At 38.9% G+C, this 144,179-nt stretch overlaps 6 protein-coding genes across 9 annotated transcripts; 5 read left to right on the forward strand and 1 right to left on the reverse strand.

Annotated features, from left to right (window-relative positions):
* The first annotated feature begins 2,498 nt into the window (after positions 1–2,498).
* On the forward strand, positions 2,499–8,026 carry LOC112050730 (transmembrane protein 147). The gene is made up of 5 exons (XM_052883479.1): positions 2,499–2,714; positions 2,921–3,062; positions 4,466–4,588; positions 5,904–6,109; positions 6,814–8,026. Exons 1-5 carry the CDS (start codon positions 2,638–2,640, stop codon positions 6,956–6,958), a joined length of 693 nt encoding a protein of 230 aa, XP_052739439.1. The 5' UTR covers positions 2,499–2,637; the 3' UTR covers positions 6,959–8,026.
* A 1,600-nt stretch (positions 8,027–9,626) lies between these two features.
* LOC112048832 (uncharacterized) lies at positions 9,627–21,653 on the forward strand. The gene is made up of 9 exons (XM_024086509.2): positions 9,627–10,130; positions 10,680–10,867; positions 11,401–11,485; positions 12,618–12,765; positions 12,986–13,184; positions 13,623–14,070; positions 15,239–15,412; positions 15,478–15,611; positions 15,677–21,653. Exons 1-9 carry the CDS (start codon positions 9,825–9,827, stop codon positions 15,912–15,914), a joined length of 1,920 nt encoding a protein of 639 aa, XP_023942277.2. The 5' UTR covers positions 9,627–9,824; the 3' UTR covers positions 15,915–21,653.
* Positions 21,654–22,196: 543 nt separating this feature from the next.
* On the forward strand, positions 22,197–38,267 carry LOC112048833 (uncharacterized). 3 transcript variants are annotated; one of them, XM_052883477.1, is made up of 9 exons: positions 22,199–22,717; positions 23,323–23,519; positions 25,663–25,735; positions 28,874–29,021; positions 29,440–29,623; positions 30,038–30,326; positions 31,041–31,214; positions 31,280–31,413; positions 31,479–38,267. In XM_052883477.1, the coding sequence occupies exons 2-9, from the start codon at positions 23,470–23,472 to the stop codon at positions 31,714–31,716; spliced, it is 1,290 nt and encodes a 429-aa protein (XP_052739437.1). In that variant the 5' UTR covers positions 22,199–22,717; positions 23,323–23,469; the 3' UTR covers positions 31,717–38,267. The 3 variants fall into 3 exon arrangements, with proteins under 3 accessions (XP_052739438.1, XP_052739437.1, XP_023942278.2); XM_024086510.2 differs by having other exon boundaries at positions 22,200–22,794; XM_052883478.1 differs by having other exon boundaries at positions 22,197–22,794; positions 23,323–23,488; positions 28,874–29,623.
* Positions 38,268–39,340: 1,073 nt separating this feature from the next.
* LOC112048834 (uncharacterized) lies at positions 39,341–96,598 on the forward strand. The gene is made up of 8 exons (XM_024086512.2): positions 39,341–39,998; positions 40,184–40,241; positions 57,096–57,146; positions 70,230–70,336; positions 83,861–84,040; positions 84,453–84,650; positions 90,943–91,081; positions 91,795–96,598. The coding sequence occupies exons 1-7, from the start codon at positions 39,930–39,932 to the stop codon at positions 91,021–91,023; spliced, it is 744 nt and encodes a 247-aa protein (XP_023942280.2). The 5' UTR covers positions 39,341–39,929; the 3' UTR covers positions 91,024–91,081; positions 91,795–96,598.
* Positions 96,599–97,338: 740 nt separating this feature from the next.
* LOC112057173 (protein lethal(2)denticleless) lies at positions 97,339–104,509 on the reverse strand. The gene is made up of 4 exons (XM_052883475.1): positions 104,348–104,509; positions 104,076–104,272; positions 101,785–101,896; positions 97,339–100,946 (listed from the first exon to the last, which is right to left on the reverse strand). Exons 1-4 carry the CDS (start codon positions 104,388–104,390, stop codon positions 99,256–99,258), a joined length of 2,043 nt encoding a protein of 680 aa, XP_052739435.1. The 5' UTR covers positions 104,391–104,509; the 3' UTR covers positions 97,339–99,255.
* Positions 104,510–104,786: 277 nt separating this feature from the next.
* On the forward strand, positions 104,787–111,139 carry LOC112048828 (uncharacterized). 2 transcript variants are annotated; one of them, XM_024086506.2, is made up of 3 exons: positions 104,787–105,139; positions 105,919–106,711; positions 107,147–111,139. In XM_024086506.2, exons 2-3 carry the CDS (start codon positions 105,923–105,925, stop codon positions 107,768–107,770), a joined length of 1,413 nt encoding a protein of 470 aa, XP_023942274.2. In that variant the 5' UTR covers positions 104,787–105,139; positions 105,919–105,922; the 3' UTR covers positions 107,771–111,139. The 2 variants fall into 2 exon arrangements, with proteins under 2 accessions (XP_023942274.2, XP_023942273.2); XM_024086505.2 differs by having other exon boundaries at positions 104,789–105,139; positions 105,919–111,139.
* The last annotated feature ends 33,040 nt before the right edge of the window (positions 111,140–144,179 follow it).

The raw sequence follows: 144,179 nt of genomic DNA on the forward strand, positions 1-144,179 counted from the left end.
ATAATATTCTTTAAGTCTGTGGCTAAATTTTCATGCTAGCTACATAATAATTAAAGTATAATAATATATTCTTATAGTCAAAAAGCACAAATTCTTACCACATACAGTATGAAATCCAAAAAATCACCACCACACTGAGAAAAATTTAATATTATGATTTTAAAAATTTATTTCTACTGCTCACAGTATCACTCAAATTATATTTAAGCTTACGTAAGTAACTGAGGATGGTATGCAAATATGTGAGACAGGTTCCTCTGACACCCGAAGGGAGACTGCCGTAGAACACACCGCTGTCCGAGCACTCACCGAGCCGGACCCACACAATTCCTCGGACGAATAAAATCTAAATTCCCAAAACCCTTCCCTGCTATTGGATAACAAAACCCCAACCCCGTTGCGCGTGTGCTAAAAAACATAAAGGGTTAAAAAGGTTACCCCTTTAAAAAGCACCCTCTATTTTTTATCTCTTTCTTCACATGATCACCCCTTAGTATTGAGAAATTGAATGACCAAGAGACCTTTTATGATCAATTGTAATGTAAATATAAACAAGACGGAAGTAATTGTAAAAAATATATAACTGAGCAATTGAAAATTAATTAAGTAGCAAAATGTATATTAAAAAAGTTTGTGTCAATTTAGCCAGTCTAATTTATGAATTACAATTTTATCAAGCTTATATAAAATAACAAGTACGTAAAATAAGCAATCAAAATAAAAGTAACTCATCCTAATTAATTCATCTAAAAAAAACATTACAAATTCAACTTTTTGAATAGCGCCGAAATGAAAATATTACTTACTTACTTAGTACTTCGCTCCGTTTGGCGTTAGTGGAGCAATAGCAAAGGGCAAACTGCTAATGACAAAAATTCAAAACAAAGTTTCAAATTAAATTACGTAATTAAATTAATTATAAATTATATTAATATTGATGATTTATTGAGTTTGTTTTTGTTTTGTGGTTTCACTATTTATATAGTCATTCCTCTTACGCAGTTGATTAAGTATGTATCCCTAATTGGAAGGAAGGCCAATTTTACTTTAAAGAGTTTGCTTTCACTAAAAATCATACAAGAAGATCCAAAAAAAAATTAAAAAATTTCTTTACAAAATTTTATTTAAAAAAAGAAGACGGCTTAAGATACGTCATCAATGTCATTGTCAATCCACTTACAACTGTCAATGTCTATTTTAGATATTGTGAATTGTCTGTGGTCAGTGCCAGTGGTGCCAGTGGTGGTGAAGGTGCAAAGATTATACTCCAAGGAAATAAAGTGAAGGCACATACACGAAAACATTGGACATGCAGCGTTACTATTTCCGCAAACGGAATATTTTAGAGCAAAAATACGGCAATTTTAAATGGAGATTTTGCTTTTTATTTTTTTTCATCGAGGTACACTTACTTATAAAATAGTTTAAGAAACCAGTTGAGAAAAACAAAAAAAAGATAAACAAAATTCTGATACCTGGGATCGAACTTATGATCAATTTAACTTACCTTGATTTGATTTACACTATAGTATGCGCATTATCATCTGAGTCGTCCGGTCATAAAAGTCAAAAAAGATAGGAATGTGCAGCGCGCCTACCTGCGCACCCTAATTATCGATAAACGGCTACCTGCGCACGTGCTAATGATGAGTCAATAATGATTTGGACGATTCTGATTGGTCGGTTTCTAATGTAATTGCATTGCGTATTTTTTTTGCTATAAATGTGTTTACTGCAATTAAATAAATACATTCATGTGTTACTCGTTGCGCACTATGGATACTAATATATAATAAATTTGGCAGAAGACGAAGATTCTGATGATGAAGACTCAGATGAAGATTAATTTTATTTAGTTAATAATTATATAATATGAAATATGTATTATATTAAATCAAATATTGTTAATTTTTTTAATTTTGTGAACAAGATACGATAATAAACTTTACTTATCGATAATATGTCTTTCATTGTTACACCCTTCACTAGACGGCTCCATAAGACCCATAAGTGCAAGCGAGATAGATATAGAGAAATGATTTATGGCCCTAAGACTCAGTTGTTAATGCTATTAGTATAGACCAAATGACTAATATAATCTCAGACCAATTATAGAATTAATTATTGTATAGGACCTGCCTCGCAAGACGTTACTTTTCTGTCAAAGTATATGATCAACGATCTAATACGATTATAAAAACTGTCTCTATAGAATCGATGTTAAATAGTTGTAATCGTGTTCATCGGTTAAAGAGCTCCGTAAAAATACCGTTTTGTGTAATTGGATTGTGTAAAAAACGTGCAAAAACTTCTAGTTTACTATAAGATATATACAAATTCTAAGCTCGTTTTCCTCAGAAATTGACAGACAATTTTGTTTGTGACTATGAATGCGATGCAGGTCCTTCTATAATTGGTCTGAGATGTATGTAATCTTCTTCTCCATAAACTAAAAATTATTTGCTTCAGCCCCTTGAGGGTGACATTGACACTGACAGTGACAGATGAATTGTGATCTTCATTTGACGTTTGTGGATGTGAATAATGGTGATTTTAAAGTGTTAATTAAGAAATTAAGATATTTTTCGTAAATAATTGTTGTTTTTTAAGTTATAAGTTCCGTTGCTATTATTAAAAATGACTCTTTACCACTTTGGCAATTGTCTAGCATTAGTTTATGCGCCTTATCATATGGCCTATAAGTTTTCTGGGATGTAAGTTTTTCTTTACCTAATTAGGTCAATTAATAAACTTAATTCTTATTTTGCTGGTGCCAAATTAATTATTTTAATAAGATAGGTTGTTTATGAAAAGCTGATGTGCTGTGTAGTGCTTCAGTCATTGAGTAAGCGTAAGCCTCACAGTATTGATCATTTGGAGGTTATAGTTTTTACTGTAATTGGTAAAACTTTAATTTCAGATCAGAGTATGCTACGTTCTCAAAATGTGTTTATGCCGGTGGGCTATATATTTTCACCCAGTTGTGTAAAATGCTGTTGCTGGCCACATTCTTTCCGGATTCAGATAACATTCAGAGTGGAGGAGAATATGATGTGTTTTTAGTAAGTATTAATTAAATATTACTGTATGATATATTAGTAGTTACTGTAGAGTTTGTGCTATTTTTCGTTTAGTCAATCTATTCTAGGAAATCCATTTGACTATTGTGACAAACTGACAGACTAAACATGTGGGTTTGTGCAAGTTGAACACATCCAGAGCCTGTGAATGTCCCTGAATAGATTGACTATATCAAAGAAAAGAAACCTGTGTTGAGGATAACATGTCTTATGTGTATTGCCACATAGATTATTCAGGTTTATGTGAAAACACACCTGAGGTACACTTGACTCCTCATTCTCTTATATTTTTTAGCCAGTGTTGAAGATGAATTGCTACTGGAGAGCTATTTGGCTCCATTAGATATTTAGTGGCCAATAGCAACATTTCAAATATCAGCCTTTCTTTTGTCCCAAAGTATAAATATATAAATTTTTGGTTTTATCTTGTCTTGAGATAATTAAATTGGTGTGTGCAACTTAGGCCAGCAATATTAGACTTAAAAGCCATAGAGCTTCCTTTAAAACCTTGAAACACTTCCTCAGTGATAGAATAGTTAAACTATAGAATAAATTTCCTGACAATGTGATAACTGGCAAGTCACCAAAAGTGTTCAAGAACCGTTTGGATATAAAGCTGCTTAGTCTATAATTCATCATCATCAACATCAACCCATATTCAGCTCACTGCTGAGCTCGAGTCTCCTTTCAGTATAAGAGGGGTTAGGCCAATAGTCCACCACACTGGCCCAATGCAGATTAACAGACTTCACACATGCAGAGAATTAAGAAAATCCTTTTGTATGCAGGTTTCCTCACAATGTTTTTCCTTCACCGTTTGAGACATGTGATATTTAATTTCCTAAAAATGCACACAACTGAAAAGTTGGAGGTGCATGCCCCAAACAGGATTTGAATCCATACCCTCCAGGACCAAAGGCAGAAGTCATATCTACTGGGCTATCACGGCTCTCTACTATAATTATAATAAAAATAATACTATAATTATAGACTAAAATATACTTGAATAAAAAAGTGTAATTAGAATATAGATAAAATATAATTTTAAAATTAAACTAAAATATAATTTTATTTTAGTCTATAATATAATAATACTAATAACAAGAGTTCATGCTTAAACCTCTATGCTGGGGGTAACCCCTAGGGGTTACCCCCAGCACTAGTGCTGCAAGCAGGATGTAACATATACTCAGAAGCACAATAATTATCCACCCACTTAATATACATATGTCATATTAAAGTGGGCGGATAAATTGGCCTCTTAGTATATTTAACAATGATAAGGTGATTTTATGTACTGAACAAATTATTTGAGTTTATTGTAAACAGGCAGACAGATATGGCAGCAGATTTTGTTGTAAACAGATTTTTTTCTTAATTTTCAGGAAATTCTGAAGGCAACAGTTGACTTGGCAGATCTCTTAGGAATTTATGTTGCACTTAATTCCATTCCTGGGAAAGGGCATGCTAAAATTCTCACTGCAGCCATAGGATGGGCCAGTGCTGAGGTAATTTTATGGGATACTCACTTTTTATAACACTAATATTATAAAGGCGAAAGTTTTTGTGTGTGTGTTTGTTTTTGTTCCTCCTTTGTGCTGTGGTTACTGTAGCAATTTGGCTGAAATTTGGAATGAAAATAGATTTTACATTGGATTAACACACAGGCTACTTTTTATCCCAGAAAAATCCAAGGTTCCCAAGTGATTTGTAAAAAACTGAATTTCCCGCGGACGAAGTAGCAGGCGTCCTCTAGCTATAAATAAATCTTACTCTATATTAATATTATAAAGAGAAGTCTCGTGTGTGCCTTTGTTGTGGTAATCTCCAGATCAACCAAACCGAAAATGGTTACTACAGATAGAAAACCATGTTATTTGTTAGTGTCTTATGCTATATTGTATCCCTGTATTCCCAAAACAATGGGGACTATGAACCGCTGGACTATTTGTTAGTCTAATATAATTATAGTAATACCGCTATTTTAAAAAGACAAATATGACAGATGAAAGATCATAAAAATAGACTGATCCTTATTCTTGATGTATGAATTCTAATCTGTCGTATTGGAGCCTTGTAACTTTAATATTGAGTGTTCAACTATAAGTGCCACCTTAAATTATGACACAACTTCATGTTTCAAAGGATTAATTTACAAAATTAATCCTAATTGAAATAAATGAATATTAAATTTTTTGAAGTTTTATAAATCATTTATATGTTTGAGAACTTATTGTTTATAAATGACTATGTACAGTTAAAGCCTCCTCTAAAGTCCATATTTGCACTTCACTAGCTGCTGTGAGAAAGCTTACAATATTTGCTGCCAAAATTCCTTATTTGCAAATCTAGATATATGTTTATTATCCCTTCACCATCTTTTAAGTACTGTTGAAAGGTAGGACACTGTTTTTAAAATAGTTTTTGTTCTTATTCATCATTCATCATTATTTGTAATTTATTTAAATTAGATTGAAATTACACTACATTGAAAAATAATTATCATTTTTTTTGAAACATAAAAAAAATGATGATTGATGATGATTACATAAAAATTTCAATTTTTGACAATATGAGGCAAAACGTTGTTGGCCACGATGGTCTAAACATTACAGTTTCATGACTGTAATATTTGTGTTGAAAAACTACATAAGATTGTGAAATACCTCAAATGTAAGCCGTGACATTCTTCTCTAAAGCATATTATAATAACATTGAAAAAGCAAAAGAAAATAACAGTGTGTGCTACGATCCCATAACAATTGGCACAAGTTTTGGCCGTGAGCCAACACAACACGAGTGAAGTGCTGGCTGCCGTCGCAGGTGCTGGTGAGCCGCAGCGTGCTGCTGTGGGTGGGCGCGCGCGGCTCGGAGTTCGACTGGCGCTACGTGCGCTCGTGCGCCGAGTCCAACGTGTCGCTGCTGCAGCACGCCGCCAGCGCCGCGCTGGTGTGGCTGTGCGCGCGCAGCGACCTGCCGCGCCGCCTGCTGCCGCCCGCCGCCGCGCTGCTGCTGCTGGTGCCCTACCGGTGAGTGACTGCGCTCCATCACCTGGTGGTGGTCGTCACAGTCGGCCCAGCTTCTAGTACCTTTTATCCTTTCGTGCTGACGCTGGTTGGTGGCGCATTTCGCGCTCACAGGACGCGATTGCCTCGGTCGGACGGTCTGAGCGTATTATTATTATATACATACTTTACTACGCACACCATAATAACAAAAACATTTTATGAAGAGATGATACACCAAACAAAAGATGGCCTTACCTTTCTAGGAAAGATGGCCTTACCTTGCTAAGACGCTATTTGTACCAGGCAACCTTTGGTTTAGGAAAACATAAGGACATCAGGAAGAGCTGTAAAACAAAAATTACTAACAAAAAAATAGTTTTAGTAATGCACATGCATACAAATAATTTACATCCCAATACATACATAATGTTCCATAACAAATACCTAAAATAATGAATATAATACATAGCAAAGTATACTAATAAATACATTGTGAAGTCATATTGACAGGAAATAATAGAGACAGATCTTTAACTCGTCTTTACTGCATCAGTTCCAAAAAAAAAATATTATGCGTTTTAAGCCCTACATCATATGTTCTTTTAAGATAAAAATAATTTGTTCTGCTTACTTGACACTCAGAATAAAGGCCCAGCCTCCATACAAAATTGTGACATGTCCTTAGATAATAATGACCAGTTGACAGAAGCAGTGTGTGTGCACAGGGCGCTGCTGGAGGAGGCGCTGGCGGGCGCGCTGGCGCTGAGCGCGTGGGGGCTGCTGGCGCTGCGCGCGGCGCACGCGCTGGGCGTGGCGCTGGCCGCGCTCGCCATGTACGCCACGCTCGTGCAGCACAGTGCCCTGTCATAGGCATTTCGGATTCGCCTAAAACAGAGTACTGTTTAGACATTAGGCTACCAGAAAAAAATACAAGTACAGATTAAATTAAAGGCACCTGTGTTACCAGTTGTACACTGGTAACACTACACAGGTGGTTCCCTAAGAAACCATTGAATTCTGTTAAGTCACATGCTGCAACCATTCCATAATTATTTCAATGACAATTATTGTGTATTGAGGGATGATGCAAGTTATTTAAATTGTATAAAAATCAAGAGTATGCTAACAAGTAAAACAATTTTGTAGAAGTAACAGGGTATCTGGATTATTTTGGATTTAAAGGGTGAATTTTACGGCGCTGCCATAAATCGTTAAAAAACGATTCATACAAATTGGCTGGAAAGAATGTCGTCGTCACTGAGAGATATAGTTAAATGTGTGTGTGTGTTTTAAAAAATATATCATGCTGTGTGGATCAGAATGTTGCGCGGTAAAAGAGACTGATAGAAAAATGTATGTGAAAGAACGTTTACGTTGAGATGAATGTGTGGTGTGACAAGAATGATAAAATAAACAATGAGTATGTAAGAGGAAGTCTAAAAGTGACAGAAATGTTGAAGAGTAAAAGTTAGCTTGGTATGGACAAGTATTGTGGAGGGATGAAGGTCATAATAACAGAATAATGTTGAAATTGCAAGTGGAAGGACACAAGAAGAGAGGTAAGTCAAAGAAGAGATTGTTGGAGTGGAAAGAAGACGTGTGTCTAAAGAGAGTGGATGATGAGTTAAGGAGTGGACGAATGGAGGAGATTGATTAATTTTACTTGTATGAAGATCCAGTCTTATTTTTTTAACATTAATTATTTACCCAAAATTTCATAAGAACCAATATACTTTAGTAAAACTTTGTCATCATCCCTATTGATGGAAAGGCTGTTGCTGTGCTGTGAATGTGTTGCAATGGGCTTGTTCAGATAGATGCTCTTTTAACTATTTTGTTTAATTAATGGTCATTGTGTAAGGAAAAAAGAATTAAAAAGAAAGTGAATGTTGTGCTAAGTGATTATTTATTACTTAATAAAATATATTTCTAATTTAATACTGGTTTTCATTTATATCATCTGTACACTTCTATTTAAATAAAAAATAAAAAAAATCCATCCCGAATCGATAAATAATTAGAAATGCGGGTTTGAGTAATTGAAAGGCATGAAAAACTATCAACAACTTGTATATCACTATATGGGAGCGCGCGTGTGGTATATGAATTAAACTACCATAAATAATATAAAAAGGTATATTTAATATTTGTACACGGAATAGAACTAAAAATAGAATGTACAAACTAAATAACAAAGATGAATCGAATGCGTATGTGACGCATTTATGACGTTGAAATGAGAGCCGCGATTTAGCCGTAAGCGTGGTAGCCGGTTAAGCCGTTTAACGTACTCTGGCCTAGTGGGGCCAAGATTAAGTATTTATAATACTTTACAAACAAAGGATTATTGTATCCCGAAATATAACGGCTGTCATTGGAGAATCGAACTGGCGCCTATGCGTCGAAACTCCTGTCGAATTGTTATTGGCTAAGTGTGAGCACTTAACAAGGGTTGACATTCCATCGGCGTTACGTAATTCTAACACAAAGGAATGTTGCGTGGTTTTTGTACAATGCAGCTTAAAGAGTTATAAATAACTTACAATTATTATATAACCTAAATATTAATGCATCGCCACAACTAAAAGATAAAGTAACGTTTCATTTGTAAGTACATATTTTTAACTTGATTAAATGAAATTTGTAATAAAACACAATATTTAAAAAAAAATCTTTTCTTCTAACCTTAGACCATTAATAACTTATTAATGGTCTAAGCTTCTAAATAACAGCAAAACATCAATCAAGTAATCGAATATTCTGTGCAACGAGTGTAAGCGATGTGATTATTGTTTGTCGGTGCAAAAATTACATGTGTAAATGAAAGGCCTTATAGGACTTGTATCCAGGGCCGTAAAATAAGTATAAAAATGTGTTTATCGCGAATGAGTAGTAGTGTGTAGGAACTAGGGCACAATAAAATTGGTGCTAAATATTTTCGATATGTGAGTTTACCTCGCCCCCACTCAATAAACGGCCGACCTTTGAATCTATGTATCTAAGCGACCGACCTGCAGAATTTGGGTGCGATGCATATCCAAATCTAATTTCTCTATGATTTTTACGGTCTGAGTCTTTTTTTTTATTATTATTTACAAGTTAGCCCTTGACTACAATCTCACCTGATGGTAAGTGATGATATAGTCTAATATGGAAGCGGGCTAACTTGTTAGGAGGAGGATGAAAATCGTTCCGGTACGAAGTCGTTGAGAAGCCGAAAAGCGGTGTGTATTTTCATACCCTTCGTAACAAGTTAGCCCGCTTCCTTCTTAGACTGCATCATCACTTACCATCAGGTGAGACTGTAGTCAAGGGCTAACTTGTAAAGAATAAAAAAAATGAAAAAAAAAACAACAATGAAACATCGATTCTATAGCAATAGTTTTTATAAACGCGTTATATCATTGATTCTTGATCTTTGACAGAGGGGTAACGGTTTACGGGGCAGGTCCTTTCTTTTTAATGGTCTAATGTCTGAGTCAACTGCCAGGCAGACTCAAAATGTAAGAACGTAGAACTAGGGTAACAAAACAACAAAAACATCAGCTGTCAGAACTGACACTTGACAGATCCAATGAACGGGGTTAATTATTTTTATTTTGCATTTGCATTTTTTGTTGTACATATTGAATTAAAATAATTTATTTTAAACATTAATATTTATGTGGTTCTAGTGTTCACAAACGGCAGGACCAGAATGCCCTGATTATAGTTAGTCATTAAGTGTAACTCAACTATGCTAACAGAGTTACTGTTATGGTTTTTGTGTTTAGTGACGGAAGGTGCGAATTATAGCATTTACGACTTGATTTGCACCGATATTACCGAAAGTGCGTTAACTTTGAAGCCCGTACCTGATATTGACGGGAGATTCGTCCTAACATGGTGTACAGAGGAGAATAGAGATGTCAACAAATGGAGGCTACAAATGTATTACAAGTCGGTGAAACCCGAACAGTGCCATGCAGGATACGACGGAGCGACGGCTTTCTTGCATTCTTCCTTTGAACAAAACGTCAAGGTTGACTTAAATTGCACAAATGTATGTATATTCCTGTTTCGATAAGACTCATTAGTTCAAAGTTGGGTTACTGATAATGAAGCCAATGGTCTGTCTGCCCTATCTATTAAAAATCATAGCTCAGGTAGGCCTTGGTCCATTGTAAAAAAAATATTGGGTTAGTTTTTGAAGATATAAGAGGTTAAAAGCTCTGTGGTTCTGATTGAAATGGTGGTTTGTTCCCCACCTGTGACCTGTTGGACTAACATTGTACTTACCCCTCTCAGTAGAGAGGGGGAAATTATAGTAGACCATTTTTAAATTTAACCCACCATCATTGACAGCGATATGCATTTAATGCTCAATACTTCAACTATGACAATTATTTTACTAATGTAAACAGTGAGCTCAGACTTGGTAGGAGGACCTACCACACAACACACAAGCAAGTAAATGAAGTTGTTTGTTTATTGACAAAAAAGTTTTATTAATCTGCTCAATGAAACTCTGGGAGAAAAGATTTGTGATTTTATTACAGAATACTAAAATAATATCTTTTGTACATTATCAACTTTTAATGTTCTTCTGTAGATTTGTCTTACCGCTACCCTGGATGCAATATTTGGTCCAGAATGTTACTACATAGATACACAGCAAATCAGCAATGACATTGGAACTCTTCTGAAATCTCGGCAATATCAATATGTTGAAGAAAACCCTAATTTTACAAAGAATCATGTAAATGAAAGTAGGGCTTCGGTCATTTATCAACCTGATGGGTGAGTTACACATTTTTAATCAAACCTTATTGACCAAGTGAAGGTATTAATGTCATTAAAAAAGATAGTCCACCTGATTATAAGAGTAAAATGAACACCCATAAACAGAGCTGCACTTCGCAACGCAAGAGACAAATTCTTCAAAGCAAATTTAAAAATTATTTAGTGATGTGCATTGCAAGTATTACCATAAAACTAGGTCAGGTGTTTAATATTTGTGTTATCATGAGTGAATATTCCTTATATTTAAACACTTATGTGTTTGTTAAAATTCATCATTCAAGTTTTAAAATTTATCAAGTTAATAAGTGTAGCCAATGGATATAATGGATAATTGTTAGATTTTGTGTTAGAAAAAAATAGGTGGCAATTACCAGCATAATATGTTATGATGATCATCACCACCCTTTTTTTCCTAATCAAAATAGTCAGGGTTATAGTAGGGGTAGGGAAGGTGTAAATGCACAGCAAAGCTTGACCGGGTCCGCTAGGATATTATATGACTTAAGGTGAATTTTCTTCAATTATTTCAGTGACACCGTAGTATTGGATTGGATACTGGCTATTCCTGCATCTCTATATCACGTGTACATGGTTAACAACACTGATGACAATGAGGTAAGCGTAGCAGTAGCAGGTTATTTGTTATGGGTTATGGGTACTAAGATACCTGATGATTATTATATATATTGTATATGACAGATATTTATTGTAGAGGAACTACTGATAGGAATGTCTAAAACTTTACTGAGGTTTCTATGGCTCGCATATTGCAAATGTACATGTACAATTAAACTAATTTATTACAAATTATCAAGAGTCACAATTACAACTCAGTTTATATATTATATAAAAATTAATCTATATATTGGTCACCCCATCACGAGTGAACGGCTGGAGAAGGTTCTTATGACAGAATAAAAAAATAAAAAATTAAGGGATAGGGTAGGGTAGGGGTAGTTGAAAGTTTACATCGAGGTTCACGCAGATAAAGTCGTGGATGTCCCCGTTAGTTATTTCATAAAAAGAGAAAAGAGTTGAAAAAGTTTTTAGTTATAAAGAAAAACACTTACCATACAAAATGCATAGAACCATTTAGAACAAGAAAATGTAATGGTAACAGAAAAACAATTTTACAGAAAAAAAAATTTGAGAAATTTTAAATCAAGAATAATTTGTACTCACAAGAGCTCTGCGTTGGAAGAGTATTTGCTTCATTATAAATCTACTACCTACACAAGCTATAAAGAAAGTTCCTTAATACATCAGAATTGTGGCTACATTGACAGTTTGTGGTTTGCCAACTGTTAAAATGAAGGATTCATACACGATAATATCCTATAAGTCTTTAGTCATTGGTTATGTGGGCCAAAAACTAAAGACGATTACTAAACTAAACAAGACTACCTAACTTATTTCCTTTCCAGAATGAACTCTTTTCAAAACATCGTATTCCTGATTAGAATAATTAACTTCGTAAATATTCGTCTCTCTGCAATCGACGATGTTCTGTGGTTCTCTGTTGACACTTTTCGACTGGACTTGAGTGGTATCAGCGCCGTGTGCCGACATATATAAGCTAGCGGACGCCCGCAACTTCGTATGCATAAATTTGTTTCTCACAAATCTAGCGGAAATCGTATATTTATTCGATTAAAAAGTAGCCCATGAATCAGAATGAGATCGTTCAGTCTAGCGCGGAACGTACGCGTTGTCGTGCAGCACTTGTCAGCTCCGTGTGTGTGTGCAGCCGCTGGACATGGAGTGCCGCTCGCTGTCGGCGCAGCGGGTGCGGTGCCGCGCGCGCGCGTGGCCGGGCCGCTACCACGCCGTGTTCACCCACGACGCGCCCTGGAACTCGCTCGATTTCGTCACCTACAAATTCCATTATGACTTCAGTGAGTCGCTTTGACTACCATAATAACTTCCTTATCCCATCACCACCTATATTGTCATCAAAATATATAAAATAATAACTGTACTTTAGACCACACAGCTGAAGCAAAACTTCTTTTGCTCAATTAGAGCCTCCTCCCTTCTTCTTCTTCTCTCTCTTCTAGAGGGAGGCGGTGAGCCATTTAAATAGGGTGTTATCGTTGATGTACGATGCTTTATCAGCTCACAAAGGTATAGCGAGCGGGCTGCCGGTGCAACCGCAGCAGTCGTCGTCGCAGTGGTGGTGGGCAGCGGGTGCAGCGCTGGCGCTGGCGCTGCTGCTGGCGCTGCTGGTGCTGCTGGCTCTGCTGGCGCTGCGAGCGGCGCGTGCCGGCACCATGCGGGAGAACATCTTGAGGATGTGGATAGATGATATTGCCAAGTGAGTCGCAAAGGATATAGAGTATCTATATAATATAATCACAATTTTGCATCAAACAGAACGTTATACATGCCAGGGATGCAGTACACATGTTGTTTTTGTCATGAGCTACTGTAAAACCTCAGGCTTTATCTATTAAAGCCTCTGTTAATGCCTCCATGATGAGTATGCGAATGGTAGATGCAAATAAGTCCAAATTACTTTGATTTATGTGTACGCTGGTAGTGATAACTGCGGTAAAACAAACACATAAATAAAATCGTCTCGTGTGACTTGCAGACGCTGGCAGCGAGCGGGCAACGCGCGCGCGGCCGAGCGGCTCGTGCTGCTGTACGCGCGCGACTGTGCGCACGCCACGCGCGCCGCGCGCACGCTGGCGCAGCTGCTGCAGCGAGTCACCGACTGCGACGTACGTACCCTGACGCCTCATATCTGCAGGCGCTGGCAGCGAGCGGGCAACGCGCGCGCGGCCGAGCGGCTCGTGCTGCTGTACGCGCGCGACTGTGCGCACGCCACGCGCGCCGCGCGCACGCTGGCGCAGCTGCTGCAGCGAGTCACCGACTGCGACGTACGTACCCTGACGCCTCATATCTGCAGGCGCTGGCAGCGAGCGGGCAACGCGCGCGCGGCCGAGCGGCTCGTGCTGCTGTACGCGCGCGACTGTGCGCACGCCACGCGCGCCGCGCGCACGCTGGCGCAGCTGCTGCAGCGAGTCACCGACTGCGACGTACGTACCCTGACGCCTCATATCTGCAGGCGCTGGCAGCGAGCGGGCAACGCGCGCGCGGCCGAGCGGCTTGTGCTGCTGTACGCGCGCGACCGTGCGCACGCCACGCGCGCCGCGCGCACGCTGGCGCAGCTGCTGCAGCGAGTCACCGACTGCGACGTACGTACCCTGACGACTGACGCCTCATACTATACGTATAAAAGAGGGAGGAGGTTTATTAATTGATTTGTCAACATTGAGGAATACCAAAGAATCCCGACGTGAACCAAAACTAGCATGGGGTGGGGCGCCATGCGCTACCACTGGTACTTTGTCGTCTGCTTATCAAAGTAGACTAAGAGAGCGTCAGGCGCCAACGGCGACGGTAAAGGTGGAAGCTATTGAGCCGCGAAGAAGAAAATCTCGTAAAAATTATCAATGTGGGTGATAATGCCCTGTGAGCGTTGACCACCGTTGGGCAACCCTTAATCTGCACTGAGCAGAACCGGGGGCCTCGCGCTTGGACCGTGAGGTCGTTCGCCAATCTTAAGATTCCTCGCCCGCCGATGCGATGAGTGCTTAAGGACTTCAGTCGTTTATAATTTTTCGGACCAAGGGAAGACAGTCCATAAATAAGACCGCAGCCCAAATCCAGAAGCAAGTTTTGGAGAATGTGGCATTGGTTAATAGAATCGTCGCGTCGTTAAAAACGTCATCCCACCTAAAGGGAGCATTTGTGCGCGATCTTAGGGAACTGCTGCTGCCTCCCCTGCCCCCTGAATATACAAGGCATCAGTGACGAATCTGTGAGGGATATCGCTCCCGCAAGGTGGTCGGTAGGTAGGGTAGGTAGGTTCCCTTTTGAATTCTCTGTTGACTTCTCTCATCCTTCGCTCATCAACCATGGTTGATGAGCGAAGGATGGAGCAAAGAACTTAATTTATAGTGATGGTCCTTACTCGCCACTGTTCAGCGAGTTTGACACCATTTATTGGAGTATGCTCCACACGCTTCCCAGCGACCCTCTGATGAATCGCTCCTTGTCCGTGAATGCTTATTCAGCATTCGCAGCTAACCACCATATCTGAGAGTCATTTCGCTATCCGAAACCAGCGACGCGTTTGGTGACATAGAGATCTGGGAATTATCACCCAGAACCAACAACGCATGTAAATTATATGTTTTTTCTGTCATTATCTCCCGACTGAAAATTTACTAGATTATAGTTAACCCCATGTGTTGTAGACCAAAACTGTCGGCTGATTTCAAAGCGACCAACTGACGTAACGTTGCACCACTCGGCAGTCAGCTGAGTTTGTGCTGCGTCAACCAACAGTGTCGCCCGCAGGTGGTGGACCTGTACGCGCCGGAGACGCTGGCGGGCGCGGCGCCGGCGGGCGGCGCGTGGCTGCGCGCGCTGCTGGCGCGGGCCGGCACGCGCGTGCTGCTGCTGCAGAGCCCCGCGCTGGCGCTGTACTGCGCGCGCCTGCTGCCCGCCGCCGACGGCTCGCCCACGCTCGAGGTAGTGCACCCCCACAGCGTCCCCCGCGTCTGCCGCTCCGCCCTCACGTTCCGCCCCTGTCGCAGGCGCCGCTGCTGGGCGGCCGCATGGCGTGGCGCGCGCCGCACGCCGCCGACTCGCTGCTGCTGCTGGCGCTGCGGCTGCTGGCCGACAGCGCGCACGGCGAGCCGCTGCCCTACAAGAAGTACTACGTCGCCATGTGAGTGCCGTGTGTGCGAAGCGGTCGGTGCTGTCTCGTGTTGCTCACGTGTGCGCTGTCGGCAGGACGGCGGGCTTGCAGCACGACGACGCGGTGCCCGCGCTGACCCCTCAGCGCCGCTACCGGCTGCCGCACGCCGCCGCCACGCTGCTGCGGGACCTCTCGCCGGACCCCGCGCTCGACCCCCTGCGCGACCCCGCGGCGCGGCATCTGCTGGAGCAGTACAAAGAGGCGATGGAAGACTACAGACAGTACGCTCTCGACCACCCCAACCACCTGTTCGAGGATCTAGTAGTCGAGTAGACTCCATTTTTTTTTTGGACTTTTTAAAAACCCAATTAACTATAAAATTGGAGAGATACTGTAGTAGTTTGGGAAACCTCAATTTTTATCAAAGTAAAGGCAAAATTTACTTGAGGTTTAAGTCTAATGCGACTCCTTAAGCTTTGAGGCTCTAAAATGAAAAAAAATACATAACCAAACAAACTTATGTATATAATATTAGTACGTCGGATCGTTAAAAATTATAGTATAGGTGGACAGATCCGTATACGGATATTTGGTGTCAAGAACTTGAACTTCGACAAAAGTGAAAAATACAACTCAAAACGAACTGCGCCACAAACTTACAAACATTATTGGCGCAAAAAGATTTAGACTACGACCGACCGAGACGCTGCAAGCGCACACTTTACTGACGTCATCAAAATGTTGCTTGTGCAGTTGGGCCGCTCCATTCATTTTCATTTTAATCGAAGTGGTTGGCGACATGTTTCAACTATAAATTTACATTGCGCGAGACTTTATTTGTTTGTTTAAAGTTAGTGTGACCCTAGCGAGCATCGCTCCGCCAAAAAATAACGGATACGGATACAGGTCTTCCTTCTTGGAGGGAGGATCGGACTACGGAGTCCGCGGATATCTGGCACGTCGCTAGTACATAGTATAATAAACATTTACTGTTAATCATAATTTACTTTAATAAATGTGTGACACATTTTTATTCTATAACCCAAAATGTCGGCTGATTGCGCATTTGACCATGGTCTTAGTGATAATTTATAAATAAAAATAAGAAAAAAGTTAAAATTGTCATAGAGGACACCTGTTATGCAAACAAACACATTTATACAAAGTGTAGATATTTATACATGTCATAGTTATTAGTGTACATAATATACATTTATATGTAGTAAATTAAGTATACTCTTAGTTTAGAACTTTAAGAAATATGGCGAGCTTCCGAACATTTTTTTGTTGACAAATGACTATTCATGTTAATGGATAAAAATATGTTAAGGTATAGAAAATTTATCTTTTATCTAAATATATAAAAGCAAAAGGCACCGCCTTCAAACTGATCACAAGGTAGCACATAGGTAAGATGTTATTTTTTGCTTTTTAGTTTAGGTTAGTTTTTGAGTTGGAAGTCGGTTGAATTTTTTTTATTAAAATTTTAATTAAAATGTTTCGTATTATAGGAAGTCAAGAAATAAATAATTTTCTGTTTAAAGTTTGCCATTTGCTGTATAATTACTAGTACTGCCGTCAGTCGAGCTACGGCGTAATGTACGAAGTGCAATTTTTACTACTCTCGTAATATTGGTTCTATTTTAAATAAACAAGTAATAAGATCTAATTATTATTGACGACGATGATGATTTAGACGATATTAGGATTATTTAGTTTCGTCCAACGTTTAACTAACGCTTTCAACATAATTGAACAAAACTTTGTGTGTTTGAATTTAGGTCATGTACGTGCTGCCTAGAAATATATACATATTATTTCAATGCCTTCGTGCCTAGAAACTGGACTATATGTTATTATATTTAGTCCAGCACGGTCTTATTAGGTTTTATAATTATATTTTTAGTGTTTTATGTATCTATAATATAGATAAGTATAAATAATAATTATACAAATTGCTTAAGGTTTTTGAGAGATTTTGATGTCATAATAAGTTTTTACGTAACAAGTTAAGCCAAAGTTAATATCACAATACTCGTAAAATATATGTTTTATCTGCGAGACATGTTTACGACAGATCTTTACTGACTAAATATATTTTTATACGTAATTTACACATTTTTGTACATTATAAATATATATTCATGTAAACAAGTTGTACCTGTTGTAGCCCATCTATTCAGGGAAGACAGTTTGTTTATGAACGTAGTGGTAGGCGGCAGACAGCGCGTTTGTGTGTATAAACTGAAGACTCGTTTCGATAGAGATTGCCGATGAGGTCGGCAATATGCGCTGATTTAAACCAATAACTGGGACCCACCCTGCTACTCAAAACGAACGCCGAGACGTCTTTCGCGCTATAAATTAATTTGGGAACTGGCATAAATGTATGAACGTCTTTTTATAGTGTTTTAGCATATACTAGCGGACGCCCGCGACTTCGCCTGCGTGAAACCCTACTACTACGCCTACCCCTAACATATCCCTACCCTACCCCTACCTTACCCCTACCTTACCCCTACCTTACCCCTATCCTACTACCCCTATGGTAGGGACCATGCGACAGCGACGGAAGCTTAAAAAATGGAGTAACTTCTCCCGTTTTCTCAACATTTCTCTTCATTGCGCTGCTCCTATCGACGGTAGCGTAATGAAAAGTATATTTTAACCTGCCCAGGAGTATGAAGAATAATTGTACCAAGTTTTTTTAAAATCCGTCGAGTAGTTTTTGTTTCTATAACGAACATACCACGCGACAGAATCTTAAAAAATTGAGTAACTTCTCCCGTTTTCTTAACATTTCCCTTCACTGCTCTGTTCCTATTGATCGTAGCGTGATGAAAAGTACACTATAACCTGCCCAGGAGTATGAAGAATAATTGTACCAAGTTTCGGTAAAATCCGTCGAGTACTTTTTGTTTCTATAAAGAACATACAGACAGACAGACAAAAATTTTACTGATTGCATTTTTGGCATCAGTATCGAACACTAATCACCCCCTGATAGTAATTTTGGAAATATATTTCATGTACAGAATTGACCTCTCTACAGATTTATTATAAGTATAGATGAGGACTTGACTTGTAATATGATATTGTGTGGAGAGTGAAGTCATAGTCCTGTTTATGCTATATTTCTATTGCGTGCCACTGCCAAGGATTTGTAAAGACTTGAGGTTATAACACTATTTAATGAATACACAAAATACAATACAAATACAAATGAGAAATAATGTTAAAGTTACTAAACGAGATAGCGGACTTTGAACCGAACCGTTGCGTTACGAAATCAACGAATGACTAACTTGAAATGCATTGGCCAACACGCGTTGAAAATACCGCTTAGTTGGCATGCCGATTAGGGCTGCTACAGTGTTAAGTTTTGACGCGGACGCGTGGCACATCGTACAATGCTTTATTGAACCGCTAGTGGATTAACGACATGACCTTACGCGTATCGCCTGTTCGGAGCGCACCAATCACAATAATAGTCGGAGGACTCGCGTCGAGGCTGGAATTTTAGAATTTTGCAACAATATTTAATGTAGACTGTTTCACCCTACTTTGGTAGGTATATGAATTTTTATAATTTTAATAACTAACTAAAATTAATTTACTGCTGCGTGAACATTATTATTCTAAGATGTAAGCTATCGTGTACAGAACGTTTGCTCAGTGTTGCACACCCCACGCTCGTCTACTGTCAAGTGTCAAACGTTGCACCCTACACACCACATACTACATCGCCAAACTGGGGTGCGATTCCGCTATTTTACACTCGTCGACGAATTTTCCGCCAATAACACTTTTCGAACGTCTTTTTCGAATTTGAACTTTATTTTTATAGAGTGTTAAAATTAAAATCTTAATAACAACGAAGTCGCGCACAACGTGAGAATGTATCTAATAGAGGTATTCAATGCAAGGCTAGTTGACACTTTTGAATGGTCTTTAGTTATCGTTCTACTAGATTGAAAAAAAAACATATTTTTTCGAAACGTGATTGACGTGACAATACTAGCCAACACGCTGTCGGCCACGATGGTCTACATTTCAACTGTTTCATGACGTCACGTTAACAAATCTTTTACCAAACGGAGCGTTTGACAAAAATATAACTTAATAATTAGTTTGACGTTGTTTGGCTAAAGAAACTTTTAATACGTTATATTTATATTATATATTATATCAATAACGAGGTATATTTATACCTCGTTATTGATATAAGTTGGAAGGAGGGTAGCGTAACAAAAGTTGTTACTAACCAGATGTTTTATTTTACTGTTAATTAATTAATAGTTATACTATTTAACAGCCACAATGTCGCACAAATTGCGTGGTACATTATCTCGTTCAGACGCTCTGCAATTTTCATTTCCTGGTATCTCAGTTAGCTACAAGGATCAAGAATTTTCGTAAATAAAAAAGTTGATCGTCTCATCGAGATGAAGCTATTCACGAAAAATTAGCTTGGTAGTAATCAGATGTACGAAATGTTTTAGGGATCCCTGACTAATAACGGTGATGAGAAAAATTCTCATTACACCGCACTGAAGTTACTTTCTTCTATTTACTCAAGCACTTTTTAACTATAGACAGGCCATATTTTTGAACACCACTTCTTTCAATGTCTATGTGTTAGCTACTCGTATTAACGCCTAGGGATTTTTGTTATCGATAATTCGGACATTGTTGTGCTTGTTTTAGACTTATTGAGCCGCATTATCTGTTTTTATAGATTTGTTTTTTGTGCTGTAGTTATTTAAGTAAATTCTCTAATTTATTTATTAGTTTTTTTATTTTTTATTTTTAACAATGTTAATATAAATATAAAATACACTATTAAAAATTTATAAATCCCTCGGCGGGTCATTTGAGTGTGCAAGCAACCGGTGGTCAGGGCTCCAGAGTGAGGAACCTCCTCGCAATACGCGCCGTCTCAAGTATCACTGCCTTTTGTATCCGACTCTTGATCCATCAGTTAAGTGAAAGCTTCTTAAGGTGTTGGTCGAAGCTTTTCGCTTTAAGACCATTGACTGAAACAACTATCGGAACAATAATAGTGGACTCAACATTCCACATGGCGGTAATCTCGTGAGCGAGGTCCAAGTGTTTTGATACTTTTTCCATTTCGGCTTTAACCAGATTATCGTTATGTGGAACAGTAATATCAACAACTGCTGACGCCGCGCGGTTTCACTCCCGTGGTTCCCGTTCCTGTAGGAATACGAGGATAATATAGCCTATAGCCTTCCTCGATAAATGGGCTATCTAACACTGAAAGAATTATTGAAATCGGACCAGTAGTTCCTGAGATTAGCGCGTTCAATCAAACAAACAAACAAACTCTTCAGCTTTATAATAAACTCTTCAGCTTCAGCTTCAGCGTGTGTGTATGCCGCAGGGAAAGTGTTAAGTAGTATATATTATTGCACGCCGCACTGACCGATCGACTAGCTAAGGTCTATTGGCTACAGTAGCTGTCAGTGATTAGTTCGTTCGTATAATCGTTCGGTCCCAGTAGAGCAATGCACTGCTATTTTCAAGATCTGACGCTGGCCTATAGTAAGGCATCTTGAAGAAAATCGATAAGGCCCTATTGAAGAGCAAACTGTTGGTGGATTATCTTGGCTACTTGATTATGTCTATGCCAGTATTCGCCGTTAGCAAGGTGAGAACACCCGGACACAATATGCCTGAGGGACTCCCCAGGACGATGACACGCTCGACATATGTCTAGAGTGCCATCTTTCATAATGTGTTTACAGTAGTTTCTCGTCTTTATAACTTCGTCCATAATTGCACAGACAAAACCCTCGGTTTCGCCAAAGAGGTCACCGAATTGCAACCAAGTTTATGTTTGTTGTTAAGTAAGAATACGACGTGTTTTGACATAGTGTTCAGAACCGGCAGGACGTTTTTTAACAAGTGTTTTTAAGACAGGACGTTATTAATTAGGTATTATGTTAAGTTGTAATGAATTGTTTTTATCTCTTACTGTTTTGTATATAAAATATCATTTAATAATTATCGAAAGTGCGCTAAGTTAACAAAAATATAAAATAGTACCTACCTACTTGTTTTATTTGTTTTTTTTAATTTTCATAAAGTAATTATATTTTATAAATTCATAATTACAGGATTTCTCTCGAGTCACTGTTAATACACGTTAAAGACATTTTGGACTAAAAAATCCGTAATAATCCCACTTCAAGTTAATAATTCGGAGTTTGAATATTCCCGCTCATAAACGTCAATTTCATTGTACTCTATGGTCGCTGTGCGCATTTTACCCCTAAAGTACAATGAATACATTGACCCAACTACTCTATGCATTGACCAATATAAATAGTCAAAGATTGAGTATATAATGACTAGCTGACGCCGCGCGGTTTCACCCGCGTGGTTCCCGTTCCCGTAGGAATATGGGGATAATATATAGCCTATAGCCTTCCTCGATAAATGGGTTATCAGATATTTTCAACGGCGAATACAGAAAGCTAAAATTTAATTAAAAATAGTTAACATTATTCATTGTAATCATGACAACACTACTTTTATTAGGCTAGTCAAGAGCTGGTCACATTATTTTTAAGGACATCTTAATCTGTGCCTGTCAGTGTCAAGTTTAGTACCCTATATTCAATGTACTCTATGTTTAGTTCACAAACGGCCTATTAGATAGTATAGTATAATAGTTTTGGTTTAGTTATGGTTTAGTTTAACTCTTCTCAACAAAGAGTACATATATTAATTTCTCAAATTTTAATCGTCGAGTAATGATTGGGGCTCTACGCTCTACTCATTAATTTACTCCTTGGCTCTCTAAAGATTATAGCACTTCGTAGGCTATAGTATAGTTAAGTTAAGATACGCCTCAAATATGTTAACAGTGTTACTGTTATTGTTTTTGTGTTTAGTGACGGCAAGTGCAAGTGATAGCATTTACAGCGTGGTTTGCACCGATACTATCCCAATTAACTATAGCAATCGAGCAATTTTGGAGCCCGTACTTGGTGTCGGAGGCAGGTTCCGCTTAAAATGGTGTACGGAGGTGCGTAAAGATATCAACAAATGGAAGCTAGACTTGTCATATACGTCAGTGAAACCTGAAGACTGCAACGCAGAGTACTTCGGTGAGAGAGCTTCCCTTCCCTTACATTCTTCCTTCAAACAAAACATCACAATGGACATTGAAAATTGTACAATATATGTAAGTATGTATATATTTTCATACTAAGTAGAAATAATACTTATTAATTTATTATAATTATTAGTTGAATAGTACACTTGCTGGGTTAGTACTTACTTTTGATAAAGACAGAGTCCATGGTACAAGTCTGTCTGTCCTGTCAGGCTATCATAAATATCTATTGGGTAGGTTGTTAAGATTTTAAGGTTTATAGCTGAATAGCTCTATGGTTAAGGGATTGGAATCAAATCTTAGAGGTCCACGGTCCACAAGTACCCTCTCCTGACTTCTTTAAGTAGGGAGGGGAAAATTAACCATTAGTGTGAATAATCAATGTGTTGCCTACTTTGTAGCCTACTTTGTTTGTAACAAGTAGGTCTGACTTTCTTAATCTAAAAGTAAAATTCATTGCAGTACCAAACATGATGTAATTTTTTGATAGTTGTACCTCTTAAAATAAACTTTTGCTTATAACCTTTCTAAAGAAGTGACAGAAAGAATGTATAAATAATATTTTTAATATTATAAACTTTTGATGTTCTTTTGTAGGTTTGCCTTACTGCTATCCTGGATGCAATATTTGGCCCAAAATGTTACTACATAGACACACAGCAATACATTGATAGTAAGCAATACATTATCAACATTTGGACATCTCGGCAATATCAATATGTTGAAGAAAACCGTGATTTTACAATGAAACAAGTAAACAAAAGTAAGCCTTTGGTCACCTATCAACCTGATGGGTGAGTTACACATTTTTTTAGTAGAGTACAAATATATTTAGTAGAGTCAAAATAAGTGTTATAAATAAAGAATGACTTAGTTTATTTATTCATTAGTTTAGCCATAATTATGCTCATATATGATGTATTTTTATTAAGTAAATTATTAAGATGCTTTAGTGAAAATAATGTTTGATTAAGCATCATCATCATCAGCCATTTAATTAAAATGTTGCAGAAACACAGTTTCACCTGTGTAGTTCCCATTCCTGTGAAAGTATGGGGAGAACATATTGCCCATGGACCCAGCACTCTCACTCTCTCACAGTGATCCATGGAATGCTAAGTTATCGTGCAGAGGCATGCACAATGTTTTAAACTAGGCTAGGCTTTTAGGAACAAATTGTACAAAATAAAAAATTGCTTCTTCAATACAATATGTTTGTAATGAGTCCTCAGGGTAGGCAGGGCACTTTTGTATTTATGAAGTGCACGCCTCTGTCTGTTACTCCCTGATAATTTAGTTTTCTATTGGTAAAAAGAATTTCAAATCAATCTAGTAGTTTTGAACTTATTTATTACATACAAAATACAAATCTTCCCTCTTGATAATGTTAGTATAGAACTTGGAAACTTCTTGGAACGCGCAAACTTTGGAACAACATGATTACTTCGGCACTGCACTATAAACCTCAGTCCACACTCCAATTTTACACGTTTAGATCTAAGACGCGCGAACTGTTTCACTTTATTTTGCCATACCACGCCGTATCGGTTGGCTATTTTAGGATTTAAACTATCGTGAGTGTTATTCATATTAATTGATTATGAAACACGGCTAAAACTCACGTGATATTAGGTCGGAGTATGCCCGACTAGTTTCGAACCCATACGGGGCCCTTAGTCATGATTCTTGCATCGCGGCACGATCCAAACTGCGAAGCGGCTCCGCGACGCGCTGCTGCACGCATTGCGCGCGCGGAGAGGGCTTGAGTGGTGGGGAGTGAAGGTTCCGTTACCCTCTTCGACGGTTCATTAATGTCATCTTCATTAGAGTCATCTTCTTGTAAGCAAACCGAACTATTGTGACAATGAAAGAAACAGCGGTTTCCACGCTGTGGGCAGCAACCATCCATGATCCCGATTAAAATTCGAGTGACGACTAATTTCTATCGCTTCACGTATCTTACGAGGTACTAGAAACTTTTCCCTTGACAATACAGAAGCCTTATCAAAACGAATATAATGAGTCGTACCCGAAGCTAGAACATGCTCGGCTATTGCTGAACCGTCCGTGTCCACATTCTTCATGCTACGTATGTGTTCTCTTACTCTTGTGGTAATGTTACGGCGAGTCTCACCGATGTGCCACACGATCTACCACAGTCACACGGAATCTTGTACACCCCGGGCACGTTCAGCGGATCCCTATCCTTAGGCGATCGCAGTATACTCTTCACCAGTGCAGGTGGACGAAACCGCGTCACTATGTCAAATCTCCGTTGGAGATAGTGGCTGATTTTGTCCGTCACGCCCTTCACATATGTTAAGTACACTGGTGACCGGTTCACACAGGACGGTTTCCGCCTAGTTGTTGTTTGTGCCCATCTGGAACTCTGACGACAACTATAGCCATTGTTCTCCAGCTCCTGTCTCACCACTCTTAGTTCGCACTCAATATAGGGTGGGTCACAAAGACTTAGGGCTCGATTTATGAGGCTTCTTGGTACCGACGATATCTGCGACGGATGGTGGTGCGAACTCGCATGGAGATATCTGTTGGTGTGAGTCGGTTTTCGGTACACCGTTGTGTGTAATTCACCACCAGACCCCCGGATCACCATCACATCTAAAAATGGCAGAACGCCCTCTTTTTCTTCCTCTTTCGTAAAATGAACCTTCTCATGTAGACTGTTGAGACACTGGAATATTCCGGTCAAATCATCCCTATTTACAATGACAAATACATCATCCACATAACGCAGCCAAAAACGCGGTCCATACGTCATTTTATCGACCAACTCGCGTTCCACCCACTCCATAAATATATTGGCCACTACAGGTGCAATCGGCGACCCCATGGCAACACCGTCTATTTTAGAACCTATTTTAAAACTTAAGCTAACTTATATAACTTGAGCTTTATTTTCTTCCATCATTTCAGTGAAGATGCAGTATTAGTGTGGCAATTGAGTATTCCTGCTTCTACATACAGTGTCAAGCTCACTTGTGGCGAGGTAAGCATGGCCGCAACTAGCAGCTAGCGGAGCTATTTCTGAGGGAGTTCGTCCAGTAAAGGATCTGAACTTACATATCTCTGCTGTCAAGTGGCATTGCATGTTTTAGTCTATTGTTTTTTTTAAAATCATAGTATGCCTACTATATTAGAACAATACACACAATCTAGCCGCTAACTAAGCTTGTGTTAACGGAACTAAGATAACGTAATATATGCATACTACCTACTGAAAAAAAGATATGTATAATTCTACTTTTAAAATATTTTTTTAATATTGGATCAGTAGATCTGAAGATTACCCTTTACAAATCCATTTATTATTATTATTATTATTATAGCTTTATTTCCACTTAACAGTTTTACAATACATAATATGTTAATAATAAATTTTAAAGTATTTATGTTATTTTGTTATGTGGCCCCCTATGGGTAAAAGCCTCCTCCATTTTTTTCCAATTTTCCCAATCTTTGGCCATATGCATCCAGTTATTTCCTGCTGTTTTTATTATGTCATCGACCCATCTCTTTTTCTGTCTTCCTACATTTATTTTGCCAATTAAGCCCTGCCATTTAGTTGTTTAGTTAGTCCATCTCTTATCTTTATATCTTGACAAGTGTCCTGCCCAGTTACATTTTTGTTTTAAACTGAAATGAGGAGCATCTTTTAGTTTAGTTTTCATTCAGATGTCTACGTTTCTTGTTTTTGTATCTTCCTCAATTTCAGTACGCTGCGTTCCATAGCATGTTGACATGATGAAATTTTGTTTTTTACTGTGTAGATCTATGTCTGACTAGCTCGAAGTTAGGCTCGGGAGAATGCAAGAATCCATTATAATCTTTTTTATAGTAAGGCTATAGTTCCCTTTTAAAAAAATTCTTTTAGGGCCCAGTATTTCTTCCAAGCTGTACTTATTCGTCTGTCTATTTCGTTTTCATTACTGTTTGCTTCGAAGGACACAGATTTACCTAGGTAAACATATTTATCCACATTCCACATAATCTATTGGTCTTTCCTCTAAATTGGTTTCTTTTGGCTGTTTGTCACTATACTACTATCGTTAACAACTGAGTCTTAGGGCCATAAATCATTTCTCTATATCTATCTCGCTTGCACTTATGGGTCTTATGGAGCCGTCTAGTGAAGGGTGTAACAATGAAAGACATATTATCGATAAGTAAAGTTTATTATCGTATCTTGTTCACAAAATTAAAAAAATTAACAATATTTGATTTAATATAATACATATTTCATATTATATAATTATTAACTAAATAAACTTTTCAATTCATTGAGAAACAGGAATACGTTGTGAATCAGTGTTCGAGCTTGAGGGCTAATATCGCCATGTAATTTCTTCAGATCAACGTTAGAAAATAAAGTATCCATAGTGCGCAACGAGTAACACATGAATGTATTTATTTAATTGCAGTAAACACATTTATAGCAAAAAAAATACGCAATGCAATTACATTAGAAACCGACCAATCAGAATCGTCCAAATCATTATTGACTCATCATTAGCACGTGCGCAGGTAGCCGTTTATCGATAATTAGGGTGCGCAGGTAGGCGCGCTGCACATTCCTATCTTTTTTGACTTTTATGACCGGACGACTCAGATGATAACGCGCATACTATAATAGCATTAACAACTGAGTCTTAGGGCCATAAATCATTTCTCTATATCTATCTCGCTTGCACTTATGGGTCTTATGGAGCCGTCTAGTGAAGGGTGTAACAATGAAAGACATATTATCGATAAGTAAAGTTTATTATCGTATCTTGTTCACAAAATTAAAAAAATTAACAATATTTGATTTAATATAATACATATTTCATATTATATAATTATTAACTAAATAAAATTAATCTTCATCTGAGTCTTCATCATCAGAATCTTCGTCTTCTGCCAAATTTATTATATATTAGTATCCATAGTGCGCAACGAGTAACACATGAATGTATTTATTTAATTGCAGTAAACACATTTATAGCAAAAAAAATACGCAATGCAATTACATTAGAAACCGACCAATCAGAATCGTCCAAATCATTATTGACTCATCATTAGCACGTGCGCAGGTAGCCGTTTATCGATAATTAGGGTGCGCAGGTAGGCGCGCTGCACATTCCTATCTTTTTTGACTTTTATGACCGGACGACTCAGATGATAATGCGCATACTATAACTTAGTTGTGGATGTTTTGTTTTGGAGTTTAATCCTTGGAGCAATGCTTCTAGACTTTTCGCGGATTCGCTAAAAAGAATAATGTCATCTGCAAACCTTAGGCGTATTAAGTTTCTATTTGGTAGCCATATGCCATTATTTTCCCATAATATTTTTGAAAATGTCTTGAAGTACAGCTATGAATAGCTTTGGGGTCAACGGGTCTTCCTGCCGTACGCCTCTTTCAATTACGAACCACTAGTTTTTTCAGTTTTACTCTGCTTACACTTTTAGAATAGTTGTTTTAATGACATTTATATATGTTTCATTTAGTTACCTACAAGGTAACACCAACCTCCCACTCCCAATTTCGTTCTGCTAAAGTGTTTTTCAGATAGTATGGGTACAGTGACAGTTCGTTTCACCCTTGAAAGTTTGCCGCGATTCACGATAATAGTAAGTATTATGAACGTCATAAGACATCTGTCACCGTACCCATGCTATGTGAAAAACACTATTGAGAATTATGTACCTGTAAATAAACCCAGAATTTGATCAATGTGAAATCAGAAATTTTGATAGTATGAGAACGTGCCTGTTTATAGTAGGTAATTAAATTGTGTTTTTGTAATTTTTATTTTTCCTGTTTATGTGATGTTTTCTTGTAAGTGGGAATATGGGATGCCCCATGAGGCCCAGGTTTTACCCGCCTCGGTATATAGATTAACTTTATTTTTATGGATACTATTAAATTACATCTTGGAAGCAAGTAATTTACTCTTTATTCTTGTATTTTAATGTTGATATTCATTTAAAATATTTCAAAATTCATTTACTTCAAGTAGATCTTATAAGGGTTCCGTTTTTTCCTTATGAGGTGTGGAAATATAATTAGTAGTCCGTGTCAGTACCCAGTAGTAACAAGGACTACTATCAGTTAATATTAGCAGTATTTGGGATGTGTGTGCAGCCGGTGGACGTGGCCTGCAGCTCGCCGTCGGAGACGCAGGTGCGCTGCCGCGCGCGCGCGCCGCCCGGCGACTGCTGCGCCGAGTTCACGCACGACGCGCCCTGGAAATCGCTCTCTTTCGTTCCCCACACGTTCAGTTATAACTTCAGTGAGCCGCTTTGACTACCACTTTGCTTCCATAACACATAACCACCGATACCGTACATCATAATCGGTATCATCATGTACCTAATTTACCGATTTTTAAGAGACTGTCTCGATGATTCAACGCTGAGGCCATCTGGCTTTGATTTACGATATCCCGGGCTCGAGACCTGAGTCAGGATGTGAAATTAAAATTTTATGTTTTTTACTTTTTTTTACCAAGGATTCTTAGTAAATTTCAATCACGCATGTAAAACGTTGTAGTGTAGAAACACTATCACCGTACGCCGACCCGCGTCGGCTCATTTGCAGCGTGCAGGATCTGATCTCTGAATCTTCCCTCTCTTACAAGGGAGGCCTGGTTCAGCCTGCAGTGGGCTATTCGAATAGGCTGTTATCGATGATGTACGGTGCTTTATCAGCCCACAAAGGCATGGCAAAAGAGTTGCCGGTGCCACCGCAGCAGGCGTCGCAGTGGTGGTGGGCGGCGGGCGCGCTGGCGCTGGCGCTGCTGCTGGCGCTGCTGGTGCTGCTGCTGCTGCGGGCGGCGCGCGCCGGCACCGAGCGAGAGAACACCCTGAGGATGTGGATCGATGACATATCCAAGTGAGTCGTCAAGGATGTACGTGTGTTTATATACAACAGTGCATCGGACAGTGCATACGCATCAATGTTTTTTGCTGAGGGATTTCCCTTAAAGTAAACATAAATGAAAAGGGCTGTCAACTTAGTGTAAATCGGTAGAAAAATCGGAAGAATTTCCATGTTTTCTCAAAAATCGTGGAAAAATCGTTGCATTTCGGTATATCGCGGCACATTTGTAGCGTGCAGGATCTGATATCTAAATCTTATTATTATATATTATTTACTCCAAAAATATTCCTTTTAGAACACCTTGTTGAACTAACAAATTCCTTTTAGAAAACCTTGTTGAATATTTTAAATTAATTTTCGATAAAGAGTTATGGGAAATACTCCTCAGGACCCTGTATATTTAAAATCGTCACGTGTGAATTACAGGCGCTGGCAGCGAGCGGGCAACGCGCGCGCGGCCGAGCGGCTCGTGCTGCTGTACGCGCGCGACTGTGCGCACGCCACGCGCGCCGCGCGCACGCTGGCGCAGCTGCTGCAGCGAGTCACCGACTGCGACGTACGTACCCTGACGCCTCATATCTGCAGGCGCTGGCAGCGAGCGGGCAACGCGCGCGCGGCCGAGCGGCTCGTGCTGCTGTACGCGCGCGACTGTGCGCACGCCACGCGCGCCGCGCGCACGCTGGCGCAGCTGCTGCAGCGAGTCACCGACTGCGACGTACGTACCCTGACGACTGACGCCTTCTACTGATACCTCATACCCGCACGCCACGCGCGCCGCGTACAATAAAAAGTTTCAAAATGGCGGCCTTCTTTTTAAATTTTGATTTCAGAATCTGTTTTCGCCATTCATGTAATGCCTTGATATCGATTTTGAAAGAAATCGGTGCAGGAATAAGAAATTACAAAATGGCGGCCTTTTTTTTAAATTTTGAGGTCAGAATCTGTTTTCGTCATTCATGCAATGCCTAGATATCGATTTTGAAAGAAATCGGTGCAGGAATAAGAAATTACAAAATGGCGGTCTTTTTTTTAAATTTTGAGTTCAGAATCTGTTTTCGCCATTCATGCAATGCCTTGATATCGATTTTGAAAGAAATCGGTGCAGGAATAAGAAATATCAAAATGGCGGCCTTTTTTAAATTTTGAGTTCAGAATCTGTTTTAGCCATTCATGCAATGCTAGATATCCGAAACAGATTCGATATAGGAGAATATCTCGCCTTAAGATACAATTTTAATAAAGCAGTCATATAACAAGGCGGACATACTATGTCTCGGTCTCCCTTATTCTTACTAACTCGCACCCAACCCAGCTCTATTTGCCTGTGCACTTGTCACAAATTCTTGGGACTTTGCCAGGACTTGTGTTCTGGTTGCACCACTCGGCAGTCAGCTGAGTTTGTGCTGCGTCAACCAACTGTCGCCCGCAGGTGGTGGACCTGTACGCGCCGGAGACGCTGGCGGGCGCGGCGCCGGCGGGCGGCGCGTGGCTGCGCGCGCTGCTGGCGCGGGCCGGCACGCGCGTGCTGCTGCTGCAGAGCCCCGCGCTGGCGCTGTACTGCGCGCGCCTGCTGCCCGCCGCCGACGGCTCGCCCACGCTCGAGGTAGTGCACCCCCACAGCGTCCCCCGCGTCTGCCGCTCCGCCCTCACGTTCCGCCCCTGTCGCAGGCGCCGCTGCTGGGCGGCCGCATGGCGTGGCGCGCGCCGCACGCCGCCGACTCGCTGCTGCTGCTGGCGCTGCGGCTGCTGGCCGACAGCGCGCACGGCGAGCCGCTGCCCTACAAGAAGTACTACGTCGCCATGTGAGTGCCGTGTGTGCGAAGCGGTCGGTGCTGTCTCGTGTTGCTCACGTGTGCGCTGTCGGCAGGACGGCGGGCTTGCAGCACGACGACGCGGTGCCCGCGCTGACCCCTCAGCGCCGCTACCGGCTGCCGCACGCCGCCGCCACGCTGCTGCGGGACCTCTCGCCGGACCCCGCGCTCGACCCCCTGCGCGACCCCGCGGCGCGGCATCTGCTGGAGCAGTACAAAGAGGCGATGGAAGACTTCAGACAGTACACTGTCGACCACCCCAACTACCTGTTCGAGGATCTAGTAGTCGAGTAGGCTTTGCATGTTCGCAATACTACATTTACAATCCGCAATGAGAACGGGGCGCTAACTGTTGTAACTGTCGCGCGCTCCGACGGACACACAATGATTCCAGGATTTCTGCTCGGCTTTTATTTTAAATGCAAATGCTATATACGTTCTTCTGTGATTATTTTAGTGATTAATTAATAATGAGTTAAAGGGGAAATACTTTGAGTTCTTGATTAAAATAGTATGGCTTCTACGCATTGTAAATGACGAGACAGTGAACTGGTACCGACTTCAAAGTGATCAGAAGATTACACATACGATGTTATTTTTCGCTTTTTAGTTTATTTTTGTGTTTTTTGAAGTCTGTTGATTTTTTTTGTTAAAAAGATTTTATTTATATTTAATGTTCAGCATTGTTAGCTAGGTGAGAACTGTCGGTTTCAATGAACTTTACAAAGCTCCAGCGCGCAGCGGAGCACTCGTACACAGTGTGTACTCTAGGCCTTCAAGCTCACAATAAATTGAGGCTACATTTGAACGGTGTTCAATAGCCAGTTGTCATTTGTTCAAAACAATACACTAGTAAAATTAATGACAACAAGAACTTACCTTATTTTCGGTGTTCTTCAGGCTGGCACCTGGATGAGTAAGTTTTGAGGACACACGGGGCCCTTGCCCCCCATTCTCAGGGGGCCCCGAAGGACTGACAATATCGATATCCTTCAAAATATTTACTTAGTAGTAGTAAGATATACCTAATAGAAGATAGAAGATTTTACTCAACAGAAACAATAATCGTAACCAAAAAGCCAACAGCATTCTAAGACCATTATATCATACTGTATTTGATTACCTATAATAAATGGTCAGACTTAGTAAAAAGAATTAGTGTAATTCGCTTTTGTACTTACCAAAAGGGCCCTAAATCCCGCGAATGTCCGTACGCGACCGTCTTCAATCTACGCGTCGCTTCGGTCGCACCGCGAATCTATTTTGTGTCCTTTTTTGTTTTTTTTAATTCCATTCCCCTCCAACTAGTCGGGAAAGACTGTATTAGAAGAGGGTACGATAATAGACCAACGGAGCGGGGATCGAACCACCATCGACGATGAGTCCGGCCGCTCTTACCCTTGAGCTATTGAGGCTTTGAGGCCCTATACGGTCATATCAGAGCACTCTTGCATGTAATTGCAAGAGCACGAAAAAATGCACCTTACGTGATAAGTCACAGATGCCAATCAATTCAACAGCGTGTTTCAAAAATTGCTACATATATGCATATATTAGTGAGATGCCGGGTCGATAAAAATTTAAATCTAAGCATACAATAGTTTGGTGTCAAAATCTGCGGATATACAGGGTTACAGGTTAAGTCGACCTAGATCCTTTAGGGGGTTATAGCTTCCATCATTTCTAACTAATTTTTGTATGGAAGACCCTACCCCAAAGTTAAGAATTTTTAAGTTATGGCACATTTAAGATTTTTAGAAAAAAATCCGACTTTTTGTCCATTATCCACGTTTTTCGCGATTTTTTTTGTTTTATTTTTTTTTGCGATTTTTGAGTTCTGGATGAGTTGTTTCACATATATGCATTATAATCACTAAAATAGTAGCTATATGAATCAACTTGGTTGTAGTAGACGATTGAAAATAAGATACGGATTTTAACTTTCTTTCTCAAAGTTGACGACAGGCCATTTTTCAACTTGTATTGCGCGTGTCGGAAAAATGGCTTGACATTCAGAAGCGGATTCAACAGAACACAATTAGTATTAAGAAGGTGATGTACCTAAAAAATAAACATTTTCTTATAGGAAATTTTAGTAAACCTGCTTAGAATGAATAAAATAAATAATTTGCCATATATTTTAAATGTGACCAATATTCCAAATTCCTTCCTACTAGTCGGCAAAGACTGTATTAGGAGTGGGTACGACAATATCATATATTTTTTAAACAATTATTTAATAAGTAATACATAATTTTAAAGTCAACGTTATTAATTATTGTTATAGAGCACACCTGTTATACAAACTGTAGATATGCATGTAACAGTTGTTAGTGTACATAATATACTATGTAGTAAGTTAACGAATGTTAAGTTTAAGCGTTATTCGCATTAGAAAACTTAAAGTTTTAAAAAGTTTTTAAAAAAAGAGGTTTTAGTACCTGTAAAGGTGCCTATAGTTCACGTTTTGGCTTCACTCCGAATATTTTATTAAAGACAACATAAAAATGTATAATAATGCAATAGAGTAGAACTCCACTTAATTTCGTGTAGTACATGGAATAAGGGTCCGAAATATATCGATATCAATTAATAAATGTTAACGATTTCCCAAGAAACTACATTTAAAAATCATATATTTTTTTAAATTGTCCAAACGTGAAAACGTCCATTTCGGGACGCCACGATATTACTTGACGTACTGAACATCAAACTAATTGTTAACTAATATTCTTGTCAAACGTTCCATTTGTATGGGATTTATTATAGTGACGTCATGAGACAGTTGAAATATAGACCGTCATGGCCGACAGGCGTTTTGCGTAGTATTGTCAAAAAAATTAATAGAAACCGACTTGTCCAGTTTCTATCAAAAATAAAATTTTAGGTACAGTTTCGGAGAAAAAGGGCATGGTCAATTGTCGTCTATTTGTTGAAATAACTTTAAAGGTAATTTATTTTTAATTCCAAAAATAAAATTTAAAATCTTCTTATCAAGACCTTTAATTTGATGTATCACACGATGAACTATGAAAAAGTTTTTTTTTCAACTTTCCATCTTAACTCCCATAAGTGCCCCCCATGTTCAAAGTTTACCTTTTCGCGATACATCCCTGTATTTGGGTCACACCAATAGATATGTGTACTAAATTTCAACTGGATTGGTTTGGTACATTCGGAGAAAACAGACATTAAAATGTGCGCCAGTGATATTAAAAGGGTATCCACCGTTTTTGTACTACGCTCGGAACCATAATTATGATAATTTTTTTCAATCTAGTGGAACGATAATAAACAATTTGAGAGCATTTAAAGTGTCAAGTAGCATACTGTCTTACACGGCCTTTGTCCCCATGTTTTATTAAACCTAAGGCTACCTCTTGTATTCTATTCGCTTGGTATATTTCTTCTTTATAAGTAACGAATGGTAATAAATAAGATCTAATTATTATTATTAACAACGACGATGAATTATACGATATTAAGGTTATTTAGTTTCGTCCAACGTTTAACTAACGCTTCCGACTTGAACAGAACATTGTGTTGTGCACATCGGAATTTAGGTCAGTAGGTACGTGTGTTGCGTAAAAATATAAGTATATTAAAATAATAAAACCGAAAACAATATCTAAGTACATATTATGTTGCTGCCGCGAACTGTTTTATCTCGGGGGGACTGATAGCGCGCGGGTCGCCTCACGCCTCACAGCTGTTTACAGTGGACTTATCGAAGATTGCGGAGAGCTAATGACATTGGATTGTAGACCTTATGTGCATTATTATAAGTTTGCGTATATAATTGAACAGAGTGACCTAATCCAAAGTTTTATACAAAAAGACGATCTATATAGAATCTATACATAAATTTGCTTTAATGTAAATATTGTGAATATGTTGCTCTAAAAGTTACTGTTTTATCCCTCAAGATCTTACTGTAAAGATGCAAAACTTTAGTAGTGCAAAAGTTAGGTGACAATTCTTGATAGACAGAGATATCATCGCGTGTGAGCACATCAAGAAATACGGAATAACGTGGACCTTCTTACGTGCTTATCTCCGTAGAGGCACTCTAATACCAACATCACAATATGAAGCAGGAAATGTAGCCGCACCCCACGCTATAGCTTGGCAAGTGCGTTCGTAACACTGCCGATGTTCCGCGCGGGCCGGGGGATGAATAAAAAAACCCACGACTGAAGCACGTATTTCCCCGCACGCACGATTTCAGTCTTGCCCCCCTGTCGCCCGCATATCATGGGAGTGTCAACTTACTTGCCAGACTATAGAGCCAAGTGTCTGCCGGAGGGCTAGTATCTCCATGGCTCGGAGTGCGACACGCCATTTCTATGGCCTTGTTATGAACATTTTTGTGGTAGGAGCCACCCGCACGCGCTCCTTATCACGCCTTATCGGTCACGGCGAAAACAATCGGTCAAGTAAACAACTTTGTATAGGAATACCGTTTTCCGTAAACTGGGACCTAGCGAGCTTTAGACACTGATTTTTAACATGAATTAGCTTTTTGTAAGAATCAAACCACTTAGCTTTTCTTTGTAATAGTTTTGTATTACAAAGAAAAACTAAGCCCGTGACTTCTAAAACAAAACATGAACGATTTACATTAAAAATAACTTCAACACCTTTTAACCCTTCAAGGCCAATTTAGGGATACTCGCAGAATTTTGAAAAATAATGATTTACATTTATTTTTAGTATTTTATGGTAGTACACATACCAATTTTCACCCTCTTCTGATTTTATTTTCGCGACCAAAAGTGTCAAATCGCGCCAAATTTTATTTGATTTAATTCAGTAGTTTCAGTCCGTCTTTTTGATGTGTCCATCAAAAAGACGGACAGACAGACAGACAAAAATAAAAAATATATATTTTTATGTCACATTCCAACAAAAAATTTCATAATTTTCAAAATATATTGTACAAAATTGGGGACCTGTTACAATTTTATTATAAGTAAGTACTTATAGATCTCAACACTTAAAAAAGGGTGGTTCGATTGTTTGTATGCGATCGTAGCTGTAAAATGAATAGGGTATTTTTTAATAGAAAACTATTTTTCAAGGAATATTTTATAGTACTTAGTATAACAATATCCCATCTTATTTACATTCTCTAATAACAAATCTCCAATGTATGTAGGTTCCTCACTCTGGAGCCCTGACCACCGGTTGCGCGGGAGGGTTTATTTATTTATAAATTTTTAATAGCGTTTTGTATTATACTTTTATATTAACATTGTTAAAAATTTAAAAAAAAAAGGTTATTAAATAAATGAGAGAATAGAAAAAATCTCCTATGTTATCTTAGGTGTGTAGGAACTGTATTATATGTATATGATGCTTTTAAAGTAGGTATATTTTTTACACGAAATTTACAATATACAATAGCATAAGGCTTTTAAGAGTTTTGACGATAAGTGTTGTATGTTTAAGTTTTAACGCTAAGCTAAAATACACGTTAAGCCTTAGACCATTAATTATTAATGGTCTAAGCGTTAAGCTTAAGTTTTCACAATACTCGTGCAATGCATTTTATCTGCGAGACAAGTTAAAGTTTTCAGATCTTTATTGAATAAATATATTTTTATACGTAATTTACATATTTTTATAGATTATATAGATTTATATAAATAACTTTTACCTGTTATACTCATTATATTCCAGGAAGACCGTTTGCCGATCGTAAAACTAATATAAATCCGGCTTAAAGGAGCGTAAAGGAAAGACACGATTTTATTTTTGGCCGTAGTGTAAATGTAAATAACTAATAATAATAAATAGCATTTTCATTTTTTCATTGCAAAATGTTCATGTTGTGACATTTTTTGTATTTGACATTTGTACTAGGTACTATGAGTATCTATGTATTGTGCCATAGTATTGTAATAATTTAGTCATTTGTTGTTTGTATAAAACATAACTCGAATTTATGATCTTAAACTAAATGAAATTTTTAATATTAAATATTCATACAATACGTTAAGTATGTATAGCATAGTCTGACCACAAAAATAAAAAATCTGGATTGATGGCCACAGGTAGGTACTGCACCTACTTGTTAGTTATCTGTGCTTATGTGATCATGGGAGAAATTAGATTGTTAATTTTTTTCGCAACATAGCATATTTTTTTTTCTGATCAGGCTGTACATTACCTGTTACTTATTTTTATTGATAGTGTATATTTCTAAATAGTTGTAGCTTTTTTCTTTTGATTTATGTTGGTTACGAGTTGTTGCTTAAGAAAAGCGCCTTTTATTCACATTTTCCAATAGTTTTTAAAACTTCAACAATTTTTTCGCAACAACACCACTGAGGTATCGTGTTTTAGCAGATTTCCAAAAAGGAGGAAGGTGTTGTATGTATATTTTTTGTAGTCATGTTCTGTCACAAAGATCTCTACCATTGTAGTAGATTTCCAGAAGTTTTAAAACAAATGTCTGCCCAGTTTATGTAGAGATTACATCAGTCTTTTGTTTTAGTTATTATTTCGGTATATTTTGTAATAAACAATCAAAGTTTTGCTGTTTTTTTTATTTGACTTCGTGTGGCAATACCAAACGGATTTGTGATAAACACTGTTAAAGTGTGTATATTTAACTGGAATATTCGCGTAGAATAGATATCGTTCAATACAGGCGAGCTGGAGCTTCTATCATTAATGAACGTATAACTGTACCTACAGATTTAATTAAATTTTACTATAATGTTGCAGACTCTGGTAATGTACTCGTGTACGTATGGACTGAAGTGCTGGCTTGTCTTGATTGTGTTATTAATACTTATGATGATAATTGTTTTGTTATTAAATTTACAATAGATTCATAAGTTGTCTCATTTTAAGAGCAATCCCTTTTCTCTTACTGATGTATTGTCTTATTACCAATTCGAAATTATTAAGCAAATTTTTATGCAACAGAAATATATTTTTGTTTGTGGCCATATTGTAGCAAAAATAAGAGAGCTCAGGATTTTTTAAAAATTAAAACTACTTACTAATTTAATTAAGAATACGCCTGTTTGTTCTCTAAAGAAGAAAGTAAACCCCGGCCGAGAAGCTGAATCAAAATGACATTTGTCTGTGCATATACCTACATTAACAAGAATGTTAGATGAGTATTCCGGCGTTTACATTATAGATGTCAAATAATTGAAAATGTCGTACACGATTGTAATGGCGTCAACGTGTTTTGGTTCCTCGTGGCACCTCGTACTGTACGTCGCTAACACCCGAAACGTGTTACTGCGCCTAGTTCAACTTACAAGCCGCTTACTATACGACATTAGAACAATGGGTAGGCTAGCCACCAGATAGTACAACCAATGTATCGAGTGAGCTATTGGCTCGATGTACCACTAGAAGCGTTTGAATCCGCCGCGCGAGGCGAGCGCGCATGCTCGGTTGGACTCGGCCGACTCGGCCGCCGTCGGGCCACGGGAGCTGACATGGCCGCCTTCATTGTGCCGACTGTACATGTATCATGTAATATTATGTATGGCCGATAGCTGCTACGGATACGTACTCGTAGATGTGACTCTCTGATTGTTACTTATTGCCATTGTAAGTATGTCTCAGCTATGTAATTGAGACGGGTTTATCTACAGATTTAACAATAGGCTCAAAACTGAAGCTCTTTGTTGATTGATACCTAATGAATTTGTTAAATAAAATAATTGGTATATTATAATAACTTCATCTGCTCTACGCTAGGCTTTTAATGATCAAACAGCAGGCTAGTCGAAAAGATGAAGGATGTTGAAGTGGGTGCACACTGCACGTAGACGAAAGTGTAAACAACTAAACACGGCAGGCGTGTCCACGTTATTCTTGCACACGCAAGTTTTTATCAGCGCCGTATTATCAAGCCGGTGTTACATAACTCGGCGTGTCGCCGTCCCCGTCGCGCGCCCGAGCGCCGCAGACGAGCACGAGCCTCCGCCGGGCGCGCGAGCGAGACGCGAGACGGCGCATTCGATCCTTCTGTTAATGTTTGGTCCAATCGCGTCCGATCTGTGCGTGTTCCGGTTCTTTGTCATCAATGGGTTGCCGGGCGAGACCGTTTCGAGTGCCACTTGAAAACTATTTACGCTAAATTTGAGCTGTTTTTTAGCATACGAGATGTATTAAAAGGTTCTCCGAGCCGATTCCCAAAGGTCCAGTGCGAAATTTAGTTCCGAGCCGTGGTATTTAGCGCGATCGACGTTAGGCCCTTTCGGTATTAATGAGGCGTACCCACTTCAGCTGACTGCGTCGTACGCAAGGCTACTCTAACTAAACTAGTAGTAGTCCGGCGTTCGAGGGAGGCGGTCGGGTGCTCGCGCGCGGGGAAGTGCGGATATGTTATTGAGATCTAAAATGTGTTTGGAACGTTCGCCGTAGGCGTGTCGGCGTGCGAACTGCGAGTGCGAGAGCGTGCAGGTCGTGCCGGAGTGCGCGCGACGCGACGCGGGCGCGAGTGTTAGTGCAGGACTCGGACGAGCCGGGGCTCAATGATGCTCAAGTTCCTGACGCATAAGCTCCGAACGCATTCGCTGAATGAGGAGAACGTTTCCGAGAAGGTGGGTGTCGGCCGGCTCCGCGCCGCGAAGGTCACACCGCCACCAGAAAATGGCCGCCCGCTCGCGAGAACAAAGGAGCGGAACGATCGCCGGCTTCCATCGCGCGATCGCTCTCGCTGGCTCGCCGCGGCGCGCCGCAGGGCCTCGGTGGAATGACGCCAGTCTGAGGAACGTTTCTGTTGCAGGTGGAGGAGCGGGACTCCGGCACCGAGTCGGACGACGAGGCCGAGCGCGCCGACACCGGTGAGTCCGCCGGGCCCGCCCGCACCGAGCCGGCCGGTTTTGTTCTATCGCCGTAGCCGTATCCTACCTACACAGTACACACTCGTAAAAACATTAAACAACCTTTTTATCACAATCGAGTGTGACCCGCGCGACCCGTCCGACTCGTTCGGCGGCTTGGTAAATAAATAGAATTATGCTAAAAGGAAACAACAAAAAAAAGGTTGAATCGTTTCCAATTGTTGCTGGCATTATTATTTGATTCCTATTAGCATACCGGTTTATTGAGCGAGCTAAATTGACGGGCGTTATTCGATTGTACTGTAGGTAATTGAAATGTGCCTATCCGCTGACTGCACGCCTTCCACTCCTCGCGAGTGCTCGTCGGAGCACGGGGGCATCATCGCAGTGTATCTGAGTGGATTGGCGGCGGTTTCTGAATCCATTTCTTTGTTAGTGTGGGGTGACCTTGGCACGCGACCTTGAACTTTGTATAGGTGGCTTTACATTAATGCGAAATGATTATAAAATAGACATCTCACAACCACGGTGGCACACAACAGGCAATTCCGAAAACTATAATAGATATTATGTTGTTGTGAAAGAATATTGGTAACGAAAATGAAAACGAATGAGCATTTAAATACACTTTAAGTAACGTAGAGGTGCTATCAGTGAGATTAATAGACACCTCGGTACCTTCAAATTACAACTTGCGATGCTACAACCATACTTACTTCTCCGGACATTAATTTCCTTTGATTTTCTTCTTGTCTCTCCCTTTCTCTCACACTCTTTACCTTCATGTTGTAGCTGTTAAATTTTCTCTTCGTAATTAGTTCATCTAATTTATTTAATTCTTCTACATAGATTTCCATCCTACGCTTCTTTGGTCTGCTTTTTAGTATTTACTCCTGTATCGTCTATTTTGTAGTTTTAAAACTCTATCAGGTTCAATCTTATTTGAATAAACTTCATTCTTTTGATTGCTAAGTACCTACCTAGGTAGGTAGGTATCGTACTAAGATAATCATAGTATTAGTAATCTTTGTCCACAAACGATAGATTAGATATCACTCATCATTAGAAGTAAAAGTGTGATACCATAGAATCGTACGATACAACTTCAAATCAACGATACTTTATCGAGGTTCTTGTATTGCAGGATAGGTTAGGTCAGTATTACATTCTTACTAGATAAACATTTGTTCGACACATCCAAACGAAAGAACCCAATTAGATCACTGTCCCGAATGTGGTAGCTACACGGGACTTGTGCTCGAGCTATCACAGAGATCAAGAAGATCTAGTAGAAGAGGAGTACTAACATGAAAGACAAATAAGCTTCCAAAAATACACTTGAAATTTTCATGACGCTTAACTAAGATAAAAACTTTTAGAGAGATTTGTTGATGATACCCTGAATCCCAACGCCAATTGTACACAAATTACCTTACCCTAAAAAGGACTTTTACGATCCTGGCGACGACAATGACAGAGAGCAGAGGCTACAGTATTTGAAAAGCAACAAGGCATCTTCATCCGTGAAGACGAGGTCCTCAATATCTTACGTCCCAAATGGTCCTCGGTCCGCTTATCACTTCTTCTGCCTTTTCATTATTAGCACAGAACACAAAGCACTTAAGTACTGTTACTGTATAGACACGAGAATGTATTGCTAGTCACAGAAGCTATTTTGATTCGAACATACTAAGAGCACTTTTAACATCTAGCTTCGTGGTCTCATGCTTAGTGGATTTAATGTGCAGTGCAGTAGATACAGGACATAACTGAGTTTGAGAAATGGAATTAGTAGAATAGAATTTGACTATATTTCTACAAGGGACGCCTGACGAGCCAGTCGGGTGATCAGTCCTAACTAACGGCCCAATTGCCGTTGTATAGAACAAGGGATAAGAACTTGATTTAGTTTTCCTTTCTGATCCGCAAGTCTATGTTATTACTGACAAAAATTAGATGCTGTAATGGTTTTAAAAGACTGATCAAACAAAACAGCAAACTGATTAAAATTTTAAAAACTAGTATTTCGGTTTCTAATCCCTCGCTATTTCGTCTAAATTCTAAAACTATGTACACAGAATGTTGTTACCGGATGTTGTTTAGTAATTCTTTTGCTAGCTTTCAGTGTTTAAGTTAATCAATACCAGTTGTTTTAACGCTTTACAGAGCTATAAAGCCAAAACAATAATGTCGATATACGTATAGTTACACGTACAACCGGTCTGTCGTAATCACAGTGCACGTATTTTATCACCAAAGTCAAAGTAATGTCAAGGTCTGGGACTAATCATGCGGAGCCGCCGTAGCATGTACCTATGTCGCGCATTGTGTGCTAAATGTAACTCCTTTCGTTAACAAAACATTCTCTCCATACGGTTTTTTAACAGGTCATCGATCATTATTATAAATTTCTCTAGACCCCAACTCGTATTTTTTTATGCATAACTTTTAAAATGACTTGTTTTGTGAGTTTCGAGTAGCTGGTCGCTAATTCTTTTGTTCTACTTCTCTCTTTTATATTCCGTTAATTCTTCAGGGACCTGAATTTTAGCCATGTTAGTCGATCTAAATGTCATGATATAAATCATATTGCGAAGTACTTGTATCTACTGACAAGTAAACTTCGTACGAACTACCTACTAGCCAGTATATTTAATAAGCCGTTTCTATACGCAGGCATCTTGAGTTATTCATTTGTCGATAGCTACCTGAAATGTCATGTAAATACCTACTCATTTATCACGGAGCCGCGCCGTCTGTGTGCGCAGGCGCAGCTACTCGTGATAGTGAAATAAAGCTGATTGGATATTTTTATACGATGAGTAGCTACTTATTATTCTTTATGGTTTGATAAACTTTGAATCGAGCTACCACTATTTGAATGCGATTGCAGGGGATGCAAGACCAGCGTTGGCTTTGATAAAGAAAGATGTAGAGGCAATTCCAATAATAACAGTTGAAAAGCTATGGACAACCTTCTCTATTTTCCAACAACAAATAGATGTTTGTTTAAATTAGTCACTGCTGTATTTTATGCTGATTTTTTATTTGTAGTCACTATAAACTTGAATTTCTGAAACACGATTTGAAATTGCTTAAAAGGAAAATAAGGCCATTTGAATGAATTAAGTAAAATCGTTTTAATTTAACTGGACTGGCTCAGACATTGGAGATATGTACACATATCTATGTATATATTTAGAAGGGACCTAAGCAGTCAGATCCTCTCTTCAGTCCTTGGACGAGGATTATAACCATTTTACCCAGTTCTCGTGATATGAGATGCAGGTTCATCAAAGTCTTTTATATAGCTTTTGTGAACCTAACAATTATTTTATACGATAAAAATCATCAGATCTTATCACTCGCGCTATTATCATTACTAGCGTTGTTTTCTTTACGTCCTTCAACTCCTAGTCCTAAAAAACAATTTTTTAAATTGATTTATCTCGGACTGCAGACCGGCAGCCTTTTTGTCCGCGATAATAGACAACTTTTATATGGCCTTTGGATCTTCTACCTTACCAGAGCATAACTGTAACACTCAACTATACCTACCAGCAATGCTGTCTTGTTAAGCTCGTATAGGTAAGCGATATTAATAAAGCAATCTGTGCAGATCGCCATTATCATCAGCAAATCATCACTATTAATTCCCGCGCTGCGTTCAGTTTTTTCGCGGATTACGACAAAATAATTATATGTATTACCTACTTATTGCATCGTTGCATGTCACTGTGTACCGACGGGTAATTTTATTCTTATCAGGAGTTTCCGATTCCTAGTGGCCCATTAGCGTACGCGGATATAAAATTTTCCACTGAGTAGTACCTACCTACAATTATCTACATATCTACAGATAAATAAATGGTAATAGCTATCGCAGATCGTGATGTTGTTCGGATTAACTAATTGATCATTATTATTAATACATCTCTGTGTTGCATTACAATTTCTTTGCGACATTTAACTATCACGTCATTTAAGCTGATAGACCATTAAGTAGAATAGGTAGAAGGAAATTTTTTCAAAAATCTATGTTCATGGCACTGTAATTGTACATTTTAAAATAATATTTATAAAAATATTCTTTTCATAACAACTCATATTCGGCTCACTGTTAAGCATGAGTCTCAGAATGAGACGGGTTAGGCTAATAGTCCACCACGCTGGCCCAATGCGGATTGGCAGACTTCAGACACGTATTGAGAATTGATAAAATTCTCAGGTATTCAGGTTTCTTCACGATGTATTTAATTTCTTAATAACTGAAAAGTTGGGAGGAAAGTAGTCTGAGACCGATATGACGTCGCTCGATCTCGTGTTGGCTCGTGCCGATGCTAGGTGGCGTAACTTGTTTCTGTAAAGATTAGGTAGTTAGACAGGGGTAGCGATCGGACGGGAACGACTGGCGATATAAGACGCTCGTCGTACGGTCGGCTTTAGTGGTCTCGTGGCGTTCGACCTGTCGACAACTTTTGTTGTGTAATCCCTTATGGGTTATTTGGGATAGGCGGGGAGAATGGCTTGAGCAGTGAGTGGTGAGTGATGGCATGTCGGAAGGGATCCCTTAAACCTGCATCCGGAGTCACATGCCTCTGGGACTGCTCAAGATACTCTCTTCCATTCTAGGGTTTGTTTTGGTTTAGGGTGATTTGTTTTTTAAGTTTTCCTGACAAATATTGTGAATCATAACCCTTGTTCAACATTGATTTTCTTATTTCTTAAATCCACTTTTTTTTTTAAGCTTCTGCTAAAATTACCAATACCAATATTAGAATGTGAAAACTAATTTCATACAACAGTACCTTCTTGACAAAGCTTCGCGCAGAGATAGTTGACATTGTATCTTGAAGTCTGATAGTTTATCCTTGAAACCTAAGAATTTCTGTGGATTAAAAAAACCCAAATCAAGTATTCCACTAGTAATAGCATAAAGCTTTGTATTATACCGAAATCGACGTAAAGCCACGAACAAGTAGGCTCATGATAGTTCAGGCCCGGCACGTCAGAGATGTCAGCTGCGGTAACGCGAACCGAATGACCGCTTTTCGGAATTAGTTATTATACAAAAAAAAATTGTCGCACCTTATCTTTTATCTATTAAGGCAACCTACCTACCTACATAGTTTGTGTCACATAAAATGTGTATTAATAAAAATTTACGTTTGTTCTTGCAATTCTTAACTTATCTAAATGTTACGATGAAGTTTTGGACCAAAATATATTTTACAGACATTTCAAGGGATAGGTACAGCTTTTAGCAGTAGATATTAATTATTATCGATTGAAACTATAACGAAGAAACACTTGGAAGTTTTAATATATTCATTAGTTTAGAAAATATAAAGATGACCTTCCTTCTGTAGGCTACCATACGATATACAACTGTCAAGTGTAGTACTCTGCCACCTGAACAAATACAGATAATATGATAGGAAGATAATTTCACGCCGGCTATGTACTCATAGAGTCAACATATTGTAACAGCTGTTGAACGAATAAATCGGAAAAGGGGATAACTAATGCCATCTATAGCAACCTACAGCTACCAAGAAGAAGGAGGAAGGGATAAAGGAGAAATTACTCATAGACTTCAATAGTGTTGATAAAGTTTTACACTGTAAGACGAATTCTTCGACTGCGACAGAAAGAAGTTATTATTAATTACTGCTAAAGGTGTAAATAAATACGACCCGGCCAAAGATTCGATGGACAGAACAGACAAGAGTAGGTACCTCCTCACATGTCCCCGTGGACCTGCCTACCAAAATCAGTCAACGGTTGAGAGCGTCAGTCAACCTGCCGTGCGTGCTCATGCAACGTGCATCGTGCATCATGTTAACGTCATCAGTTCCATTCATTACCTCCTGAGTCTTGAGCTTGTTCGCGAGACAGTCGGCTGACAGCGGGCACATGAATTAAACATCGCTCCTAAAGTGGACAAAGTAATTAGAGCCGCTTCTGCAAAGCAGTTCTCGTCAAGGGTTGTCCATTGAGCACTTACAAGACCAGCAATATAATGGGTTGATTACTGATTATGTGATTTACGACAGCTACGAATACGCTGGTTAATTAATAAAAATATTTGACTGTTAATGAGCCTATGTAGGAAAATTTGACAGATACTATTCCTTCTAGTCTCGGAGAGTCACGAAATTCGTTAATTAAACTCTCTGCTCTATATCTCATTTATTAAGTAGTCAATATATTATATGAGATAGCTTGCAACTAATAATAATTTGACGACCTCGCTTATTTCTAAAAAGAAAGAAGATCAGCACACTTTTTTAACTTTTATGTAGCGACTTGGGTGGCGTAGATTTAGTAATAGGACATATTATACTAGCAGCCGCATTACACGCCTCGGAGGAAGTTCTCTTATAGAACTCTGAGCAGAACTGCCCGTGCTCGTCTGTACAGTCGTTGATACTGAACCCATTTTCCTTTAGAAGTAGGTAGGCACTTAGCCATAATAAAAAACCAATGGTCTGGTATTAGACTCAACCTAGGAGCATACCTTTTACAGATGTCCGAGCGACTCGGCTGTAGACCTGACATCGTTGAAAGTTGGCCTGTCTGTAGATGGCGAAAGAAAGTTAACTTACCCGACAGCCCTGCGCGATTGTGAATCGTTTGATACCATCAATTGGCAATTGCACAGTGAATGAGCCCCCTGCTCACGCGTCCCAACATGGCGCGACGAGCGACGTCCGCAAAAACCACTGGCCTCTCCCCCTCGCACCTCCACCAGCTGCCATAGGAGGGAGCGAGATGCAGTTCACGGCTATCGGGCAAAAACAATCGCACAGCTATTCTGTAGTAACAGCGACGTTAATGTGTTTCTGAAGAATCAAGAACTGCTTTTTTCGTTCCACTACTCTTCGTTTAGGATTCCGTGTACGAGTATCGGCCGTATCACATTAAGTTCTCGTTTAACGTTGCGACGGGTTCTGTAAACCGGTAACTGAGAGATTAACAGATAGCCTTTTATTTTTAAGAAAATAGCTTAATTTTGTTTTTTTAGATTTAAGTATTATGACCATCAATCACCTCCCATTGTTCTAAAGTCTAAACAAATTATTTGTATGAAGATATCAAAGCTAAATATGAAATACTTTGAGTATGGAGAGGTCCAGGGGAATCCGTGATGCTAAATGTACACACATGCTACGCGCGTGTTAGTCAAGCCAACCCTCCCCTATACTCATCCGCCGCGCTCGAGTAAATCCAAAAATCCTACAGTAGTTTGTTAGAAGTATGAGCTGACAAACTTTCAGCTTTTATAAAACCACGAAGGTCTGGCTATGACAGGCTCATAAACCAGAAGGAAAGGCACCAAGTAGTTGCAAGTAGAGAGTCGACAAACGCAAAGTGACGGCGCGTGTTTAGTTAGCATTGGCCACGCATTCCGCTCGGCTGCTACATCGGACGTATTTAGTCTTACTTCTAGACAACCTTTTGGCGCAGTTGATTTCAACTGTGAGGTTCGAATCTGGATATTATTTACTAGGAGGATTTTGCTTTCGTTTAGGTATAATTTTTGCTCCACTGGGAACTCTTCAGATTACAATGCGATGAGACGAAAGAGGTAGCGATATTTTCGTTGCGATGAGACGAAAGAGGTAGCGATATTTTCGTTGCGATGAAACGAAAGAGAGCGATATTTTCGTTGCGATGAGACGAAAGAGAGATAGATATTTTCGTTGCGATGAGACGAAATAGGGAGCGATATTTTCATTGCAATACCGCCGCTATTTTATTTGACAACGTCTTTCTTTCATCACCAGATAATATTTCGCTGACGCATCCTATTTATACAGGAAACCTTTCGGCAAAACTACAAACTTTTTCCTCCTCCTCCCCACCATACTTATTGAAAATGACCATATGAGTATGCGCATAAATGATGAGAATCATCGCTCAACATTGGTGCTTATTTATGGCAACCTGGTTTGATGCTCGACATACCCGTTCCGGAACATATTTTAATTTCTCGTCGCCAATCGGTCTTTTTGCGAGTGATTGGAGGGGAGAGAAAGAAAGAAGTGGGTACGACAGTAGTCCAGCGACTGAGATCGAACCCTCGACCTCTCGGTGTTGTGCCCGGCCTCTTTACCGTGGAATAGTTGAGGTTTGTATTGATATGAATGCTTGAACCGTCGTCAAAAGTCAAAACTCAAACGCCGCCGGTTCAGTGATCACAAACATTTCGCCGTCTGTTGTTTGTTTCTGTTTCAACCAATCAATAATAACATAACTACTGTCACTAGCTATTTGTTTCGTCGTTCGGCATATTTTTAGGGCCCAGCCTATGCGGTTTCGGACGCGCGGTCTTGGGTTCGAGTCGAGTATTAACATCTTGTGAATTTGTGATCATTACAAAATCAAACATTATTAACTTAAGCACCACCAACTCTCATTGTTAGCCTGGTGGGTAATGGTGCTCTGTCGCTGTTGTCTCTAATCTGATGACTAGTCAACATCTCCTTTGCCTTATCCCGCTTAAGTGGTCGGCAACATATGTCAATCTCTTTAGCTCGCTTCTATTAAATATTCGTCAACTCATCATTTACTCCTTTTACACACTAATCATCTCTTCTTTGGCCTTCCTCTGTCCTTTTGTCCTTCCATTTACAATTTCATCATTCTTCTGGTAATATGTCATTCATCCCTCCGCATCACATGCTCGTACCAAGCCACAGAAAACATATGACCAAGCTAACACTTTGCTCCACAATTTCGTCAATGGCTTTCAGACTTTCTCGTAAATATTAATTCCTTATTTTATTCATCCTCGATAAATCCAAAACGTGGCTAAAACTACAAACAGTGAAACCAAGCAAGTCGCCGGTGCACTCTTGTGCGTTCGCACAAGATTACGTCTCCCGCCCTCCTACGCACCGCGCCCGCCACGCCGCACTCAGCTGGCGTGCGGGGCGTGTTATCAGTGCCAACTCAATCCATATTCGGCTCACTGCTGAGCATGAGTCTCCTCTCAGAGAGGGGTTAGGCCCAGCAGTCTATCACGCTGGTCCAATGCGGATTGGCAGATTTCACATACGTAGAGTAATAATGTCTAATTAAGGTTCCATGCTACTTCCTTTTTGAAACTCTGTATAAAAATAACAGCACGCACTACCACATACACACGTCCCTGTATACGGCAGTACATCTTCCCGGAGCGCTCCATTCACAGCGCGTCGTGAACTGGTCGCGGTGGCTTCTTGTGGCCGCTCTGTGTCCATACTTGTACTTACGTATGAGACACCAAATACTTTTTTTTTATAATAAAAGCAATACTCGTCTATTTAAAGCATGATTAATATTCCATTTATCTTCAGTGTAAGATAGTTTCTGCTAGAACTATTCAATACAATGTGTTTAATGGGGGTCTTAAAACTGGAGTGTCTACCTACAGTCCATGCAATCGGAAATTTTGACAAAAAATAAAATTCTCGTCGTTTTATCATGGCGTAGTATGAAACGGAAGAATTTGTTTAAATGCGCTAATCTTTCTTCTAGACGGATTGTAAAAAATATTTTTGTATGTATCAATATGATAACCTGATGAGATATGACATTTCTCTCTGGTCCTTGGCTAGTATCCCTGGCCCTTTGAATGGCACTGAAGAAGGTACGGGGAAGGAATGACATGGGCTTATTGTAAAGGGGGAGGGAGGCAGGAATAGGTGGGGAAACTGTATGAACATCTATAAAATTCGAAGGGGAATGGTTTAACACGTGGACCTAATGACGGATGTTTGGTAGTATCAACGTAAATATATAATTGCAGATATGTAGTTAGGTCGCGGACAGTCCCGCGAGCGGGGCCGTGTGGTCATGTTAATTATGAAGATGTGTGTCATAATGTGGTAAAAAGGGGCTTCGGTGCGGCGACGTGATTTCCGTCAACAGGACTGTTGTTATAAGTTATGTTACGACGAGCGCTCGACCGGTCCCCGAGCCTGTTTGTGGCGCCCACCGATGCGCCGACACAGGTCGTTCCAACTTCGGTCACGACTCTATAAGAAGTTGTAGCCTGAACAGAAAAATGCCCTAATCGGGTGTAGGTATTCTGAAGCAGTCTGTTGGTATACTAGTAGGAGAAAAAGCTACTTTAAAGCCGCAGAATTTCAAATAATGCTCACGTTTTCATATTGACTCCAATTAGATTAGCCAGCAGTCGGAACGTATGCAGAGATTCTTACTGAAGTCGAGTCGTTTTTACGATTGCCCGCCCCCTTCCCCGCTGCCCCGTCATGCGTCTTCGTCGTAAATTTCACTATATCGCCTTCAGGGGATACGCTATCAGAAGGAAATTTTCGATGAATACGATACGGCTGTTAAATTCGATCCCAATCAACTCAGTTGCCAATTTAAGATCAAGAAATGTTATGCCGCGAACCGATTTGTGGTGCATGGTTCAACTTGAAGTTATCTTAAAATGGCCCTCTGCAGCGCCAGTAGCGGTATTAAGAAACAATGTTTTCCTAACTCGACAGGACTATGGGTTGTTGAAATTGTCTCTATATTTCTCTCTGAGAGTTAGAGATGAATTTGAGACTTACACTGTCGAGTTATTAAAACATCGTTAGAGAGTAGCGTTATAAGTTTATCTCCTTAAAGGAGACAAGAATTTAGGTACCACTACGCTTAGGATGATGTTTAACCGGCACCGGCGGCTTAACATGCTCTCCGGGGAAAGGGTTGAAATACAATGCAACTCAGGGTTGCTTTCAGAACTAAATTGTTTATGTTATAATGGTCTCGTAACGCAGGACTGCTACGAAAGTAATGTCTGGTAACTGGAGACATGATTCCTCACTATCCCTTAAAAAATATCAAAAACTCACGTTTTATATTTGTACTTTTTTGTAATAGGGTCCTTGAAATCCGCCATCTCCCAAAGCCAGCAAAGTCCAGTCTCCATAACTAGCCACATCAAGAGCAAAGACTGACAACTTTCATAAAATGAGGTTAGTCTGGCTATAGCTGGCTCTCGTTGTTCTAGCTTGTAGGCTAAATGATTTCTCTCTAATTGGATAACTACATTGGTACCTACTGAAACTTCGCTGGGTTAGGTTGAAGTGTTTTTATAGCCATTCAAAGTGGTCCGTGTTTTTTTAGATGAATAATTCATTTATTGTATCATACATTTATAAATAAACATATGTACCTATGTGGTTTGCATTAACGTAAGTTGCCTTATAGGCTCTTTGATGATTTTGTCCTTGAATATATATACCTAGCTTGACTTTTATAGAAAACTTAAATGGTGATGATTTTAAATCCTGAAATTGGACCCGACGGTAGAGTCACTGTCACCAGTTTGAAATCTTAATTAATTTTCATGCAGAAAACCCCTCTTTTGATTTAAAACATGCGATTTTTACGTGCGGATCTTCAGTTTTTACAAAAATCATCTAAATGTTCTACTCGAATGATACCTTGCCTTGCTCATAGTTTTTCGTGACTGCTAAGAAAAATTGTGAAGCAGACTAATTATATAAAAATTTTTGACTGTTAAAAATGTAGATATAATTAGTCTGTTTTGGTTTTACAAATTTCAACAAGAAAACCTTGTAAGTCTTCTCTTAGCATCGTCAGCTTGTCCGTTTCTTTGACTCATAACTTTCTTGATCTAGACCAAGTGGACGATGTCTAGTTTCCAAGACATCAAAGAGAGCTTTTTATCTCTTTGAATCAGTACCTACTCGTACCTACCTATCTATTGTTTTTGCTTTTAATTTTCATTTCTTACATGTTTTAGGTATTATTTTTGAATGCGTTGTTCTAATTTATATATTTAAGAAGAAAAAAAACTTAATAATTGTCATGATTGTTATGTACATTAGTTATTAAGTATAGTGTGTTTGAGCATGGATCGGGCGGTTATGAAATTAAACACAAATTGATGCTGTTACACCACCATATCGAACATGTCCCAAAGCCAGCATACAGCATACTCTGGATATTATCATTATCATTCGATAGTGAAATATTGCCACTCCAAGTGATCAATAAACAGATCAACGATATTAAAAAAAAATGTTGTATCCCTTAGAAAATATCAATTTATTACGTTTTACCCTTAGAGACAATTGAGGATCTGGACCCTTGAATACTGCTACCATTCAAAGTCACGGTTCAAACTGTATCTAACCGTTAATGTAGGAGCGTGGGTTGGCAAACTTACAGCTTTCATATGATGAGGTATATCTAGCTCAGCGTTGCCAGACGTCCTGATTTTAGCGGGACGTCCCGAGTTTTAAGTCAAAATTAAATGTACCGCGCGGGACATGCTCAAACCCGCTTTTCGGGAATCACTCGTCCGTGCGTAGAGTACTGAGGGTGGTACACACTTCTCAGACTATTGTTTAGAACAAAAAAATATGTTATTTTTATTTAGAAGACGTATAAGACACACTGTTTAACGATATGGCAAATCTGATATAAAATATCATATTTTTATTAAATTACATTTTCTATACATATTTTTACTATCTATACGAATACGTAAATGTAATTTGAATTCAATTATAAAGACAAATATTAGAAAACTTTATATTATAATTATTTAGATTATATACGTTTTTTTATGATGTCTCGCTTTCAACGGAAGAATCCCGCTTTTTTCAGTCAAAGTATTCCTATATCCCGACTTTGAAAAAAAACTGCCAACGCCGTTAGCTACACGCTCACGTTTTATCTACTTCATTGATTTATCTCTTTCGTTTTTCGGCTACTAAAAATTTCAGTGCAAAACATCATTGGGTTACCTATGATGTACGAGATTTTTCATGATTTGCAATGAATCGAATTTCGCGCGGTTCGCGACCCGGTTTCAGCGCAGCGGGTGAACGGCCGCCGGCTGACAGGCGGAACTACATCGATCTCGTGTTTACTAACAGCAACCACTGGCTCTCCGCTCTCCGCTCTCCGCGGACTGAGGTGAGCTCGGTCTCGAGAGATACGCGGAGGCTCGGTGAAGCAACCACTGGCTCTCCGCTCTCCGCGGTCTGAGGCCTGAGCCTAGCCAGAGTAAAGAATCGGTGTAGCAACCGGTCTGAGTTAGGGCTTCCATCTGTACTTTTAGCTGTGAACGTTATTTAGAGTAGGTAATTATTTTCGAACGTAATTTTGACGCCCTCCGTGGCGCAGTGGTATGCGCGGTGGATTTAAAAGACGGTGGTCCTGGGTTCGATCCCCGGCTGGGCAGATTGAGGTTTTCTTAGTTTGTTGGTCTGGTTGGTTCAGCCATGGCTAGTTTACCATCCTACCGGCAAGACCGCCAAGCTATTTAGCGTTCCGGTACGATGTCGTGTAGAAATGTGTGTGGATTTTCATCCTTCTCCTAACAAGTTAGCCCGCTTCTATCTTAGATTGCATCAGGTGACAATGTAATCAAGAGCTATCTTGTAAAGAATAACAAAGTAAAAGTAGAGTAGGGACTTTACTCATTAGGTAATTACCTCGTTGATGTAGTGGTTAGCCTATGTGGTTTCGGATCACGATGTCCTGGGTTCGAATCTTCGGTCGGGCTGAGATACTGAGTTGCTTTTTTCTAAAGATATTCAGTTGTCAGCCCGGAATTGGTGTTACACACAAATACCTTGTAACGCACGTGAAGTGATTATAATATATAATAAGATGATACCTGCCTACTTAGTAGTTTTAGGTGCGTTTTATCGTTGTCAGGGTGCAGTTTACGGTGGTCACCAAAGCCCGACTGATTTGACACATGTTATGATATACCTAAGTTATAATGTAAACGAATACGGGTAATGGATATCCATCAAAGAAGCTTCAAAGTGTCGTCACGGATGCATTGGTAGGTAACTCGGTTTTGTTGTGTTAATTATTAATCTGATACTCTATCTCTAAATTAATATTTACTTGTCGATGCCCCGCGGTTTCATTCGCACAGTTCCCGTTCTCGTGAGAATATAGCCTATGACACTCACAAGTAACGTAGCTTTAGAAAGGTAACAGAATTTATCAAAATCGGTTTAGTAGATCCAGTGACGACCTAACCTGTACAGTACCACTAACTTTACCTCAAAGAGTTATAAATAGGTGGCTATTATTTACTTCTTTATTATATGAACTGTAAAGTATAAATTTTATGAAGGTAAGAGAGATGCTAAATAAATAAGATTTAATTATTTGTTTGCTACAAATAGGCTCCGAAATTACTGGACTGATTTTTAAAACTCTGACACAAATTGAACTACATTATCAGTCGATGTAGTAATAACATTAGGATCGCAATATTACAGGGACAGTTAAAGGGAGGTAAAATACGTAATGGGAAGAGTGTTCGTCACAGATCTCGCCGGTGACCTCGCCATTGTAGCGACGATGCAGCCAAAGATGGCAGCGTTAAACTGAAAGGGTCACGCCGGTTTGTTGAACCCGCACTATTATCTATTCTGCGCCCATACTCGTACTCCGACCGTGCCCCGCTTGCACGCAGCACATCTCTACACCAGACCTCGTCCATTTGATATACATCGTGACTTAACCTATATGCTGTACTATCATTATCAGCTTACTTCAACGGCCCACTGCTGGGCCAGGTCCCTCGCTAAAGGAGAGGGATATGGAGCCACCACGCAGCTCACGCTGTGGGTGATAATGTTTGCCTATTTATTAAGGTTGAGAATTTGCACTGAGAATTTCATAGCCCAACTCAGTACCTGGTGATCCGAAACTATGGGCCCACCCAGTTCCGTGCCGTACAGTTCACGTATTTTTACGTGTCAGATTTAGCACGCTGCCGCAATGCATTTCCTTTATAGTGATAAAAGTGTCAGAACAGGCAAATTGAGTCGTTGGCGTCGTAAAATGCTTTGCGATGTGACTTTTTTCTTGAGGGCTTCTCATTTCAAATGAAACATACAATTAATAAACCAGTTAATAGTAACGAATTCTATTAACCGCATTTTATGAATCTAATCATTATACGAAAAAAACATTAGAACCAAAGTTTTAAAACTATAAGATAAAGAAGTGGACTGGACCGTGTATGCCTGACGTAAAGTCGGCGTAAATCGTGCTCTGGTAATATGACAGTATTGGCACTCTTATAACCGGATAACAAAAAGCTTGTAACGCACAGGTAGCGTTGCGTGCGTCGGTAGGTGCTGCGATCATTGAATGCGCCAGTTTTTCAATCCGTTTCAGCCGCGACTGTTTCAATCGAAGGAGCAGCCATTGTGATCGTTCGTTCTCACAGCGGCAAAAACGACATTATGTGCTAATTCTTAATGGAAGAGCCGTGTTGTAGAAATTTTACGGGACCGTCGATCGCTTCTCTTAAATTTTCTCTTGGAATTGTTATTGTCGATATGAGGAAGATGTAGTTTGTGCAGTTTTTGCACCTTGTAACTGTGCTGTCTTCGACGACCGAGTGCGTTCGTGGCCGGGCAGTGACAGGTGCGTGCACGGAACGTGTTGTCGTGGAAGCAGAAAAACAAAATCGCTTCGTACCAAAACGTTTTATAAGTATGACGTCTTTACGTTTTTGCTAACGCTATCTCAGTCGTTGTTTGTGTTACACTCCTGGATCGTCAAGTTTTTGAAATTGACACCACCTACAGCTTTTTACACTGAAGAAAAAACGAATGTGGAACTGGTTAAGTATTCTCTGGCCATCAGGATCTGTCAATTTTGCCTCAACTTATTATCAACATCATTATCAGCCGATGGACGTCCACTGCTGGACATACATATGGTCTCTTGTATAGACTTCCAAATACCACGGTCTCGAGCCGGCAGCATTCAGCGGCTCCCTGCAACCCGCTTGATGTCCTCGGTCCGCCTAGTGCGCACTGCGCTTTCCGGCGCGGGGTCGCCATTCGAACCTTAGAATCCATTGTCCTTCGAGCTATGTGCCCTGCAAATTGTAACTTCAACTTAGCGACTTACAGAGCTATGTCGGTGACTTTGGTTCTTCGAAGACTGTAAAAAATATTTTAAACTCGCAAGAACTTATAATTTTTCGGGATAAAACTGTGTTGATCCAAGGTCCTTAACTAAATTTATTACTATAACAAAATTTGTCTGAACCAGTTAATCTGGTAATATACAGACAAATTAGTAATATTAAACTAAGACGATAGTTAGTAGATTACTTTCAAGATTATATTGCGGTGGCTAAAGGCAGGATATCAATAGGAGGATATTTTATGTCTGGATGTCAAAGTTAACTGAAAAACAAACTTATATCTCTCGTATGCTGTCTATGTACCCCGTGGGGTACATTCATGGGGGGTACTTATCGTTTTCTTTTCAAAATCGCAAGTTTAATCTAATCAAACTTTGCGATAATGACTATTTTCTGTCGGCTTATCAACCTTAAACTTTGTTACACGATTATAATCTATTTCAGGTGTTGTTTTTAATACGCGACTTTCAGATAAATAAGATTACCTAGTCTAAGAGTGAAATGGGAAATTTCCCAAACCGTCAAGAAAGAAAGAGAACGAGTTTCGAATAAATAAATACAATAATGGAGCAGTTTATTTCGAGAGAGATTCTTTCCTAAATTGTCAATATAAAATTTTATCAATGTAAAATGCAAATCCTATAAAAAGTAATACATATGTAGGTACATTTACTTACGCAGTAGATTCACAATGAGGTAGACGATTTTTAATGGTTTCACTGATTTCACGAGGTTTTATTTTCATTTAAATTGAGAATCCTTTGAAAATACAACTTTGAATTTCTCCTTAACATTTCAAAAGCTTTTCTTTGAAAAGCTGGAGAAGGGTGGTGAAACTTTGACGCGCCTACGGCTGTCACGTTAAGGTACTTGTGTACTAACTTGTGAAATTTCTTTTTCAGGTGAATACTGCGCTGACGTCATCATGAAGTGGAATGACGTCACCGACATCAGTGAGTTTACCTTAATTTTTTCTAATTATTATTATTTTAAAGAGCTAAAGTAAACCCGCTGGGATAAACAATTTTGTACGCAGCGCAGTTATACGCCTCTTGTTCAAACTGGACTCAAATTTTGGCGCATACTATACCTATGGATGTTACAATTTGTAATTTATTTCACCAGAAGTGCTTGAGAAACCTATGGAATCTGTTGTACCCACCAGTAGCGAAGACTGAAATTTTCTCGTAGGTAACCCGTTTATGTGTTTTTTATAGTTTGAATGAGTTTTTGACTGAGTACGTTAAAATACGTCCGTAAAAATCGTGGAATAAAAGATAACCCGAGAGGAATGGGGTTGTTAGGAACCATCGCCCCTGGTACCCACTTATAACACAGTCTTAGCGACTAATTGGCGGGGAACGGATATATTTGTTATCTAAATATTCTAAAAAAAAAATGTAAGTCTCCACGACATGTAGTTGGCACAGGCTAGTACGATTGTATAGTACAGCCAGTAGTACGCCGGTCACGTAGTACGCTCGCCATACGCGCGTGGGCGAAGCGTGGGCGGCGGAGCTACGCTTCGCTGTTTGTATTGTGTGCCTCCTTACACGACGGCCAAAACGTAACGTGGAATTTAACCGTGTGTTGGTTTTTATTATTACATGGGCCAGCACTCTCGACCGTGTGGGCTTGGATAAATACGAGTAGTTTGTAAATTAACACATCCATACTACCGAAAGCCGTGATAGCCCAGTGGATACGACTTGTGCCTTCCATTCGGAGGGCGTAGGTTCGAATCCGGTCCGGGGCATGCGCCTCCAACTTTTCAGTTGTGTGCATTTTAAGAAATTAAATATCACGTGTCAAACGGTGAAGGAAAACATCGTGAGGAAACCTACACAACAGAAAATTTCTCAATTCTCTGATTGTGTGAAGTCTGCCAATCCGCATTGGACCAGCGTGGTGGACTATTGGCCTAACCCCCTCTCATTTTGAGAGGAGACTCGAGCTCAGCAGTGAGCCGTATATGGATTGATAACGACGACGATACTACCGAATGACGCGATAGCCCAGTGGATACGACCTCTGCCTTCGATTTGGAGGGCGTAGGTTCGAATCCGGTCCTAGGCATGCACCTCCAACTTTACAGTTATGTGCATTTTAAGAAATTAAATATCACTATCTCTAGGTGAAAGACAACACCGTGAGGAAACCTGAGAATTTTCGTAATTCTCTAGGTGTGTGAAGGCTGCCAATCCGTATTTTGTCAGCGTGCTGGACTAAGGCCTAATCCCTCTCATCCTGAGAGGAGACTCGTGCTAAACAGTGAGCCCTATATGTGTTGTTAATGGTATTGCTAAAGTCCGTCTGTCACTAACCGTTTCATGGTTAAACCCACGGTAGCTTTAGCTGTTCTGTAGTTAAACCTCTAAACTGTTTTTATTGAATTTTGCTATAAAGATAGATAGGACCTTGGTGAAAATCATAGACCATTTTCATCCCAGAAAATCCACAGTTTCTGGAGTTCTCGCGGGATACGTGAAATCAGAGTTTCGCCAATGGAGTTACGGGCCGCTATAAAATTATATTTAACTTTAAGGTGATAAGTAAATCATGGACATCGTTTTGTCTTCTTTATCTTCATCTTTATACCAGAATCTGTCCACGTTACAAATAAATGTTGAGTAATTCCAGCAACACTGTTACACCGGCGACGGCGATACATCGCGCGTTGCGTCACTCCTGCAAATGTGTTTTACATTAAGATTGATTCGGCTCACTTTACGAACTGTAATTTCGTGTACAAAGGTTATCTCTAGCGTTAACGAACTTTAACACGGAATAGTTAAAGAGAATTAGTGTTTGGCAGTCAGCTGACTGGCAAAAATATACACAAAATATTGATTGACTAGCTGACGCCGGGTGGTTTCACCCGTGCGGTTCTCGTTCCCACAGGAATAGTGGAATAATACATAGCTAACACTGAAAGAATTTTTAAAATAGGACTAGTAGTTCCTGAGATTAACGCGTTCAACCAAAGAAACTCTTCAGCTTTATAATATTAGTATTTTTTTTTTTTTTTTTTTTTTTTTTATTCTTTACAAGTTAGTCCTTGACTACAATCTCACCTGATGGTAAGTGATGATGTAATCTAAGATGGAAGCGGGCTAACTTGTTAGGAGGAGGATGAAAATCCACACTCCTTTCGGTTTCTACACGACATCGTACCGGAACGCTAAATCGCTTGGCGGTACGTCTTTGTCGGTAGGGTGGTAACTAGCCACGGCCGAAGCCTCCCACCAGCTAGACCTGGACCAATTAAGAAAACCTCAATCGGCCCAGCCGGGGATCGAACCCAGGACCTCCGTCATTAAATTCACCGCGCATACCACTGCGCCACGGAGGCCGCCGTAGTATAGATTAAGTTTATTTTTTAACATCGATCTAAGACGAATCGATTGACGTAATCAACAAAATCAACCTTCGCGTCTGGTCTCCAGAGCAAGGCAAAGGCAGAGGCAGAGACACACAGGCTGTTAAGTCAACATCCGTCTCTTGCGTCGTGAGTTATTTACAAAAGGATGCGAAGATGCGATGCGAAGATGCGATTAGTGCCAAAACTGATGGAATAACTCAACACAATATTTCAACCGCTTATTGAGTCAACGTTGCCTCTCGCCGGTGTGATGTTGGCACGGAGTCTAGGATGTAGTGCAGCGGCGGGATGCGACCATTCATACAGAAATAGTACCGCACGGCCACGCCAAATGTCTCCGACATAGTATTCAGCTGATAAAGTATTATATAAGCGTACACTTCACTCCCAAGTCCCCATATATGTACCAATAACTGGCGAGCCATTCCAAGTGTTACTAGCGCCTGTGATGACGTTCGCGGGGTATAATTTAGCCGTAATGCAATGTAATGCAATATAAAGTCATCACTTACGAGTACTACCTACAAACAGGCAAACTTAATTACTTAAAACAAATGAATTTGAATTTGGAATGGTCTGTCGATCGCTTTCTAATTATGAAAATAAAAACCAATCTTCGACTTCGCCCGCGTGGAATTTAGTTTTTCACAAATCCCTCGGGAACTATGGATTTTTTCGAGATAAAAAGTAGCCTACGTGTTAATCCAGACTACAATCTATCTCTACTTCAAATTTCAGGTGATTCGGTTCAGTAGCCGAGGCGTGAAAGAGTAACAAACATTCATACCATCAAAATCATCAGTTTTCGCAAATCTTGGGAAACCATGGATTTTTTTGATAAAAAGTAGCCTGTGTGTTAATCCAGAGTAAAATCTATTTCCATTCTAAATTTCAGCTAAATCGCTTCAGTAGTAGCGGCGTTAAAGAGTAACATACATCCATACAAACTTTAGCGTTTATAATATTAGTAGGATTAATTCATAGTTATGAGAAATCTGGTGAGAAAGATTGACTATTCGTGAAGTTATATGAAACGCTTCGTGTGTGGTGTGATCCTCATGTCTCTGGTTATGAAGGCTGTAAAGATTGTAAAGAATGATGTAAAGTATTGAGCAACGTGGCGAGCAAATAAATCACAAAGTCGCTAGTTGCCGTCGAGGTGTGACATTCCTATGTGTGATACTTGTTGTCTGTGGCTGCGTCACCGCGAGCGGCTGCGGTCTACCTTTTACCCTTAAAGCTTGACCGCACGGCAATATACGGAATATTTTTATGTAAGTAGTTTAGAAAAACGAGAACTGTGATATCCCAGTGGATATGACCCCTGCCTCCGACTCCGGAGGTTGTGGGTTCGAATTCAGTCCGGGGCATGCACCTCCAACTTTTAAGTTGTGTCCATTATAAGAAATTAAATATCACGTGTCTCAAACGGTGAAGGAAAAGCATCGTGAGAAAACCTGCATAACATAGACTTTTCCAAATTCTGTGGTATGTTATCTGGTGAAGTCGGCATTGGGACAGCGTGGTGGACTATTGGCCTAACCCTTCTGATTCTGAGAGGAGACTCGAGCTCAGTAGTGAGCCGAACATGGGTTGATAACGACGAGTTTAGAAAAAATTACTATTGACTCCTCAACTCTGTAATACTTCTATTTCACGAGTCATTTTTTTGAATGTGTATTTTGATGTCAATGGAACCGTGGCAGCGTCGCCGGAGGTTCCGTTCGACCTTAGAAGCTTTGCCGGAATCGAACAATGAAGAGGAAAAGGGCTCTCTGAGGGCGCCTCCTGAGAGACTCGGACCTCGACTTGGAGAACCATACAGACCAATGGAGCTTGAGAACTGCGCGTGGTGAATGACGCTAGGTTTCATACTGTCTCGTACAGATTTACCAACAAATCAGTCCTTAGCAACTCACTCACAGACATACAAGTCTTTGATTATACTTAAACCTGCTTTATTATACTAAGTATAACTTACTGCTGATAGATTAACAGCTGTGACTACCAGTATGTTTCTGCTTTGCTGTCAGTACACCTTACCAGTGCTACAGCCAAAGCTAAAACTTCTTCAATTTCTTTAAAATAGAATATCTCTACCTGTCCAAACAGCAAACAACTAGAATTATTGTTTGAATTCAATCCAATCTCGGTAGGTAAGTAATTGAAATTCGCAAACCGGGCCCGACGTCGTACAGAACAGGTTGTACTCGCTCGGACACGTCCGAAGGTGCCTGATGTATGCGTGCAACCGGTTCTGATAAAACCAATAAAACGTGGTACACTTCGGGCCGCGCATAATTGCTTTTAATTGGCAGAAAATATGAAGACAAACAATGTTTCAAATATCAGTCAGATGCAGATCGTTGCTAACGGTAAATGGTTACGAATTTTATGTTTTATTCGACTTTTAAATAGGACCTGTTTTAGAATTTTATCTGCCTATTAGTGTTCCTTCCAAAACTTTCCAAAATGACCTGGCTAATAGATGTATATTATGCTTTTTAACTACTTTTTATTATTGTTGGATGGAGTTCACTATATTTTGATAGTACTCGTAACATAGGTGTCGGCATGGTCGGTTTCTACGCAGCATCGTACCGGAACGCATCGCTGCGGTACGTCTTTGCTGGTGGTTACTAGCCACGGCTGGTGCCTACCACTAGACCAGACCTAAGCCAATTCAGAAAATAGAAAATTCTGAACAGACCTAGCTGAGGGTCGAACCCAGGACCTCTCTCATGAGAACAGCCCTACTGCCACAGACAGGTGAGTTTGGCCCAGAAGTGGACCAACAATTACGCTGGTGACTATGACGTGGTACGGTTGATGTTTGTATTGCTATATTCTCGAGCGTGTATGGTAGTTAAGATATTGACACGCGGCTCGGTCGGCCATGTTGAGCCGAATTTTGGATTACATCACTGCGCAAAAAGTCGCGTGCGCATGCAGCGGGCGCGCGGGGTGCGGTGCGGCGGCGCGGGGCGTGCGCTTGAACGACCTTGGCCTTGCTCGCCGCTCGCCGCACGCCGCTCGCCGCACGCCGCACGCACGCTCGCCGCACGCACGCTCGCCGCACGCCGCTCGCCGCACGCCGCAGGCCGCAAACCGCTCCCCGATTCGATTTTTTCTAAAATTCATCACTATCTTGAATAGCTCTTTGTTACTATAATTATCAGCGTATTTTAACATCCCACAGCAGGGCCGGACCCCCCCTTTTTTTTATTCTTTACAAGTTAGCCCTTGACTACAATCTCACCTGATGGTAAGTGATGATGCAGTCTAAGATGGAAGCGGGCTAACATGTTAGGAGGAGGATGAAAATCCACACCCCTTTCGGTTTCTACACGGCATCGTACCGGAACGCTAAATCGCTTGGCGGTACATCTTTGCCGGTAGGTTGGTAACTAGCCACGGTCGAAGCCTCCCACCAGCCAAAAGCCCTCCTTATAGCAGCGGGGATATGGAACTTGGAACCACCACGCTTCGTAACGATTACTATCAGTTGGTATTGAGAACATATTTCACATAACTCGAACCAAGAAACCAAATAGTTACCAAATAACTACACTGGTAATGTGAGGGAGTTAAAAAGTTAGTTAAAGAGTATCTCCTCCATACCAACATTCTCCATCTTCAGTCCAAAACACTGTGTTAGAATTAGGTACAACAAATAGTCCAACAGGGCTCGAATTGTAAACCTCTTGGATTAGAGACCAATCTTGAAGCTTTTCGTGTTGGGAACTAGATAGGTATATTGCAAATTGCGATCTACTACTCAACCGATTAATGATCAAATTTTGCATAGGTACAAGGGCAAAAACTTGGGCACCTTTTACATCCAAAAAAGTACTGTTAAATACGAACATGAGGAATTGAGTTTTTCTTTCATCTAAGAAGAATTTTCAGTCAATATTACTCGCCCGGTGTCATAATTTCAGCCCGGTGTTGGGATGTTGGTGGTGTTACACCCCGTGCCCTGGAGAGCACGTTAAGCCGTTGACCCGGGCATTATCATTAACATGATAGTGGTAGTTACCTTCCCGCATTGTAACAGCGTGGTGGGTCTTATCTCAGCTCTATATCCCCTGACGCCTGTTCATGTAGAGGGCCGTTCAAATAAGCTGGTAATGCACAGATGTGTGTATACACATACAGTAGAACTCAGTGTAAGTAGGTAGGAGGTAGGTATACAGTTTCCGAAGTGATGCTGAGAGCCGTTGGCACGCGGGCACGAAGTGGTAAAGCCCACAGCGTTTAACACCTTTCCAACGCCACAGTCATCTGGAAAGCAGGTTTTTAATTATCAGCCCGTCGCGTAGGTGTATTGTTGTGTCAGCAAACATTTTGGAGAAATGTATTGAGATATGGAACTCGGGTCGTTGACCTCTGGCGCAGTGTGTTGATTTAAGTGAGAGCTCCAGATTGCTCTTTTTTTGGATTTTTAAACTGATAGTAGACGTAAGAGGAAGATAGACCACCTTTTTGTCACAAACTTGCTGACCCGGCATTCGTTGTACTGCCTTATAAATTAAAAAAAATGATGAAAAAAGCCACCCTTGTCACTTATGCATATTTCGGACGAGTACGAACGATTTTTTGATTTCCGCCTAAAAATCATTCGTTCTCAACTAAAATACTAAAGTAGTCCGAACTAGGCATTAGGGATATGAAAAATAGATAAGAACCTATTTTCAGATCAGATTTACCGAATATACATACAAAACTTCACCAAAATCGGTCAAGTTACTAAGACTTCGCTGACCGTTGATATTTTCACAGATTATGTATTTCTGTTGCTCCTATGACAATAATCTTAAGGGGGCTCCTATACTACAAACGTACATTTTATTGCTATGTTTATAGATACGGAACCCTTTGTGCGCGTGTCCAGCTTGCACTTGGCCGGTTATTTATTTATAAAACTTCAACGTTTTCCAATATTATTTAGTGCGAATAATTATTATTTACTGTTTCGTATTCGCGTGTTTACATTTCCGAGCTTTTAGAAGCTATATTTTATAAACAAAACGTTCCTATAATATACTCAGAGGCACAATAATTATCCGCACACTTCAATATACTCGCGTCATATTAAAGAGGGCGGATAATTGTGCCTCTGAGTACATTAGATAGGTAGATATATCATAATTGACGGAATAAAAATAATAATTATGACTCACACAGTCACACACTAATGGCAGGCGTCCACTGATCATACTGACTTTCCATACAACGAAAACTAAAATCCGTATGATGCGATGCGTCGGATATGTACGTTGCGGATCAGTGGACGCCTGTCATTAAGGTGACTTTAGATTCCTTCAGAGTTCGGAGATTATACTCGTAGGTTTAACTGACCCAGTTTGACATTAGTACGATTTAGATTGCAACTACAGTGGTATAAACAAAATATTTTTATATAAATAGGTATTTTAACCGAATTTTGGTGGTTATTATTTTTGAAAATTGATAAAAGCCATTACTGCTTAGAGGGACTATATTTTATTTAGTTTATGAGCATTCGCCGGGATACTTAACATGGTGGTAGCACTTTCCCGGGCGAGCTCTGTGACAGCTCTACTATTGATCTCGATGCGATCTATCACAAAGCGATATGAAGCGAAGAAACCAAAGTTCCTCGGGTCAAGTGGGCGCGCGTCTTTATACAGTGTGCCAGTGTAACGTGACATCTGATTTGTGATTAAAAAGGCATCACACACTGATAAACATAACACCATGTCGTTTTACAATAGCGGTATTGTATAATCTAAATATGTAAATGTTATCTAATCTAATGTTGATAACGAAAGCAAAAAATAGATTTTAACGGAAACATACTTAAAATAACAAATAGCATAATAGACGTTTATGTTTTTAGCAATTCCAATACCAGTCAATTTCATAGTGTATAATTGAGATCATCATTTCATCATTATCAACCCATATTCGGCTCACTGCTGAGCTCGAGTCTCCTCTTGGAATGAGAGGGTTTAGGCCAATAATCCACCACGCTGGCCCAATGCGGGTTGGCAGATTTCATATACACGCAGAGAATTAAGAAAATTCTCAGATATGCAGGTTTCCACACGATGTTTTTCCTTCACCGTTTGAGACACGTGATATTTAATATCTTAATATTTATTTGATAATTGAGATGTCCTGGATTATTTTATATGTAACGACAACATTGACTGCAATCTATGAACCTAACCTATTGGTAAGTGCCGGCGTAGTCGAAGATTTCAAAGTGCTAATGCCAGCCATCCACCAACTGATCGTGTGTCACATCGTGACCAACACACGTTAAGTTTTATCGGATCAACCTGTTAGCGCTGCAGGCATGTGCGCTTATGGGATGGTGTGTTGCTAGCATAAGTTGGAGGTGCTTCAAGTTTCCTTACCAGAGATTTCACGCGTCATCATAACGAAACTGCAAATCTGTAGAGTGAATAATTAAATATCTTTTAGACAATCGCTTTCCAACTTAGATTGGCAATGGCATGACTGTAGTCATGGTCACCATTTGTCAGATTCAAAAAAATCACATTTGGATACTCGGCGGACGGCACTCAAACTGCCTGCGATGTTCAAAAACCCGTTATCGATGTTATACTGGTTATGCTTGTGTTGATTGATGATGATCATATTTCGCGTTTAACGTTTTGCGATCTCTGATAATGATCTTTAAAACGTCTAAATTAATTTTTTCATCCGATTATTGCGTTGCGAGCCGAAAGAAGAATGGGTTACTTTTATTTGGATTTGAAAATAAGATAAATTATGGCCACTACTCCGGGTGGAATTTGTTGTTATTTTCATTTTATTCCTCTAAGTATGAATATATATCTGTTATTGTATAATGCATAGGTATGAGTATGTTTCAGCCAATACTTAGTCTTTAAATGTGCATGAATCTCTCAAATTTCGGAATTAAGACGTTTATTAGGTCGTGTACCTTCCTTCTTCTGCCAAGTGTTGCTCTCTAATAGGCGATGGCTTTCCACTTAACAGCAGATAAATAAATTAGTTAACTATACCTACCACAATTAATATATTATTATACACATAATGTATTGAAATCATACGGTTAGTCTGTAAAACCGTACCTGAGATTTAGACATCATAGAATATTGTACTAGAAAAATGAGATAAGTGAAGGTAGTTTGTAGTCTGGTTGACCGTTACAAGATGCTCATTGTGGAAGGTGGTTATGTCGCCGCCGGCCGCGTGCGGAGTGGAGTGGCGGGTGAAGTAAGCTCGCCCACTCTCTGCGCCCAGTCACGCCGTGCGAGTTACATTTGCATTATGGGCACCATGACTCGTGCGGAATAACAGGATATTCCTATTTATTAGTACACTAGTAGAGGCCTGTGACATGGTCCATTCGGAATTTAGATGTTTGGGCGAAGCTATTTTTAATATAATCAATAGTCGTCTTTTCTCAAAGTTAATATACAGCGTTATATATATTTTTTTTACCACAGTACTAGCCGACCCGATGGACTTTAAACCGTAACATAAAATGAACCGACAAGTATGTGACTATTTATAGGGGGTTCTTTTCCATAATGTTATAGTAATAGTTGGTATAACAAAAATTAGGAAAAGCTATGCAAATTTAAAAATAAATTGTTGTGTTGAACAATTTAGTTTTATATAACATGTGTAATTATATTATTATTCTGCAGACATGATTGCCTTCGCAGGGAGTTATAGGCGTGCGAAAATATTTGTCATTCAATTCTTGATCATCCCAATGTATCGATCGGATCATCCCGAATTCTTGCAAACCGTGGCCACCGCACTGTACCGTCGTTTCGTGACTCGCTCCCGTCAACGGCGCATTGAATCTTGATCTTTGCAGTGCCAACATAACTCTGCGCTCCCTAAAACGCTTGCCACTTGAAAAACAACCCTATCCCTGCGTCCCTAAGGTGGGGCCGGAGCAGGCAGCAAACAAAACCGGTGGGCGAGATAAGATCTGTGCGTCAAGCAAGGAGGCAGGTCTTTCAATTATTCACAGCTACACTGCTACAGGATTTATGTGCGCTGCCCTTCGATGTACGCACAAAAACAATGGGCCGACTTATAAATATTTAAATATTATACTTAGCTAATGTGACGTTCACTGCCGTTTAGCTCCTAAAGAGGTCCCGACTCGCCTGCAGGGAAATGCCATTGTAACTTTGTAACATATTTTTGAAGCAGATTTTCTATGCGGAAGTTGATGATATATGATTCTGTATCTACAATCTACATATTAGGAGGTATTTTAAATACCTTTACACACTTTTAGTTCGCAGTTTCGTGGATTGAGTTTGGATTGTACCACAAAGCTATTGAAGACAGCTGTTTTGACGGTATTAAGAAAAGTTGCACCCCGGGTAGGATCTATTTACCGGTTCAGCCTGAGTGAGCAGGTAACAGTTCGCTCACAGATGAGCGTCGGAAGCTATAACTGGAATAGTCCGCCATTAGCAGACACTTTTATAGCCCGCGTTGTCGCCGCTCGCCTGTCACCACCTTCTGACTGCGACGTCGATATACGAAACTCCGCTCCGATACACTTTTTAGGGTTTTTTATAAGGAATATTAATTATTTTTACTTTTAAATATGACCAATATTACCTTCTAATTAGGCGGAAAAGACTGTGTAGGAGTGGGTACGAGTCCAGCGGACGGGGATCGAACCACCACCCCACGGTGATGAATCTGACCATGGAGCTATTTAGGCTTCGAAGAGGACACTAGACACATTAAATGTAGAGTTTGGCTAATGAAAGTAGATTGAAATCGATCGGCAAATTTAAAACAAAATCGAGAGCGTTCCCAAAACAATAGTGCAAATATTTAAATAACCCAAGTTTGATAATTTAATTAATATTTTTTTTAATATGTAGGTAGTAATGTTTTCACACGTATATGTTTTTTAATAAAGATTAAAAGTTTTTTTTTAATTTGCCGAGCGATTTCATTCTCTACTTCCACTAGCCAAACTCTAATATCTATTTTATTCTGTTTTGTTAGTATTTTTATTAAAGCGGCAACAGAAATACATAATCTGTGAAAATGTCAACTGTCTGTCACGATTCATGAGATACAGGCCGGTGACAGACAGACGGACAGCGAAGTCTTACTAATAAACGGAACGATAAAAAATAGTTGCCCGAACAACAGAACTATGGTCCATATATTTTTTGTTCCGGCAAGTTTCTATATAAAAATGTCTTCTATATTTCTATATCAATGGTTGAAACTTAAAAATGTCCAACCCGCCGCGATATAAATATTCTAAGTTAACGATTTTTCCAGTTATTTTGAACCGCTAGTTAGGAGAGCTCTCGTCCCCTCTAATTAGTGGCAGCGGCTGCATGTCTGATCTCTCAGACGGGAATATACCGGGCTTAGATGTCGCAAGGGTTGCTTGACTACACAACCCTTGACTCTAAGACACGCCGGTTAAAAAAAAGAATAGTTAACATATTATTTTTTTAAATATGAAAAGTATTTACGAGTAAAAAATTCCCCAAAAAATACTGTTTTAGGAGTGGGTACGATAATACTCCAGCGGGCGAGAATCGAACCTGTGACCGCTCGGTGTGAATCCGGCCTTATAACCACGGAGCATTGGAGCTTCAACTCCTTCATTCCCTTTTAGTAAAGACCACTATAAACTAAAGAATCTAAATCCCCAATTTTAGTGATAATTCAAATTAAGTTGGCAACACTAGCTTCATATCGATACCCCTTGAAAAACGCATCAAAGCTCTTAATTTTTGAGTGGATGGTTAAACACATAATAATCTATGTCAAAATTAGTTACTTGATGGATAGAAACAAAAATAAAACACGTAACCTTCCTCTCTGGCTTCGCTGCAGTCGGATAACAAGTACCTACGTAGGTAGGTAATTAGCATTGCATCGTGCGAGCCCGGGGTGAGGGGTGCGGCGCGGGGCGGCGGGGTGGACTTGAACTTGTGGCAGTGGCTCAGGGCGCAGACTGCGCGGCGCTGCACTCCCGGCTAACACAACATCTACAGATACAACACAACAGCATATGTCACGCAGTCCGGCGAAAGAAGCCTTCTGTCGGATCGTAATTCGTAATCCAATGGACTATGTCTGCCGTTGCGAGCTCATGGATCCTATTCGATCAGTAATTGCATTTTTAGCTGTTAGCCTGTGGTTTTAGTTGACGTGCTCTGTGGTTCGAGTCTGGGCTATGTAATTGAGCTCTTCCAATTTTTATTGTTTCAAGTTGCCAAGATGGAGTTTCGATAGTACATGTATCTATCAATTTACAAAAATTAAAGACGTTCATACTCCATTAACTTGAGATCAATGCTCGCCGGGCTATTCTATGACAAAATGTGGCCTATGGTCTTCTACTTAAATGATTAGGTACCTATATAAGTATACAAAAATTCATCAAAACCGATTCAGTGGTTCAGCCGTGAAAAGGTGACAGAAGAGAAACAGACCGCATAGGGGAAAAGGAACATAGAATGTTCGGATGTACCTATGTATGTTTTATGTACTTATGTCCAGCGATATTTCCGTAATTTGTCAACTGATTTTAATGATTTTTTAAATATAAGTATGGAGTATACTCGTACTCAGTAGATCTCACGGTGTACAATGTCTGTCGCAGGTATGGGTGGCGAAGCGTGCGCCTGCGCGCCGGCGCCGGTGCGGCCGCTGGCGGCGCCCGAACCCGACCAGCTGTACGACCACCACTCCTCCGAGGAGGAACTCGAGGTGACTATTCTATACCCCATTCTTCAACACACTTCTATGATAAATAACAGAAACGTCGCCTCCGGAAAAGCTACGGCGCTACGTACGATACGTAGTCGCTCTGTCCGCGTCGATAGATGAGTTTTGAGCTTTATGCGGACATACAGGACGAGTTGTAAGGAAACTACATTACTAGCTATAAAAAATATAACAACATTTACTGACATCACACTAATATTATAAAGGCGAAAGTTTGCGTAAATGTGTATGTTTGTTCCGCCTTTACGCTGTGGCTACTGAAGTGATTTGGCTGAAATGTTAAAAGGAAATGGACTTTTCATCCCGGAAAAACCCATAGTTCCTGCGAGAATTTTGGAAATTTGTGAAAAACTGAATTCCACGAGGACGAAGTCGCGGGCGTTCGCTAGTATTTTAATAAAGGGCTAAGAGATTATAGTATAAGAAATCGTGTCCATGTCCACAGCAACCAGTCACTTAGCTTCGTGGCTATTCTTCTATATCAACGACGCTAAAGTCAGTAAAGACAGTACCTTTGCTCTAGTGAAACTCGTCAGTCGGCTGCAGACATGACTCTTCATGTAATCCCTTTACCTTCCTACTTTGCTTTACGTGTGGTACGAACAGCAACTGACGTTTCATCCTTCATAAAATGAATGTAAGTCTCGCTTTTCCAGGCTTTCGAACCATAATAACAACATACTCAATTTTTGGAAATCCTTACTAAAATTATAAATTTTTGGAAAAAGTATTACACTTTCTAAGACTTTTTTATGCTCTTAAAATAGGAGAAAATATACAATGTAATACATTATTATTAAGAAGAATGTATAATACATTATTAAGAATTCTATTTACAGAGTAACCTTAATAATGTCGCCCTCAGTTAATATTGAGACTTTATAATAATAGAAATTGAGTTATTTGACTACAGCTGCTGATTACTTCTCGCGATATGATCTCGAAAAAGTGAACAGAAAATTGAAATGAAGACACAAATTAATTTGCATTTCGTTGGAATATAACTTAACTATAATTTGAAGCTCACGAAGTTCGACGCTAAGGTCACAGACTTTGATCTGTTTCTTTTATTACGACGAGCTTTATCCGGTACTTGGTGATTGTTTTAATTAATTAACTTTCAAAAAGGATGATGATGAAGCCCACATATGGGTCATTCCACGTCAAATCGACCAATAGTTGGACTCGACCCCTTTCGATTTGGATAAATTTTGGTCAGAAGTTTTCTTTTATCCTATAACGAAGTTCTGCCGAAGAATTTTTTTTTCAAAAGTTATGCAAAATCCAAAATTTCACTATTTTCCATATTTTTTAAATTTATGTTTTAAAAATCTCGAAAACTATTGCAATTAAAAAAATCGCTTATGGTAAACTTCAAAGGGGATACTTGGGGCTATTAAAAAAAAAATTCAAAAAAAATTTTTGAAAAATCTCCAATTTGTGAAATTTTGAATTTTTGAAAATTGTCAAAATTGACCGTCGACAATAAATTTTTGGCTCAAATTTTTTTGTGTACTATCTTGTACCAATCTTAAAAGATCCTGAAATTTTTGGAACTGTGTTTTTTGTTTTTTCAAAAATATGAATTTTTGAAATTTGTTAAAAAAAAATTTTTTCTTAATTTTTTTTTTTTAATCAGTTTGGCGAATCGCGTAATTTTGATATTTAGAACAGTTGAAATTTCATTTAGTGGCATAATGATGAGAAAAAAAACATTAATGATATTTGTTTATTATTGGTTATTAATTTATTTAATAGAGCTTTTTACGTGTAAGTTTACTTGACATTCTGTTACGAAAATTTTTTTTTCTTCAATTCTTCAGTTACTGTTGTTGCTCCTTTTCTTTTTCTTAACCTGAAAAATGTTAATATGACTTAAATCTTTAAATCCAAACTTAAAATAGATAAAGTACTAACACAGAAATTTCAGATTTTTACCTGCTTTTAATATCTGGTTCTTCAACGAACTCGTAGATATCTGTATTTTTTAACCGGAAATCCTTTCCTTCCTCAGATGAGGATGAGGTTTTTACTCTCATCACATCACTTGAAATGGGAATAGCGGCATGACAATTTCGGATTCCTTGTACTGGCAGAGCATTTTTAAATCTCTGGTTAAGTTTTTTTTGAGTACGCTGAATCTGCTCATTTGAAACAAAGTCACAATTGATTCCGTGAACATTTTCTTTTGCCCATTGGAATAGCTCATCAGGTGTTTGAATTTGGTCGTCAATTTTTTCTCATCATTATGCCACTAAATGAAATTTCAACTGTTCAAAATATCAAAATTACGCGTTTCGCTAAACTGATTAAAAAAAAAAATTTAAGAATTTTTTTTTTTAACAAATTTCAAAAATTCATATTTTTGAAAAAACAAAAAACACAGTTCCAAAAATTTCAGGATCTTTTAAGATTGGTACAAGGTAGTACACAAAAAATTTGAGCCAAAAATTTATTGTCGACGGTCTATTTTGACAATTTTCAAAAATTCAAAATTTCACAAATTGGAGATTTTTCAAAATTTTTTTATGGAAATTTTTTTTTTAATAGCCCCAAGTATCCCCTTTGAAGTTTACCATAATCGATTTTTTTAATTGCAATAGTTTTCGAGATTTTTAAAACATAAATTTAAAAAATATGGATGGAAATAGTGAAATTTTGGATTTTGCATAACTTTTGAAAAAAAAAATCTTAATTTTTTTTCTTCGGCAGAACTTCGTTATAGGATAAAAGAAAACTTCTGACCAAAATTTATCCAAATCGAAAGGGGTCGAGTCCAACTATTAGTCGATTTGACGTGGAATGCCCCATATATAAGAAGTAACAGCGTTAGCTTTTAGCGATGTCTGTTCTGTGATGAAGCCGGTGATGTATTAATTAAAGTCGTTTACATCATAAAGATATTGTGATTTCTGTGTTATTTGTGCTGTATTTTTATAGAAACGCTAGATTTTTTAGACAGTTTAATGAAAACCTAGGTCATATAACAAAATACCCCTAATTATTCATAGTTATAACTAAGATGAGTAAATCCCTCGGGAGTCAAAGTCACAGTCGTTATTAGCTGATGATAATAGCCCCGACCCCCGGGCCCCGACCCTCTGCGCACTCGGAGGGGTTGAGCCCGCGGAACAATCGTAGGAGGTCTACCCTTCAACTACTTACACTCGATGACTCAACCTTCATGTTCCTATATGTTACGCTCTAAGATCGAAAACGCTCAGTGAGCGGAAAATAGCGCACAACGCTGTTGTGGTCACAGTAAAACATCCACATGGCGAAATTCGTGTTAGGGATCTAATGAAAACGCGTACGACGCGTTATGGCAATCACAGAAATACCAAATAGCGAAATTCGTGGCTGACATGCTATTTAATCTCAACGCGTTGTGACAATGAAGAAAAGCCATGGCGCGTTCTGAGCTTTCATTATTTTAACCATATCACGACGGCCAGGTCGGTGTGTGTGTCGATGTCGGTTGGGGTGCAAAGACACATTAAAACATCGGTTTTTCATTTATTTTCTGATTATGAGAGTGAATTTTAAAATCAGTGCTAATTATGACGAATAAAAAAGAACTGTTTTACGTAAAATTACGTGAGCTTGTGGAAACAAGCACTGATGTGCGTATTCACATCGCAAGGCGCTCAGCACAGCAGCCATGGCTAATATGGCGGCACCCATAGTTTTATAACAGGCCTTTGATAATGGTCTGGCGAAGATGATGGGACTCAATCCTGAAACTTTATGAACCAAGCCAAACCGACGAGGGAATGTAAAAAGTCGATATAGCAGAGGGTGTCAATACGAACGACGTGGGGTCGCGATAAGACAATTGCTAGCTGGGAATCGCTGATGCAGTAATTGGCCGCCATTTTTGCCGCCCGTACCTGAATAAATATACGATTGTGCCTCTAGGTACGGCGGAAAATTGGCGAAACTGTTCGCCTAATGAAGTTTGTGACGTTCCTCCGCGGGTTGTGGGTATAATTGGGCTCGTCTTGCTGTCGCCCGTCGCCTGTCGCCTGGCCTACATCGGGATACATTGAAACCTCTTTTGGCTTTAGGATCATGCATTGTATTTTTTATTGTGATCAAGTACCTACTTTGATAAAATAAAAATCAACAAAACCTGTCAAATGTATGGCAGATACCTACCTTAAACAAAATATTTCTTGAATATTTATTTTAATTACTTTGTCGGTGTGCATTAAATAAATATAATCATGCAAAATGACAGCTTTCAAGTATTACCAGTTTTTTAGCTAATCCGCGGAAACACGGTCAATCCTTATTGCATACGGAACCCTAAAAACGAGATTTAAATCTAAACAATTTGAATTTCCGTAAATATTCCGCTACACGTGTCACACGTTATTGCTATTTTATTACATGTAAAAAAATTACCCATGTCTCACATAGGATACTTACTTGTTTCAAAATGTTGTCCCTAGCTAGCTCTTCATGGTATATTTATGACATTATGTTATATTTTTAGTGTATTTATTAAATAAAAATAATATAACTTTCTGTTCCTGGAAAATGTTTTACTAAAGGTGTACATGTCAAGTGTCAGAAATACCAGTTTTTCTTTTAGTATGTAGTCGTAGTTAATAAATACGATACATCACGGAACAACTGCAGCTCATGACATATCGTGTTGTGTGTTACCTGTTGTATGTGTCACGTCTGTTGCAGAACGGTCAAAAATTTAAAAGCTTCGTGTCGGTCGGCACGACGTTAGTTATTACCGTGTTACAGGAAAATTCCCGTATGTTCTATTTTCATTTATCTGTAGAAAAATCTAGATCTAGCCGCGTTGTAACCGAATGTCGTATCTTTATTTAGTTGTAGTTATTAACATAATACGTATTAGATTAACTTTAATTGTTGAATTGTTCTGTGGTTATATCTTTTAGATATGACCATTATTTCCTACTCCTTCATTAAGTCGTAAAAACTGTAAGGAGAAGGTACGACAATAGTCCAACGGATGGAGATCAAACTCATAACCTCCTTGAGGTTGAGAGCGACTTCTTAAGCGTTGAGCTATTGAGGCTTGACTTTATCTATTCCGTGGAAACCACGTTAGTTAAGGTGTAAAAATTCTTGAATACGTTTCCATATCTATATCTATACTAATATTATAAAGAGGTAAAGTTTGTAAGTTTGTAAGTTTGTATGTTTGTAACAATTTTTTAAAATGGGGTAATCTTCGGAACTACTGGTCCGATTTTAAAAATTCTTTCACCAGTAGAATGCTATGTTATGGGTGAGTGCTATAGGCTATATTTTATATTTCTATCATATATAACTACTGAGTTATCGCGGGTTTTCTCTTACAGGTCGGACCGAAAAACTTACTAATGCGCATGCGCTGCCTCAACCATTACGTATAACTGTAATAAATGTATGGAGGCTTTTAAAACCTTTAAAAGTTCTACAAAAAAGTCCGCGACACCATATATCTATCTTTTATATTTTAGCATATATAGCACCTTTAGTACTTTAATAAATTATTTTAATTTTAAATTAAGGTTTACGTCATTATTTACACAACTAAATCTAAATCCTTATCAAAATAAATTATTTAATAATCACAAGAATATTATGGAGATAAGATTTGCCCTTTACAGTATGTTAATTACTTAAATAGTTTCGGAGATAATACAAAATTTCTAAAAGACGCAGAAATTCCGCTATATGACGCCCGGCGCTTTCATTTACGTAGTTCCCGTTCCTGTGTGAATATGGGGATCAAACATAGCCTATGACACTCGCAAATAACGTAGCTTTCTATTGGTAAAACAATTTTACAAATCGGTCCAGTAGATCCAGAGATTACCTCCGACAACCACACAAACTTTACCTCTTTATAGTACATATTAGCATAGAAGTCGCTTGGGAAATTATAGTCTTTTGGTCATTGCACCACGCACAAAAGGCTGGACCAATTTTGCTGAGGGTAGGGATAAGATAGGGGTAGGGAAGGGGTAGGATAGAGGTAGGGTAGGGGTAATTTAGGGAAAGTGTACGGTAGTGTAGGGTAGGGGCAATGTAGAGGTAGGGGAAGGATATGGAAGGTATAGGGAGGAGTAGGATAGGAGTAGGGTAGGGTAGGGGTAGGGTGCGGGTAGGGTAGGGTTAGGGTAGGGGTAAGGTAGGGGTAGGGTAGGATAGGGTATGGATAGGTTACGGGTAGGGTTAGGGTAGGGGTAAGGTGGGGGGATGGTAGGGTTAGCGTTAGCGGTAGGGTAGGAGTAAGGTAGGGGTAGGGTAGGGTAGGGTTGGGTAGGTTTACGAGCAGGGTAAGGTAGAGGTAGAGAAGTTTACATCAATTTTTACGCGGACGAAGTCGCGGGCGTCCGCTATGTAAATATAAAAAGCAATTTTGGAAGAAGTGGAGGAAGTTGACACTTAGTTCTACACGGACCCAAGTGTACTCAATTCACGGGAAGTGCAAAGTGCGTGTTCAGGAAATGCCGACACGCATTAGTTAGTGCATATTTACAATTCAACGTTACTTGGTCATACGAGTACCTGCTTCAGCGCACACTGCAAACTTTGGGCGTGCTCGTAGACTAACTTCGCATACACTAACTTATGAAGCACTAGCGGACGCCCGTGACTTGTCCGCCCTTTAACCTCTTTAATCCGGCCCTATCGCAAAATTCGTACTTAGTAACACCTACTAACTATAAACTACCTCCCTGCCTAATTTCATCTTTGTATGTCAAGCCATTTTCGAGATTTCGTGATAAGTGACCTTTCGCAATAAAAATTAGATTAGAGTAAAATTGACCTATATGTTTATGTTTTTAATCTTAAATTCCTCGGGATGGTATACCTAACGCTTAGCTGAAGTCCCTTTAGTTTGCACACACAAACGCGTTTATGTTATCAATTTACTACTACATCCAAAGCCACACCGTCTTCCAATAGTAAAACAACTAAACCAGTCATTCACAAAGTGTGCTTCGTGTGGCTCCGCGAGAAGACAGAAAAAAATAGCATTACAAACCTATACCACACAGCTAAGAAAACAAAATACTGGACTCCAAACCTGACATGCGACTTGATTCAACTCTCTCTCAAACCTGACATCAACCAATTTATGAAAAAGAAGAAGCAATTTTTTTCGTCAAATGTTTCACTTTCCAAAAAAGTTTGAGAACCGCTGAACTAACCATTTGATTATATCTCCAGCAAGTTATAATTTCACAATGCTATTGAATCTGTAGCCATATAAAGGCTTCCCAGAAAAGTTTCTCGTAAACGTGACATGGCAGCCCTTCGCCCTCGTCTGAAGGGAGCCATTATGCAGCCCCCCGCGCCCGCACCCCCGCGCGCTTCCTGAGTGGCGAGAGGCAATCGCGAGCGCTGCAGAGAGACGAGAGTAATCAAGTCGCAGCTGGCAACAAACTTGCTTTGGCGGTCTTGTTTTTGAATTTTAAATATCTCCACCACCCCACCTGCGGAGTTCTTCAGTCGTGGGTAGGCGTACATAGCTGACGTGCTCAAACGAGTACAGGGACAGGAAGGTATGTACCTACTCGTGTGCTGTGCTTAATTACAGACTTCGCTGTGAAGTAAATGACATATTTCATCTAAACAAATACACCTTATGTATGTCTCATCATATCGTGAATCGGATGGTACGTTACACTGCCGATCCTGGTTATTATTAACAATATTATTAGGTATCACCCTAAACTCGCCATTGAAACCATCGCACATTGGAGTGGCGTCGTGGGTCTAAGCTCTACATACTTCTATCCCCACTTCTATAAGGAGGGACAAAAGGCTCCTTAATGAAATGTTAAAATAGGTTATTATGAGATAAATCTTATTAAATGCGATAATTCATTCATCACAAAATTTCGAAAACCGGCAGGGATGTAGTTTACACATATTAGACGCCCGTTAAGAACGGATTTTGTAAGAGGGCCGGATTAAGGAGGTCCAAGGGCGGACTAAGTCGCGGGCGTCCGCTAGTATTAATTTAAGTATCATTGACATTCAACGGTTAACCAAGTCCAACACAGTGGTGTGCAAAAGGTTTTTAACTAGGGTATGCTGTAGGCACTATACATAAAAATGGAAAATTCCTTCTCCAATACAGGTTAGTAATGACTCCACAACTCCTGTATAGACGGTGCATTTTTGAAGCTATGAAAATTACGCCACCGATTATGCCCATTTCTTTAGGTTGGAGCAATGAAACTTTACACTGTTCTCGGGTACAAGTCGCGGGCGCCCGCTAGTAACACATTCTATTCGTAGTCCGACAAACTGAGGGCCACGTGGATATAAACAAAGCGCCGCGCAACTATGTTGCGACTGCAAGTGGGGTAATTTACGTAAAACAGATTAAAATATCGCGGCGCGGGTCAACGCCCTCGCGATAGCAAAAATGAGATGAACAAAAAGACATTCAGCACGTGGTCCCACGCCACGCGCGCCGTTTGTTGAACCACTTCCCGGCCCGGCAGAAATAGATTCACTACACTTCTACGCTTACTAATATTACTAAGATTCCGTCTCCATGCAGACTAGGTGTTGCTGGAAGATAGCCTGGATCTAGATTGTCAACTCAAATATAGAAAAACGTAGTGTTAGATTGCTATTAATTATGCATCTGCATAGTCCATGATTTTATATAACGTAAGACGTACTTCAAATTGAAAACAGGGATTAGGTTTTCTTGAGGTTTGGAGTGTAGTCTACTGTCTCATACAGAAATGGCGTGTCGGTATACGCCATACGCCATCTGTTAGTTTTTAACGGTAGTATGACCAATGTATTCTGTTTTATGATTATGAACGAACAGATAATAAGTAGCTATAGATAAAATAGTGGTTACGGCATAGTAAAGAATATATTTCTTTACTCTGGGTACGGTCACTTTGCCAGCCAGCAAAAGTAGAAAAAATCGTTTAGGAAGAGATAAGTTCCTAGCATTTTTATGCTAGGAATGTTAGGGCTCCCACACACGGGCCACCGGCCACAACCACAAAACGCCGCTACCGGCATATTCCCTGTAGTTTTCTTACATTTTATATGGACTGTTTATTTGAAGTGATCATTTCTTAAGGGATGGTAAACCGTTTGGTAATGATTTGGTTTATATAACGCGTTACAGCTGAAGTTCGCACGTTTGACACTTGCACATTTGCTTTTGTTTGGCACTTGCTACTTTCGGGCTGCATTTATGACCACAGACAATTTTCAAAATGATTCGATCTTCTATGTTGTTCAAAATATTCTACACATGTACCTACCGACAGTAGAGGATTCTTAATTATAATTAAATTCAATAAATTATTATTAGATTCAATTATTAATATGTATTTGTTGTTGGCTGAATAAATGCAAAATTGTCATTTAGAGTTAAAAAAAAGAAAAATACCTAGATTCAAGCAATTTATTTAAGTTATCACTTCGTCCGAACCATCATTTCAAACCATTCAACCGTTTGTTTAAAAACTTTACTAAATAAGTTGTTTATCAAGCAAAGTTTCTAAATGATTACGTCGGGAGCAGCTAGTAGCTAACTATGTTATAATATTTGTCTGTCTGTCAAGAGTATAAATTCCAACAACCCCAACGATTAATTTAACGACTTTCAATTCACGTTAGTTGACCTGGAGCAAGCAGAGGTTGATCTTACACAAGTGATAATTCATCCTTGACTTTTCAAACACCTCATTGCACGGGAAAACCTGTTTCACCGACATTTAACCGTTGTAAAGACCATAGGAGCACGGAGGAAATTATTTGATTTACATTGTAAGCGCCAGAAACAGGTACGAGTAACTACATACAAGTACCTACATAATAATATCAGCTATTACGTCAACCACTCTCAGTTGAGGAAACTAAACTCATCATTTGATGATCCTGACGGTCTCTCAGGCGTTGTTGTCTGTACATTTCTTTCTGTACGAAGACACAAGTCGGGTATTCTTGATTCTTCCCAGAGTGGTCGTGGTCTCCACATCAGGGCAAGCCAAAAAAGTGGCGGCGAAAGCCAGCAAGCTTTATAATCTGTCGAAATTCCTCCCGTGCTGCTCATATACCACATTCGTGGAGCGAAAAGCTATTGAGAGCGATTTTGTGAAGTATAGTGAAGTATAACATTGGACGATGCAAGAAAGACGGTCTTTGCCGAGTTCTTGGAGGACTGAGAAGGGTATGTACCTACAGGTTCTACTCGTATTACTTTATTGTACGATTATTAATTCCAGTCAGTAAAGTGACAAGTGCAACTGTCACTGAAATGTCATTTTACTGACTGGAATTAATAATCTAAGAATAGATGAGAGCGCAGTCATGCAGTTGAATAAACAACACTTTGTAATTACAACATTTCACAAAATATTTTCTTCGCTATCCATTTTTGCCTGGCTTTGGTAGGAAGGCAGCTTAGGCTGAGAGGCCGATGGCTTGTTATGAAAGAAGCGAAGCGCGATACAAAGCGACGGCTTCGCGCCAGCGCTTATTTTTGCTTCGAAGCTTCCACCGGACCTTTCTCTGCGTTTCTTTTACTGTGAAATGAATACTCTAAGTCTTTGGTAAAGTTGCAATCGTTCGTAATAATCACATTAAATTATTTGCAAACGACTCTCTCGCTAAATATTCGTATAAGACGATACAAAGACAAAAAGAAAATCATATCTAGAACTTTTTCACAATGTCCGTTATTCTGAAGGTAATGTTTATAATGTAATGTATGTATGTAATGTTTAAAAGATGCTTTTTCCAAAAGATTTGTTTAGAAATCATTGTTTTACTCTCACTCATTATACCATATTTATTATACCAAATGTCCAGGACACTGGCGTCGAGCACATACTGTGTATCATCTACAGTGAAGCAAAATGAAGTGAATTCTCTGAAGGTGTGCAAAGAGTTAATTTTGATGACAAGACACCATCCATAATGGGTCTACCATCAAGCTCGCGGTTATGTAGGCGAAGTGTGCTCTTGGCGTGTTCGCAGGTCTTCGTGACTCAAGTTATTTGTTGTGGTACATATCGTTTTGTGTGTGTGGAACTGGAACGTCACAAAATAATAGTTAGCTGCTATCCTCGTATGTCATCAACACGCACCGAACCACTTCTCTTATATGACCATAAATAGTTGATTTGAAATCATCTAGCCATTCATTTGTTTTGTGGCTAGTCATGCCACAAAACAAATGAATTGAGCTTTAAACATAACACGCATAAATACTTAGTGCTTGAATTCCGCAAATTTCCAGTAACCCATTTCATTTAGCATCAAAGGGAAGGCGAGTACTAAAAACTCATCCAATTGAAGTCGGCCCGTCCGCGTCGCTAGGGCGGCAGGCCGGCGAGGCGGCAGGGCGGCGTGGCTAATTTTTAGCGAACTAAAATTTGCAGCAGGATTAGCGTAGTCGGCTGCTCTCTTTGTCATCCAGTGAACCGTGAAATTCGGGATGACGAGACGTCGCGCCAATGCCGTTGCTGACGTACCCGCGTCTGGCCTGCCGCCTGCCGCCTGCCGCCTGCCTCACCGACTCTTATAATACTTAGATACTAGCGTTACTACTGTTTTTTTAATATTTGCTATTTGAGTAATTAATGTTCTCTCTGAAGCACAGCACCACCAAATTCCCAAATCCCGAAAATAAAATCTCAAATAGCCTGACCAAGATTAGGATGAGGTTAAGGGTAACACAAGGGTAACCTGACCAAGGAGAATGAAAACAATCACATCTGCATTATTAGTGTATGCGCTGATGCGTTCACCAGGTGGTTGGGGATGGAGTGTGCTGAGTGTGTGTTTTATTGATTTCTGATACATTACATACTCTGTTTCTGCATTTCTTGTACCCATCCAACAAAATGCAAATCTTGTGCTAGGAATAAGTACGACTATAGTGTAGAGTGTAAGAATCGTATCCTAGTCTTGTCGGATTTGAGCTCGGCTCTATATCCGCGGAGCTAATGAAGCTCCTCCATTTCTACCTTGAGTGTTTTTGGAAAGGAAAACAGCCGAGTTTCTATAAACCGTACACGATAAACGTAAAAGGGTGCGATAGGCACTAAACGTCATCATAACCGTTAAAGCACGTGATCGAAAAAGGTTTGATCAGTTTTATCAGCAGTTAAGCGACCGTAATCGCGCCGTAATTTATGCGTTCCCATTAAACCCTGTGCGAGCTCCAACCCTTACTGAGATGAGAGGAACTTTTGTTTTATCTTTATTATTAATTTCCATTATGTACATAGGATGATGTACCTATGCACATGATGTTAAACATAAGAAAGCACAGAGTTCTCTGCTTGATCGAATGAGAAATGAGGAGATCCGCATCCAAAGTTACCTACATAGCTAAACGCGCATCACAAAGCTGAAGTGACAATGGGCGGGGTCTTAAGGTGCTGGAATGACGAGCCCAGACCGACGACGAACTCCTTAGAAGAGACCTATGCTCAGCAGCGGACGTCCCTCGGCTGATGATGATGATGATGATGATGATGACTTTTGACCCACTCGATGTTAAGATGAAAATCACCTCACCTATTAGAAGAATACGAGTACACGACATTAATAGTACATAACAAAGCTTGCTGTTGTAAGTGCCAGATGTCCGTCATGTCATTTCAACATTACAGAAAATGGTCTTAAACGCAACGAGTGTTTAATGGATGCCCCTAATCTATAATCTACTAATCTAAATATAATAGCTAATAGTTGGAGACAGATGGGAAAGTGTTTTTCTCCGATTTGTCAGTCCCACATCCATACTATCGAGCAAACGTAGAGTTAGCTAGTCGGGTCCGTCGTTAGTAGGTATTTATTTTTAAATATTTGGTTCAGAGAATAGTCTTAATATTTTTAAAGTACGCTTTTCAACTTAGCATCCCTAATTCCGCCGTGTAATGACGCGACGCTTTGCTACACGACAATTGCGAGTTTACAATTTCACGGTGAAATATTCAGCGAAGACGTCGGCCGGCTAAGCGGCTTTAACTACCGCTGCTTCTTCCTCCCCCCCACTGCCTCCTCCCTCCGGTAACTGCACACTCCCCTCGGGAACTACTCCATTCACGGTATCGCGAGGACGGCTGTTTTGTTGTAGGACTGCTTCCTCTCGCCTCTTCGTCTCGACTCGAACCTCGAGCGGGCGAATATTAGTGTTTATGTGTCTAAAGTCAGCCATTGACGATCAAGTATGCTCACATGCCTGTAGCGTTAACGGCTTGACAGCCGATAAAACTGTATATATTTTTGTTGCAATAAAGGTATTTCAATAAATAAATAAAAGATTGGTTGGGAAAGTTGAAAACGTAACAAACTTACAATCGCATTTAAAATATAGATATCTTCTCATAGTCTTCTTCTAGTTCCTTGGCCATAGCCTGTAACTCAATAAGTATAAACTTGTGTTTCGCAAACTATGTACTAAAGTATGGCACCAACTCAAAGGTCACACGGATGTGTATTTGCCTTATAAAATTGTGAATTTGTCTGCAGGTGATCAACGGCAGCCCCGCGACGGGCGCGACGAGCGCGACGGGCGCGCGCGGCGAGGGCCGGCGGCGCGGCGCGTCGTCGCCGGCGCGCGCGGCGCCTGAGAAGCGCCGCTGGCCGGCGGAGCCCTACGACGATGAGTTGGCGACGCGCGCGCCCTCGTCCGACGACGACGACACCAAGGTACGCCGCGACACGTGACGTCTTACTGCATTGAGACAGCGACCGTGTGGAGGCAGCATTTTCGTTGGACGAGCTTCGAATACGACGTTCCCAACAGATGACAGGTACTTAACTAAGTGATTATTCTTAATGTAAATTACGTAATAAATTAAAACTATTTAAGGTAAATCATTTTTTAAACAATTTATTTTATCTAATCTGGGTCTGTAGCCGAGTTACATATCAATTTTTTTTCTACAAACGCTAAACTAGAAAACTAAAAAAAATATGAGAATGACATATCCGATTGATAGGTGACCACTATCGACAAAGAGTACATTAATATGCTATATTAATAAACGCCTATCGATAACGAATGGTTTGCCCATACATTGCCTAACGGTACGCTAAGAGCCGGCGCCGCGCGTTGCAGGTGGAGACCCCGGTGCGGTTCTGCACGTCGCCGCCGCTGGAGGCGCTGAAGCCGCGTCGCGCGGGTGCCGCCGCCGCCGCCGCCGCCGCCGAGTGCGGCTGTGCGGGCCGCGCGCCGTGCTCGCCGCGCCGCCGCCGCCTGCCGCTGCCGCCGCCGCGCCGGCACCGGCCCGCGCTCGACTTTGACAAGATGCAGCAGGTAGCACTCCTCATTACACGTTCATATTCCTTCTATTTATGTATTTAGACGATCTCACAGCTCAGATTATATGTTTTTCTAAATTGGTCAGGCTCAGGGCTCGTAGCCATGTGGCACGTCAATTCTCTTTCTACAAACGCTAACGTTTCGAAAGTAACAAAATGTATGGGAATGACAGATCCGAATGACAACTTGATAATCACAAAAAAAAAATCTGACAGAGTGGAGGATAAATCTGTAAAATTAAACCGGTAGATTGAACATCCAAACTTACGAAGGGAAGTTATTTGAGTTCCCTGCAACAGTGGTTTAATATTTTGTCTGCCTAGTGGATTGACGAGAAAGCGGATTGCAATAAATCGTATCATGTAGGTGGCAAAGTTAAGTTTCCATAAATTACTGTTACAGTATAGTAGATAAGAATAACATATTGGTTTAATTAAAACCTGTATAGCATGCATACTCGTAGTATCGTACGCGTAGGTAGTTCTAATAATCGCGGAATCACGGACGCAGGTCGGCCTTGCGTAATCACTGTGTGCCGCTGTGTCAGTGTTGCCAGCTCCAGTTGATTCGTCTTCCTGGATTTGTTATCAGAAGTCGATAGAAAGATGCAAAAACTGATTCAACTTGAGACAGTTCTCGCATTTTATTCTGGTAAGGTTGCTGGACGCCACTAGCAGCCTGAAAAAGAGGAGAGGCAAATGAATAAGAATATATACATAAACAATACAATCTTTACTAAATATAAAGGTACCAGCGGCGTAGAGTCTATACAGGCCGATTCCCAACGGGTTACCATTTAAATAATGAATATGTACGGATGTATAAGAAACCGGTGTTTGTATCATGCGGTATGAATTTAGTTTTCTTTGGGACGGCTTAACTTCGTCAAAATTCCATCATTCGCCACTGGTAGGTACACTGTCTGACTCATGTATACCAGAGGTATCAAAAATGTTTATAATTCTGGCAAATTAAAAAATAGTCGCCGGCTAACTCACTATGAATCATGTCGTCAAAACTTTTTTTTACTGCAGCACGTCGCTATTTAGACATATACACATAATAAAAGAAGCTAGAGCTAGTCGCAATTTTTCACAATTGGCAACACTGCGCGTGTGTGTGCACAATGTTTATGATACTTACGTATATATTGTACATACAAATTGGATAATTCTCTCTTCAATACAGCCTCATAATGAGTCCTCAGGGTAGGCAATGCATTTTTGCATGTATAAAGTGCACGCCGGTTGTGTGCGGGCGGGGTGCGGGGTGCGGGGTGCGGGGCGCGAGGCGCGCAAGTGACGGCGCGAGGTGCATGGCGGCGCATAATGGGCTCACATGCACGACGCTGTTCCCACGACCGCGGGTAGGGCTGGCACTTGCGTGACATTTGTTTATACTAAACTAGCCGACTCCTGCGATTTTGCTCGCTTAACGTCCCGTGGGAATACGGGCACAAAATATGGTCTACTCATTTATAATGTAGCTTTCCATCAGTGAAAGAAGTTTAAAATCGGTCTAGTCGTTTCGGAGCCTATTCATAACAAACAGAAATCAAATGTTATCTCTTTAGCATATTAGTTTCAAAATATTCTTTTTAAATTTTCCGGTTAACATGTCAACTATTTTTCTTTTCTTCTAATTTTCAATACTTTTGGAATGTACTAAAAAACTAAAATAAAAATAAAACGAGTTTGCTGTAGTTTATCCACGGCTGAAGTAAAACTTCTTTAGTTCTCCCTCTCAAAGTCCGCGCACCTCAGCCGATTACACTTTTTGTAACGCATTAAGCGTGCCTGAGGAAGTATTACTTTAAAATTAAAACAAAAATTTAACAACCTGATGAAGTGACAGCCCTGCCAGGCCTGCGCGCCGCACGCAGGGTTCACGGGCCGGGAATAAAGGGTAAATTAAGGTTTCAATTTATGTGCGAGCTTATACTTACCGCCATCTATCTACCTATGACTACCACCTTACCAACCGAAGGTGACCTTCAATTACTAAAGGCCCAAAAACTACGCCAACATTATTGTGATCTACATTGCTGTTTTGCTCGGTGATTTATAAAATTATTTTGTATTAGATCTTCAATGGATAACTCTAATACAAATTTCAAGCCTCAATAGCTCCACAATAAAGAGGTTGACTCAACACCGAGTAGTGGTCGAGCGAGAGGTCATGCCCACCACAGACTACCTATTGAACGCAAGCTTTTAAGAAAGTCTTATTATAGTGTTAATGAATAGATAAATGATACTGCATTATACGACTGTGTGCTTGGTTTTAAATAAGTTTGTAAAAAAAAAAAATACTTGGCTGACTTTGTTGTGGGTTCTTCTCGAACCAAGGTGCGCTTTGGAACCCTCGTATCCTCGTAATTTTAAATTTTCGACTATTATTACCACCATTAGATTAAATTAATTTTTGACTTAATCCTGACTTTTCAAAGTGCTTGTAAACTGAGCTTAATTGAAATAAATGAATTTTGAATTTTGAATACCACCCGCTGGACTATTGCCGTAACAGTCTTAGTCTAACTAGTCTCCGACTAACTGTAGGGGAACGGTAATATAAGACAAAGGTTTTTAAAAGAATTATGTAGATACTGTAGAATGATAAAATTCCTCATCAAATTTGACGTAAATATGCCGCTGACGAATATTTTGCAGCATTCTTATGCGCACTTGTGTAAAACATCTGTTTTCAAAAAGGTGACATAATCATTTTTTCCTATATCCACCTTATTTGTCAGATTATAGTCGAAGATGGCTAGGTACCTCCATAATAATTTAGGTACTTGTTTCAATTATTATGGTTGATTTGGATGTAGGCAGGCAATAAGTTGACAGCACGATAACGCCTTTTTGTTAACCACACAGCAAAACGCGTTACTAGAGTATTTAATAACGCGCTTTTGCTGTATTTTAATAAAGTCAATATAGAGTTAAAGTCATAATAAATAAAGTCAGAGTTATATTCCGATTTTTCCGATCTTCCTTCACCATTGCATTTTTATTGCCTTCAAAAGTTTATAAATAATTGTATGAAAATTAAAGAAGATTAGCACCAACAGGATCCCAATAATGACAACACGGAGCCAGTGATAATAACACTAATAAGAACAAATAAATAATAGTTGTGATTTTATTCTCCGGGGACAGCAATTTAATCTAAAGTAATAACCACAGGGTTAGCACTTTCCACGAGCTGCAATAAAGACTTCGTTGAACAAAACACTAATATAACGCCCTCGCGTCTCGGTACCAAGTCAATGGAGCGCCGCGCGTCATTGAGCCCTCGTCAATGGCGACATTCCTTGCGCGCGCAGACCGGCCGCGCCGCCTCCCCCGTACATGGCCCGACGTGGAATCAAAACGCTTTTTTTGCCCAACTCCCTGTTGTACAGCGGGCTCCACACGCAATGAGCCCACTGAGAACGCGCGAGCTTTTCATTTACTTGAGTTGGGAATTGAAAATTTAGTTTTCGTCGTATAATTACCTACTAGCGTTACGATCTATGTAATTTTTTTTTAAATTCGGTTTAATTTTCTTGTCTACTAAAACTAATCATGCATTACAGACTAACTACAAAGCGGGGTTTTATATTACTCAGTGTTAACATCTGTCCTTAGTTATTGTTTTGTAACAACAGTATAATATAAATCATAGGCTGAAGTCAAGTATAATATAAATCATAGGCTGAAGTCAAGTATAATATAAATCATAGGCTGAAGTCAAGTATAATATAAATCATAGGCTGAAGCTTTGACAAATACCTTTCATGGTTTTTTGCTGATCGTTGTGTTTGGAAGTTCACGCAAGTCCAAGTCCATGTCTAGCTGTGGACGTCCATCGGCTAAAGATAAGAAAAATAAAAAATGCTACTTTTAAGAACTAGCTCTATCAAAGGAGAGTAATTATAATACCATGTCCGTCAGTAGTGATTCTAACACTCTAAATTTTTAACTGTATAAGTATATATATTTTTGGTCATAAACTTATTTTATGTAATCTGCAAATTGAAATGCTAATAAAATCCTGAACATGCTTCCCTTATTAATAGCTATACTTAGCTTAGGTTAGCGATACGGATAGTTAAAATATTAAAAGTATACCTAAATCTAGTTGAAATAAACGAACTTTAATGAATTTGACTTATCGTGTGTAGCCGCCTGTACATTAAACCTACCTACACACTCTATCCGTTTATTAGACATCATGCGGTGTTCAATGCATTATTGATAACGTTGGTACCGATAGGATCTTCAAGTTTTTGCCGTGAAATCGACTTGCGGAAGATATTCTCTATAACATCCCTGATATATACTAAGCCATAGAATACATATTAAGTTACTACCTACAGGAACTACGTACAAATTTAGGTAGTTGTACTACTACTAAGTATTACAAGTAGGTATTTACTTCTGAGTAGTAATTAAATTATTGAGTTCATACTGAAAATTTTATGTCGGAAAAATTGGCTTAAAATTCAGTTACGAAAAAACGCATGGCGGTCGTATTTCTCCACACGGGCCCTGTCACAAAAAGTTCTACAGTTATACTCCGCGCCACGAAACAAGTCCCGAAGACGCGGCGCTAACGTCTTAAATGACACTCATTGTCATTGGTAATGGCGGTTTTATTTTCATTTGTAAGGCGTTGGCTATTTAAGTTCTGGTTTTAGCTGCGGGACTTTTATCGTGGCGCGGAGTCTACTAAAATACTATTCAATGCTATAAGAATGTATAACAAGGGTTTTCTAACTTTACGAACCCGGGAATATCAGAACTACAACTAAATAAGCTAGTGGAGGCTGGTTGGTAGTCGGACCAATAAGGAAGTGTAACCGTTGGGTTAGTAAAGAAGTAAATAGCTTACTAATGCCGGGCCAGTAATGCTGGCCATACACGGCGCGCCGTGGGCGGGGCATGGACGTGTTGCATCATAACTTGATAATTGATACTTATGAGTATGTGTAGGTACTAACGATAATTAATAATAATTTATTTATTTATTTATTGAAACATTAATTAACAATGGCCTCTAGAAACATTTTATATAGGTACTTATAATCAATCTGTAGAGAAGTCAATTCTGTACATGAAATATATTTCCAAAATAATTATCAGGGGGTGATTAGTGATTGATACTGATGCCAAAAATGCAATCAGTAAAATTTTAGTCTGTCTGAAAGAAAGAAAAGAAAGAAAGAAATATCTTTATTTTTAGGCAGTGCCACACATTACAATAATAAATTTTAAATATATAACTTATAGCTAAAACAAAAAAAGAAGAACGCCCTGCAATATGTGGCATAACCTAAAAAAAGGTCTGTCTATCTGTCTTTCTTTATGTTCGTTATAGCAACAAAAACTACTCGACGGATTTTAATGAAACTTGGTTCAATTATTCTTCATACTCCTGGGTAGGTTATAGTATACTTTTGAAAGTGAAATAATTAAATGTTTTTTTTATTATATTTTATCTCACAAAGTTAATTTTATTCATAAAATGTTGAGCATTTTTCTGATATAAAACTCTGCGAAGATTTAGATAAGTACCGTTCGTTTTTAGACGGATGATAAAAGTTTTATATTACATTACGGCACACGTGCATTTTACTTTACATTACATTACGGCACATGTGCGCAATGAGATAGATGTTCAAATTGGTGAAAGCGATACTTTACGAGCAAATATATTATATATCATTTAATACCATCGGGCGCAATTTTACTAGGCAACCTATTTGCATTGACTCAATATGAATATTTTCTATAATTTTTTTCTTATCTCAAATAAATAACAGATGAGGGTATATAATTCTTATGCCGGATCTCGTACTATTTGCAAATAGCAGTTTAATATTCGCGCAGCGTGTAACGTGTTACGTCACATGCCATACGTGGCGCTAATGTATTCGACGGGGTATTGTTTGTTTGAATTTTGATTTTATTTTGACCGCAGCTAACACTCCTTCATTGTTTTAATAATAAATAGTAGACGTTTAAATAACTTCATATTTGAACCATGTAACAAACTTTCACTCTTCCTGCAATGAAGTTTGTCAGGCAAGCTCTACAAGGTATCTTCTGGCAAGGTTTCGGATGCCAAAGGAATCACCGACATAGCTTAATGATTTACTAAGCTGAATTGGTGTTAGTCAAACATTATCATCGGAGCAGCTTGCTAGTTTAAGCTCTAAAACCTATCTCATATAGGAAACGAGTGCCCAGCGGTGGGCCATTAAAAATATTATTAATTGGTATGTGGGTGCTTGTTCCAGCTGAAGGTGGGCGGCGGAGTGCGCTCGTGGCGCGCGGTAGGCGGCGCACACGGTGGCGAGCTGTCCGTGTTCTGCTGGTGATGAGCGCCGCCCGCCCAGCCGCCCAGCCGCCCCGACCACACCTGCCAGCTCCGCACAGGTACGCTAGCTGCAGCTCGGTGCTGAGGCTGAGCCAGTGTGTGAGCGGCGGCGAGCTGACCGTGTTCTGCTGGTGATGAGCGCCGCCCGCCCAGCCGCCCAGCCGCCCACGACCACACCTACAGGTGGTAGTGGTGGGTCGCATTGTGGTACGTGTGGCCTACACGTCCACAGTGCCATTGCCGGATAATGGTTCATGGTATTCGACGATGGCCGACCATCAACTATTGGTTAGTTACAAGGTCCAGTTATATCATAGTACTGAAATTATAAATTCACAAGTAAGTCTGCCTTACCTTTTGGTTTTGAAGAATCTTGAGATGAATTTGATCATAAGATAACACTACTTCATTACTATACTTTTGTCGAGAATATGTCACTCCCTAGGAGGAAACAGCATTTCATGCGGACAGTTGTGCAGTTGTAGTACAGTTTCCTATTTTATTAACACAAGTTCCAGGCCTCGATTTGACCAACAGCAACTGTACTAGCCGTGACACCCCGTGGATACCCAGTGAATATGACTTCTGTCAACTGCCTCCGATTCCGTAGGGCGTAGGTTCGAATTCAATAGGTAATTCGAATCGTGAGGAAACCTGCATACCTGAGAATCTTCTCAATCCTCTGCCAATCGGCATTGGGCCGGCGTGGGGCCCCTCATTCTGTGCAGCCGAACATGTAACATGTAACAGTAACAGTGTACCTCTGTTGCAGCGCGCGGGGCCGAGCTCGCCGCGGTGCCGGCGACTCATATCAGGTTAAAGCGACTCGGTGCGCCGTCCGAGTGTTCGAGTTCCTTTAATTGCACTCAAATAATGATCAAAGTACAAACTTACTAATACTATTATATCGATCGCGTTCGCCGCATTCGCCGACCGAATGTAGTTTTTGGAAATATTTACTCGTTTTGAATACTGTGTTTAAATTATTGCCACTCGTAATCGGTTTCGGATGTTCGCGTCAGCAGTCGCGCGACGGCAGGCGCGAGAGGCGCGACGGTCGGGGCTCGCTCGCGCGACGCCTCCGACGTGGCCATCGTTAGTTACGTAAACAAATTATTTTAATCAGTCGCTGCGACGACTGTATTGCGGTGTTGTATTTCTGGAGTACTCGACGCGATGTCGCCGTCGACGCGACGAATTTTGGAGAAGAACTTCACGGGATGCGGGCTTCTTCTCCGACGTTTTTACACGATTTTGACGCTGGAGATACTTTTCTGACATGAAAAAGTATCGTAGATTAAACTTAAATATAATATAGCTGTCCTAATAATAAAACATGTATGTCGTATTAGTTGTAACTTGTACCGTGCGTCCGGTCGCACGCGGCGCCCACGACGCCAGGCGAAGCCCGCATCGCGTGAGCCGCACTATAGGAGGTTTCGGTAGAATCGCCTCGGCTTTTGATCTCGAATTGCGACTGAGCGGCTCGGCGCTAGCGCGAGCTAGCGGTCGAGTCGCGCGTGATTCCTTCATAGATTATCAAAATATTTTTATCTTTTTTAAAATGTCAATTGATATGAACGCGATGCGCTGCCTTTTGTGCAATATGGATGGATTTTGTGGGATTTGTGAGATGTTTATTGATACTTGGAAGCGGGGGCGTCGCTGCGTCGCTCGTGCGACGGTCGCGAGACACGCAGCGACGCCTCCGTCTGTCGCCGCGACAGACGACAGATGGAAGCGGCGCGCTCGCAGTTCATACAAGATATTGGTTGTACCTAGTTGTAACTTATGTTAGTAGTTTATTTAGCAGGGCTAATTCTGTTACTCTTGTTGTGTTATAAACGAAAATGAAAAAAAAATATAATAAAAATGTGGTGCGAGTGGATACAAGTGAATTTAACGATAAAGACATTTAACAAATTTTCAAATTAATACGATAAAAGTACTAAGACTTTTTTAAAATCGCTTGAATAAAGATTGTATGTACATAGAGATAAGTTACGTAGGGCTCGGAGATGTATTTCCGATTATCGTTTCACGCGCTGGTGAGTGGTTACAACGACAGCTGTTGCAAATAATAACATTGTTTATATTGGGTATTAAATAAAAGAACTGGAAAGCTAAAAAAAAATATATGATACTAAAGATGACGCTGATCTTGCAAATTATCGTGGCGTCTGTCAAAAATGAATATTAGGATGCAGTTTGATTTGTTCTTAATCGTTTCGTAACATGGAAACTATTTCAACTGTCGCATCGATTGCATTTCGGTGCTTGGTGGTGGAGCCGTGCGATGTGACCGCGGACGCATTCATCATCCTATTTTCCATAGTACTAGCAGAGAAACTCAATAGTTCCTTTCTAAAATAAGCAGCACTCCTATTGTGACCAGAAGGCCTTGTGGGTACAGTTGATTCTTTGATACGACAGTTGGTTTCACCACTCTCAGCTTCTATAACTCAAATATAAAAATGTGACTTTTGTATTACGATCTAGGTAATTTAATGGCAATAGTGTAGAAGTCTGGGGTAGTTGCACATTCAGTCCGACTCTCATTCAAGTAGTGACAACCGCCAGTTCACAAACGCGTCGATAGTAATCGGAGCTACACCTTCAGCGCAGTCTAGATGTAGTAGGTATAACAAATTGTATGACGGAGGCGCTCGGCGCCTGCTCTTTTGTTAACATTTCTTTTGTGTTATTTTTTATTTCCGCTGAAATTTCTTTACTGACTCGTCCATGTCTCAGAGAGCCACCTGCGAGCCGACGGAGTCTAGCGCGCGTTGTGACAGTTGAAGCGGTTGTTCTGTATTTAAAATCCGACACTAAATACCCACCTTGAAGAAGAACGATCAAATTCGTTTTACAATTTTTAATAAATTATTGTTGTGTGCGGTATGATATCACAAAAAAACCACTTCAACTTTCGTGATGACAACTGGGCCTTTTCTCTATGATACTCAAGTCTTAACCTTAATGCCAGAACGCAGAGTCGAGTTACGAGTAGCCATTTAAAAATAGAAACTTTAAAGAATGATTCCACTGTAGACGGAGAATCTCTGTCTACGCTGGGATCATTCTTGTTGACATGAAAGTCCGTTTTCAAATATATGAAAGTATGGTAACTTCCATGTAAGTAATTTTTTTACGAAGACCAGAAAAATAAAAAACCTCACAAAAAAGGAACTAATTTTTGCCATTGGCACACTAAACACAAAAATTATTGTGGCGCCCCCAATCCAGGTTTATTATATTTCTGGTCATATACCGAGAGCCTGCATAGTCAGACATTTTGTAAGTATTTTGGAGCTGAAAGCTTCATTTAAGTTTGTATGTCATGCCAGATAAGTACAGTAACCAATTATGGAATTCAGATCGAGGTGGGTTTGGAATGTAGCGGGTGCACGTGCCCAGGTCTCCTATATTGTCCTAGTATATAACAGAATGAAAAAATATAACGTAATTTCAAGATATCCTTTAACTTTGGCAACCCTTCGCTAAAGCCTTTTAAAGAAATCTTTAAGTATTTTTCGAAAGGTTGCCGCGGTTAGTTGTTTTCTCATATTATGCAGAAAAAAATACGCTTTATAATTGGACGTTTGACGATCTGTACCCTTGAAACTTGCCATCTTCCTAAGCCATCACACCATATCCTTATTCATAATTTGCTACTGTTCTAGCTATCTCCAAACTATGGTAGGAAGGAGCAACTGACGATTTTTTAGCTTTCCTAAAATAAGGTGTAACGCAGGCATCAGGTTTATAGTTAAGATTTTAGTATCATGGAGAAATTTTACTATGAGTTTAGCCATTCGAATATCTACGCCGAAAGTTACATAGTATTTATTTGGTATTTAACCTTTAACATTACAACACCCCACCCTAGTTACTTAGTATTCTGTGTGTGTGTAACAATACACTCATCACCCAATCTAAAAATTTAATCACTTGCCATTGACGTAAGTATGAAAACACAGCTATTTATACATAAATATTTGTTCCACAAATATTGGATCATTATTTTGATATATCTATATCAAAATAATGATCCAATATGGTCCACACGATGGGGTGTTGAATTTGAATTTGCAAAACTCAGAGTGGCCCTCTTGATCTTAATTATTTGCTGTCAGATTATGATTTATTAAATAAATTATTTTTATCAGAAATCTACTTAAAATTATAATAACTCACCTGTCTTTGCTGCTATTGGGTTCGAATTTACTTTAGAAAAAAATATGACTAAAAAAAAGTTTAAAAAAAATTTTTACACCTTTGTCTACTTTATTACAAAAAAAAAATCATAACGCAGGAATAATATCTAAGTGTAGGTACAGTGAGCCAAATATCAATTCGTATTTTATTATAAGGAAAATTTAATTATGTACCTACTTATGTCCCAAAATTTAATGGTAGGTAAAATGAAGTAATAGCAATTCAATAACTTAAGTAAGCTACAGAATGTCTGAAGTAGATTTATAAATGAAATACAGGGACAAATTATATGGTCAAAATAATTTTCTTTCTGTATGTAGTAAATATATATAGCTGGGCAAATTCGTTCGTAACACTCCCGATGGCCCGTGTGGGAGTGGCCGGGAGGGAGTTAACGATATCCCGCGCGCACGACTACATACCCGCGCAGTCCTTTCCTCTGCCCCGCGGGCACGACTTCATACCTGCGTAGTCCTTTCCCCTGTTGCTCGCATATCATGAAAGTTTCATCAACGAACTCGCCAAGCTATAGTAAAACCTTTTTGCCTCTTTTTCAAAATAAAATATTTGAGGGTAGTACAAAAATAAACGGAAAGGCCCATGTCCAGCAGTGGACGGCTACAGGCTGATGCTAAAAACACAAAACAAAGGTATAAAGGTGATTTGGTTGTGCACAAATCGTAAATTAGCCACAGCTCTAAAAGGAGTGCCATCCCAACCCTTTCAAGAGGAACAGCGTGAAAAGGCACTACTTTCATATTTGTATTATTGAATAATCACGTCTAGTTCATCATTTTCATTCATTGAAACCTCAATAGCTCACGGTAAGAGTGGTCTGCCTCATCACCGAGGGGTGGTGGGTGGTGGTTCGATCCCCGCCCCGTTGGTCTATTGTCGTACCCACTCCTAATACAGTAATACAGTCTTTCCCGACTAGTTAGAGTTAGAGGAGAATGGGAAAATCTCACATGGGCTTTCAATCCTACGTATGGCATAAATCAAATCAAATAAAAAAAATATATGACGTATTAAAACGAATGGACGTAAGACGAAATAAAAAAAAAACTAACAACAGCACAATTGAATAGTAAAATACGAATTGACGTTTGTCCCGCATAGCTGATTCTCTATGCCAAGGAAATTAACTTCGTCATTAAAAGTAATTACGATGTCATAGAGAATCAGTTGATCATTGGTTCGCACCCAGCAGCTGCAGAGATACGCAGAGACGATTGGCACATGTTGACAGCAAGCGGGCTTGCAGCGACAACCATCGGTGATATTTACAAAATGATTTATATTATGTTTTATATATTGAATTAACAAGCGTAATAAAGAGTGAGCAATGGCACATCTTACATTGTTGTTTTATTCATAACCTTTGCGAGAAATCGGGTCATTTTTGGCTGCTGGAAAACTACGCCACTCTCGTCATAGGGAGAGATTTTGAGCTTACGACTTCACACCACGATTTTCGGTTAATCACACTTAGTATTAAAACCAATCATTAGTGAGTCACTACTGACGTATTTGACTGACTACGAAAGAGATTCTACCGAGAAGAAACAAAAAACCCAGCAGTTGCTCATCTGTAAAAAGTAACACTTTTCACAGATGAGAAACACAATTCAAGTCTTTATTATAATTATGTTTGTTTATTTTTTAATTCTTTACAAGTTAGCCTTTGACTACAATCTCACCTGATGGTAAGTGATGATGCAATCTAAGATGGAAGCAGGCTAACTTGTTAAGAGGAGGATGAAAATCCACTCTCCTTTTGGTTTCTACACAGCATCGTACCGGAACGTTAACTCGCTTGGCGGTACGTCTTTGTCGGTAAGGTGGTAACTAGTCACGGCAGAAGCCTACCAGCAGCCAGACCTGGACCGGTTAAGAAAACCTCAATCGGCCCAGCCGCGGATCGAACCTAGGACCTCCGTCTTGAAATCCGCCGCGCATACCACTGCGCTACGGAGGCCGTCAGGAGGCTGTGTCTGGCAGTGCTTCGGTGTCAACTCTGCACGTCGAGGCAGAATAGGGACGTTGACTCTTATCAAAATTAATATTAATTTTGTGTAGTAAAAATCAAAATTATGAATAATGTTTAGATCTATTTATTGAACATACCAGTCAAAATTATAAAACGTTGGGTAAAATCAGTAATTAAATGTGTTCTGGTGATAATAATATATTATGATATAAGTGCGGTAAGTTGAAAATCACAGCCGAGTCGATATTGCAGCTCGAGCCAAAGGCGAGAGCTATAGTAAGGAAGCAGAGGCTGTAATTATCAAAGCGCACGTATGTCATACGACGTTTTATAACACATTTGCGAGGAAACACACTTTCTGAAAACGAATTTACATATTTGCTTGTTTTCCTTAAGATGACATTTCGATACGCTTGTCATTTTTGCACAGATAACGATGTGCGCACACCAGCGTTTTTAGACTAATACTAATAAAGTAAATTATTTTTTTTGTATTTCTGATACAGATGGTTGACATTTATTGTCAAATACATTAAAATTAAAGAATTAAATGGCTTTTTATTATATTTTATCTCACACAGTTAATTTTATTCATAAAATGTTGAGCACTTTTCTGACATAAAAACCCTTTGCCAAGATTTTAAAAAAGTACCGTTCGTTTTTAGACAGATGGCAAAGGTTTTATATTACAATGCGGCACATGTACATTTTACTTTACATTACGACACATGTGCTTAATGAGATACATTACGATAATGAAATTAATGAAATAAGCGATACTTTACTAGCAAATGTGATATAAAATATTTTACTTACTTACCCAATAGCTAGGATATTTAACAGTATTAGTAGGTACTAATGTATGATAAAAAATATAGATATTTTTTTTCAGTCCTAAGTTATTTACATTAACACACGAGATTTATAAATGATATGATCTGTTTGCTTGGATCTAACCACAATCTTTTCTGACACGGTGGCCAAAAATGCATCTAACGTCGCGGCGGTCGCCATTTTGCAAGGGTGGACCGGGGGAGCAAGGAGGCCAAGCATCGAGCCCCCCCCCCCCCCCCCAACCGACACTCGGGAGGAGAAGACCTTGCCTGTTTCTATGCCACTATACTCCTGTGGATACTAATATGTTGATGCACAAGAGAATATCTCAATGACTTACAAATTGAATAAATGCAATTGTGTAGTACTCGCGGACGCCCGCGACTTCGTCCGCGTGGAAATCAATGTAAACTTTCAAGCCCTATTTCACCACTTTAGGGGTTGAATTTTAACAAACAAAACAAAAACACACGGACAGACAGACAAAAATCGAAAAAAAATTTTTTTAACTTCAGTATCGATTATATAAAATTCCCCCCCAACAAACATTTCCAAAATATCTTCAATGTACAGAATTTGACCTGCTACAGTTTTAATAAAAGTATAGATAGATGTATGCATAAAAATCATTGATCTCCTATTAAAAAGTGGATGCACCATCAGCGACCAAAAAACGTCCCCACTCAATGAGTGCCAAACACAATTTCTTGGCACTCAATTCAAGTAGTCGCATTTGCAAATTCAACCTTAAACTCCATCCTTAAGGTTGAATTTGCTCTGAGTTTGGGATTTTATCGAATATTGAACTATATTTAAAGGCCTTATGTATTTATTTTCTTTACCAATAATTATAACTGTCAAAGCAAAATTGGCCAGTTTTTAAGTGAAATTTCTATATGATTGTGCATCCTTTTACTATAAGAGGTCAATGATAGGAATACATTTATTTATATACTAATGTAACATGTAAAATGTAAATGATATACATCGTAAATGCGAATGTGATTCTAATCAGTTTATCTGAGCAACAGGGACTATCCGAATAGTTACAGTAATGGATATTTCAGCATTTCCTTTATACTTTAATTTTTTTTAATATCATAAATAAACAGGATTAAGATTCCTTAACCTCAAAATATAAGTATAAACTAAAAATGTCCTTAAAACAAAAGTGGCAATTACAAGTCGAAGTCAAATTACGCCATTTTTCTTCACTACAACATTGAAATATTTATGTAAAGTTAATGATTTCGTAACCGCCTTCGGAGCTTTCTCTGTGACGGAATTCCTTCTGGTCGGAAAGTTTTCTTTTGGACTCAGGGGCGCAATTTGACTGGCTCGTTCTACCGTTTCTACGGGTTTGCCTTTTCTTTCGCGAACCATTAAAGTAAGCCAATCTGTAGTTTCCTGTTTCTTCTTGACCGGCGACATCAGTTTCAGGTGAGGCGCCTCGCCGTCCATCACGAAGTTGGGTAGATTCTTCGTCGGCGTCGTGAAACTCAACACCCTGACCTTTGTGGGGGACACCTTGACGGGCGTTCTGTGCGGTATCGTACTCGACGATATCGCTTTTGGACTTTTGGCGGAAAGTATTTTGCAATTCCTCCTCTCGTAACTTTTGGTCGGCGACATGAACGAAGAGCCCGCCTTGGGAATGTAATACGTCCACTCGGGAGACTTCGAGGGGTCGGGATCCGTGTGGCCGTTGCAAGGCGTGGAACTTTCGGCAGAAGTTTGTTCCGCAAATCTCTGTCGTTTCACACCAGCGGGCAAGAGCTGCTCCTCAGGGATGCACGGCATGTCCAGTTTGAGCCGTTTGACCGTGGTCTCCGCATCGTCCGTTTCTTTGGAAGCGTTCATCAGATCTGCGAGACAGCGTTTAGTTTTCTTGGTGCTGCTGCTGCCTTGCGCGCGCGCGCGCTTGGCGCTGTAGGAGCTCGGCGTCGTCGTTTTTCGTTTCAAGGAGCTGGGCGTGCGGTCCAGGCCGCCCCACTGCGGGAGGCTCGTGATCTCCGCGCGCGGGACGACCTCAGCCTTCCCGCTCAACTCGACGTCCGTCTCCGGAAACTCCGCTCCTATCCTCCATATTTTATGTCTGGCGTCGTCGCTGCAAGTGACCACCTTCATGTCCCCCGTCCGGCACCAGGCGGCGCAGGTCACCTCGGCGCGGTGGCCCGTCAGTTTGACCACGGGCTGGGAGTACTTGACGTTCCATATGTAGGCGTTTTTGTCGCTACTCCCGCTGACCAGATACGAGCTGTCGGGGCTCAGACTGGTTTTGATGTAGAACGTGCTGTTCTCGTGGCCGACGTACCTCTGCTCCGGCAGCGCGCTGTGCGTGGAGATGTTGAAGCAGTAGATGACGTCGTCCATGCAGCTGGCGTAGAGCCGCACCCTGGCGTCGTCTATCACCAGGTTGGTGTAGCCGTTCTTGGTGGAGCTGCCGCAGTAGGGTATCGAGTGTTTGGGCAGCGGTTCTCTCTTGTAAACGTTGTAGTTCTTTCTCAGATCCCAAACTTTGATGTTGCCGTCGCACTCGCCGCAGGAGATCAGAGTCGAGTCGTTCTGGAAGACGAGGCCGGTGATGCTGATGGCCCGGTGGTTGTCTATGCGGGGTCGCTTGCCGTGCGAGCCGGGGGTCTTGGGGGTGAAGCTCGAGTGGCAGCTCATCAAGCAGTTGTCGGGCTTGAGCACGATCGCCGGGTGGTTGTTGGCGCGGATGTCCCAGACGAGAATGTGTCCGTCCCGGCCGCCGGTGGCGAACACGGAGGGCTCGCAGGGCCGGAACACGGCGGTCTTCACAGATTTGTTGTGGTGCGCGAATGTGAGGACCTGTTTCGGCGATGCCTCTGACACGTCCCAGAGGCAGGCTGTGTGATCACCTGAAAAAACAATTATGCTTTCTTAATTATGGAATGGTGTTTATGTAACTCATTAAAAATTAAATAGAGACAATTTATTTATTAATGTTATTTTATTTATTCTTAAATCTTTAAAAATTTAATGACAATGTTGATAAACGATAAAAAGCTTGAGAATTAAGTGCACTTCAATGACTGGGTAGTCATTGAAGTTTTCGACAAAATTGTTAAATGTTGATAGAAAAAATAAGAAACCCTGACTAAGTCTGTCTGTATGTTCACAATAAACTAAAAAATACTAAATGAATTTTCATGCAATTTTCTGAAATACCTTAAGATCCATGTGGAACATATAGTAAAGGAATAAATTATAAATCATTTGTAAAGATTTTGTATACACTGGTAGAAATATGATGATAATTTGTTGAAAGTGTCTATTGAATTTAAAAAATTGGTCACATGTAAATTTACAACAATTCTCTCGACGATTCGACGAAGAGAGGTAGTGTTGCACATAAGCTGAAGTATCTGACACATGCTCAGACCAATTATTGTAGAGGGCCTGCCTCGCTAGACGTTACTTTTCTTTCCGTCCGTCTGTCAAAGTATATGACCAATAATCTAATGCAATTATAAAACCTCTATAATATTGATGTTTCATAGTTGTAATCATGTTCGTCGGTTAAAAAGCTCCGTCAAAAATGTCTTTTTGTGTAGTTGAATAGTATAAAGAACTAAGCTTGTTTTCTTCCGAAAATGATAGACAATTTTGTTTGTCAATTTGGGTGCAATTCTGGTTCTCCTATAATAGATCTGAGGACACATGAGATATTGTTGGCAGTGTGACTGCTACACCTGCCTGAGACAGTGACGAAGTTCTTGTGGTGAGGCATCCAGGCGAGGTCGAACACAGCGTTGTTGTGGCACTGGAAGCCCTGAAGAGTGCTGGCACTGCTCACTGTGGACGTGTCCTGCAAATAATAAACTCATTTAATCAGCTTACAACTTGTAAGTTAAAACTAAATGAACTTGGAATTTAAAAAAAATAAGAATTTATCTACCTCTAAAATTTTAAATGCACAAAAAAGGTGTGCCAATGATAAATGGGGTTGAAACTGTGTCTAAACATATAATTGCCACCTTTTTAATTATATTATTTATTTAAGACTTTCTTTATAATGGTTCAGGTTATAGTTATTACATTTATCAAGCATGATCCCAACTATATACCAGTAATTAGATTGTAATTATACAGATGGAGAAAAGTAGTTATGTCAATGTTTAATACCTTTAATTTTTTAAAAATACTTGTGCCTAGTATATAAACATACCAGTTGAAATCATGTTGCTGCATCAAGATGAGATAAGAAATGTTGGATATGTGTAAGATAGGTAAGAGAAGTTGTAATAGTAACTTTCCTAATGATAAAAATTTGAATAAGCTTTGATTTATACAGAAGTTTGTTGATTAATTGTCTAGTGTTTGTTTTGGAAAAGAATAACTGCTAAACTTATTAAAGTTACAATACTTACACACAACTTAAATTTATACTTATTTATTTATTTGCTGAGAACATATGTTTGGCCATTTCTGGTGTACAATGTTTCTCAATGGTCTCTAGTATAGTGAATATTTATCGTCTTTCCTAGAATGTTTAGCAAATGTGTTTACTCAACATTAAGTAATTTGACAATATAATAATTAAGACGATGATTATGATGAATTGATGACACTAATAAATATTTAGAAATTAATCACTAATTTTAGATCATTATTAATCATAAGTATAAATTAGGATAGATAATAACAAAAATTAAATTAATAATTTCAGTTAGATGTACAAACACTTTTAAATAGAATATTATAATATAACTGAAATTCTACATTTACACTAATGAAGAGGTTTTTTAATTTCATATGTAATGAACAAACTATAAAACTACTGGACCAACTGGAAAAATTCTTTTACCAATAGAAAGCTGCATTATGAGGGATTAACAGAGCCAATATTTAATCCCCATATTCCCAAAGGAATGGGAACCAAGCGGGTGAAACTGAGGTCTACTATTACTATACTAAGTTTCACCTGCATAGTTCCTGTTCCTGAGGGAATAAAACATAAATAACCTATGATATATCATCATAAGAATGTAGGATTGTAATAGTGAAAGAATTTTTGAAATCTGCCTAGTAGTTTCAGAGTCTTCAATGCAAACAAACAATAAAATTTTTCAACTTTATTTATTAAAGTACCGATGCCCACGACTTCATCCACGTGGAAATCCATTGTAAACTTTCAACCTCTATTTCACCACTTTAGGGGTTCTGAAGGAATTTGATAAAGTAATATAGCTAAAACATTAGCAAACAACTAGCTTTTCAATTTAAATTTATATACTAGCAATGTATTAAAGTAATTTCTCATCTCATCTCAGCTGCAACAGCTTTAAGCAAATTGTTTGTGGGTACTTCATGGCTAGTGTTTTATATAAATCTAATAAAAATATATGGGTTGAAGACTATGACAGTATCTTAAGAGTCCTGCAGGACATTTGTAACAAGCCTCAGTGGTGCAGTTGTATGTGCGGTAGTTTGACAAGATAGAGGTCTGAGTTCCATCCCCGGCTGGGCTGATTGAGGTTTTCTTAATTGGTCAAGGTCTGGCTGGTGGGAGGCTTCTGCTGTGGCCATCACCATATCGGCAAAGATGAACTGCCAAGAGATTTAGCAGTCTGGTACAATGTTGTGTAGAAACTGACAGAGCTGTAGATTTTCATCCTCCTCCTAACAAGTTAGTCCACTTCCATATTAGATTGCATCATCACTTACCATCAGGTGAGATTGTAGTCAAGGGCTAATTTTTAAAGAATAAAACAAAATGCAGTCAGCCCACCATGCCACACTTTGTTGAAAATGTTGTGCAGTGAGTAAGGCACAGGTGTTGCGCCTTATACTCATAAGTCTATACACCAGCAACCATAACCTACCGAAAAAAGGAATACTACTCTGTGATAGAAATAAGGAAACAGTAATTAATATTGATAAACTAAAAACTAACTAATCTTAGTGTTTCAGCTATTTTATAGAAAAGAGAAGGTTGCACCTTTAGTAGACCATTACCATTGCCTGTGATAAATGCTGCTGTTTACCTGCGTAGCAACTCGACCGTCTTCATTTGCGAGGGCGAGAATGTGTTCGTAGCCCGAGGCTTCAGAAAATCGGCAGGCGAATATAGGTGGATCCTGCTCGAAGTTGCCAGCTAGAGGATCATTCTGCAGACCGTAAAACGACTCCTCCGACTGCACCACTAATCGTTTCAGGACATTATCGTAGTTAAACCGGGAGTCTGAAAAATGCCGCGCAAATATTGTTACTCGACTTCTTTATCACAATAAATTATGAATTTATGACGTGTACTTACATATTCCAAGTTGACGGTCGATAATGTTCTGTATGTCGTTCATTTTTCAGAAAGAAACGATGAACATTACGCTTTAATTTGCAGTAAATTCAGAATACAATAACCACAATAACAACCAATTTTACCCGCAAATTTCTTGAATTTTCTTTGACTTTTGACATAGACTTTGACGTTATTAATTTGACACTTTGTGTCAAACACCAGCGAGAAAAACAGTGCGTCGCGTTTGCGATTACGATGAAAAAAAGATCAAAATAATAAATGAAACAAATAAATTATTCCATAAAAAAAGGTTGATAACATAAAAACTATCTTCTATTTACGATTAAATATATTTGTAAAGCAGAAGGTAAAATGTTTTTTTGTATTTTATCAAATAAAAATAGATAAGAATTAATTAATTATTTAATCTGTCATGATTCGTGATTCTGTTTCTGCTGTCAAGCGTTGCCACAGACCACAGACAGATTACAAAATTTGCTGCAAGTTTGTGCCTGGTTTCATAAAATTTTTTATTTCTTCTTTTAGATTTAGAATCCATTTTAAGATACACTAGTCACTACGCTTGATTTTAGTGTATTATTTTCCCGTGAACTTTAAATGTGACTTCCCAGACGTTCTATTCTCCATTGGATACACTGTATTGACACTAATTGTATCTCGTCGTAAAGTATTATAGTTCAACAGTTTTTTAAAAAGTACGTCGTATTACTCGTAATTATTAATTTGTATGTATCTAAAGTTGTAAGGAAATCGTAATTAATAAGTTTCACCGCAGTATCAATCTTAAAAGTAAGTATTTTTTTATATTTTGCCATCGTATTTGTCACCCACAGACGGCGTCATATTGACAGAATTTTTTCTGGTGTACAGGAACAACATATCGAAATGTTCTTTTTAGCATAGTAAAGTAATCATAAAAAGTAACTTTGGCCCTTGGATTTCGCTGCATGAATATCTCGTTTAATCATAATGTTTAAGTGTACATGGTTTTACAGTACTCAATCGATTTTGATCAAACTTGTCTGACAATTTTAGCTTTTCTTTTTATGTAATTTGTCGTGATTTGCTGCCATTAATAAGATGCACAAGCTATGCAGAACATGAAAAAATCAACTGAGAAAAGAGGAAGCACTTGAAATTTTTAACAGTGATAGAAGAAACATGGAAGTCTGCTACACACACTGGGAAAAAAATTAATTTAATTAACAATAGGCTGTTGAGTGATGACTAACTGTCTCGCTGGTGCAGTTGTTAGCCTATGTGGTTTCAGATCATGTGGGTCTGGGTTGGGCTAACAGATACTAAGTTGTGCTATCTTCTTTAGTTCTTCGTATCTTCTAGTTTTTAGGAAAAATTCTCAACACAAAGTTGGCCTTTGGAGTTCGGAGAGCATGTTATGTTAAGCCATCATTATCATTAATAAATGATAGTGGTTGTTGATGATTTTAACATTATCGACCTAGTCTCCCACATAGTCGCAGCATGGTGCGGTAATTAGAGAGGCCTGGCCTGCACCTTCAGAGCCAATAAAATAGGCTGATAATGATGAATGTTAATACCTATTCCAGGTGCATGGAATGTGATGACAATGGGATCAAGCGTGCAGCTTCGGCAGCGGCGGGTGGGCGCAGGCTCCAGCGGAAGCGCAGAGCTGCTGGTGCAGGCGTCGTGCGGCTGGCGCTCCCCGCTGCAGTGCCTGGCTCGGCTGCTGTGCGACCAGTACAAAACCATCACCTGTCGCCTGCTGCCCCGGCCCTGCCCTCATCACATCTTCAACCACAGGATCCTCCCTTTATGAACAACATGGATGAGATATCATACTGGATTTACACCAAGAGAGCACCCTGTCTCTTCAACTATGACAACATTCTGAAGAAACAAGTGGAGCAAGCTCAATGCTCTACAGCGAAGCCGCCAAGTGTTAAAAGCAAAATTGAAGATGAATCACCCAGAAAGAAAAGAAAATTGCAACTGTTGGACGATGATTCTGTATCTACAGAAAAGCGACAGAATGTGTACTTCAAAGCTCCACAGAATCAAAAACCTGCAATTGAGAGTCGCAAATCTGATATGGATGGCTCTGATACAGATTTCAATATTAAGCCATCATCAGCACAGAAGAAGTCAAAAAAGATGAAATTACAAAAAAATTGTCAACGAACAGTGTGTAAAAAGACTAAAATTGCTACATCAACACCCAAAGCAAGTTTAAGGAGAAGTCTTCGAACGGCTCAGCGGAACTTAAACTGTACCTTTCAAATATACAATGCTAGTATCATGAACGGTAAACAAGATGCACAGAAAGCAGGAGACACCAATCTACTGCAGAACCCACCCACCAACAACAGAAGCAAGAGCAAGGTAACAATGCCCGGGAAAGACACCATCAAAATGGAAATAAACGGCCAGTTTGAGGACATGAGTGATGTGTCTGGTTTGACAGCTAACTACATCCGTTCCACCAAAATGCAGTCATCAAAGAGGCCAAACAAATTGAGGAACCAAAATAATAGGAACCTCTCTAAACAAGCTAACCAGGCTGAGCCTAACAAAGTGATAGCTTGTGTGAACAAGTCTGTCAACACAGGTTTCCCTGACACTGGTGCTATGAATTGCAGCTCTGACTCGTCACAAAATGCTCTTAAATTAGTATCAATGAGAACTCACAGTCAACCTACTGGGGTGACACAAAGCACTTCTCTAATAAAATTGATGGAACCAAACTTGGAAGGCAATAATACTAGAAACAAAATTACTAAACAAGATAGTAAAAATAATTTACACATTTCTTTCCAGTCTGGAAGCAGTGGTGCGTCCAGGTATCCTCGAAGGCACAAACACAATCCCACAGAAACTCCTGAACCAAACTGTTCAACTAAAATCAACAATAACTCTAGAACAAAACCCTGCAGTAGTAAATACAACATGCGCAAGGGAACAATAAACTTGAATCTGAAGGAAAATTCAGAAGAGAGAATAATTTCCAGGCCTAGAAGTGGACAGAGAAGACGTTTAAAAACTGATGTCGAGGAAACTGATAATTCAGTGGTGCAATTGAAGAGCTCCACTGATCAGGTGAGCTCTACTCCAGTTGTGAACGTAGCTCGTCTAAATATGAAGAGCCCCAAGAAGAACAATACCACATCCAGATGCCTCCGCAGCCGAACAAAGGACAAAGTGGAACGGCCGTGCAAGGACTCGGCTAGTGAGGGAAGTAATAAGAAACTCGGCGACGGCATGAACTGTGCCTTAGAACAATCTGTACAAAAATCTGTAAGAAAAGGTAAAAAGACAGTGACTAAAAGCCGACCTTCGTTGAGGGACTCGTCGAGGAACAAGAGTGGTTTTGCGGCTTGTTTCTCTGACAGTGAGAGTGACAGTGAACCTCTGAGACTGAGACAAAGCAAGTTTTTCTCTTAGCATTTTAAACATTGTTAATAATTGTAAGAGCCCTCGCACTTTGCATTTTCACAAGAGAAGCAACTAAAGGCTAAGTTACACAACAACAGTGACAATAGGCTAGTTGACACTTTTTTAAATGTTCTTAAATAGTTCATTAACATTCTACTAGACTGAAAAAAAATTTTTCATATCTTTTCGAGACGGGACTACATGAAAATTTTAGTTTTAAATATGTTTTTGACAATACTACGCAAAACACCTGTAGGCCATGATGGTCTATGTTTCAACTGTTTCATGACGTCGAAAAGTTGGAGGTGCATGCCCCGGACAGGATTCGAACCCACACCCTCCAGAATCGGAGGCAGAGGTCATATCCACTAGGCTATCACGGCTGAGTATTTATACATTATATAAATGTATATGAATATTACAATATCAACTATCTTAGTACCCATAATACAAGCAACTCTGTATGCTTACTTTGGGGCTACATAGTGATGTGCATGGTATAAGTATATATTTATTTATTTATTTTAATATGTATACAGTCACAAATTCAGTTCACAACATGACTGGACTTCTATTGTGAAAATGTTGAGCGAGGTACATATGATAGCTTTGAGCTAATAAATAATATTATTACTGAAATTTCACTCTGGTAGTTGTTTTTGGCATACGTCATACTCTCTTGTATAAATATTGGATCTGTTTGAGACAGTTTTGGAGCTTTATTCCATGTATTACGATTAATCTGTGCATCTAAACAAACAATCATTTATACATATTCTATTTTAATAGGAAGATTTAGCTTTACTGTTATTAGTAGGTGTACAGACGGTTGCATTTGTTTCTGAAACTGAAGGAAAGTTGGCTCCCCATTGTATCACCCTAATAATTGAAAAATGTGATATGAATAGTATTGCTATTGTGAATACCGCTTAGAGATTGCGTTTTTGACAGCTCGGTTGAATGGCCGATGGAACTGGCGTACAAGGTTGTTGAACTGCGCTGTTACAAGGTTTTGCCAAACATTTGTCTTTGTAGTAATGAGACAAACACCGAATTGTAATTGAATATGTTTTTTGATCACAACCTGTCATAAACGCAATCTCTGAGCGGCCGGATGTTAACACTCCTTCAGTTACACAAACACGTTTGTCCTGTCAACTTACTACTGCAGCCAAAGCCAATTCTTCATCATAAATTTAGAATATCTAAGAAAACATATATGAATAACAAAAGAAAAAATTATTTAAAAACAGTGATATTTCAAATATCTTCAATTAAATTGATTTGAGTAAATAAATTGTCATTTACAACTAATATAATTACTATAATATAAAGGAGATGGTCCATTTTAGGTCCACTCTTGTACCCTGAATCATTAAAATTTAACAAATACAAGGATTTTATTAAAATCTAAATAAATTAATAAATCTAAATAAAATTAAAACCCAAGTTTTTGAGTTATATCAAGATGGCGTCCTTATAAGTATGACCATGACAATTGACAGCAAACTTCAAATCGACTACTGCATTGAAAACGTCATCAATCTGCCATTATTACCCGTATTAGTGTTGAATTTCTTGGGAGAGAATGAATATTATTTCAAAAGAAATAAAGTAAATTCGTAGATTTGTTTAATCAAAAATAACTAAAAAAATATTTTCTTTTATTTCCGCCAGGGTACAATGACTGATCCTGGGCTCCAATTTTGGACCATCTCCTTTGTAATACCTCTGTCCAAAAAAATTATCAACACCATTGTTTTTACATAATCACATTTTATTACCTAAAATCCTGTCATTCATACCTAAGGTATAATGTTATGTGATTGTAAATATCCATACAGTTTATACAAGAATTACAGAAGAATGTTTGTGTGTTTGTGCATCACTACTGAGGTTATGAGAGAAGCTGATGTATTTATATTAAGAGCTTGCTTCAAGGATGTTAAAGCTGACAACAATGGGCAAGTGTGCTGTAGATATTGTTCAAATTGTAATATTGTAGAACAAGAGCTTGCAATAGCACATTATACGAAGGCGGAATGTTTGTCTGTCCGTAGTATATGTAGCCATTTATAGTTTGAAGCAAATTCACTTTTCAAGGTGTGGGTTTCAAGGGTCCAAACTTTTGACTATTTATATTAGGCACCTGGGTCGCTAGATATTACAACTCTAGCAAAGATCAATGATCTAACGCGTTTATAAAAACTGTTGCTATAGAATCGATGTTTCACTGTTGTAATCGTTTTCGTCGTGTAAAGAGCTCCCCAAAAATGCCGGTTTGTGTAGTTGAATGGCATAAAAAATGGCCAACTACATGTAGTTTACTAATAGATGGAGTTACGTTTTATTTGTATTTCTACCTTGATTATATCAAATTTGTAATAAAAACTATCTAAAAAGAATCGATTCTTCTGACGAGTACCTAATCTGTGGATAGTCTCGCCAATGTGTTTCTTAATCTGTGTAAAAATTACGCGTGTGTGCATTGCGAATCTAATTTATAGTTGTGTGTAGTGTATGGACACAACATATATATTTTAATGGTGTTAAATATTTTCGAATCTTATAAAGCTGTTTGTTTGCTTTAACTCTCGCTAATCTCAGGAACTACTGATCCGATTTAAATAGCCCATTTATCGAGGAAGGCTATAGGCTATATATTATCCTCGTATTCCTACGGGAACGGGAATCACGCGAGTGAAACCGTGCGGCGTCAGCTAGTGGTTAATATAAAGCTAAGTGACTGGCGATCGGAGATATTTCTCATGTTATGCCATGGAAAATATTAAAAAAATATATTTGGACAGTTGAGGACCCTTGAAACCTTCCAAAAACACCACAGTCCAAATTCTATAAATAGCTACTGTAGGTATAGTGGGATGCAATGCGCGCGCAGAATAATGCCCCACCGCGGCCCCCCTACGTTGCGGCTGATACCTAAAATCTTGTATTGCACAGCTTAAAGCACGATGCATGGAAACGTCATAAAGATTGTTTCCGACTATACTTACATGTACCTAATAGGCGCATATGCTACAAAACTCAGCCTTTGGCATGGTTTGTGTGGCTATTGCATGCTCTTAGTGCATTGTGTTATTAGTGATTAGTTATTTGTTAACTTATTATATTTAGGCGTTTTTATGAATGAAATTTAAATACATACTGGATGTACGAACACGAATAAAATTTGTGTTTCGTGCGCAAATTTTATTGTAAGTGCCATTTTAAGTGACTATAATTTTAATCAACTGTATCTGTGTCTGTGACCACGACAGTCTGTTGTTGTCATAGTGCACATTGTAGTTTAGACTACGTATATTAAAACTGTTTATTTTGTATTAAATTTTTGTGTAATAAATACATACTTTCACTGTTTTCTTTTTTTTCTAAAATTTTACTCTGTACTAAGTGTACCTTGCTAATTAGTACGATATTTTTAGTATACATATAATGCCATGCTGTACGTAATATTATGACTCATCATCGATCTCCTTTTAAAAAGTGGATGCACAATCGGCGACCAAAAAACATCCCCACTCAAGCAGTGCCAAACACAACTTCTTGGCACTCAATTCAAATAATCGCATTTGCAAATTCCACCTTAAACTCGATCCTCAAGGTTGAATTTGCTCTGAATTTGAGATTTTATTGAATATTGGACTATATTTAGAGGCCTATAAGTAAAATTTTCTTTACCAATAATTCTAAAACTCAAAGCAAAATTGGGCAGTTTTTTTTGTAAACGGTCAAAATTATTTCTAATGGGCTTCTTGTTTTTTTTTTATTAATAGATCACCGCCATCTATGTTATAGGTGCATTAATGTTAAGGAAAGTATGAATTAATATCACTATTCGATGCTAGGTGGCGCTCCCGTTTTTCGTCCATTTGCAAATACTACTCATTAGTAGATGGCGCTACTTTTTTTAAAATAAAGTGTTTGTGATTTCAAAATGACTTCCTATTTGTAATCAAGTGCGAGCCTTTAAAACAAAGACAAAAAAAACTAGTATTTACACGACCAAAAACACTAAAAAGGATTTTTAAATGTCTATTTAAAAATTTTAATTTAATAAATTAAAAATTTTATCTTGAAAAATCCATTTGTTCCGCGCGATTTGTGAAAATCTGATCTACACGTGGACATAGTCGCAGGCTTCCGTTAGTATTATAAAAAATCAAGAAAATTGACTTTTTGAAGTATGGTGCAGTTATTATTGCCGTCATTGATTGTCATAATTGTAATATGTTTTCTGTGCCTGTACCCAACCTTTACCTACACCATGTCATCATTCGGCTCACTGCTGAGCTCGAGTCTCCTCTCAGAATGAGAGGGGTTAGGCCAATAGTCCACCACGCTGGCTCAATGCGGATTGGCAGACTTCACTACGGTATGCAGGTTTCCTCACGATGTTTTCCTTCACCGTTTGAGACGCGTGATATTTAATTTCTTAAAATGCACAGTACTGAAAAGTTGGGGGTGCATGCCCCTGACCGGATTCGAACCCACACCCTCCGGAATCGGAGGCAGAGGTCACATCCACTGGGCTATCACGGCTTGTATCACACCATGTATACACCATATACCTACAATATGTAATGTAGATTACCTACAGGAAAATATTAATTTACTTAAATCTCTAATATATAAAATTCTCGTGTCGCGGTGTTCGAACTTGAACTCCTCCGAAACGGCTCGACCGATTTTGATGAAATTTTTTGTGCATATTCAGTAGGTCTGAGAATCGGCCAACATCTATTTTTCAAACCCCTAAATCCTAGGATAGGGTAGTGGTAGGGTAGGGGTATGGTATAGGGATAGGGTAGGGGTATGGTATAGGGATAGGGTAGGGGTAGGGTAGGGGTAGGGTAGGGGTAGGGTAGGGGTAGGGTAGGGGTAGGGTAGGGGTAGGGTAGGGGTAGGGTAGGGGTAGGGTAGGGGTAGGGTAGGGGTAGGGTAGGGGTAGGGTAGGGGTAGGGTAGGGGTAGGGTAGGGGTAGGGTATAGGGATAGGGTAGGGGTATGGTATAGGGATAGGGTAGGGGTAGGGTAGGGGTAGGGTAGGGGAAGGTTGGGGGAGGGTAGGGGTAGGGTAGGGGTAGGGTAGGGTAGTGGTAGGGTAGGTTTATGGTATAGGGATAGGGTAGGGGTAGGGTAGTGGTAGGGTAGGGTAGGGTAGGGGTAGAGTAGAGGTAGGGTAGGGGTAGGAGTATGGTAGTGTAAGGTAGGGATAGGGAAGAAGTGCAAATAAATAAATTAATAAGTCAAAGCGAAGCTTGAGCGAGTCCGCTAGTATTATCTATATAAATATATCTAGGATTATTTCCCAGGGTAGGCCTAGCCCCTGTCATGCAGCTGAGCAGAGTCGACACTCAATATACAAATTTATAATTTATTTAAAAAATAGAGTTTTAAATCGGTAGCCCAGAATTCTAGGGTGGGACTGGACCATTCTTGGGTGGGCACGGCCCTATGTGTCTGCGTAAAATTCAGTTTTTCACAAATTATGCGGGATACTTGGATTTGCCGAGATAAAATGTTGCTCATACGTTTGTGTTTTAGTACCTACACTACACGACACTAAATATAAGTAGGTAGGTAGGTAGGTACGTAAATAACGGATGAATGGATTTTCATCCTCCTCCTAACAAGTTAGCCCGCTTCCATTTCAGACTCCATCATCACTTACCATCAGGTGTGATTGTAGTCAAGGGCTAACTTGTAAAGAATAAAAAAAAATAACTATAAGATTTGAATTAGGTACAGTTATTTTGTATACTTACTGTAGTGTATAATACTTAATAATTAATAAATCATAGACAGACACTTCAATTTAATAAATAATACATGGTATTGATTTCAAAAAGCTTGTCACATTACAACCTACCTACATTGTAAAATATCACAGACAGGTATCCTTCGCATGCGTGGGAGAGGAGTAAAATTTCAATTACGCTATTTAGAAATTCGCACAAAGGGTTCGAAGTGTCATCGAGTCATTCGGCTTACGACGCTTCACTGGGCTCAACATTACAGAAGCATGGGAAACTTGGCATGTTTTTGTATAGCAGATGGTCCACCTGATGCTATAGAAAAATACCATAGCATAGAAGTAAGACCTTGTAACGCTTGCTATTAGAACCAAGTCCTATAATATTGCGTGGCCTGGCCTGTACATTGGTATTAAGTCTTCATCTAAGCGGCGTGCTCATAATTTTTAACAAGGGTACTGGGTTTATGATATGTTATCAACCCATATTCGGCTCACTGCTGAGCTCGAGTCTTGTCAGAATGAGAGGGGTTAGGCCAATAGTCCACCACGTTGGCCTGATGCGGATTGGCATACTTCACACACGCAAAATAAGGAAATTCTCTGGTATGCAGGTTTCCTCACTATGTTTTCCTTCACTTCCTTTGTTTGAGAAACGTGATATTTAATTTCATAAAATGCACACACTGAAAAATTGGAGGTGCATACCCCGGGCCGGATTCGACCCAGCACCCTCCGGAATCGAAGGTAGAGGTCAAATCCACTGGGCTATTACGTACTCGTTTATGCAATAAATGTACCTAATCGTATAAAAAGTGAAAAATTCCTTCTCCAATCCAGGTATAAAATAAATTATTCGTCCTCTGTGCAGAGTATAGGCAGTGCATGTATACATATATGCAACGCACTCCACTGCTATGGCCTATGAGTAGGTATGCTTTTAGGATGCAGAGGCCTCAGCTCAGCGTTGCTTTGGATCACGTAGGATCTAACCCTGTGAATGAACAACGCTATAAATATAGTACAGTACTGCAGCGGCCGGCAGGAGAGGCATTGATGGACGAACGTGTGAATACACACACATACGTAAGTCCATCAATGCCAAGTTGCGGCCAAGGCTTGTATCGTACTTTTCTCAAATAAAGCGCGGAAATTAAACTAAGTAGTACAATTCAGAACTTTTATTTGAAAATTTAAATTCTTAAAATTCAATGTGGATTTTCCGGGAATTATGTTGGTTTGAGATATTCTAACGAGGTTGAAAATTTATTATATACTTACTAGTATCTTCGGCGTGATTCGGAATTTCAAAGTTTTGATCAAAGAGTCAATGATCGTGATAAGATGCTTTCGTTAATTTTACGAGTAAATACTATTTTAAAACCAATGACGAAGTTGACGAACAACTAATAACAATAGTTTTTTACGCGCCAAAGTTTTTTTTTTTTCAGTATAGGTACAGCTTTCTATGTGCAAGCCAGTTCGAAATTTAAATTAAACCTTTGTTAAGTTGTTACCTTTTTGGTCGCCATGTTGCGGAGTCGAAGATCGTTCCATTTTTAAATTACACGACAAATATGATTTTACAATTTACATAGTAATTTATTTGGCTACATACAACTATTGCCGGCCGCTGCTCGATCAGTACAGCAAGTTCGATTTATCACGAAGAAGTTTTTCAAAATAATGCTCATATTTTCAAGCATGTTTGAGAAAAATACATTTTCAACTTCAGTTTCAGTTAAACAACAAAGAAACCTCAACCTATCCTCCCTAACGTAAAAGGCTCAAATTCTTACTTATTTCTAATGAGTGTTCCCGGAGCCTTGACTAAACAACTGTGAGTGTAATTGGGTGTACCGTTCCCGCGTGCTGTCAGCTGAAACCCGACTCCTTGAGACGTTACTGTTTAGATATCTGTGTTTTGTCGCGCGTTCTGTTACAAAAACTGAAACAAAACTTCATGTTTACTTTTATTTCATCTGTGGAACGTATAACGTTTTTATTTTCATCTATTTATACAACAGCTTCCATTTATAGGTACTCCTCCAAATATGTTCTTCTCGTTTTTTTTGTTTAAAAAAAGTAAAGTTTGCTAACATTGGCAGATCTTTAATGTAGGTATAGTCAAATACACAGAACACATAAATATTAATAATTATAGGTGGATAATGACGACATTGTGCTTCCGACCGATGTTTTTTTTTCGCCCACGGCGGCCTGTTGAGATTAAACATGTACTCAGGAGATATAGAGCATAAGCACAGGTGCACTCTCATATAGTCCGAAGGGACGGCAGACCGACACGACCGGTAAGAAATCAGGCGCAGGACCGACGGCTTTACGTGCTCTCCGAGGCACGGGGGTGTACCAACACCGCCGACTTCCCAACTCCAAGCTGCTATTAAGATTATTCTTGTAAGAAAAATCCCAATAACTATTTTTAAATTTTTGACCTGATAATATATTGTAATCTTTGCCCTGGACCTCATTGTCCGTAACTGACCCGGCTAACCACGGGACCAATGGGTTGGAACTTGGAAGTCTTAATTTCTTTGCAAAATATAATATAGGTGTAGGGTATAATATAGTGTAACCAGGGGCGTAGCTACCGCCGCCGTATCAGCCGTATCAATGATACGGAGCCCCCGGACCACAGGGTGGGCCTCCGTGGTCCGGGGGCTCCTTTACGTGAGGAAGCAAAAATTTATAAAAAACACATCGGTGTATAAAGAAGTGAAGAAGAAGATTCCGTCACTTCTGAAGGAACGGAAGTCAAAATCAATCTCGTTTTCGCGGGCTAAGCCCAAAAATTGGAAATATCCAAGTCCAAGTCACTGTTCTATTTATTTTAAGCAAGCATTCTTGTTTCTTTTGTGAGAAATCTTTACGGACGGACGTAACCGGTACGGACGTTAATCTGTAACTACTATTCATACTGTGCCCCTCCAAGGCATGCTACACCACTGATACCTATTCCTTTTTTTTAAAGTGCGAGTATAATGAATGTTCATCCTTCCCATTAAAACCAAAATATCCTTAGCTCAGTCTCTTATTATCACGGTATTGGATTATGTCGATTTCTGGTTATCCTGACCTAACTGAAGCACAACGTGACAAACTCGAGCGCCTTCAGAATTTATGCATACGTTATATTTTTTATAATATTTAACATTACCATACCAACATTCCCATTCCTCTCCAACTAGTCGGGAAAGACTGTGCTAAGAGTGCGTACGACAATAGACCAACGGGGTGAGGATTGAAAACCACCCCCGGAGATGAGTCCAACCGCTCTTACCGTTGAGCTAGTAAGGCTTAAACGGTTACGGCTATATATACGACTAGCTGACGCCGCGCAGTTTCACCCGCGTGGTTCCCGTTACCGTAGGAATACAGAGATAATATAACACTGAAAGAATTTTTCAAATCGGACCAGTAGTTCCAGAGATTAGCGCTTCCAAACAAACACACTATACTCTTCAGCTATATAATAATTTATAGTGACAGCGCCCAGCGGCTTGTCCCGCCGGCTTGACGGCCCGACTTCAAACAAACAAACAAACAAACTCTTCAGCTTTATAATATTGGTATAGATTTGCGTAATTCATAAACGTTCACACATTGTAATTCCCTGATTGTAGTCACAGCATTGCTGCATCGTGGCGCGTAATGCGATACTAGTGTTTGTTCAACTGCTGCGCGACACTCGCCGTGTGATGTGTCTCGTGACTCGTAAGTGACACTGACGTGACATGGTGACGTCACTCGGCACCAAACTGGCTGCTGATGAGATGCTTTACATATTTTGGAGATGTTTATAGAATTGGCTGCCTGCGTTAAAAAAGTATTCAACAACAAATTATATGTAGGAATCAACAATTTAAACACCTTTTGTAAATACCTATACTTGCCTAATTACAAGACAGTCAAAATTCAAAAGCCAGACAGTAGTTTGGCTGGTTTCGGCCGTGGCTAGTTAGCACCACCCTACTGGCAAAGACGTACCGCCAAGCGGTTTAGCGTTCCTGTAAGATGTCGTGTAGAAATCGAAAGAGGTGTGGATTACCTACGCCCAACAAGTTCGTCGGCTTCCATCTTAAGTTGCATCATCACTTACAATCAGGTGAGAATGTAGTCAAAGACTAACTTGTAAAGAATAAAAAAGGACGATAAGTAGGTCATTTTTGAGCAACCTACCCAACTAAATTACGTTTCGTTATTTAGGTTAGGTAAGGTTACATTAAGGAAATGAAATGCCATGTTCTCCTATCTACATTATTGTTTATAGGTACCTTTGTTTAAGTAACCACATAAGGTGAGCTTAACATAAACATACATGCCTATAAGTACCTCAATCTACCCCTTTAAAACTCCGCCCGGACACAAAAGAACATTCCACCCTCGCATTCCTAACTCGCTGAAGGAAAACAACACGGAGCAAACAAAACCCGCCGCGGCAGACAATCAGTGTTGCCCAAATAATGGCCATAATAGTGTGTGGATCAGGTGACCGCGTGCTGCAGGAGGTGGGAACTGCAGGCAACACCTGATACCGGCCCAGCGCTGGATAAAGCGGCATTCACTTTTTGTCAAAGGAACGCCGCTCTGTGGAGGAAACGTTTTGACAGATACGTACTTTATGGGGAATTATGTTCGAGTACCAATTATTTATTTTATGTAGAGCATTCGTTGTGTATATAGGATGTTTAAAGAATTTTCTTGTCGTCTAAAAGAGGGGAGTGGGTATCCGATTTGTGTTTGGACTTTGTCTTTAGCGTTTCAGCATTTGTGTAACGATTTCCATTTTAGCGTTTTGTGGCTTTAAGTTAGCAAAAATTGTTTAACAGAGTGAATATAAAATGGGCGAATTAAAATAATTCATCTGGATCTGGCAAAAGCATTGATGCTTGAAGTGGTTAGTTGTTATCGCCATCAAAGTTTACCACTTGTTTACATTTCAAACAATTTTGTATACGACCAATTAAGTACTAACCCGCCAATCATTATCCCGACGGTTCGGTTAAGAATATACAGTTCATTAAAACATAACAACAAGAGAGGTCAATTTGTCCTCATACAAACAATGCTACAGATCAGGCGCTCGCAACAAAGCCCGACACAGAACGTAAATCATGGCTGACATCTGTTAAATTAGCATGTTCCGAATGTGACAGTGTGTTCTCTGACTATCGTAAACTTAAAAAATGCCCAGTTATGTTTAAAAATAAACAGCGGGCGGCGTGACAACTAAATTAGCTCAGCACCTCTGCGCGGAGCTCGCGAGGGTTACCATGACGACGGTGGTGCTGATTCATAATCATCAGCAGCATATTTTCTGTGGCCATTTTAAGGCCCTCCCTCCTTTACAAAGAGGGCATATGAAGCATACACGAAATATGCTTTTATGCGGATCGTTTTGAAACTTAGATAAATAATGTCTGGTTCTGTAGGTAATCAGCATAACAGATACCAGAAGCTGACGCCGCTCGGTTTCACCCGCGTGGTTCCAGTTCTAGATAGCCATGTTATTTCTGAGAGTACTCTCAGAAATAACAGGGCTATCTAGTGGTAAAAGAATTTCCAATATCGGTTCAGTAAGTCCAGAGTTAACCTCTACAATACCGTATATTTTGTCTCTTTGTAAAATTGGTATAGATTCACAGGAAATCCGCTCAAGAACACGTAGCCTGCTGATCCTACCCACATGACGACTTATTTATTTGCGATGCAATCAGTGAGGTTTGCACGCATTTCATACACTTACGGAATCTAACCTCGGGCGAGGAAAACCGACCCTAACTCCACGAGAATAAGGAGCCAAGTCAAATAGTGCCTTTATCACCATACTTTATATTAACAAGAGAATTGTTACTCTATTGCAATAACCGTAGGAGTGTAAATGGTTTGGCAGCGGAGTCTGGATGAGGAAGGGAAGAGGTATCTCAAATAAATTGTCTCCGATATATCCCCGCGCGTATTTCACTAAGCATTTACACCTTTGAAGGTGCAACGTACACAGAGCTCATAATCTATGTTAGCTACATGAAGTAATCGTTAAAGCTTGTAACTATTTTCCAAAGTTTTGAATGACTTTTGCATTGGATAAATATACACGTAACTACTACTAACCTATATGTGGAGATAATTTTTGCGTTTAGTTGCTATATGTATATCTTAGGCGGTTTGGTTGGTTATATTGAACTTAATACATTTATTTTAAATATGCTATTATATAATTTTCTTTTAAAGCAGTTAAGCTTAAATTAAAATAAAGCTTGTCAGTTGAATTGAATTAGCTAGTTTTTGGCTGTAAATTTAGTATAAATAATTTTAATCATTCTTTGTGTAAACAATTTGGCTAATACGTGGATACAATTACTTTTACGCAGCAGCGTAGATTCGTTCGTTAGAACATAAATTCGTGTGCAGCTCACTGCGCGTTGCCGCTAACCTCCTTAAGCGGCGTATCAAAAAGGATTATTCCCGCGCTATAAATATGGCCGCCGAGATTATAATAATTTGAATAATAACATTAAAATAATAATAATGCGCCTGTGAGCTCGCCGGCCGCCGCGCGATGGAGATGTCATCTCCTAATAGATTTATCTGCCTCCATACATCAAAATTATTGTGCGCTCGCGTTGTTTAGCTCTTTAGGCGGATCGGCGATGATTATCGCTTCATTAGTCACCCGGACGCCGATTTGTATCGACCGCCACAAAGGGAGCTCCGGTACGCCGATATTTGATACTTTATCAACATAATAGACGGTGCGGGTAAGAAATTAACTATGGAACTAATAAATTGGGAAAATTTGTTATTATGTTCATATTATAAAAGCTATTTTTAAATTTGTTATTTCAATGTACTACGAATTCGTATTATATGATATTAATATACAAGTTAAAAGTAGTGAAAAAGTATACTAGATCTTTAATTTCAAATATCAATTGATGATTCATCATTTATTACAAAGCAATGTCTTTGCCGGTCTAAGATGTGTGTCATTTATGCCGGCGCAGACAGAAAGGGTTCCGTTTCCTGAGTTCTGCGTTCTGTATCTTTAATCACTTATTTAGTACCGCGCTTATTTAGAAAGAAATAGGCAAGTACCTAATAGCTCAACGGTAAAGCGGCGAATTCATCTCCGAGGGGTTGTGGTTCGATCCCCGCCCCGCTGGACTATTGTCGTACCCACTCCTAATACAGTTTTTCCGACTTGTTGGAGGGGAATGGGAATATTGGAAAAAATATCGTCAACATGTACCTACCTATCTAAGTCATTTTAAAAAAATTACTTCTCAGTCACCGTTAGCTGAGACCCCTTTCGAGCCATGCGCCCATGCTATTTTGTCACCTCTAGGCTCTATCACCCTATAGTTACTGACACTTAAGGAGGAATTATATTTGTCTGACGTATCGTGTCGTGGCGCACCAGAACAGAATCGGTGTCATACATTTTGTATGTCAACGTTTACACTTATGTGTTGTATTGTGACATGTCGTGATGGCTTCTGATGTGTCGCATACAATGTATGTTACCGATTGTGTTCTGATGTGTTAAGGCACGACACGTCAGACAAATAAGTGTAATTCCGCCATTAGTAGGCCTACTATTTGCGCAGAAGTAATAAAGTTACAAATGTTGCACAGAACGCAGAATGCTTTCTGTCTCCACCGCCCCTAAACAAAGATAAACGTTTAAATTGAACACAAAAACAAGTATAGTATCATATAAAGCCATATACACAACACGGTATACTGACAGCAAGACAGATTGTCGCACTCTATCAACGCATCAGACAACAGGTTCGAATTCCTCCCATTTGTGCCGTCACTGTGTCGTATTTCCCGCCATTGTGTTCGTACAACTGACATGAGAGAGGAACGCGTTATGTCCCTCGTAAAACAATAAACCACCCAGTACTGTGCAGCAAGAACTGAACGCATGCGCATCCATTGTTTAAACTCAATAAATAGAGTAAAAAAAGGTAATGTCTTTTAGATATTGGAGTCAGATTAAAAAGTGTCCAAGTGGAAATGTTCTAAATGTAGGTAGTAGTTGTAGTGAAATGAACTAAGTTGGTAGTTGATGAAACTCAAAGCCATTTATTAGAAATCTATTAAAATCTATAAATTAAACATATTTAACAATTTAAGTTAGTTATGTAGTCCAAAATAACTCGTGAATATAACGTAGATTAAACCGTTTAAATACGATGCTTTCTGACTGACACTGTTTCATACAGAATTGGTTCTTTTTATCTACCCTCCATTAAACTGAACGAATCCAACAGGCCTGCCAACATAACGCTAACGAAAGAAAAGCGCGGCAATATCGACGCAAACGTCACTGAATGAAACAAGATCGTTTTAATGGCTTCATTAATGATTATTAATGAAATATTTATTGTCCTTGTTTGTTTATGTGCATAATTGATGGGACGTATTGACGTTTTGATTTATTTAACCGCAGCGGTCGGATCGCAGCCCGTATACGGCGGTTTATTTAACTTATTTATTAAGTAATTGCAAATGGACGAATGTCAGTGCGACAGCTGACAATCAGCCCGGGAATGATATAGAATTATTGGCGTTTTAATCAAATACTTATCTGTACATTAAATAAGAATATCCTATAAGCTTTTTAATAAAAGGCTCCTTAAATAATTCAACCAGGATAAAGCTATTAAAGTGAATAGTTTATAAAAATTAAATATACAATTTATGAGTAAAATATATTATTGAAGAAACTTAAGTAGGCACCTAAGATAAGTAAAACGGCCGCGTGGCGCAGTGGGTAGTGACCCTGCTTTCTGCATCCACGGTCGTGGGTTCGATTCCCACAACTGGAAAATATTTATGTGATGATCATGGGTGTTTCCAGTGTCTGTGTGTATTTATACATTATATAAGTATTTATATGTAGTATATAATTGTATATTAATATTATAATATCAACTATCTTAGCACCCATAACACAAGCTACTCTGTATGCTTACTTTGGGGCTAGACAGTGATGTGTATTGTTTAAGTATATTTATTTATTTATTAAAATAAAAAAAACTATTTTATAAAGTAGGTACTTTTTATACAGTAGAATATATAATAAGTTGTATAAGTTGGTACCTAATAGATGTAGACGATACAGAGTAGACGTTAAATACTGTATGAAGATATCAATAGACCAACAATATTGTACTCGAAGTTTGTAGATACATACTAATCTGTGATTAAAATTAATGTCCTAAAGCTTTTCTCCTCTATGAGTAGAAGAGATAGAGTTTTAGCCTACTCGTACTACGCTGTTCGCATGCATAATCAAGTCCGTAGTTTTTAATCAACCCATATTTGGCTCACTGCTGAGCTCGAGTCTCCTCTCAGAATGAGAGGGGTTAGGCCAATAGTCCACCACGCTGGCCCAATGCGGATTGGCAGACTACACACGCAGAGAATTAAGAAATTCTCCGGTGTGCAGGTTTCCTCACGATGTTTTCCTTCACCGTTTGAGACACTTGATATTTAATTTCTTAAGTCCGTATAGTCGTATGGTCCGTAGTTATGATAATAATTTTATTTGCAAGTGATAAATGTATTTTGATATACGAGTAGGTATATTACTACATGACATGAAATCAATTAGCGACGTTGAAGTGACAGTTGCTAATATACTCCTAATTAATGTCCGACATGCAAATTTTTAATTTTGAATAATATTATATCGTCATTGGAATTTTTACGATATGAACTGTTCAAGAATTACTATGCTTAAGCTATTTTTCCTATTTAGACTTAGGTCCTTATACTATTGACTAACAATATTCTAAATTTTCGCTAAATTTCAGCATGCGGCCTCCGTGGCGCAGTGGTATGCGCGGTGGATTTACACTACGTAGGTCCTGGGTTCGATTCCCGGCTGGACCGATTGAAATTTTCTTAATTGTTCCAGGTCTAGCTGGTGGGAGGCTTCGGCCGTGGCTAGTTACCACCCTACCGACGAAGCCGTACCGCCAAGCGATTTAGCTATTTTATTTAGCGTTCCGGTACGATGTCGTGTAGAAACCGAAAGGAGTGTGGATTTTCATCCTCCTTCTTACAAGTTAGCCCGCTTCCATCTTAGATTGCATCATCACTTACCATCAGGTGAGATTGCAGTCAAGGGCTAACTTGTAAAGAATATAAAAAAATGCGGGTTGGCATGGCTTCTCAAGCTTCCTCTCTACTTCAGTTTGGGCTGCTGCATGATGATGCTAATATCTAAAGAACAAAGAGATGGCTCATCTCATATTGACCGGCGACCCTCTTCTAAAATAGTATATTCTGAGCGTCACCTATACACAATTACTATACTCAGCAATAGGAAATATTGAGCTTTTTCTTCGTTTCGTTTTAATTCTTAGTAGTAAGTAACCCGGAGTTGGAAAGTATATGGGTCCAACAAGCTACATCAGCTGGCCTATTCACTAATTCGTTCCCTAATTTGGTCTTTATTAACAACCTAATAAAATAAACATCAAATCAATTGAGAAATGTCATATACTTGTACCTACCTATTGTATGATATCCACGCAAGGTAGGCACCGGATGACATTTGTTACATAGAATCTCAATTTCGTTTATATCAACTAACGTCAAAGTAAGTGCAGTTGCCTAGACCAGGCTTGACCGACTTTGTAAAATTGTAATACGAAAATGTAAAATTGGAATGAACGAATGTCTGCCGTTGCATTTTACCAATTTACATTTTCATTAACAGATCGTGCAGCGATTTTCTAAAATAAAAAATGATTCGATCAGGGAATCGAATCTACGACCTCTTGAGAACCACAACATTAGGTACCACAACTGCTTCAGAGAGACCGTCAAAATCTGCCACTGCATACCAACTTTAATTTACGAGTACAATAACAAACAGATCGAGCAGCTATCTATCTATCTGTTTGCTTGAATCGTCTTAACATGTTGGACTGAAAGCGTGCGATAGCCAGACTTACCACTTTTTATGAATCCCAAAAGTTTGTCAGCCTATACTCCTACCATAGGTCACTTAACTTCACGGTAAAGCTCTTTAACTAAGTGTTGCCATAAAGCTTTTTTTTCTTTTTTTTTTGCTTGAGGAGGAAAAAATCTCATATAATGCAATAAGCTAAGGGATTAGCAACTGAAGACATGATTACTTGCATACAAAAAATTTTATGTTTTTAAAACGTTTTATGTATATACTTGCGAAATTGAGGACCCTTCTGGACTCTTGTAATCTTCCTTCCAAATCCGGTCTGAATTCTATAATAATGCTTCCGAGCGATTTTTTTTCGGCCAGTCTCGCTTGTTGAGATTAACCGCAAAAATGTACGCAGGAGATATTACAGTGCACAAGTGTGTGCGGAAGCTCAGGTGCACTCTCTATTCCCTCACACTCACCCGATGGAATGGTAAACTGACAGTTTAGCTATGGTAGGAGCAGGGCTGTCAACATTTCAGTCTTCATAGAATGAGGTGGGTCTAGCAGTCGCAGGCTCTCGGACTATTGTGCGCGGCGCGGCGCTTGTCGCGTGGACACATTGTCTTAGGCTGCATTTCTTGTTATTTCGGAAAAGGTCCGTGCTGAAGTAGTTGTGACGCAGGCAGCGATCCATCATGGCTACCGCGCGGTCGCCCGACCTTGGAATGCGTTCCGTTACTGTACGTCTGAATACTCCACGTCTACAGGGTGATGTGACAGAGGTTAATTGAATCAATTTGTTACGCTGCCGCGGTGATAAATCACTACTGTGCTTTTAATTAGATTTATTGGGTTTATGTTTTATTTATTAATGTTTTCTATTCAATACCGTATATGACAAAACTGATATTGTTGTCGTATTTATGTTTTCTATTCGGAGTTTATCAATGATCACGCGTGATGACAAATAGTAGATAATTGCGAAGACATGCTTGGATTATTGTCCTCTTTTTTCAATCTATATGCTTTTATATTACGTATTTATATATGACTTAGCTGAACACTTCTACATAGATAAGTTCTACAGTATTACAAACTAGGTAACCTAACCTAACCTAACCTTTAATGCCAGTTTGTTCCGTTTATTTATGTAAAATACTTCTCAACATAAATATTACAACAATCCTGTTAATTCTAACATCAGAACACCCTGTATCGTCAAGCTAAAACGTCATTATTTTAAGTACATTGTTGCGGGCACATTGTCCGCACAGTGGCGTGAATGCTCCATGAATGCGCCTAATGCTTGTTTATCTTTGTCCAGAGGTAGAACAACGCGAACTCGAGCGCCCACTGCGAGGCTGAATGGCACGCGATCGTTGCCTCGTTCCCGGAATAGGAAAGTTTATTAGAACCATAGACTAAATAAAAAAGATAACCAAGTAGAAATCTGATGATATTTAGGCTTTTAAAAACAATCGCTGGTTTTGCGTTTTCCAAATGCCATCTTGTCTTAAACGAATAGTAAGGATTTCCAATTTATGACTTTGTGCAACTTGCGCTAGCTTTCCTTGTTCTCTTGATGTTTACCCAACTAGTTGCACCTATATATACATATAGAAAAAATAGATTCTCTCATTGTTTTCTTGATAGAAATTTCAGGTATTAAAACAATTTTCAAATACTTAGATCACCATCTTTTTTAAATTTACTAACTTCTTTATTTCCGTTTAAGCAAGATTGCTATGTTTCAGCCTATCATCTATGCTTTAAATTGACTATAGAGACTAGAGACTCGTTCCTGGCATGTCTAGCAAAGTGTAGCTCTGTTAATAGGCGATGATTTTTAAACATTTTAGATCTTTTGTTTGCAGTGTAGTACTTGTGAATTCAATATTGATTATTTATTAAAAGATTATTATTTAAAACCTTTATAGGTGCCTGGGATCACGAATACTTAGTTCCAAAACGCAAGTGTTATAAAGATAACGTCACTTATTTCTACGGCCGCCATTAAATTTTTAATGTCCTGTCAAGTCGTAAAGTGAATTGATTCCGCCCATGAATCACTGGGAAATAATCTATCGTTTAAATTATTAAACTTTATCTTTATAGCTTTATACTAAACTTCGGGCAGGTACCTCCAGTGCAAGCCTAAATTGACTTGGATCCCTAAATTTATCCAATAGTTTTTAAATTTTAGTATGTGGAACAAGCAGATGGCCTACCTGATGGTAAGTGAACGTAGGTACACTTATTGCAGAGTAGGTAACACATCGCTGGGCAAGAAAACACGTCCTATATTTATGCTGTCAAACACATTTACCAGTAGTTTCGTGACAATCCTTTGCCGGACACCCTTAAAAATATTATGAAATTAAAAAATTAAAATGAATACTTTTTATTTTCTCAAAGAAAAGAAAAAAAGACAAGCTTGAAGTGACCACTCTTAGTAGTAAGAACTTTTTCTTGTATTACAATTGTTTATAGGTCAAAGTTAAGTTTATTTAAAAATAAAAAATTAAAATACAAAAATTTATAAAAAGCTTGTGAATAGCTGTTTTCCGTAAGTAGTATTTTACACTAATTCAAATTAATTTCTGTGCTAATTTCAATTTAATCTTCGATTCAATTGAATTTAAATCTTTTCCTTTTTCAGAAACAGCATTTTAAAAACCTAACACTACAATGCGTTTGTCTCCTAATGTGTCGTTACTGGACAACAAAACGAATTTCTAATTCTGTCCCCCGCCGCTCGAGACAAGGAGGAATCAAAACAATAAATCTATTAAACAATACGACAATTCCGTACAACCAAAACAAATTAAGCCCCATATTGTAGCGACTGCCTTTTGTATGTCTCTGACCGTTCGGGGGCATCGTAAAACCGTAGCACCCATAGAGAAACCATAGAGCGAGTAATATATGGCAGTTGTAAACTTTGGGAACGGAAAAGTTAACAAAAAACACGTTTATTGTAGTTATGCTAAGCGAACAGAGTTCATATTTGTTAAAATTTGTTAATTATTTCAAATTATAGCACAGGAGATGGTCAACGCTCTCGATGGCCACTTCGACAGTTTTTATTTTCGTAATTACACTAATAAATAGTGTAATTAATTAGTGAAAGAAGTAAAAATTACTGAAATTACTATATCTAGATTAATGTATTCTATGTGTGTGATTATTATAAAAATAATCACATACATAGAAATAGATATAGATTTTTACGATAGAAAAATAATTTCAGTAAGTTTCACTCTCTTAATACGTCTCTAATAGTCAACTCTTCTTGTCTATTAAATAATAATAATAATAATCTATATAAATATGACAAAATTTAAATGCGCTTCGATAAACAAGATACATAATAATTACATTACATTATTGACTTAATATCCTCAAAGAGCAATGTCGTCGGTCCTAAGTAATTTCCAATCGTGTCGGACCATGAGAGTGGGAATGAAGAGTGCATCTGTATTTGCTTTGTTCTTCAGTGGCAAAAACTTACTCTTTCAATATACCATAACTGTTCATGTAAATATATATAAAAAATAATGAAAAAAGAAGTCACTTGCTCATACACTATTTTACAGTCACTAGAATCAGCCACAGAACGCGTCCGATGTGGCACCTAGAGGCCCTCTGTTCGCCCATTGTGAGTGTAAACTGGAATGTAAACAATTGTAAAATATAATTTACAACCTGCCAGCTTATTTACGACTCACCTACTAAAGAGTTGAATGACTGACGACGTAAATATTTGGGCCACTTGAAGTGCGAACTGAAACTCGTTTGTTCGTATCAATATTTGTAACTAAACACCACACTAACACTTATTGATAACAATACCAACACTTAATATTAATTTATAATGCGCCTGTATTATCTCAACCTCAGAAATTTAAATATCTCAATAAAACCGGAGATCATTTTGAATAGTATATTATTTTATCTATGGTAATATGTATATGTAGGATATATATAGACGTATGATTTTTACCATAGACGTAGGTACCTATCACACTAATATTATAAAGGCGAAAGTTTGTGTGTAAGTGTGTTTGTTCGTCCTTAACGCTGCGGCTACTAAAGCGATTTGGCTGAAATTTGGAATGGAAATAGATTTTACTCTGGATTAACACATAGGCCACTTTTTATCCCGGAAAAATCCATGGTTCCGGGATTTGTGAAAAACTGAATTCCCCGCGCGGGCGTCCGCTAGTAGGTTTATAGTAAGAAATTAACTATCACGTGTCTCAAACGGTGAAGGAAAAACATTGTGAGCAAACCTGTATACAGAGATTTTCTTAATTCTCTGCGTGTGTGAAGTCTGCCAATCGGCATTGGGCCATCGCGGTGGACTATTTGCCTAACCCCGCTCATGCTGAGAGGAGACTCGTGCCCAACTGTGAGCTAAATATATGGTTTGTTAAAGATGATGTCACTACTTTTATATTTTGGCTGATTTTATTATTCATAAAAAAGTTTGAAGTTACTTAGGAAATATGTCGCACTTTTATTAACTAAAAACTGTAACCAATTTAATTTGGTAGGTAGGTACTTTTAATTTAAATACATTTTTCTATTTTATGTAACGTGTTGAAATAAGGACAAATATTTGGATAGGTTAAGTAATATTGAGAAATAGGAACTTCCTACTTAACAATAAATTAATATTTGGATCGATTAATTGCAATTAATAAAAACCAATTTTGAGCCTTTTACATTTATGAACCTATATATAATATGATTTCTATACAGACATATTTTAAATTACATGAATATTTTAATTGAACATAAATACCTGAGATCATTTAATGAAACTCTACAAGAACTTTAATAGCACGATACCAATACTTACAGAGACTCGTAGAAATAAAGCCATTTGATTAAGTAGCCGAGTCTGGAACACATTAAATACCAGATTACTGTAATACTAAAGAAGCTATTAAATTAGTATCGGTATCATTAAATATTATAAGCGGAGAATAATCATAAGTCTATAATTCGTAGAATGAGTAAGAAATGATAATCCTTCTAACCGTGTCGCTGCCGCCTGTGGTCTTTAGATTCCCCTAGGTTTAATTAACTATTCGTCATGTTTTTTAGATTTAAAGGATAACAATTAAAAAAAAAATTGAACCGACTTCAAAAACACAACTTTATGTTGGGTACATAAAAAGAGCGAAATAATATCGCATGTGCTACCCTACCTACTGATCATCATTAAAGGTGATGCTTAACCACGGCCATGCTAAATGCCGTTTCGAAAATAATAACAGTAAGAAACTGTCTGAAAAATATAAATTTTTGTGTAATAGGTAAGTCAAGTCTTCAAAGATTCATTTACTGCTAGCGGGCGGCCGAGACTCCGTGCACGCGAAAATTATTACACTAACACAAACTAGTTTTTCTCTGCCAAGATCTCAAGTAAATAATACATTTCATCGAAATTGGTTCAGCGCTTTAGCCGTGAAAAGGTAACAGACAGGCAGACTTACTGTCGCATTTATAATATTGGTGTGGATTATGTGAGTAATATACGCAAAAACCATTAATATGTTTACCACACTCAACATGTTAACCCGCTAATGGCGATCGGGGGGTAAATAATAACCTACGTCTCAATTTGTTGAGAAATGCGATCACGCTGTGAGCGGGTAATCACGATCTACGGTCGTAGGCCGCCGGCCGCTCCGGCCGCTGCCCCGCGTTGAATAAATCATCTCGAAATGCGAATAATGACACGGGAGATATAAAAGTAATTATGTGTTTTGGTCATTGGGATCGTTTATGATATCGTTTTCCAAACTGCGACCAAAAAAAATGAATATTATTATTGGGAGAATAAATATTAACGGGGTTACAGGTAATAGAATACATTAATTATTTATTTGTTTTCATTTATTTTTTTGGAGGATATATGGAGGTTTATGGTGATTATTGATAACTATAATGCGAATCGTTTTAATAGTCTAGTATACAGCTTTTCGTTTGTGTAACGAAGTCTAAAATTGCTGTGAAATTTTTAGTTTACTGCATTAGGTTTTAAATTCAACGATATCATTGTACAAAACGACATTCCAAAGTAATTAAATTTCCATACGCCTTGCACCAGTCCCGCTGTTCCTGGTGATCCCTGTTTTTACGAGTGGATCCTTAAATTAAATTACATCTCCATTGGGCACCTGTTGACGTGCGCCACGACACAGCGCGAGGGCACCAAACACCCAACAGTCGGTTGTATAATTGATGAGCGGGGCCTGACGGACCCCCGCTAGCAGCGTCGGGTCACGGTTTTGTCACCGTGCAAATTGTAAACTCTTAGCGAGAAATGTTATTGTACTTTGTCTATGTTGTAATATAGTATTGTATATCTTTTTAAGACAAAGACTGTCGAGGAAAGTATGCCATGCTTATTTCTGCTGCCATGTAGCAGTGCTGCGTACCGGTTCCGGGTATGGTTAACGTTTGAAGTTCCAGGCTGACAGGTTTCTCTGTTCTCTATTGGGCTAAAAGCTTGTTCTGTCAACTTTTAACATAAAAAGATAAGTAAACGATTTTTTCCTATTTAAATTTTTAGTAAAAATTGTTTATTAATTTTAAGCAATATTTTTCAACATTCTGAGCTCATTATAGCACGCAATTTTATAGTGAAAATATTATGTATGTACTTATATTTAGAGTTACTAAAAGCTGGGATACGCTTTGATACAAAATATGTTTGATATACTAACGGTTTAATATAACTCCAGAATTCACGCAGTCTCTTATGACTCGCGTCCACTATCAAACATGGTATCCCAATCTATGGTTGCCAAAATAAAACATTAATATTATAACATTTTAATACAACGCCGCGGCGCAACATACACCTGCTCTTAATGAGAGATCTCCGAGGCGTTATCTGGTTTGTTTTATGTTATGTTACGGTTTTATTTACAACTTTACGACCCACCCCGGTTTCAACTGAGTTGAACAGTTAGCTGTTTTAAGTAGACATTGGGTTGGATGGATTTCCTGGTACACCACCTTTTAAGTAATCATTGTTTTAAGATTTTAAAATGAATTTATTATATTTTTCTGCATTATTATAATTTTTGTAAATGTGAGTTAAATGTTTACAAGATATTACTGTTGGGAACTTTTCAGAAGTTTTCATGAGGAACACGCAGTTTAGCGCTCCGAGTATTAGGTTAAGAAATATTTAAATTTTAACGACTAAAAAATAAAAAATAAATTCTTATAGCTTTAAAATGGTCTGGTATGAACTGGGTTTCGTATGTAAGAGATACTTACTAGTATTAATATTATAAAATATGTATGAATACTAAGTAAGGATGGTGGTGTGGAGGGCGCTTTTAATACTTTCTCGTCTATAAGAGAAAGGGTGCACTCTGAGGTGGAAATAAATTACGCTAATAAAGTTACGAATATACCCGACTGGATACGCCTCTACAATTAATAGTTATTATTCAATCACTTAAAGACTAAAGGTTCTTCATCAAATTCGCCTCGAATTTTATACGAGTTTTCCTATTTTCTTACAGATAATGTAAAAATATATGAAATATTAGTACCTAAACATTTTAAAATATACTTAGTAATACAAATACCTATTATACATAAAGATTTTTTATGGAACACTTTATATTTTCCTGATTTAACCCTCAAATACAACTTAAACAACATCAAATTCCTTGCAAAGTTCGACTAAAGTTAACGCAAAACTCCCTTAGAAAAAAGCATGATTATAAAAAAAGCAAACAAAGAAACGCTTGTGTTAACAGTTTTTTGACAAACTAACTTCAAATCCGACACGTCGAGTGTGTAATGAGCTGCAATATCTGCTGTGCGGCGGGGCGAGGGGCGCGGGAGGGGTGAGCCGGAATTAAATTACCCATACAAAAGAGTCGCGGGCGCTCCGCGGGGCGCCTATTACCGTGCACTCGGGTTATCGTGTAGGGACACTGGAAAATATCGATATTTAACTGAAGAAATTAGTTTTTTTAACCGGTTTACAAAAAGGAGGTTATTTAGCCCTGTATGTAATCGTGTGTAAGTTTGTAATTATGCTTTTTGCTAAAATCTTGATTTATGTTTGGAAGGCAGATTGTTTTCTTTAAGTAAAATTAACATATAATTAATTCTCGTATGTAGATTTCTAATCATATTAGACATGCGCATCTATATATTATAAGATAATGACTATCTTAATAACATTATGGTCGCTCGACTGCAAAATTTATAAGTACGATGAAATTAAATTGTATCTACAAATAAAAACACAATAATCGGAAAATTTTATTGTAATATATCCAAAAGTATCGATACTTTTCGGTGTCTCTAATGGTTACTGCGAAGAATTTTAAAGTATGTCTTATGCGTTTGTATTAAACGTTAAACGAAGAATTGCTTGAAGATATCTTTGTCATACAAATAAACTCACTTCACAGTAATTGCTCACAATGGCACTGAGATGGTTATCGGGTCAATTTCACCCCTTGCGCAGACGGAGGGTTGACTTTAGGAATAATAATTGGGTTTAAAGTATTTCAGTGTTCTGCTTGCTGATAAACAATAAATTTTGTAATAAAATATACATATTATAATAATTTAAAAAAATGTTTTATTTTATTCGTGATTTCACCCAATGTTAAATGACGATGTAGTCTAAGGTAGTTTTGAATTGTAAGTATATCTACTGTTTATAATAACTAGCAGACACCACGCAGTTCCATTCGCACAAGGATTATGTAGGATTCTAAGGCTGGTTTTAGAGTCACGCTGACCGGACGCTGACCGTCGGCGGTGACAGTACAGTGCGTAGCACGCCGACCACCACACGCGCTGTTAGCTACGCGTTATTCTGAAACGCTCCCTAGGAGTTCATACATTTCGTCTGTCAGCGCCGACGGTCAGCGTCTTGTCAGCGTGCGTGTGTCAGCTCTAAAACCAGCCTAAAAGATTATTTCAAGACAAACAACAAAATCAATCGTCTTTATAAAATATAAGGAAGTAGGCCCGACCCTATAGTAGGCCGTTAGAATGGGCTGATAATGATGATGATAAATGACACACGCAGGAATTAAAGGGCAAATAGTGTTACTATGAGAACCATTTGTGTACCAGAAAATTATAATGTAATTTTTTTTTTAATTAATTAGTAATTGAACACGGTGGGCGAGTGTCGGGAGAGGTCGGAGATGCATAAAACTTTACGAGCACCTGTTAACGACACTGTTTAATTGCCTTTATGTGCCAGAGGCGCAGCTAATGGTGGGCTTATCGTGCGTAGAGCGTAAAGTGGTAGTACCGCCCCCGGCCGAGGCTCATCGGAGACATGGGGAACTTTGGATACTAAACAATCAGAACTAAATGTTTGGAAATATTGATCCATTTTTCTTTTTGTATCTTTCAATTTATATTCACCAACATCATTATCAGCTGATGGACGTCCACAGCTAGATATAGTCTCTTGCTTGGACTTCCGAACAAAACGGTCTCGCATAGGGGGTCGACCAACACTGCGTTTTGCGGCGCGGGGTCGCAATTCCAGCACCTTGGTACACCAAGGTCCATCGGCTCATCGAACTACGCATTGCCATTTACACTTCAGCTCCGCGACTCGCTGAGCTACGTCACTGACTTTGGTTCTTCTGCGGATCTCCTCGTTCAATCTCTGATTCGATCTCGCAGAGAAACTACAAGCATAGCTCTCTCCGTTATATTCAATGTCTGAAAATAGCTTTTATTTCGACTACTAATAAGCTACTGGTACAGTATTTAAGCTTTTTAGTTCCAACTATACTTTCAGTTTCAAATATTTTTAAATCTTTTCATATAACGTAATTTAATGTAATTCTACTTAAAAAAAGTAATTTTCAATATCCAATAAATACTCGTATCAGTTTTCGAAAGTCAGTTAATCATCAATTAGAACAATTCCGAAGTCACTCTGACTTTCGCGTCCGGAACTAATGAACAGATTTTTATGAGGTATAAGTCTGCAGCAACTAATTGGCTTGTTTTATCAAGAACCGATGTAAGAAAAACAGTATTTGAAGAAAATAGAGATTTTCACTGTAGATCGCGAGCGTCTGGTGTTTTAGTAATTATTCTTCATACAGGAAAAAGTCGAAAACTAGGAGACGTTTCCCTCTTCCTTGATACCCTTCAGGCCGGCCACAAAGGTCACTTTATTTGACATTCCTGGCAATAAACGTCAAAAATAAAGCCGCTTATAAAAGCACGGCGACATTTGTTAATTGATTGTGCTCGTAATATTTTTAACGATGCTCGATCCGCCTTGCTTTCCCACTGTTTCACAATATTTTTATTTACCATAGAGCTTTGTTGGTAACGTTTTACTGTTTCCCAAAAAGTAATAAAATCGTAGTGTTGTTTATCATCGGTGAAATATTACGAGGGCTTCAATGTGGTCTTTGTTTAATGGTTAAAACTTGCCAGCTTACTAGAACACCTTGTTAAACTTTCATATTAGGGTCGGCGATAAGTAAATCGCATGGGGCTTATAGGAAGGCTCGGAATCACTTATCACGGTAGAGCGAGTTATGCTCGGAGTACCGCTGCGTGATCGAATCATCAGAAATAAGGAGAACGGCAGACGAACCCCATAGCTCAATTTATTGCAAACCTGAAGTACTAATGGGCAGGGCATATAGAAACCTTATGTATTTAGAGGGGTTTTTAAGTTGTTATGGTATAGAATGGTGATCCCATACAGAAAAATGTAGAACCCGAAACCCCCACCAGGTCCACCAATAACATAATCCGTGTTAATGGGAGCCGCTGGGAGTACCGTGCTGGCGCGTCAAAATCGTGGTGAAAAATCGTCAAAATCCTTACAAGATCCCTGTGACTAGCTGTGGACATCATCTGCCGAATGATTTCATCATTAAATACTATAACATTTAGGTAATAATAGAACTAAGTTGCAAGCAATGAAACGTCAAAAATTTATAGACAAATAGTTGCTGTAAAATCACCGCCTGTACGTCATAAAGTATTACTTGATGCGAACACATTTTACTAGCTGAAACCTTTAACTAACTCATAGATTTATTTTTCAATGGGTTGCATACGGTCGAAGATCATTCACATTTGGTATTTTATATATTAAGATAGGAGAAAGAGTGGTAGTTAAATTTAACCATCACGCATTTCCCCAATTAAATTGGAACATAACTCCAAACACATAAAGTTTCAATGAGCCAGTATATGGTTGTCCGGCGACAAACTAACTAAGGCGTCGTAAAAGACAAATTAACGCGCGGTGGGCCGCGGCTGCACCCGTGACCATCATATCGACCATTAGATATTTTATCACCCATAAACCGAGGGAATGTGTCCATTTCAGATAGCTGGATGCTCTCCTCTATCAATTACACGTTGCGTTTCTTAACACCTCGTGTCGAGAACAGGATGAAAGACGATCTAGAAAATTGTTCCATGTCCTCCTTTATAGAAGGTGCAATCTATATGATGTAGTATATAATTTTTGTCGCTCTAGGTTTAGAAAATTTCTAGTTCAAATCAATTTTGAATTCTGCAGCAGGAACTACTCGTATTTAAGCTCGTACCATAATTTCACTGCAAGACACCGACAGATAGTCACTGGATGTGTTCATTTTAATTAATACTGAGTATTATGATGAGTACATTACTTGAGCAGTTTAGCTGCACATCATCTGAACATCAATATCGATTGAACAAGCTCCCTATTATGTAATTTCCGTAATTTCGACATCGACGACATCAAGCGAGTCGCAGGGATTCGCTGGATGCAGGCGGCTCAGTATCGTGATGTTTGGAAGTCCCTACAAAAGGCCTATGTCCTGCAGTGGACGTCCATCGGCTGATATGATGATGATGATGATTGGTGTTATGTAGGTCTTCTTCTTCTTCTTTCTTCTGGACCGTTTCCGCACTTAGCCATGTGATTGGCCGTTGTGCGTGGGTCCCTCGTGTGTTATGTAGGTACAATGAACGTAATAATTTGGAGGTAATATCCTTTAGTTTTTATTACTGTTGTGATGATCATATCACAACAGTAATAAGTTTTACAGCATGGATATATGGATATAGTCCAGCTTGCAGCGGTTAGAAAAGCTTTATACTAATTGTCATACTGCATGGAATCATGTACCTACAGTTAGGTGTAGGTGTATTGTATCTATAACAGGTCTCGGCTAAGTTAAGAGCTGTACAAAAAGAGATCATGAGTTCGATCCCTGCCTGTTGGATTATTATCCTAACAGTCTTTACGACTGATTGTAGAGACAGGAGAATATTGCATATGTAATATGTATTTTTTTAAATGTCCTTTAATTTAAATAACCATGATGTGCATTACAAGTTTATAGCACGGCGTGCAGCTTGCATCGATTGAACCGGGTTCATACTAATTGTCATGTTAAGATGGCTGAGATGACAAACGCACAATTAGCGCCGAAGATTCGTAATCAGTCACAAGTCAGCAGAGCACGCGCCGCCGCAGCTGCAGCATCACTTCCTCTGATCTTTGACTCGGCCAATCAAACGCATCTGCCGTCTTGCCGGGCCCTCATTGCCTACCTCTCCAATTACTGGCGACCTCTCCGCGTGGACTGAGAGCTAGTGGAGAGGATACTTTAAATGTTTAAAGAGTTCCTCTACTGAGATTCATTTACTTAAAAGCTATAAGAGTAATTTTTGTATACAGTAATTTTTGCAGTAAGTAGAAAGTAATTATCAAAGCTCACTTCCAAAATCTAACTCGGTTTATAATCGGAACACTTGAGATTTTCAAAATCATCATCTTCACTAATACTAATATTATAAACAGGATAGAGTTTGTGATGTTGTAGGGGTAATATCTGGATCTCAACGTCTCGTCATCAACCCATATTCGGCTCACTGCTGAGCTCGAGTCTCCTCTCAGAATGAGAGGGGTTAGGCCAATAGTCCACCACGCTGGCCCAATGCGGATTGGCAGACTTCACACACGCAGAGAATTAAGATAATTCTGATTGAGACACGTGATATTTAATTTCTTAAAATGCACACAACTGAAAAGTTAGAGGTGCATACCCCGGACCGGTTTCGAACCCACACCCTCCGGAATCGGAGGCACAGGTCATATCCACTGGGCTATCACGGCTCTTATATCTGGATCTACTGAACCGATTGTTTTCATTACCGACCGTTGTCATAGGCCATATTGACTTATTTTTTATCCCTACATTTTTTCGGAAATGCAGGTTAAATTGCGTGGTGTTGGCTATTTTAGTTTAGTAGTAGCTTTAATGTATAAGCTTTTATTTAAAGTATTTCTAAAAGGCTTCGAGTCAAACTGTCCATTTTCCGAGGAAAAGGACACAACCTCTATAAAAGATTTGTAATGCACTAACAGATGTGGTACTACAAAATAAAAAAAAAACCTTTATTATTTTTTGAAGTCAAATGCAACACTAGCTCTTTAACAAGCACTAACCACTCTAACGAAGACATAGTACAACAATAGCTCGTCTTATACTGGTCAGTATACCTCACCAACGATGTTACTTTCGCACTTACAATCGACCTTATAAATATGTCATTAGATATCATAGTTTTAGATCATAACTGCACTATTAAGTTTGTAAGGAAATATATTACTCAATCCGATGTTGGCACGAGATTATGAATTGAAGTGGTTCGCGATCAACTAGGTGCTTCCGTCGCGTCAGATGTTTACATCCTCATACATTGTTGTTACAACTTTATGGAACTCGACGTTTTCGAGAGGTCTGTATGAACGGAGACATCACTGATGCAGACTTGTTGGACGTGACTAAGCACGGACAGAAAAACTACTGAATGAACAAGATATTTTGATAAATTCAAATTACCTTGTTCATACAGACAATGTATTTTTTTTACTAATTCTTATTGTTAATTATTGATGTCTAAAGTGGTTGAATAAAAGCTGGTAGATTGAATTTGGACTTATTTTTATGCTTATTATGCTAGAGGCTTTGTAGGTTGATAACTTGACTGGGCTTGATTACAAAGCCAAAGGAAAGTAACGTTGAGGTCTCGACGGGCTTGTAATAATAATAAGCTATAGGAATAGTAAGGAAAATTCCGCTCGTGTAATTAGATTCAAGATGTACTGTTTTTATGAACGCATTGTATAATATAGAAATGAACGCAACGTTAAAAGACAAGAGTCAAGAGGATTGTAAGACGTCAAGACAATGTCAAGAAACCAAAACTTGTAAACATGAAATACAAAATTAAACGAACCACAATATTACACAATATTGTCAAATAATTATGAATTACAATCAGACAAACAGTAAAAATACTATTACTAATTCAACAAAAATTAGTAATAGTAATAAAGAATTTGAAAAATATTCGCGAAGACCACTCATTCTAAGTTCTGGAAATGAGGCACTTATGGCTGCAACGAGTTCTAGAGCGAGGATGGTGATGAACCTGGTCAGTAACCCTAGCAACTCATCCGAGGAATGTGGAACTGATTTTAATGGAGAGAAAAATAAAAATAAATCTTTTCATCTTATGACCAAGCGTAATGCATTTTTTTCTTTACCCGAACGAATATTTTCAACATACCCCACTCTAGTACAGAATCAACAATGGAAACCCGACGAAACCTATTCACAAGACTCCCAAACAGAGATAGAGAATAGAGAGGAGCAACAAACTCATTGCAAGTGTCATAAATGCAAAATGAAACTTTGCCACAATCGAGACTATTCAGAAGAAGATATAAATAAGGACCAAAACAATACAAACGGCTTCACTTTCAGAGACAATATCATAAGATTCGCGGACAACAGCACTATGACACCAAAATTAACAGATGCATTCTGCGATGTTTGCCTGCCTTCTGATGTACACAGGAGTGTATCTTCGGATATAGATATCAGAGAATCGACTGCGACTAATCCTGCACCAAATCTAAAAATACCAGACTACGATTCACGTCCATACTCTCACAAAATGTATGACAACAGTCGAAAATTTAGTGAGAGTGTAGATTCAAATGAGGAAGCTGTAAGAGATACTCAAAAATACAGTGACTATGAACAGCTTCTTAATTCTATACCCATAAAAGAATTTGATCGCACACCAAATACATCGCATCACGTCAATAACCATAGCTATAGAAAAAATTTATATAACGAAGGAATCAGCGACACCGTTACCGAGGCTGCCATTCCTCACCTGTTCGACTCTGTGCCTGAGTCTTCAACTAAACGTGAAAGGGAATATTCTTCAATAACGAAGGACTTTAGTCGTTTCCACAGACCTGTTAGAAACTCAGTAAAAAGGGATAACAATCTTCTAAATATTGCCCGTATCGATGAAAGGGATGTAGGAACACCTTATGCTCATCGAGAACATTCAAAGTACCATCATGATTGTAGAAAGCCTGTTAAAAAGGTTAGCTTTAGTTACGACGAAGAACCGAGTTCTAGATACATGAGGCTAGCTGCTTGGAGCCAAGTGGACAGAGTGAATGGTCGACAATCAAGCAAACTCCCAAAGAAACTCGTCACGTCAGAGCGAAATTTCTAATCTTTTGTAGATTGTAAACGTTTAACAAACGTAATTCGAAAATTATTTTCCTGAATATATATTCTCATCTGTCATTAGTGCTATGAAATAAATGATATATGTTCACAGTGACATGTTGCAAATAGGATGCCTAATAGTTAAATCGCGGCCAAGCACATTTTAAATATGGAGGATGAAGGATGGAGATTAAACAAATTAAAAAATTGTAAATCATAATTCGACCGCATTTTGACCTGTGTGCAACGTGTGAATGAGAATATTCTCTATCATTTATTTCTTATCCCAATTAAAACTAGATGAGGGTATATATTTGTTATGCCAGATCTCGTACCATGTAGTTGTATAAATAATTTCTGCCAATCTTAACGTCTTCAACTTTCCCGTTTCTCTTTGTGGTAGTAATATTTCTTTATTTGAGCAGAAGCATTTTAATTTAAGGTATTTATTTTAATAAAATTATCTTATCTGACGTGTAAATTTCTTGAATTTTATATTTATAATCTTCTTAGTTGACGGTATAATTTGACTAAGCGGCAGGCATCGGATGTGCTCCATATATCCCCTATATTAGAAAGAGCAACTACAGAGTTTTTCGCCTACTACTGTCAATAGAACCAGCCTTCCTAGCCTTTAGTAGAGTCATTTCAAACAGGCTAACTTGTTTTTTCACAAGAAGATTAGGCTTAGTTTACAAGCACGCCTTAATTTATAAAAATAAATCGAACCAAAACCTGCCAACTTGAAATCAATGCATCCATGCGTCTGGGAAGTGGAGTGTAGGACGTAGGTACATGCCTAATGCAGTATCGGTTGAACCCGGGTCATGCTCATTGCTCGACATAAAACAATGAGTGCAGTATAAATAACAAAGTTAACCGACTTGCAGATTGCAACGCAGACGCGTGCCAGCCCTCCGGCCAGGGGTACGCAACTTACTCGTTTATGAATAACTAATTAAATGTCTAAAATATATGTGTAATATATAATGTTAAAAAATATTTATGTATATATGTAATTTTAATAACTAATTAAGATGTGTCTACCTTAATAGCTCCAGGGTGAAGGGAATCATTACTGATAAGTCGTGGTTCACTCCCCTCCCGCTGGACTATCGCCGTCCCCATTCTTAACACAGTCTTTTGCGACTAATTGGAGTAGAAAAATTGGCCTAGATAAACAGTATGTTGGTAATATTTAAAAAAATACATACATTATATATGTATTAAATATTTATAATAAAAGGATCAGTATAGTGTGGCGAACTGATTTTCCTGCGGCTTCTAAAGCCGCAACAATTCAGCGGCATATTTCAGTTTATAATATAATAACTGTTATTTATTGTTAATATGATTGATTAATATTTCCGTTTCTCCTACAGTTTAGCAAAAGCCTAGTTTATAAGTTACCACAAATAACTATAACGAAAGCAATCCTGAACCGCCCTTAGCAAAAACTTAACCTAACCTCCTACAATATTTTATTCAACTTTAGATGACAGTGTTACTCTAGCGCAATCTTAGAAACATAAAAACTAATGTCTCGTTTTAGAAAATTAAGTAAGAAGCTGAGTAAAAAGTATAGAATATATAAGTGAAAATGTAAGCTTTAAAATAATTATGAACATGTATCAAATGTTGTGCGCCCCGGCGGCGTCCGCGCAGCAATTGCGTCCAGATTATCCAATCAAGGAGCTTTCTCCGCAGCTGTTGACCCTTCACCCTCCCTCCCCCCACTCGCTGCGCCTCGCATATGCTACTGTGATTCACGGACATACGTGTTGATGAGTAATTTGCTAGGATTGCGATGTTCACTATAACATTTAGAGGATATATTACGGAGGATTATACGGACCATAGTGGTGTCACGATTTTCACGCAACGTATGGCTTAATCTTTTTACCATGGCGCATGGCTTTGGTTCTTCTGCGGATCATCATTTCTGATTTGATCACGCAGCATATGCACTACTAGCATAGCTCGTTCCATCGCCCGCTGTGTGCCTCTGAGCCTTCTTAAAAAGAAGAAGACTCGTAGCAATGTGGAAAAATAAAGTGTCATGACCGTGGCTTTTACATACTACCATTATTGTATTTACCATGAATGAATGCATCAGTTACCGTTACGTTATATTAGGGAACAAAAAAAAACAAAACATGTTCCGGTTCCAAAACAAAGTTACAACAATATTAATATCGAGCAGTAGTCCCCAAACAAATGTCCATAAACTAAATTAACCGAGGTGTAAATGAAGACGATGCTATAAAGATAGCTCCCGTCCATCGCTCATAGAATCCGCCTATCAGTTTACCCGATCGCATGCTTTTTTGTGCAGCAGAAGTTTATGGGGTGCCCATGATTTTATGGTCAAACTTTACGACTGTCAAAATGCAGATGATGTTTTATGGTCGTTTTTAATTTACGGCTAGAGTTATTTTGGATATTAAAGAATTTAATGGATACCGAATACTTGTTCTGTTTTTCTAATCTGTCATTAAGATAGAATTGTTGTTTTAATGGATCAAGTTTTAGTGTTGTTTTTAAATTAATTTTACAAAGTTTCATTCATTTGTAAGTTAAAACAAGTAGGTACCTACACAAAATAATCATTCAACTTATTTAGTGTATGTATGGATTGTAAAAGTAAAATAATAAATTATCTATATTTTTTCATGTACACTACTTACCCAAATTACTAACCTACTCTTCGAATTATAAAGCCTTTATACAAAGTCTACCCACCTATTCCTCCCTCATCCATCTTTAAAGTAAAACTATAAATCAACCCCTTTAAGTCTGGCTATGATATACAAAAAATATTAAATCTGGTTGGTAGTTCGAGAGATTAACGTGTTTAAATGTTAACAAGTATAATTTTGATTATTTAAGTATATTATACTCAACATTACCTTCCGTCACATAGAGCACGGGACATCGAAACAATGTGCACCCTACTGCCAAACCAGCGGTCCCAGGGTGTCGCTCGTCAGGCCGTCAGGCGCGACCGCCTCCACCATCCATCATCCGCGGCCCGGGACGTGTGTGTCGCGATAACTTCGTTATTATGATAACGTATAATTGACCCGCTGTTTGTCTCATTCTCACCCCAAATAATACAACCTAACAAATAAAAAACCCATACACATTTCACACCCGTACATTTCTGTGTTGCTTGCCTGGAAGGAATGCTTGCCGGTGCAATGGCAGGTATACGAGGCTTAACGTCCAGGCCACAGGTTGGGGGACACAGCATTTTTTAAAAAGGTTTCCTTGCATGTGAAGTTTGCTCTGTTTATAGGCGGTGGTTTTCCTTGACTTGTTCATTAGCATAGCAGATAGAAAGCTTCAGGTGAATTATCTGCTTGGCCCATCGATTAATTAATATATTTATTTATTAATTAATACATATTAATAATATAGAAGAACATTTTACTGACACTTGTATTGTATTGTAATATATCATTAAATCCTATTTTCATACTTAAACTATTCCAAATTAACTGAATAGTTTTCATTGTATGACACATTTTTGACTACAAGCTGTAGTCGCGTGCGCTGCCCGAAGGCTCATAGGGCGTGAGCTTGATGTTGTGTGTTAAATAACAATTATAATAATTGTTGTAATTAAAACTACTCCGTCGCCTTGCCCGCAGCGACCCATCACGATAACATTATAGTTGTCCTCAACCAAATTATTACGAACGAGCTTCGTGGTAATTCAATTTATTGGTATACTATTTTAGACTCCAAGTGATAATTTGTTTATGATCATTTATTGTGTGTATAGTTTCATGTCATCCTTTTAAATAATAACAATCATTAAAATTAATAGGTAGGTATAAAACAATAAAACATAAAACATTTCTTTGTGTTTATAATGTAAAAAAAACATTCCATGGATTCACCGTGCGAGTACTAGGTCCATCGCGTGGCAGAGAGGAAAACTCCGTGCATAGCTCGCGACTTGTCACCAACAGGTTTAAGAATTCCTTGACACTCCTCTTCTCCGCTCGTGTTGTTCCCTGCCTAGCCCAATTTGGTAAGAAATAAGAATATTTAAGTTTTCATTTACAAATAAAGTGAATGGTTCGATTTTGGCACTTGTTAGAAA

This window comes from Bicyclus anynana, chromosome 9 (assembly GCF_947172395.1).
Source record: "Bicyclus anynana chromosome 9, ilBicAnyn1.1, whole genome shotgun sequence".
In the NCBI taxonomy this organism is placed as follows: Eukaryota; Metazoa; Arthropoda; class Insecta; order Lepidoptera; family Nymphalidae; genus Bicyclus; species Bicyclus anynana.

Excerpts from the sequence above, each read along its gene's own strand:
- LOC112057173 (XM_052883475.1), bottom strand. The coding sequence starts at position 104,390 with ATGAACGACATACAGAACATTATCGACCGTCAACTTGGAATAT. Across the intron at positions 104,273-104,347 it reads CGACCGTCAACTTGGAATAT|ACTCCCGGTTTAACTACGAT; the intron begins GTAAGTACACGT and ends GGCATTTTTCAG. Across the intron at positions 101,897-104,075 it reads ACGGTCGAGTTGCTACGCAG|GACACGTCCACAGTGAGCAG; the intron begins GTAAACAGCAGC and ends TATTATTTGCAG.
- LOC112048828 (XM_024086505.2), top strand. The coding sequence starts at position 105,923 with ATGGAATGTGATGACAATGGGATCAAGCGTGCAGCTTCGGCAGCGGCG.
- LOC112050730 (XM_052883479.1), top strand. The coding sequence starts at position 2,638 with ATGACTCTTTACCACTTTGGCAATTGTCTAGCATTAGTTTATGCGCCT. Across the intron at positions 4,589-5,903 it reads TAGGATGGGCCAGTGCTGAG|GTGCTGGTGAGCCGCAGCGT; the intron begins GTAATTTTATGG and ends CTGCCGTCGCAG. Across the intron at positions 6,110-6,813 it reads CTGCTGCTGGTGCCCTACCG|GGCGCTGCTGGAGGAGGCGC; the intron begins GTGAGTGACTGC and ends GTGTGTGCACAG.
- LOC112048833 (XM_024086510.2), top strand. The coding sequence starts at position 22,465 with ATGTTAACAGTGTTACTGTTATTGTTTTTGTGTTTAGTGACGGCAAGT. Across the intron at positions 23,520-25,662 it reads GTCACCTATCAACCTGATGG|TGAAGATGCAGTATTAGTGT; the intron begins GTGAGTTACACA and ends CCATCATTTCAG. Across the intron at positions 31,414-31,478 it reads AAGAAGTACTACGTCGCCAT|GACGGCGGGCTTGCAGCACG; the intron begins GTGAGTGCCGTG and ends CGCTGTCGGCAG.
- LOC112048832 (XM_024086509.2), top strand. The coding sequence starts at position 9,825 with ATGCTAACAGAGTTACTGTTATGGTTTTTGTGTTTAGTGACGGAAGGT. Across the intron at positions 14,071-15,238 it reads AGCGAGTCACCGACTGCGAC|GTGGTGGACCTGTACGCGCC; the intron begins GTACGTACCCTG and ends TGTCGCCCGCAG. Across the intron at positions 15,413-15,477 it reads ACGGCTCGCCCACGCTCGAG|GCGCCGCTGCTGGGCGGCCG; the intron begins GTAGTGCACCCC and ends CCCCTGTCGCAG.
- LOC112048834 (XM_024086512.2), top strand. The coding sequence starts at position 39,930 with ATGATGCTCAAGTTCCTGACGCATAAGCTCCGAACGCATTCGCTGAAT. Across the intron at positions 57,147-70,229 it reads GAATGACGTCACCGACATCA|GTATGGGTGGCGAAGCGTGC; the intron begins GTGAGTTTACCT and ends TGTCTGTCGCAG. Across the intron at positions 84,041-84,452 it reads CCGACGACGACGACACCAAG|GTGGAGACCCCGGTGCGGTT; the intron begins GTACGCCGCGAC and ends CGCGCGTTGCAG.